This window comes from Phodopus roborovskii, unplaced genomic scaffold (assembly GCF_943737965.1).
Source record: "Phodopus roborovskii unplaced genomic scaffold, PHOROB, whole genome shotgun sequence".
NCBI lineage: Eukaryota > Metazoa > Chordata > Mammalia > Rodentia > Cricetidae > Phodopus > Phodopus roborovskii.
Window position 1 is genome coordinate 3,082,194 of NW_026125575.1, and position 132,791 is coordinate 3,214,984.

The 132,791-nt window shown below is 45.3% G+C and overlaps 2 protein-coding genes across 2 annotated transcripts; both read right to left on the minus strand.

Annotated features, from left to right (window-relative positions):
* Positions 1-8,763: 8,763 nt before the first annotated feature.
* On the minus strand, positions 8,764-81,351 carry Vipr2 (vasoactive intestinal peptide receptor 2). The gene is made up of 13 exons (XM_051177835.1): positions 81,247-81,351; positions 79,164-79,263; positions 67,727-67,834; positions 65,613-65,710; positions 32,068-32,165; positions 21,471-21,612; positions 14,955-15,105; positions 14,270-14,330; positions 12,883-12,952; positions 12,394-12,485; positions 9,967-10,096; positions 9,859-9,900; positions 8,764-8,995 (listed from the first exon to the last, which is right to left on the minus strand). Exons 1-13 carry the CDS (start codon positions 81,292-81,294, stop codon positions 8,822-8,824), a joined length of 1,314 nt encoding a protein of 437 aa, XP_051033792.1. The 5' UTR covers positions 81,295-81,351; the 3' UTR covers positions 8,764-8,821.
* An 18,911-nt stretch (positions 81,352-100,262) lies between these two features.
* Positions 100,263-111,215, minus strand: LOC127216947 (zinc finger protein 829). Its single transcript, XM_051177836.1, has 3 exons — positions 111,142-111,215; positions 105,200-105,326; positions 100,263-101,946 (listed from the first exon to the last, which is right to left on the minus strand). The coding sequence occupies exons 1-3, from the start codon at positions 111,148-111,150 to the stop codon at positions 100,295-100,297; spliced, it is 1,788 nt and encodes a 595-aa protein (XP_051033793.1). The 5' UTR covers positions 111,151-111,215; the 3' UTR covers positions 100,263-100,294.
* Positions 111,216-132,791: the final 21,576 nt, after the last annotated feature.

Consider the following 132,791-nt stretch of genomic DNA (forward strand, 5'->3'; position numbering starts at 1 on the left):
CTGGGAAAATTAAGGAACCATACATAGACCACTGTTGGTGGGAATAAAAACTGGTGTAGCACTCTGGAAATCAATGTTGAGAATCCTCGAAAAACTAAAAATAAACCTACCACATGACTCAGATATTTCACTCCTTGGCATGTCACCGTATGACCCACAAAGGACTCACCATCCTGCGCCACGGATAGTGGCTTAGCCATGGTCATTGCTGCTATATTCATAATAGCCGGGAAATTGGAGCAGCCTAAATGCCCATCAACAGATGAGTGGAAAAAGAAAATATGTTCACACACACAATGGCGTACTATTAACCACCAAACCGTAACAAAAAGTGAAGTAAGTCATGAAATTTTCAGGTAAATGGATGGACCTAGAAAATATTTTACTAGTACAATCCCAGAAACCCTCTACGCTTCAAATCTTCAGATATGAGTACACAACACGCAGCAACTGCAGAAACTGGGCATGCAGAAGGGGACAGGATGGGTGGGGCTCGAGAGGGGATCCATGGCACGGGTGACATGAAGTGGGGCCATGAAAAAATAGAGAGGGGCATCTCCTGTGGAGGGGAGAAGGAGGTCATTACAGAAGGAGGAGGAAGGAGGTACAAGCAACACCAATGTTGTTTGATAAAACCTCTGGGAAACTTATTACAACCACAATAATATACACACACATATACGTACATACATACATATTAAAGGAAGCTATGCCATTAGGGAAAAATGTGACAACGTTCCCCACAAGAACCACAGACTAACAAAAATCCCAGTTTGAGACTATCCAGGTTGACCAGGGCAGTCTAAGTGACCCCCAAACCAATATAGACTATGGCTGGTGTCCCTGGTTGCCTTTCACAGGCAAACCCCTGTTGCCAAAGACACTGCACACTATAGGACACAGGACTTGAATTGTTTGAGCTGGATCTAACCTGAGAGCCTTCTGTGACCCAGCTTTCAAGGTGCCAGAAAATACTGTGCAATTCGCCAAGTGAAGGAAACAGTTAAGAGTCCTGCCTAAGGGTGACACCACCCAAGAACCACACAAATGGCAGGGAGGTGGTGGCCTTTAATCCCAGCACTTGGGAGGCAGAGGCAGAGGCAGGTGGATCTCTGTGAGTTCAAGGCCAACCTGGTCTACATAGTAAGTTCCAGGACAGCCAAGGTTGCATAGAGAAAAAGAAATCTATGCTCCAACTACTGGCTGTTTATAGGATGCTTGCTTGAGGTCAAGAGACATAAATGGGTCCAAAAGAAAAAGGACAGAAGAGATGTGCTATACCAGTAGGAAGCCAAGAACAGTATGTGAAGGAAGCATGGTAGACTTTAAATCAGAAAAATATACAGAGACAAAATATAAACTCATTCAATGCATATAAAATATATAAATACAAAACATAAAACAATTAATACATTTATGAGACAATGGCATACCATAAAAGTAAGAGGAGAAATCTTCACAGAATTAAAGGCATAGAACAGCCATACAATAATAATTGGAGATCTCAATACCTCACTCAGACTCATTCTAAAATCCATATGGAACACCAAGGGACCCTAGCGAAACACAGCAATCTTGAAAAAGCAGTTATGACATATGGGCAGACACATGGACCAGTGTCAGAAGCAAATATGGCCAGTTGTGGTCAGGTGTTTCTCTGACAGGGCGCCAAGACCATCCCATGAGACAGAACAGCCTCTTCAGCCTGGTGCAGGGAAAACTGGTTGTCTATATGCAAAATAATGATGCTGGGCCCTGCTGAGGCATTGTGACCCTGTGACTTCTCTAAGATCCTGCTCTGGACACACACAGCCTCATTCTGCATCCTGGGTCAAGGACTCATTGCACAAGTTCCTGATGCACAAGACGGCCAAAGCAACTGTTGGCTCTTAGTTTGAGTGCAGGTTCATAAAGACCTGAGATGTGTAAACATTATTTTCAGAAGTAAACGAAGAGTATGCCTTTTCCTTACCATTATACCCCAGGGTGTAGCTCCCTTGATGATAAAGAAATTCATGTTATAACGAGGAGGAAAGTGACAGGTAAGATAGACCACATCCCAGATGATGTATACATAAGTTCTGTGCACACACACTTAGCATTATGTTATCTCTCTGAAAGGGAGAAGATGCCAAGCCCAGGAAGGGCTGCCAGAGCCAGGAAGGTGTCTATATTGCAAAGAGATGCCATGTTGGTTAGTGGTGTGGCCTACGGGCACGCATGAAGATGACAACCCTCTGTGTGGAATAAGCCACACTCTCCCTTTCTGCATTTTTCTGATCAAGAGCGTCTGTCCTCCATTGCATTACATAATATCACTGCTAGGTGAGTAACTAGATCATGTAATTTGTGCTGATTATTCATGGTTTACTTGGCAGAGTTAATTACTGTAAGGAATGCAGTGTGCAAGTCTCAGGCTTCAGGCTGAGCAAGCAGTTTTCCATGCCGGTAGATGCTCTCAGGTGACACAGCAAGCTGGTACTGCTGTGTATGTTTGCAGTCTTTCTGTGTTGACCTCATTTCTGAGGGTGCAGCTGTACACACTGCCGAGGACCTGTGGTCGTCAGAGGTGGCACAGTTCTTGGAATCACCTTGTTCGCATGGCCTCCAATGCCAGAGTCTTTATTTTATATTCTCAGTAACTATTTATTCATTCTTTGACAGCTAAATCTTAGGTTATTTTCAGTTTTTACACGTCATTGCAGTGACTATGTTTAAATTGTAATATTAGGAAAGATTTGCGGAAGTGAAATTACCGGGTTACGTGTAATGTACACTTTGAAGTTTATTTTAAAAATTTAGTAAATAAACTTAGGAACTAATATGTTGTGTGATACAATGGATATTATTATTATATTATATTATGATAATTAATTATAGTAAAACCACCAAATGTTTTTTCATCATACAATGCATAGCTTGAACTTAACTTAATCTCACTGGCACTGTGTAAATGTAATTTTTATAGGACGCCAGAGCATCCAGGTATAATTTTCTTTTCTTATTTGGAGTGTGCATCCTTTTTCTTATTCTTCCTGCCATTTCCAGCTTTTGGTAAAGTGCTCATCAACAACTCCAGTCTAGGACACAAGGTGGCTCTGGAGCTGCAAGGCAGGTCCTCACGGCGACCAGGTATAGGGTGCATTTGCAAGGTGCTGGGTGAAAGCTTCTCATCTGTTCTGGAGCGTAAGTCACTTTTGCCTCTGTACAGGAGTTATCAGAATGAGTTCCTGTAAGGAGGCCAGGGAGTCTCTGTCACTGGAGCACAGACAGCTTGGCTCACCGCGCCCAGAGTCTTTCGGAATCGTCGTCATCCCTGGTGATCATCACTGGTGCCAGTGACTTGGTCTCTAGCTGCTGTACTGCCCTGGAAATGCAGCCCTGAGCTGCTGTGGGCTCCAAACAATCACGCCACTTCCACATTCAGGTGTGGCTGCTTTGCTCAGGGGGTGCAGTGTGTGTGTGTGTGTGTGTGTGTGTGTGTGTGTGTCTGTGGTGGTATTGGCAGACACAAGGGGTGATAAAACTGGGCGGGGCTTCTGAGAAGCCAGGGCTGGCTTGGGATTGAACTCCTGACACACCCACCACCCCATGCTTGGTGCTGCTTACTGTTTGTGATTGTGCCAGCTCTCTCTTTTGCCTTTGGGCCCTCGACAACCAGTGTCTTAGGCTCTGCTTTGAGCTACTGAGATGGTGTGGCAGCGGCTTTTATCCTGTGCGGTCACTGTCATTATTACATCTTCCTTACAGCCGCACGCGGCCCCTTACCTCTAGCCACTCAGTGTCACCTACCGCCCTCCAGCCTTGCCCATTTCTGCTGCCTTGCTCCCTCCCTGTAGGACTCACAGTATCACAGCTCATCCATGTCCCTGACAAAGCAGAGCCCTGGAGAGAGGGGGCGGCAGAAGCAGGCAGCGAGGGCCCAGGAACAATGAACTGGAGGCTTTGGGATGGGCAGGCCTCGCCAGCAGTCAGGTGTCTGGGTACGGAATCCACTGGACCTAGACCACCCTTCCGCTCCTGCAGATGTAGGAATACTTAACTCTGGTGTCACAAAAAGGCCGGCCTGCTCTTGCAATACAAAAGTGAGCGTATAGCGAGCTCGACATGGGAGCTTTATCGTGCTGTTTCTTTAAAGCGCAAAGGAGGGTAATGATTCGTTTAATGATAAAAAAAATTCACAGTTTACATATTTTGTTTACAACTACATTACTTGAACCACAATAGCTAGGATTTTGAGGGGGTGGTTTTTTTTTTTTTTATTTCTGTGCCTTTTTGAGGTTTTTACATAAAGCTTCACAAATGAGGATGTGAAAACCCTGGCTTGAAACGGAGAGCTGTCTCTTGTCTCTGCTTTGTAATTACCCTCCAGCGCATTACCTTCAGCTCCAGCTGTTCAATAAAGCGTTTGAAAAGGTCCCGAGCAGCCTTGGGGAGCACGTGCCTTCCCTGCAGGATCCAGAAGAGACATTGTCTTCAGCAGCCGGGTGACCACGGGCTGACGTGGCCACTGCTCTACTTCCCTTGTTAATTCTTCAGAGAACACAAAGCAAGGGCGTGTCCCCGTCCTTTTAATCTAAAACGAACACATTTCTATCTATATAAAAGATGCCCCAAATCCTTTGTGCGGCCCGAGTCCCCATGTAGCACACTCTGAGGCGCCTGCTGGTAGTAATCGTGACAGTGTGAAGAGCTGTGACCTCCACTGAGCGGCCTCTCCTGTCCTTGTCCCTATTTCCCAGGAGTAGAGGGAGGCGGCCCACTCATCCAGGCTAAGGCTCTACTTTAAACCAAAATTAGAGGAGAAATCTGTAGAGATAATGTTCGTTGTCCCTCTCAATAAGAGGCATGGATGTTCTAGTGACATTGTTCTAGTGACATTGTCCAAGCAGCCTTGGGGGATGGGGGGTGGAATGAAAGTATCAACAGGGCTGACTTTACCAAGCTCATAGTACCTCTAAGTGTAGCAGGGGACAGCATTCTTCCGCCCCATGCTCCCGGGCTCCCAGGCCCCCAGGCCCCCAGGCCCCCAGGCCCCCCCAGGCCCCCAGGCCCCTGGGCTCCCAGGCCCCCAGGCCCCCAGGCCCCCCGGCCCCCGGGCCCCCAGGCCCCCCAGGCCCCCAGCCCCCCCCAGGCCCCCGGGCTCCCAGGCCCCCAGGCTCCAAGCCCCCCCAGGCCCCCCCAGGCCCCCGGACTCCCAGGCCCCCAGGCCCCCCAGGCCCCCCAGGTCCCCCCAGTCCCCCCCAGGCCCCCGGGCTCCCAGGCCCCCAGGCCCCAGGCCCCCAGGCCCCCCCCAGGCCCCCGGGCTCCCAGGCCCCCAGGCCCCCCAGGCCCCCCAGCCCCCCCAGGCCCCAGGCCCCCAGGCCCCCCAGGTCCCCAGGCCCCCCCCAGGCCTCCAGGCCCCCGGGCTCCCAGGCCCCCAGGCCCCCAGGCCCCCAGGCTCCCAGGCCCCAGGCTCCCAGGCCCCCCCAGGCCCCCAGGCCCCCCAGGCCCCCCAGGCCCCCCAGGCCCCCCCAGGCCCCCAGGCCCCCAGCCCTCCCAGGCTCCCAGGCCCCCAGGCTCCCAGGCCCCAGGCTCCCAGGCCCCCAGGCCCCCAGGCCCCCAGGCCCCAGGCTCCCAGGCCCCCAGGCCCCCAGGCCCCAGGCTTGTCCAGGGATGAGTACCCTCCCTTCTGTTCCACCTGCAGCTCACAATGAGTGAGTAAACTTAAATAGTTGTTGAGGATTTTGTAGCTCCCAGCCAGGCAGTGGAGAACACAGCTCTGATCCCAGATACTCTGGAGGCTGAGGCAGGAGAGAACGGAGACCTGAAAACCAACCTGGACTACGTAATGGGACTTGGGCCCGAAAAAGAAAAACTAAAAGTTCCCTGTGTTCACAAAGTAAACACCTTCACTGTTGCCTGGACAATGAGGGCTGAGAACCTGTGTGCAGCTTGACCTAAGTAAAAGGAGGGGAGGAATTGTCTGTGTGACACAAAAAGGCCTGGGGCCAGCATCTAGTGCCCAGTGGCTACCTCTGGGATCGGAGGCCAGTCATAGAGCATATCACTTTCTGTATGACCATTGCCCATGAGGCTGAAGTTCCCATCTCTCTTGTAAAGTTCCTATAAACCGAAGCAGCTGATTAAAAATGGCCGGTGTTTGGTGAGAAAGGAAAGCGCATGTATTCTCACAGATGGCGAAGCTCGCTGTGGTTCCCAGGCTTCCCAGCGGGCTGACTCCCTTGGGCCTATCCACAGAGCAACCCTGCTGTGAGCACCTCACCCCAAGCATCCCTAATCAGACTGGACAGCTGTGGTCCTAGAGGGCCCTGCAGAGCCCTCTTCTGTCTTCCTGAGCTTCCTCTGAGCAAATTCCCCAGAAGCTCTCTGGATCGTTTCTGTGTTCATGCTCTTGAGGATTTGATAGCAGCATACAAGGTTCGTGACTACACAGCCTCAGTGTGGTGAGTGCAGAGCAGAAACGTTTCCTCTGCCTAGTGACTAAGGGACAGAATACACAAGCACACACATGGATAGACTCTGAGCACACCCCCAAGCACACATATGTGAGCCACACATATGTGAACCACACCTAAGTTCATAAACACTCATCTACAAATGAGCATGCACACTTGTGTGTATAACATGTACTTTAAGAACATGAAGCACACATATAACTCTTAAAACTGTGTGTACCACATCTAATACACACACACACACACACACACACACACACACACCACACAAACTAGCCTGCTCTGTTTACAGGGCTCAGGTTCTGTAGGGCTGAGGGAGGAGATTAGGACTAGGAATAGCCAGGTATGCAGCTCATGGCTGACATGTATACATCTTGGGTACCTCAGACCCACCTCTTACAGGAGGAATTGTAGCTCCGGTGCTCAAGGGGTGTAGCAGCACACACAATTGTTCATAGCAAACCCTCACACAGAATGAAATTAGGTTTATTGCAGTATATACACAGATCAGGTCCACTCTGTGGTGTACCTTGTAGACATTCCACATAAAATACAAAAGATCACGTGCTGGCCATGTGGTCACTACACCTCTGTTACTGGTCAGTTCCAGTAGTGGCCAGTTTATGACCAGCTCATCTCTTCACCAGGGGAGAAGAGACCTAAGCCCAGCTCTGCCTAGTGCTAGCACATGCTGGGCTGAGGTGATGGGGTCCCTGCACATCGGAATACTCCATGTGTGACCAGTGACTGCTTATTGGATGATGGCTGCTTGTATTCACAGGTCCTATGTGTCTCTTCGTGGTCATGGAAGGATGACCATACCTGGTTGTTGATAGGACACTTTCAGATATGAAAAAAAACCTTTGTTTTCCTTAGAGCTGCTGTATTTAGCAGTGATGAGTCTGGATGAAGAGAGGCAGGGCTCATACCAGGGCTTGTAGCACCCACCTATGGCCACTGCCAACAGCTCATTTTGGGGTGCCTGACCTGCTCCCCAAGACCTGCTCTCCAGCCCTGTAGCCCTGTAGCCCTGGGAGGGAGCAGGTGAGTGGTGTTTTCTACATCATCTCAGTTATCCATCCAATACAGCGTCAGTCAAAAATGGGGGCTTGCTAAGAGTTGATGGGATCAAGCTCCAGAGACAGTCCTGTGGGACAGACATTCAGACCAGAAGTCTGCCCACTGGGCCTTAGTTACTCTCCAGATTCTCATGTCTCTGCTGTCCAAAAGCCACCAAGTACTGGTTTTATTTCTAGGGAGCTGGAAGTGGGCCCCTTACTTTTGTGGTTTCCTGACTCCGAGACCTCTGGCTCTGGCACAACTGTTGGGATCATTGGCATTCATGTTGGCTGGGATCTACGTGCCACAGAAACCACAGGAAAAACACTTTGCAGCTCTTGTCCTTGGCATGTGTGTGTGTGTTGGGAGACAGACCTTGCCAGAACACCAGGTTCAGAACCTACAGCCCTTGCACTGGGCCAAGGCAGTGTCCCAAGACTTCTGGGAACTGCAGGGACAGACCTTCTCACTCCTCAGTTGAGTCTTCGTCACGTCATGTGACTTTCCCAGGCCCTGCCTGTCTGCAGCGGCAAGTAACAGAAGTAAGGATTATTATTGGTACTTGATGCCATCTTATATTTTGATAAAATATCTTCTCTCTTTAAACAATTTTAAGGTGATGATTTTTTTTTTTTAAAAGTACAGTTTTCTGTTGTCTGGAGAACACCCCCTGGGCTGTATGGACACATCACCAGGGCCTTCATCTTGATGAGCCAGCCTGCTGCTCACCATTTGTAGGAAGTGGCAGATGCTAAGTGACCAGGAGGATGTGAGCTCCTGGATTGGCCACCATGAACATCGTCCCCGGCTTGTCTTCGGTCACTACCAAATGGTTCAGGGAGTGGCAAGGGTGTAGCTGTCCAGATGCCGAAGTTCATCCCACACGACAGGGCTCAAGGCCCTGGGGACTAGGAAGCTTCTAGGATGAGATTTCCCTGGTCTGTCATAGATGGAGGAGGAATTTCACAGGCATTCACAGGCGTGCACTGAGTACCACAGTATAATGATGCTCAGCTAGTCCCGGACCTGGCAGGCTCCCCCTGGCAGGAGACAGGAAGCCGGAAACTTCTTCCCTGTCTTCTTCAGTGGCACCAGGCTCCAGTTCTGACGTTCAGGGCCTACGTGGCCGAGCCACGTTACGAAGAGGACTTCTTACAGACTGGAGCTTGACAATAATAGTCAGTGTTCCGGTCAAGTTACACATGAGGATCAGAGTGAGGACCAGGGCTGGCCCAGTGAGGCGTCAGACACTGGGGTGGCAGAGCAAACACATGTGTCAAACCCAGCAGCATGGTCAGTTCCAGCTAAATGACGGAGGTCTCTGTCTGCAGGAAGGACTGGGTGCGGGAGCCGCGGTGTATCTGTAGGGCACTTTCTGAGCCATTCCGGGACATGGACCAGCTATGCAGCCGGTAGTCCCGACTCCCCGGTTGGGTTAGGCACAGACCTCGCCACCTTCTCTTCAGCTCACACTGTACCTGGGGATGAGGAGGTTAATGAAGGATCAGCTTGGGGTGCAGGAACAAAGGCATGTGTCCTCTAAAGAGGCAAGCGCTTCACCCACTAGATAGCAAGCAGCTGGTATGCTTTTAGAACTCTTCTCTAGTAGCTGCAGGATGGTCACTCCGGCCCACCCTGTTACTGGTTTCATCCTCAGGAAGGCGTGGGTGAGTGAGGAGGGGCAGGCAGAAGAGAGAGCTGTAGGAGATGGGCCCAGCTTTGTAGGATAAATGGCAGACACCAGAAGCCTACACTGGAGATGGGAGTAGGGGGAAGGTGCACAGGAAAGGGTCGGGATCCTGGGGAGTCTGATGTAGTATGGGGCTATGCTTTAACTCGGCACAGCCTCACGGCTCCTGTAGGAGCTTCTTCAATGTCTTTCCCCTTTAAGGACTCTGAACAAAGTGTTGGGAGGGGACATGGTCATAAGCTCTGTAAAAGCCTTCCTTAGTGACTAGAAGGAGGGCTGGTCATCAGGTGAGGGTCACACCCAGGAACAGTCAGCAATACCTAGGGTGCACGGATTCTGGGGGCCGAAGGGTGAATGTCAGGGAGTGGTCACGTAAGGAGAACCGGGCTCTGACTTCGTCTTGCGACAAAGTGATGCATCTATCAGTGAGGCCCAGCGCTTCCCCCCAACGCCTCAGTTGTGGGTTGAAGAATAAGATGCTGGCCACGAAGGGGACGTAGGTGGAGGTCAGAAGGTGGAAGCCTTCCTAAGTGGTGCCGTGGGGACAGCAGGTTTGGCCTTGGTTGTGTGGGGCACAGAGGGGCAGAGGTAGGCGGCCGGGCCAACTCCCGACCGATGTCTGTGCTCGCTTCCAACTGACGAAGGACTTACCTCACTGTTGAGGAAGCAGTAGAGCACGGCCACCACCAGGCCCTGCGGGGAGACAGAATGTCAGGGCTGTCCACAGTGTGCGGTACCCACAGTGCCTCCCACACGTACCTGGAAGGAACCAAGGCAGAGCTCAAACAGGATCTGGTATGTGGAGGAGATTCCAATGGGAAAGGCGGCGAACACCATGTAGTGGACACCGAACAGTGGGATCAGCAGCAGTGTGGACTTGGCGAGCCTCCTGGTAGAAGAAGAACACGGTGCCTCACTTCCCTGGTTCTCCCACTCTGGAGCCCTCAGAGGCTGAAGTGATCCGGGAACATGCAGGTGGGTGCCTACTCTTCTTGGACCTAGGGAATACTCCTCTTTGCACATTTGGGAGGGATTTTCAAATGTGGCCGTGTGATTTTACTCATGAAGACAAGGCTCTTACAGGGCATGTTGTCTGGCTCACCAGCTTCCAGGGGACTTTACTGTCCTTTGTCACCAGTGCATTAAGCGGGCCACACTAGTCTTGAACAGGTACATTCTGGTAGGGGCTGGGCTATTGTTCAGTGACAAAGCCTACTATGAGCAGGGCTCTGGATCCCATTCTTAGCACCGGGAGGGGATGTATGAGGCATCCCCTCCCAGTTACAGAGGGCTCCTCCCTTACTGATACAGGCATCAGTCAGCATGGATCTGGTTCTTCCTGGCAGCTGAGTTAATCGCAGGCAAAGCTTCCCAGACTTCTACTGAATTGGAACCATGGGGGAGGTCTTGTCATAACTCAGGATCCTACCCTGTTTGAATTCCTGTCCTTGCTTCTGTCGGCTATAACAGTGCTGTGGAAGAGCAAATACAATAAACTCTTTCCTACCCAGCTTGCTTTTTGGTCGTGATGTTTCATCTTTGCGATGGTAACCCTAAGACACAGGGTATGCGAGTTCTAGAACTGTATGCCTTTCTCCACACATTGTGTCCAAGGGCAGGGGTTTCTCCCTGCTTTATAACCTGCACAGAAGCTTGGTCCTTTCTGTGATGGTCATGGGTGCAAGTGGTAGGTACCTCTACTAACAGGATGTCACCACAGTTACTCCCGCCTTGCAAATGTGCACCCTCAAGACTCTGTGCCCAAGTCCTCCGGCATCAGCATGGTGGGTCACTAGACTCCTTCGACCCATTCCTTTAGCGGAGGTTATAAGGGAGCTGCCAGGTCCTGACATTTACATGGCCTATGTACCCATCTGTCCCTAGGGAAGCTCTGTGGGAGAGGAAGGTCTTTAGTCCTTTGCTACAACCCACGGGGTAAAGCACAGCCTTCTGCCCTTCTCACCACCCTGGAAAGCACAGACTTCATTACCCCCTATAATTCTGTTTCCAAAATAAAAGCATCCATCTCAAGACCTTCTTAACAAACACTCCCCAGAAACCCAGAGGAAAGGTCAGCACAGACACGAAACAAGATTTGCCGAAAGACCAAATTCAATTGAAGGGCGACTAAGAATGTCTACCCTGCCTTTCAGGGCTGCGGGGGGGGGGGGGACGCATGAGGACCAGCGTCTCTTATCAGGCAGCGTGTGGGCAGCCTACACCTTGTTATGCATGGACCATTTCTTCCACAAATAGAAAATTAGTCCTTGTATTTTGTTCACAGCATGGTACAACTGAGATTCAAATGCCTACCAAACCCTGTCTTGATTCTCCTCTGCTAGGCACTGAATGTCTTTCAAGGGTTAGTTTAATTGTCTCTCAAACCAAACAGAATGGCAAATGTCCATTCAGTTTCACAGGGGAGGAGACGGAATATAGGGATGGTCCCTTGCTGCTTACCCACATGGCTCAGCACCCACATGGATGTTACTTTTCGGGGGGTGGGGATGGGAAGGAACCTGGATACAGGTGGGAACTTCCAACTGCCTGGGAGCTGTTGATCTGGCCGGGGAGATGCAGCTCTTAGCCAGTACACTCTCTTACCAGCCAAGGTTGCACTAAACAAATCTGCACTGAACTTCTTATGTTCACATCACACCTGAGCTGGGGGTATATGCTTCCTTTGTGAATCACAAGTGATTTACGGATTCTTTGGCTAATCATAAATTAACTGGGGACATTCCTGACCTCTGCCCTTCACATGACACACAGCTTGTCATATAATGACTAAGGCAGGTCCAAGCACAAGATGCCAGCAATGAATGTGTGGCTCAGCCCCAGGGCCTAGTAGGAAGACAGACAACATGAAGATTAATGTGTGGTCAATGGGAGATGACAAGCTGTGATATCAGAGCAAGAACACCCATTTAAGTGACACCCTCATTACAAGGCTTTAGCACGCTGTCACACATGAAAGAAGGTTTCCATTTTTTTTTTTTTCATCATATCAGTGTGGCTTCGTGGCTTCCTGGCCTCTCTGAGTGCTGGACTGGTAGATTCTGGTGTCAGTGCAAGCTCTGCCTCACACCACCTAGGCACCTTGAGGACCTTCTGCAGCCTAGCACTGGGTTCTGTTCCCGGTGTACTTCGGTGTATGTTTTTCATGCTGAACCGGCAGATACTCACTTGTACTGTGACTGATCGTTGCCACCAACATCTGGGGAGGTTAGCTTCTGAAGTAAGATCCTTATAATGCTGATGAAGAGGGCAAAGTTGACCTGCACACAGATAAGAAAGGATGACCTGATCTCAGGGTGCCTTCTATCTTATCCCTGACCACCCATGTACAGGATTTGGTCACCGTCTACCCCAGGTACTAGGTCTGCCGACTGCAACAAAGAAGATCTCATACAGGCATTAAAGGCACAACTGCATAAAGTTGTGTTTATCTGAGCTGGAGATGTGCAATACACTGTTATAATCTCCTTTAGGTCCAGATTGTGGTCTTCACCACTCAGACAGACTCCACCCTTCCCCGACAACTGCCCTGGAGGTGATGGGACCCTTCTTCAGAAAGGTGATAGCCATTTGCACACAGTGAAGTGTGGCCACTGCACTCTGCAAGGAGCAGGCGCACTCGAGAAGAGCATAGGTTCCCCACAGGCAGCTACTTACTACAATAGAAATTAGAATGGGCATCCGAATGACCCACCACGGGATGCTCTGGTCGTTTGTGTCCCAACAACTGTAGAGAGAAAGAAACTGGAGTCACCCTGGACCAACCCACCAACCAGGCTCTGTGCAGAACTGTTCAGCTGAGAGCTTGCAGAACCAACCTTGCCTCATCTTGAGCCTCTCATCCCACCTGTCAATCATACTCAGATTGCCCAGTCACCTTCAACTAGATCTAACTGTTCTGTGCAAAGAGTGGAGCAGCCCTTCCCCAGCGAGTCATCATGACACTCCGCTAATGGGGAGGTGGGGTGGTGTGTAGCTTCAGGGTTGGTAAGTCTCGAAGCTGTGCTTTTAATCCAAGGCATGGACTCTCGCTTCACCTGATGTCATGAAGGCTTTTCTTCATTCTGAAAACTCTCCCTGGTTGTATGTATTTGGTGTCTTAAAGGAGAAGCTAGAAATATGCCTTGAGAGTAGTTAAGGTAGGCCTGATTTTCATCAAGGTTTATCTGCAGCACAAGTATGGTTATTTAAGGCTTCCTGCTTTGGTGTCTACAGCCCATAGTGGATGCTAACTGTTCCAGCAAGGGCAGAGGTCCATGGCCTTGGGCCGCTGTTTGGGAATGTGATACGGGCCATTGAACTGGCTCATGCTCACTCTCCCAGGAACCCACAGAGCATGCAGAGCCTTCTAGCTGAAAGTGCCTCAGCTGTCCATCCCACCTACTCAAGGGTGACTAGGCCAGCTACCCCAGCCGAGGAAAAACCACTGGGGTGGGGTAAAATCACAGGCTAAAGAAGGGGATTGGGTTAGACCATCCAGTCATAGAGCTATAGGTTCTTCAGTGGACAGTTGACACCCCGGGGGTCTTTTGGGGGGATCCATCTAGGCTAGGAATACATGTGTCACTACCACTGGGCTCAGAAGTTCTCAAAGGAGTTGCAGCTCACAGAGGCCATCCACGTAGCCATGTAGCCTGATCTCAATTTTGTTTTGTTTTGTTTTTAATTGTTGTTGTTTATTACTTTTTTCCTCCACCTCCTCACCCCTCCTCCAGCAAACCTGGTTGGGTCTCTTGATGACACCAAGGATTCATGCAAACTATCACTCATTCTGCTTGGTTTGTACCAATTTTATCTAAATTGCAGGCCTGGCTTGAGCCTCATCACTCACGTGGACCATCTTGCGAGTACTGACATGTGTAGTGAGTCTTGCCCATGACCATCCACTTGTCTTCTAATCACAGGGTGGTAAGTACTGCCTAGAAATGTCTTGACTGGCTGCAAGTGTTTCCTGTCTCTAATCGTACAAGCTTCTTTAGTTCCCAGATATTCAACCAGCACTGGCAGGCCTTGTTTCAGGCGTGGATGCACACACAGCACTCACCCTGTGTCTTCCAAAGAGAGGCGGGTTGCTGTCCATGCACCTATACACGCACTGGGGATGCCTGTGGAGAGACCCCATCAGATCAGCTCCATCTCATTAACGAGGAGCAGTATTCCCACACACCTGCTACTCAAGAGCCACAACTTCCAAAGGAGACCCTGCAACCAGAGGGCCATACGGAAGCTCTCACATAACATCTTCATCAATACGTGAAGAATTATATCTTATTAGGCAGCAGAGGTGAACATTGAGTCTGGAACGTTGAGGATCGGAAGAGGGCTGAAACCTGTCTGCTGAAGACAGGGAGCTCACAGGCTCTGTGATGCCCAAGTGGCTGTACATTTGCCCCTCCAAGCCTCACAAGCTCCCATCCCTCCCTGCTCCGGGGAAGAGCTGGGCTCCTGCCAGCAGGTGGATGCTGCTCAATTTTTCATTCTCTATAGGAACTGACTGGGTAAAGGAGTAGGAACAGCAACTACTTTGCTACTTGTCAGTAGCTCAGTTTCACTGAAGGCTAAGGGGGTGTGAATGGAGATAGGATGCTAAAGCAGTTTAAACCTCGGTTGACATCAATGGAAAACCCCACCTGAGGTGACCACTTAGTATACCCCCGAAGAGTAGAGTTAGGCCTGCACGGTTTGGCCAAGTGAGATGGGAATCACGATGGGGAGTGTGAAGCCCTTACCCCATCCAATCAGAAGGTAGACCAGGAAGCACCTGCTGGGAGGAAGGATGGCCACCAGGAGGGTGTGCAGGTAGAGACCCTCCACCAGGAGCCAGTAGAAGTTTGCCATGATGCAGTACTGGAAGAAAACCAGGCTGAGCTTGCAGCCAACCTGGAACCAGAGACAGCGAGAGAATGTGCCAGTCGGTAAAAATAGTTATGGTAGGCGGAGCCGCTCTCTGTTTGGATAACTTATAAAGCAAAGCTGAGTGCTGACTTGGAGGGATGCTGTTAATTTCTTGTCCTGGCAGAGAACAAAAAATGTGTTATAAGGAGGCAGAGCCCATTGTATATACAATGCCAGGGACCATCTGCTAGGAGCTTCTGGTTGTCTGAGGAGTGCAGGCAGAGTTCCTGGGAACCAGTTGCTGGCCACCTTCCTGGACACCAGGCTCAGGCATACCTCCCCCTACTCCACCTTCCTTCCTGCTGTGTTACTCCTGTCCCCTTCCCTCAGCTCCTCACCCTCTCCAGGACACACAGTGAGTGCAGGGGAGCACTTGCTGGCTGAAGTGACGGGTGGGGTGTTTGCCTTAGGGTTTCTATTGCTGTGATAAAACACCATGACCAAAAGCAGTTCAAGGAGGAGAGGCTCTATTTTTATCTTACAGCTCTCAAGTCGTACTTCATCTCTGGGAGAAGTCAGGGCAGGAACTCAAGGCAGGAACTAAAGCAGAAGCCAGGAGGAGTGCCACTTGCTGGCTTGCTCTTCACGGTTGGCTCAGCCAGTGAGCTGCACCGGTTCACACCAATCATCAATCAAGGGAATGTCAAACAACGCTACAAACACTTGAGGTATGCACAGGGGAAAGGGCCAGGACACTTGGAGGCTGATAGTGGCTGGATGCTGGGGAAAGGGTAGCCTCTGGGCCAGTGAATATGCAGCTCCCTGTCCTCAACGCCCACCTATGAACAAAGGGCCAACACTGGAAAAGACTGTGGTTATTTCCTTAATAGATAATGGAAGTTTGGGAAGAGAAAACCATGGGTCATAGTTAGGTTCCTAGACTTAAAAAAATAAATGTGACAACTTTTAATTTGATATGTCATCTCTTCACCTCCAGTGAAGACAATTTTAAAACTCATAGGAGAAATAATAGTCCATTTGCTATATATTTGTTTTACACTTTATTTCCATCACTAGTTACTCAAAATTTAAATACCAATTTTCACAGTCTTTTTCATGTATATGTGTGTGTTGTAGCCACACCTAACCCACATACAGATACAAAATTGTGCGCACCCATATAAGTGAGCACAATATATCACACATATGAATATATATCACATGCATTTGGATATATACCCACTCTACACATAAAATACATCCATCCTGCATATACCTACCCATAATACAAGGTTCTCCACATACAAGTATTTCTACTTGTGTGTATCTGTAGATACACATCTTTATAGATAGAAGAGAATGGGTTTATTCTTTTTCCTATAGAATCAGCAATTTCTCATCTGCTCACAAAGTTGAAATCCCTGACTCATGAAATCCCTGCTCATACGACGGGAGTGCAAAGGTTGAAATATACCGGTTATGTATTTGCATCACACACAGGGTGGATGTATTCACTGGAAACGTGCAGGTCTTTCCAAATGGCCTCCATGGCTTTGAGGGGCTTGACCTCAACATGGTGAACCCTGCCCGTGCCTCAGGCTGCTACACATTGTTATAACTTATACTTCAGTGCCTCTCTCTTCTTCACATGAAAGTAAGGCACAGGAAACTCCTATTACTGTGGGCACCAGACACCAGAGACTGCTTACTGTCCATCTTCACCACCGGTGGAGAGACTGCTTACTGTCCACCAGTGAAGATTCCAGCAGCTTCTGGTTCTAACTTGGGATCCTGAGCACAAATGTCACAACCACCCAGCTACGAAAATGAAAATCAAAGACCCACAGTTTTGTCTCTTGTTATCATTCATGGGGTAGTGGATGAAATAAATTAAAAGTCTTTGAGAGATGAATCTGGTAGGTGTTTATATGTAGCTTGCTTTTTTTTTTTTGACATTTGATAAAGCCTACCCTACTTTAAAACACAAAACGAGCAAATCACAAGTGCGTTAAAGACACAAATGAACAAAATCGAAAACATATATCTCTAAATCAAGATAAGAAACCTGAAGCCCAAACGTAAACATAATGCTGAAAGGCCAGTAGACAATTTTGAGCCTACAAAACACACTGAATACTGCTAGGAAGCAAAATACCACTAAAACGCAACCGACAGATGTTGAGCCTGGAAATACATTTGCAACAGAAACATAAAAGGCTCATTTTAGTAAACAATGATAATAGGCAGACTTGTCAAGGAAAGATAGTACCAGCCTACAATCTACAGCTCCAGAGAGGCTGGATAACAAGGAGGGCCTAAAGAGAGATGCGCGTGGATTTCCCTGGAAAGGGCGAAGAGAAGCGATTTCCTGGGTGAACTGGGGGAGGGGAAAGGGGATTGGGCTGGGCAGGCTGGGTACTGGAGTCAAGTTGGAGGAGGGATGGAGGGGGAGGGTAAGGGAAGAGATGTCTTGAAGGCTGAACATTTTGAGGTTAGGGAGAAACCCAGAGCTAGGGAAACCCCCAGGAATTCACAAGAATAACCCCAGCTAAGACTCCTCGCAATAGCTGAGATGGTGCCTGAACTGGCTATTTACTGAAATCAGACTGATGACTACCCTAATTGTCATCAGAGATCCTCTATCCAGTGATGGAAGCAGCCGCAGAGATCCACAGCAAACACAGGGCTGAGCTCGGGAGTCTTGCTGGAGAAGAGTAGGGGGGGTGGAATTGAATGAGCCAGGGGTTCATGATGGGGGAACCCACAGAGACAGCTGACCTGAGCCTGTGGGAGGGATCTCATGGACTCTCGACCAACAGTTAGGGAGCTTCCACAGCTCCGACCTAGGACCTCTGCGTGTGTGTGGCAGTTGTGTAGCTTGGTCTCTTTGTGAGGCTCCTAGTACCGAGATCAGGGCCTGTCCCTGGCGCTTAGCTGGCTTTTGGGAACTTGTTCCTCATGCCCCTCGCCATGATGATAATGAACTAAACCTCTGAAACTCTAAGCTGCCACCTCAATTAAATGTTTTCATTTATAAGAGTCTCCGTGCGGTCATGGTGTCTTTCCACAGCAAAAGAGAAACTAAGACAGCAAGGGACTAGCCCCCTATGAGCAGGGGTTCTGGTTGTGTGACAAGGATGTGGTTGAGAAGTGGGTTCTTTATCTAGGACCCTTATGAGATACCAAACTGGGCAGTGCTTTGGTGCTAGACCTTTGGCTCCCAGAACGGTAAGAAACAAGTGTCTGTTCTGTCATGACCCGCCCAGGCTGCTGAGATGCTCTGAGCTGACTGCTCCACTCCACCTGTGAGTTGCACCTCACAGAAACACTAATAGGTCGATGTGTGCAAGAGCATGCCTGAAGACACAAGAGAAACATGCAAAACCAAGACTGTGTCTGTGCTGGGAAACCGGTCAGATGAATTACACTGCACCACGTGATGGCCGTGGCATGACCCAGATGGCAGAGAGCAGGACACAACCAACTTGAGGGCATCTGTATAGAAGGTACAAAAGTATGCTTACGATGATTATTCCATGCTCTTGCTAAATGGAGCCAGAATCACTGCTTCCCATCTCCTTCCTTTTGCTCATTGCTAACGGGTGTGATCTGTGAAGACCAGAGGCCCCCGAGGGCCACGAGATCCTCTCACTGGAGTTAATGGGGGTCTGCTGCCACCCCGCTGGGTCAGTGCAAGGATGGCAGGGAAGAATTAAAAGGGTCAGGAGAATCAGTAGCAGGCTCCCGAGAGACCAAAGCTCGGTCCTGGAGCTTCTGTTTGTTCGTATATACACATGCACATATTCATGTGTCTGGGGTGCATGTGCATATATGCACACAGATACACTTGCGATGCACACACACGTGTACTTGGACAATATCTTCAACGTGTGTATATCTGCCCACATTTTTGTAAAGGTGTTTGTTCATGCACAGGTTTTTTTTTATATGCTCTGCACATGTATCTTGGTAATATTACTGTTTTCTTTTCATTTCCTGCCTTCTCAACCTTTTTAATTCTGACATTAGTAGTCTGGGGTGAGGATTCCTAGCCAAGCTTCCAGCGCCGATCACTGGTCTACTCTCCCCTCATTGCCACAGAGCCTGTCTGTCCAGATGGCTCTCTGGGACTTCTTACTGTAGTGTTTAGGGCTGTGGCCTATCCACTCCCCTCATCTGGGCAGGCAGGACTCAGGCTGAGCTTAGGCTTCTTAGGATCTACAGACTCCAAGAGAAACCCGTTGTGATCCTCATTGTTAAACCTCTCTGCTGCATGCAAGCTTTCCAGAGGTTATGGAACCTGCGAAGCCTCCAACCACAGGGAAGAGCTGTTATGCCAGCCTGCCCTGGCCAAGAAGAGGCCTCTTCATGCGTGGACTCGTTCGTTTTGCTGCCTGGAAAAAGCCATTTGTCACATTGTGGGGAGCATTCCTGGTGGGTTGCTTGGGAGAATAATGTTGGTTTAGTGAAATACAGCCAGGAATTAAATGAAAAAAAAAAAAAAAATGGAATTGGAAGGAAAATTGTTCCCTACTCTGCAGCCTGACTCTGTTTTGCTAATGTGCTCAGTACTTTATCATTCTTTAGACAGCCCCAGCTACTTCCTCTCCTCTCCCCTCGATGCCCTGCTCTGCCTTCCTTCCTTGGCTCCCAGGGCCATAGGGCATGGGGTACAGGTGGATCCTCCACTCCCCAGAGGTAGTTCAGGAAACAGAGCGGAGGAACCTCTCCCATTGTTAATTCTCATCCCCTGCCCTTGTCACTGGCCTGGGTATACTAGTGTCTGACCTCGGCTGGCCGAGTAGCAGGTACTGAGGCTAGACCCTCAACACCTTGGAGAAAACAGCAGGATTTCCTCAGCCCAGCTCCCCATTTGTGATGCAGGTAAATCCCGGTTCAGCAAGCACTTACAAACAGTACAGGGGAACAGACTAGTGCTGGAAGAAACTCAATGCTGCCCAGGGAGGTAGAGACTCCCCTGTAGGGGCTGGCCATGTGTGGAAGGCAGAGCAGGGTGTGGCACTGTGCTACTCACTTCTACTTCAGGGGTACCTGCCACCTTTTCTCTGACCCTCCACGTGAAGGGCTCAGGTTTTTTTTTTTTGGGGGGGGAGGGTCTCAGCATCAAGGTAGAGTTGAGCATGGGTGCTTCAGATAGAGGTGGGTATTGGGTCGTCGCTGAGGATCAGTTTCTTTTTCTTTTATTTTACTTAACATTTAAAAATTTTATTTTACATACCCACCAGAGTTTGCCCTCCCTCCTCTCCTCCAGTTCCCTCCCCCCACCTACCCTCTACCCTTACTTCCCATCTACCCCCCTCCCCACCCACTTCCCCTCAGCTCCATCCAGAAGGGGCTAAAGAATGGAAGCAGGCACAGAGCAGCTCTGGGCACTGCAGTGAGGGGATTTACAACATCCTGGTCTTCAATACTGGTACACATGTGGCAAGACCCTCATCTCGGGACAAAACCTTCAGAGACAGCAAGGTGTGCTTGGGGGAAGACCTTTCCAGGTGGCAGATCCTGTTTTTGATTTGCTATTCTTTCCCATCCCCTTCTGTGTCCTGAGCCTGGAGAATGCACTTCCCTTCAGGAAGATGGCGGTGGCTAGACACAGCTGACATGCTATGCAGGTACAAGGCACTTTGCTGTTGGGTCAAAACCAAACTAATTAACTGTTCAGGACCAAAAGGGTGTTAGCCGATATGCCTACTCACATGCAGAGGTGGAAGGCAGTCCAGTGTCCTGGCTCTTTAAGTTACTGGGGACACAGATCAGGACAGACATTCCCAAACATGGAACTTAACATGCTAGCAGAGGAAAAGCTTGGGAAGACTTGCACACAGGATGCTCTCAGATACCTGTCCAACTCACTTAAGTAGGTAGCAAATTACCACCACTAACCCCACAGGCAGAGCCAAGACAGAATGGCTAGGCGTGTGGGAGAAGCCCCTCTGTATTGCAGAAACTATCATCAGCCTTGTCTGTCTGTTCTTGCTTCAAAGATGTAGACAGAGTGTGTTTACCACTGGTGCTGTCTAGGGTTTATATACCATGTGAGCTGAGTTGATCCAGAAAATGGCTAAAAGCTTTTATATCTCTCAGAATCTGGGTGATTTGGACAAATGTTTGCTCATCTACAAAAGTACTTTTCTCCTGCTGTGGCTTCACTTGTCTCAGTATTGGTGACCAGGGCCTGGTATCTTTAAATTTCCCAGCTCCCACCGTGGCTAGACACCACCCAGCATTCTTGTGGACCCTCCTGGTCTAGGCTGTGGACACAAGCCTGAAACCACTCTTTCCATTGCCTGGGCTTGAGAAGGTCTCTGTCACAGCCGCCCCTTTGAGAGGAAAGAGATTGGTCAGGCTGTGCCCCACACATGTGGCTCTTGCCCTTAGGAAAGCCTTACCCAGGAGGCTGGCTGGTCATGACAGCGCAGTGTACCTGAGCTGGAGTAGAGCACACTGTCCTTAACCAGCACTGAGATGGCTCTCAGCATGAAGGAGAGGAACAGATTCAGGTGTATGTAGTTCCTGGTGCAGTGCAGCTTCCTGAAGAGAGAGAGCGAGAGAGAAGACAGAAACTGATGTTCAATTATCATCTACGTGCCTTCTTCTCATGGAGTTAGTTAACCATTTACTTAACTTCAATGATCACAGTATATGTATAATTTTTGTTTCCAGTTTTGCAACATGGTGAGTATTTTTTTGCACATAAACTCTCCCTTTATCTCAGATTATTTCCTTAGGTTGGAGTTCAGTATGAATATATGATGCAACAGCCACCCAGGAGCTGCTTCGAGTCTGCAGCCAAGTGTGTCCTGTCCCATACACGGTTCGGGACACAGGATGCGTAGCTAAGCATGGCTGTCTCATGACTGCTCCTCTTCTGTTGTAGCTTGTGGTTTTATGCTCCCACTTAGAGACAGAGGCTCGGCAGTGACTTTAGCCACCTTTGGCCTCCAAGGCTTCAACTCTGGCTTCTGTAAGAATCAACTTTCTCCTCTTTATATCGACACTAAGGATGACAGTTCACCCCATGCCCTGGGAGTTCCACCCTCGCCTTCATGCCCGTCCGGACTGTCCCCCGACAGACGCTCACTGTCAGCTGAAGGCACAGGTAGATGCCTTCCCATTGATCCCTTTTTCTGCTCACAGACTTAGATTTGTCTCTCTCATGGTTCTGGACATGCTCTGACTGATCAGCCATGAGCTACCAGAACAAATGGGACCAAAATATGGCCAATGGGGGGGGCTGATTTAAAATTTTATTAATTTTAATTAATCTAGAGTCAAAAGCAAAAGTATCATGGCCTGCCTTTTTCTTTTTCTTTTTAATGACCTGCCTTTTATTTGCATACCATGTTCTTATCATGGCAGAGTTGTACTTCCCTTTCACAAATACATCATGTATATATCTACTGGTGTGTGTGTGTGTGTGTGTGTGTGTGTGTGTGCGTGCACACACACACACTCTGGCAGTGTTAGGTGTATGTACCCTCTACTATTACACACAAGTGAGACACTGATGTAGCAGAGATGAATAGATTAATTCAGTTGGAATTACTTCTTTTCTATGCACAAATGGAGCAATGGAATATATGAATTGGGCCAGAATCAGTTTTAGTAATGACTGTGAAAACTCTTATTCAATTATTTGTGAAAATATGTTATTTTAGTTACAGTTTTTTTTCTTTATGAAGTCAGTGTAGGCAAACTGTAGAACTGTAGTCAGGGCATGATGCTGACATAGGAGAGCACTCGAGGATAGTCACATTTGAATGAGGACATGTCACAAATTTTATGAACAGCAGATGCTGTTTTCTGTGGTTGAAGAAGAAGAAGAAAAATGTTCCTTAGGTTAAAAATGTGGAGTTAATAAGGCAGAGAGTTATTTTTTAAAGATTTGTTGCATTTAACAAGAACTTTCCAAAAGTTAGTCACCTGAAATCAGGATTTAAATTCCGACAGAGGAGTCTAGTGAAAACAGTGGAGTAGGGGCCTCTGTCCAGCCCTTCCAAGAAACCCTGAAAACCTGGCAAAATGACTCCAATTAATCCTGCTGAACTCTGGAAAACACTCAGAGGTGATAGCTATGTGAGCCCCAAGCCTGGGCGAGCACACTGTAGTTCAGCCTTGTCCTATGGCACATATTCCTCTTCATGCTACCCTGAAGACCATAGCCAATGGTATCTGCGTGGTCTCAGGAACTACATACAAGCACAAGACACTGGCTTAACAACTGGTGCAACCTTCCAGAACCCAGACAGGACAGCAACTACAATGAAAGCCAAACAGATTCTGGCAGCTGCCTAAGGCCAACGTTAACAGTTGAGGCGAATGGCAGACTTTCTGGAGCCTGAGAAGAAAGGTTGGGGAGTGAGGTTCTTGGGGGAAACTAGGATTTTTGAAAAGCTGTCATACACACAGAGGAATTTAGAAACCTTCATACGTGTTCTGGACAGGTCGTACGCTCCCAAAGAGCTCTCACCTCAGGCATAGTCTTTAGACTTAGCTTAAGCAAAAAGTGAAGTTAAGGCAGAGTTGTAAACAGCTTGGCCAAATATTAAAGGAGTGCTTCCAACATAGCCAAACCCCACAGATGGGGAATATATTTTGTTTTCTTCCTATCTCCACTCCTTGACTGTGGATGTCTAAAGAAACCTCTATCAATACGTAATTGACTGATAACTAACAGTATATAGGCTTCAGAGGCTAACAGGTCCAATACAAACTCGACAAAATGTTTAGAAAAGTCACAAAGTAAATTATTACAAGCCAGAGCTGTAGTACCAGCTAACAGAGGCATAAGACATGAAGGTTTCAAATTCAAGACTTGCCTGGGACCAAAAGGGACTTCAAGGACAGTCTGAGCATTTCACAGGGGTTGTCTCAAAAATAAAAAGTAAATGAAAGTGTTGGGTTACACCTCTGTGGTAGACTGCTTGTTCAGCATTTGAAAGAACCCAAGTTCAATCTCAATTACCACAAAAATGATAACATAGAATAAATAATATAAAAACACCTACAACTCATAACAAAGGACAACAAAAATGAGAGACTAAATTTAATTTCCAGAGTTATCACATCATTTTATTAAAAATGTTCAATTTCAACAAAAAGATTATAAAGCATTAAAAGAAGAAAGAAAGCTGGATTACTACTAGGAAAAAGAAAATAAATAAAACCTTCCTTTAAAACACACACACACACACACACACACACACACACACACACACACACAAAACATCCTTACTAGACAGAAGTTTAAAGCCAAATGCTTGAATGTGTTCAAAGAACAGAATGAAATAAAGAGAACAATCCTTCAACAAACACAGAATTTCAATAAAGAAATGAAACTTGACGAAGTAACTAAGTAAAAATTTGGGGTTTGAATTTTGTAACGGGCATTAGAGATTCCCTAGAGATGGCCAAGGAAAATCTAGGCAGGCAAAAGAGAGATTCAGTAAATTCAAAGGTCAAAGAAAATTACCGTCTTAGAAGTTGTTGTATAGCAATTTGCTCAAAATGGAAAAATCTCATCTTGGGGGAGGCTCTTTAAAACCATGCAAGTAAGCAAAAACTTACTGGGCTCAGAAAATACGCACCTCACTAGTCTTAGGAAGATCCCGAAGCCTATAATATTCACAAGGACTCTCTTCAAGCAGTAACAACTTTTGTGTAGAGGAGATGATCCTACCTGTTTGTCAGCCTGTATGTCAAGAAGGGAACTCCAGAGGTGCAGCTCTTCTGAGTTACGATCTGTGCCTGAGTGGGCTTTCCCAGTGATGAAGCTGCTTTTGAGTCATCTGTGTTTCTGGAGGAACCTGTTGTTCATACTGCTGTTAACTAGCCCCAGTAAACTCTAATCTAGACTCCAGTGGAACGGTTACCTTTGGCCAGTTGTAGGTTCTTACATGTGGTAAACAGATGTTTGTTCATGTCTCCACGGAAAAGTAGGGCATCGGAAGCAGAAAAGAAGAAAAATGAAGGAAGCCCCAAAAGACGTGGAATACTACCCATTGCCTCCCCAGGTTCTTATCTGAAAGAACCATGGTGTTGCAAGGGATCTCAAATGCCTGGAACGACCCTAAAAAAGAACAACGTGGGGTGGCTCACTTCTGGGTCCCACATTTTCTGGAGACGGTGCTGGTCTCATTGTATGTCTCTGCAGATGGCCCAACGCATCAGGCTGAGAGGCTTAAAACATACTTCTATGGCCAGTTGGCTTCTGATGCAGCTGAGAACATTTAACAGTCTTGCTTTTAAACAACTGTTGTTGAGCTGCTAGATAGGACTTGTGAGAGAATACAGCTAGGACTCCCATTTCCTAGCATATCAAAACTAACTGAGAAATGAATCTGTGACCGAAATACAAGAGCCAGAAGTATAAAACTATTTATATCCAAAACTTGATCTTGGCTATGGCAAAGGTCTCTTAAACAGTATACCAAAAAAGCACAAAAAAATAGACAAAGTGGACCTCACTGAAACTTAAGACTTTAACATGCTAAGTACATACTATCAAGCTTAAAGGAAATATAAATGAAGGTAGAAAACATTTGTAGACTAGACTTACAATAAAAGCTAGCATCTATAATATATAAAATATATAATATTTAGAAATAATATACATAATATAAAAAAATAAAAAAAGCAAACAACCTGAAATACCTCTGTCCCTCTGAACCCCGGAATGGAAGAGATGTCCAACAGTAGACCAAACTCTGCAAATGAAAGGGCCATATTACCTGGCTCTGTAGACTATGTCTAGATTAAAGCGAGAGGCATGAAATCATGGAAAATATAGGAGAATGGTAAGAAAATACACGGGAAGAGGTCAGGACAGCAAATACACGCGAGAGCTCGGTGTTCCAAGAAAAGGGGGTGTCCTGGAAGCAATTTTTCAGGAAGGACTGGCCAGGAATTTCTGAAAGTTACCAAAGAGAGTAGCAGATCAGACGTGTCGCGACCCTGAGACAGTCGCGTACAAAAGTAATGACACCAACCAAGCCTCTGAGCTGCACAAAGCGGGCGGCCAAGGAGAGATGTTTGAGGGAAAGAGACCAGGCTTTCAGGAACAAGACTGAACCACAGGCAACTTCTCAAGAGACACAGACTTATCTTCAGTATTCGAAAATATCCTCTTAAAAAGCAAAGCAAAAATTCCACCTTAGACAATCAAAACGTGTGAGAATTTCCTGGCATGAGGAAGTGACCAGAGGCATCTAGAGAGGTTCGTGAGAATCAGGGGGGAAGGGAGGAAGGAAAGTATGGGGAAAGGTGGGAAACTAAAAAGGCATGAATGGTATTTGAAGTTAACATGTAATGCCTGCTGAAGTGACCGGTACGTAGTAAAAAGCACTTAAGAGAGAATGTGTTTTAGCCTGGTGGTGGTGTGGGAGAGAGAGAGAGAGAGAGAGAGAGAGAGACAGAGACAGAGACACAGAGACACAGAGACACAGAGAGAAAATGCGTTCTAAATATCAGATTGTAACTGTAAATATCAGATTATAACGGAATGAAAATAGAATCTAACACTAAAAGTATAAGAGAGGGGAACGGGCATACAGAACATTGTGACAGACAGAAAGAAAACAAACCGGAAGATTATAACTCAAAAAAGTTGGGAATAAGTTATGCTAAGCGTGAGCTTGACAACTCTGCCCATTAGTACACTGTGAGAAATGCCAGTCTAGTTTCAATCTTTTCTACATGTTGGTAGCCAGTGTTATCAGCACCAATGGTTGGAGAAGCTATCTTTGTTCCAATGCATGCTTTGGTAACTTTGTCAGAAATTAGGTGGTATAGTTGCACGGGTTTATTTCTGGATCTACTGTTCTGTTCACTTAAACTGCATCTATTTTTCTGCCACTACCATTAGTATTATTGTGTTTATATGTGCAGGGGGTTGGTGAGGCAGTAAATTAGTATAGCTACTTTGGGACTTTCTCAGAAACTAAAATTTGCATAACTAGATGATCCAGCAATACCATTCCTAGATAGATACCTGTCTTTGTTAGCTTTAGTTATCAACTTGACACAAGCCAGAGTCATCTTAAGGAGAAACCTTGTCTGAGGAATTACCTAGATCAGACTGGCATGTGGTCATGGATGTGAAGGACTGCTCTGATTGGTGATTGATAGGCTGGCATGTGGACATGGCTGTAAAGGACTGCTTTGATTTATGATTGGTTGATGTGGAATGGCCCCTCCCACGTTTTTTAAGAGAATGATCCAGGGAGCAAAGCAGTAAGCACGTTCTTCCATGCTTTCTGCTTCAGGTCACTGATTAAGTTCAAGCCCTGGCTTCCCTCCGTGATGGGCTGGATATGTGAGCCGCACAACCCTCTCTTCCTGTAACATGATTTGGGTTCTGGCTTTTAGTACAGTAACAGAGGTCAAACTAGAACAACATTGCTACCGGAGAATTGAGGTTGCTGTTGTGATGACCTGATACTTTTTTTTGGAGGGGGAGGAGGGAAACAGACAGGGAGAGTTTAACTTTTGAGCTGGAAAAGCTGTTGAGTGTTAAGAGCTTTTGGGGCCATTCTGTGAGAGCTTGAGAACAAGGTAGACATCGGAAGGGAACCTGCATGGCTTCTGAGGCTTCAGAAGGAAGTAAAGACCTCTTTGGGGCCATTCTTGTGACATTTTACACTAAGAATCTATAGTTTCCGGTTCAGCTGTGGCTGAAGAATCAGCAGTGATCATCTGTGACCAGCAAGAGGCGAGCACCACGCAGGTGAACTCTTCTGTGCTCCATTGGAAGCCTGTGGGTGCTTCCTCAGTACACGGGCACTGTAAGTGCCATAGAAGGTGGCCAGGGCTATGTCTCAACTTGATAGTCAAATCAGGCAGCATGTAAGAAGTTTCTCACACAGGGCTGCTTTTCAAAGCACGAAGGAAGTAAGACAGAGGAGCTCCTGAGAGCATCTGAGGTCTGGAGTCTCCAAAGAGGCCATTGGTAAAGGCGTAGTGTCAGTTGCCATGGGCACCCAAGGTTATTGGAGATGCCAGAGTTGTGATATGTTGCCAGGGTTGTGGTATGTTCACCAAGGACAGTGGCAGGTAGCTTGAGCTTACCAGACAAACGGCGTGCATCTCCAATGGTACAGTTGGAGCGTTGCCTGCTCAAACCCTCTGCAGCCCACAGGTGAGTCCCAGATGTTGGACACGGAGCTACAGAATTTGGATTAAACTTTGGGTTTTTCTCTGGTCCGATTATTCCTGTGCCCTGGTTCTTCCCATTAAGAACAAGAAGATAGTTAACTTGTTTTAGATTTTTCAGGAGGCCCCAGTTGAGGGACTTTGGATTTTTAAAGAGAGTTTGGGCTTTCAGATATCACAGAACAATGTAGAGATGGACTGTGTTTTATATTGTGATGTGAATGTGAGATATTGTGATAAGAAAGGAAAAGATGGTTCAACAGTGACGCGTGCATGATCTTCAAGTTGACAAGAAGTAGATTCTCCTGCTTAGCCTTAATTCAGGTTGACAGTGCCCGAAGCCAGCCACCTTAGAGGAAAACCCTTCATTGAGGACTTACCGAGATCAGATTGACCCGTGGGAGGGTCCAGCTCCCTAACGGGTGGTACTTTCCGTAGGCAAGGGGACCTGGGCTTTGTAAGACAGTTAGCTAAGGAATAGGACAGCGCTGTTCCTCCATGGCTCTGATTCAGGTTTCCGCTTGAGTTCTTAACTTTTCTGAGAGACGGGGATTGTAACCTGGGAGTTCAAGCCAAACAAATGGTTTCCTCTCCTAATTTTCTTTTGGTCAGTGTTTTGTTTTGCTTTGTTTTCCACAGTAACATAGATAAACTAGGGCAGTATTTTAAGGACTACAAGTAAGAAGACCACAGGGTTGCTTGCACATCTGTGTTTATTGTGACTAATCACAATAGTCACAAGGATGAATTGGTGTAGGTGTCTGTCAGCAGGTAGCTGGATAAATGAAATGTGGTTTACATATAATGAACCATGCTCACCTCTGGGGAGGAGCATGTTGTGGGCAAAGATGGTGATGGAGGGCCTCCGGTTTAGGCAGCGCCCTGAATCTTGAGCCAGGTATTGTGTATACCCCTGTTCCAAGTTGAGCAAGGACACATCCTCCTTACAGAGTGTCCATGTTGCTAAGTAGTGTTTGGTTCAGCGCATGAAATACATGGCTGGGTCTGTAGTATTGCCTGTGGTATCCTAGCATGCTGTGGGGTTGCCGGGACCTCTGTGCAGCAGCATAGTGGTTCGTGATCTGGCTGGTCATGTGTATGAACACAGCAGGCATCACCTCCTCCTGTGATGCTATTCTGCGCCCCTCCCGTTTCTCATGTCTCCAAATCCCCATTGCCTTCCTTATTATTTTCTGTCCTTCCTCCTTGCTCACCCCAGTTTCCATAGAGTGGAACTGCAGGGTGATGGGGGATGTCCTTCTGTACACTGTGAATATATATTCCTCTCATTGGCTGATAAATAAATGCTGATTGGCCAGTAGCCAGGCAGGAGGTATAGGCAGGGCTACCAGGCTAGGAGAATTCTGGGAAGAGGAACTCAGAGAGCGAGTCTTGAGGAAGATACCATGTAGCTGCTGAGGTAGCAAAAGGTTTCAGGCACCACCAGTAAGCCAAGACCACTCGGAGATATATAGATGAATAGGAATGGATTAATATTTAAGAGAGAGCTAGCCAATAAGAAGCCTGAGCCATCGGCCAAACAGTTTTTTTTTTTTATTTTTTTTAACAGTTTTTAATTAATATAAGCCTCTGTGTGTTTATTTGGGACTAAAAGCTGCGGGACTGCCAGAAACGTCTGCAAACAACAGGGTTGGGCCATCACTGAGAGATCATTGTCAAGTGTTACTCCAAGCGTAGACATGATGGACAGCAACCAGTGTGTGGCTCACTCAAGGTGTCCAGAGTAGACAGCATGCGCATATCAGCAATGCTGAAAACCTGTTTGCACAGCCTCTGCCCTCATGAGCTCTTCAGTCCTCAAGTGTCTACTGACTGATGGCCTTTGCTCTGCCACGGAAAACTCAGGATGGTAAAACTCACTCATTGGATGAAGGTGTGGGGTGGAATGGAGTACCCATGAGATACAGTGTAGCAATTTCTGGTAGGAGCTGTCTGTCATGCTGTGTTGATTCTAAAATGCATCAAGGTCCCTGCTTGTGCCAGGAGGGTCTATACTGCAGTTTTCGACCTGATCTAGGACATGAGCTACTCCATTTCTCTGTGTCAGTTAAGAATTTGGTTACCCAACGTTTCTGTTTTGTTTTTTTAAAAGGCGTATTAGGGAGAATAAATGTTTGGCAGCTACAAATAATCTTATTTCCTGGGCAAATTAGGACAGTGGAACATGCTGTTTTCATATTACAAATTTTAGAATTGACTTGTCCTCAGTTTTTCATGGAAGTGCACTGAGAATCATTTCTGACAGACAAGAGGTTGCATGAGCCAAAGACTCTGAGGTGTGGGATTTAAAAAAATCCCCCCAAAGTGACTGGGCTCTAGATTCTGTACCTGGCAAGCAGCACTAGTGGCTACCGGCAAGATGACATCCAGGGCAAATGTTTCTTTTGAACCACAGAGTTCTGAAACAGGCAGGGATTGTGTTCACATCTAAAACACAGTATGGCCACCCATGCAACAAACTATTGCAGGTCCTCTGGAGGGTCAAAACCACCTGTGGAAAGTTCCAGAGGCGGTTGGCTTGGCTGACTGTGCCACTCTGTAAAATGTGAAGGGACCGAGGTTTGAGAGTGGCTTGTTCAATCTGGGAAAATAAACAGAAAACTTTGCAGCCTACCCGACAGCAGCTTGTTTCTCTCTGTTTCCTATCTTTAACGTTTTCTCTTTAAATAAATGTAAGAACATGGATATAATTTACCAAACAGTAATATGCCAGTCATGTTAATACCCCTGGAGGAAGGAAGAAAGCATAACTAGTCTGTGGTTGCTGGGCTTCTAAGCTGTATCCTCCAGCAAGCCCGACCCTCACTGGTTGTTGCTAGGAATGTCTCCTTTGGTGTCAATGACTTTACCTCTCATCGTGGCAACACTCGATCTTGTCCTCAACAGAGAGAAGGTGACAGAGGTGACAGGACCTCACCCCAAATGCTCGCAAGGCTCAATGTGATCATCCCATAGGGCGGTATCTGTCTGTCTATCTGTCTATCTGTCTGTCTATCTATCATCTATCTATCAATCATCTACCTACCTATATATCTATCATCTATCTATCTATCATCTATCTACCTATCTATCATCTATCTATCTATCTATCTATCTATCTATCTATCTATCATCTATCTATCTATTGTCTATCTATCTATCTATCATCTATCTATCTATTGTCTATCTATCTATCTATCTATCATCTATCTATCTATCATCTATCTACCTATCTATCCATCTATGAATCATCTATCTATCTATCGTCTATCATCTATCTATATTGTCTATCTATCATCTATCTATCTATCATCTATCAATCATTTATCTATATCTATCTATCTATCTATCTATCTATCGTCTATCTATCTATCATCTATCTATCTATCTATATATCTATCATCTATCTATCTATCATCTATCAATCATCTATCTATCTATCTATCTATCATCTATCTATCTATCTATCTATCTATCTATCTATCATCTATCTACCTACCTACCTATTTTTGTGCATATGTGTAACAGAGTGAATTTATGTGTACCATGACTGTATGTATGGGAGTCCTCAGAGGCCGGAAGAAGGCAACAGCTTCCTTGTTACTGGAGTTGCAGATGGTTGTGTGGCACAATATGGTTGCTGAGAGTTGACTCCAAGCCCTCTGCAAGAGCTTTTAACTGCTCACCTGCCTCCCTAGGCCCTGAGGGTGCTTTATCACTTGGCACGTGGAAGGACTCCAGGTCAGGAGCCTAACCCTCTGAGGTACCAAAAAACATTCAGGTAAAATATTTTCTGGTCTCTCACTGTTTGCAGAGTTGTTTGGTTTTGCTCCTTACCTGAAGAGGCAGATAATTATGCTTCCTGTTGTAAGAGACATCAGGGAAACACTGTAGCCCAAGGTATAAATGGCCTTCACCAGAATATAAAACGTGATCTACAAAGAGATAAAAAACACATCTGTAAGCTGCCAGCCAAATTCATGGGACAATAAGACATTGCCGGGTCCTCTCTCTCATGCATGCTGACTGTTGGAAGACAGGAGTCAGGGTTGTTGTATGGTTTTACCTCCATCTTGAGTCCAGAAGGACTCCAGAAGGATCTCCGTTTTTTTTTTTTCTGATCATCTATCTTTTCTTACAAATCATTATAAATATGATTTTTGTAAAGAAACATTTCAAAGGGAACTGTATTGGCTAGCATTAGGGCCAAGAAAAAGGAAGGCGGATATGAGTGGAACTTGTGGGGACCCTTCAGTGGAGTAGGGATGTGACAGTGTTCTGGGAATGCATTTCTAAATAAGACCAGGTGAACACACACATCTGAACTCATGGAAAATAACATGGCATCAAAGGTACATGACCGGTTACACAGAAGGGCTCTCCTTATAGAGTGCCTGCATCTTGCAATTTTTGTTTCTGACACTTGGGTCAGTAGGCTTCATGGTTGGAATCTAATGTCCATGCAATCATCAGATATGGAACAGAAGGCCCATAGTTACTCACAGGACACCCAAATACGCTGGAGGCTGTTCCTGCTCTGTACTTTCTGGTAAAAACAAATTCTTGTATGAAAATGGAGAATATACCTGTTCATATAGGGTGAATCCTGTTTTTGTCAATAACTCCTAAAATAGACACAGCTACAGCTACCAAACCTCATGGCTATGGTTCAGTGAAGACTTCCTTCAGGAATGGTGGCACATGCTTGCAATCCCAGGACTTAGGAGGTGGAGGCTGGAAGATCAAGAGTTCAAGGCAGCTTTCACAGCATGAGGCCCTGATTTAAAAGTCTTCATAGTAAAAACATAAAAGGCTTGCATCTTGCTACAATACTGATCTGATAGGCAAGTTGTATGCATTGATACAATGGTGGCATGATCATTATGGGGGAACCAACTACTTTCTTATTGGACTTGAGGTCTTCCCCACCACAGGAGGGATTTCATGTCTGGTACTGTGAATCGAAATTGTAAGCCATATAGTGAGGAACCTACTGGGGCTTCACTAAGTGGTTGTGTTGCCAAATGACCTTCTAAATATGTGAATTGCTGTAGAGTCAGCTGCTCTCAAGATTCATCACAGAAGCTTATTTTGCAGTGGATAGTCAATGCAGAAATTCTTAAGTGGTCAGATCACTGAGAATAAGTAAATATGAGTATTCAGCTGTAGATGGGTCATCTTTACCTGTTTCAGTCTATCCAAGGCTCAGGGGACATTGAAAAAAAAAAAAAAAACGAGGGATCAGGAAGAATGTAATAGCCAGAGGATGAGTAGGAAAGTTGTGAAACACTGACTTCTGGAAATTACGTAGCTGTTGAACACATTAACTCACAGCAGCTGTGGTTGCTTGCACAAGACTTGCCAAAAAAAAAAAAAAAAAAAATCAAGCCAGACAAAATTCCTGCACAGATTGGAGAGGGCTCCCAAGGCCCCACCCTAATGGTGAAGCCATTGGTAGTTGATGGCTGAAGACAGAAGGAGTCACTTTTCTTTGGGGATATAGATGCCACTCATGCCCAGTGAATGGTAACACACCCATGCTCATGGGGTCAGCATTAATTTGACCCAGGGATTGATGATGATGGTGATGAAAAACAGAAAGCATGAAGTTGGAGGGGAAGTGGGTCAGGGTATCCTGGATAACGTGGGAGAGATTAGTAGGGATGGATATGATCAAAATGCATTTTATTATGTATGAAATTCTCAAAGAATAAAAACAGTATAATAAGCGATACAAGGGTCTGTTAGGTTTGCTCATGGCTATGCTACCGCCCAATCACGTTTGAAAGCATCACCCTATTAATGTTGAGTTGCAGAAATTCTCCTTGTTGGTACTAGGGCATACCTAGTGCAGGTTGCAGGACAGCAGAGAAAGAGGGGTCCATGTGACCTTCCTCCATCTGCAGGGTGGGTATCATTTCTTCCTTCTCTCTCCTTGCAAACCCCTCACACTTCATCTTCCCATTGCCCCACCTCATCTTCCCTTCCATTACATTCACAGGGGCCTCCTCACTTCCCTCATCTCATCCCCCTTCTACTCACATCCCTACTCATCTCCCCATTTCATCCTGGTATCCCCTCCTTGTCCCCTCATTCCCATTTCTTTTTTTTAATCTTCTGTCTTAGTCACTTTTCTACGCTATGAAGAGACCATGACCAAAACAATTTATTGATGGGGGGGGGTGATGTTCTTCTGCATATATGTTTCTCTTATTGGTTGATGAGCAAAACACTGATTGGCCAGGCAGGAAAGATAGACAGGGCTACCAGACAAGGAGAATTCTGGGAAATGTAGGCAAGCAGGAGTCACCATGTAGGCCACAAAGAAGTAGCAGGTCTGGGACTTCTCTGGTAAGCCGTGTGGAAATAAATAGATTTATAGAAATGGGTTAAAAGTTAAGACCAAGCTAGCCAATAAGAAGCCCCAGTAATCGGCCAACAGTTTCATAATTAATATAGCACCTGTGTGTTTATTTGGGGCACAAGGTCAGTGGGGATCCTGCCAGGCCAAAAAAACTCATGCTTATAATTTATGAAGGAAGACATTTAATTGGGAGCTTGCCTACAATTTCAGAGTGTGAGTTATGACCACTGTTGACAGTATCATAGTGGCAGGCAGGCAGGCAGGCAGGCAGGCAGGCATAGTGTTGGAGTAGTAAACAAGAGCTTACATGTTATCTAGAAGGAAATCTCAGAGCCCACCCCCAGTGACATACTTCCTCCATCAAGGCTATACCTCCTAATCCTTCCTAAGCATCCAACCAACTGGGAAAATACCCCAGTCTATGAGGGCCATTCTAATTCAAACCACCACACCTTCCTATATACTTAATGATAATTGTCATGTAGCACCATGTTTGGTCAGTGTATTAGTTACTTGAAGAATTGTGATGAAACATCATGACCAAGCAATTTATAGAAGGAAGAGTTTGTTTGGGCTTATGGTTTTAGAGGGATGAGAGTCCATCCATGATGGAGAATTATGGAAGCAAGCAGCAGACATGGTAGATGGCATAGAGGCTAAGGGATCACATCGTTAATGACAAACAGGGGCAGAGAGAACAAACTGGGAATGGCACATGACTTTTGAAACCTTAAAGATTGCTCCCAGTGACATTCTTCATTGAGTAAGATCACACCTACAGAATAGTGCCACCAACTGGGGACAATGGGACCACCTCAGTCAAAGCACCACGGTCAGGTTCCCGTCTGTGAATTCTTCTGGTGCCAATGTACTTGGCTGCATTTGGCTGGATGCAGTGTTTCTAGAAAACCTGCTATGATTAAGCAGCCCTTACCTCACCTTTACCTCACCTTACCCTCGTCTGACCCAGGGTAGCTGGCAAGGCAGAACTCTGGAGTGGTGTTGCTCCTGTGGCCTCTGAGCCCCTCATGGTGTCCTGTCTGGGAGGTTTGGAGAGGCCATCTGATCAGCTAAATCAGGGCTTGGGAGGGTTGATCTTGTAGCCCTGTCATCATGCAAGCATTCCAACATAGGTGCTTGACAGCCTCCCACAGCAGCTGCCTGGGAACACGGCAGTCTTCCCTTGCTGTGGGGATGCGTGCATGTCTTACTGACCCAAGGAAACAATGTGATAGCTGGGCCTCCCTCTAGAGCAGCAGGATGATGACAACTGAAACAAATGTGCAGGTCCCTTCTACCTCATCAATAAAAACAACATCTTTTGGTGATGAGGGCATTTCTTCAGAACGAGTATTACAACCATGATGTCAGCAAGCCAGGAACCTGTGAATGTTGTAGTCACTTCTGTACTGAGCTTCCAAAACTCACTCCAAGATAACAGATGAATACCATTTCAGGAAATCAAGCCATTTATTCATGATGTAAAGATGGAATAGCGTGAGTGTGCGCACACCCCCCCCACATCCACCCACCCACCCACCCACCCACACACACACACACACATACGCACACACCTGGCTTATCAGCTATGATTTTGAAGCCAATACATCCATTCCTTTTATTCACTTAACACGTATCGCCAAGAGCCTGCTGGAGCCAGGGATGTCAGTGATGTAAGCAGGCAGGAATCACAGCTTTCAAGGGACCTGTGCTTGGGAAAGAGACCAAATCCAACATCCAAAGTGGCTAGAGGAGCCGTATGGTATGTTACAGGCTATTATGGAAAGTAAGAATTTAGAACAGGGTTCACACCAGCTGCACTGGCTGAGGCCAGTTACGGTCATGACATCGCGGTTAGGTTCAGCCTTGGGAAAGAGGGGAGGAGTCTAGTAGAAGCAATGGCCAGTGCCAAGGCACTATGGCAGAAAGAGAGTGCAGGAAGGTGCAGATCACACAGGCTGTGAGGACACGAGGCTGCAGGAACAATATAATACCACTGCATCCCTACAGAGTGGGGCAGACATACATGGAGGGCAGACATGGTGAAGACGTGTTCCAGTGAAACACTGTGGGCAGTTTGCACAGTGATGAAAAGCATTCAGAGGCTAACCGATGGCAAGGCCAACAAGACTTCCCATCAGAGAGTGGGAGACGAGGGAATCCAAGGGATTTAGTGGAACAGTTGGACCATGAAAGGCGTGGACCAAGAAGGGGAGGGAAAGATCCATGGCTATGCCTTCTCCCCTCACGTAGTCAGAAGGGCTCTTTAGCATCTGTGGGGGTAGCTAGAGTCAGAGAGAGACCTGGGTCAGAGGATCGTGAGGAGTTCTCAGCCAGAGACAGAACTACAGTCTCTGAGTCTGAGTGTTTATTTACCAAGAAATAATGAGAAATAACAGTACTGGTGATAAGATGGTAGAGCTGAGAATCAGTGAGCCCATCACCTGGTGAGTGAGTTTGCAAACATACGGACCCTGCAGAGGACGGGAGACTCCCTTCAGCCGGATATGGGTAAGAGGTGGCTTCGAGCTCACTGGTGGGTACCATCTACATGGGCGTAGATCTGGGCCCCTGGCTAGGCTGAGCATTCTCGCTGACCTTCCATAGTGAGTCCATGGAGAGTCTGAGCAAGATGGGAAAGATGCAGGTGACTGGGAACTGAGGGTCCGCACCCCTGCTCTGTCCCCAGAGTGGAATGGATAGGAGAGATGGAGGCTGCAGAGCTCTCTTCACAGGTTTGTCTATGCCTACTTGAGTTCATTCTGTGCACACAGGAATTGACAGCTGTCCTCGTGTACACAGTAACATTTCTGATGAACTGAAATACATACAGAAAGGCACCAAGTGAAAAACTTCAACAGCCAGGAGAGACGTTAACGTAGAGCACTTGCTCAGTATGAATAAGACCCTGTGTTTCGTACTCAGCACTGCCAACACCACACCACACCACACCACACACACACACACACACACACACACACACACACACACACACACACACACCACACACACCACACACACACACACACACACACACAGACAGACACACCACACACACACCACACAGGCACACACACATACACACACACACACACACCACACAGGCATGCGCACACACATACCAAACAAGGCAAAGCAAGCAAGTAAAATAGCTCTGCCTCAACACTAATTAGAAGACACAGGGCAGGATAGAAAGAAGTGTTGACAATTCCCGAAGGCCCTTCAATCCCTCTGTGTAGAAGCGATCTCTTCTGCCAAGGCTCCCAAGGCCCTTCCTTGGCTGAAGTCCCAGGTGCCCTGCTGGTCCGTTGGAACTTTTGGCTCTGGGCACCTGGGTTTCTCTGGTGCCTCAGCTCACCTGTTATTCTCGTCACAGCCATATTGTTCCTACAGGGTTGCTAAGGCCCTGTGTGCTCAGTGCGCACCAGGACATGGTGTTTGGCCAGTGAATGAAACATGAACCATGGATTTGGGAGCTGTGAGGTTTAGACAATTAGTGCTGCAATCATTTGGCCCGAGGAGCTGAGTTGGAACAGCTGTTGAAGGCAAGCAGGCTGTCTCTCAAGGCCTTGCTCTTGCCTGGGCTCAGTCTGGAGGCCACAGGAATGGACAGCCTTGCCTGCCAATGCCATGGACCAGGCTGACTTGCTCATGTTTCGTCTACCTCATCTCTCTCTCTAAAACACAGCTGAGAACTTGGTCTCCAAAGGAAGTTTCTCATGTACACATGGAAGGACTCAGGTCATTGCCGGAAGGATCACCCTGGTTGATGATTTGTGAGAAAATTAAGTATGCTAGCCTAACTCTTCTGACTTAGCTCAGGCCATCAAGGTGGGCACACATTTCGTTGAGGCAAGTCAAGTCATTAGGTGAGCTGTTAGAAGAATTTTTATTTCTACCTTATTAAATCTCACTAGTGAACCTTGATTCCATGGCAAGGAACATTCAATACTTTCAACCTGCCTCTTGCTGGGTGAGGCTGTTTAAATTAAGTTAATTAAAGTTAAATGAGGTTTAAACTTCAGTTACTCGGTTACACTGGCCACATTTCAAGGATCCAAGCTACAGTTGCCTGTAGCCTAAACCCTGGACAGACAGAGGAAGAGATTTCACACTCTGGCAGAAGACAAGAGGTACAGAGCCCTGGACAGTGCATGCTGGATACCCATCCTAAGCCGTTATCTGGTTCTCACCAATGGGCCACACCTGCACCCCACCTGCGTTAGACTACCCCAGGTGGCTGCCTGTCTCCTGTGTCTTCACATTCCTTCCTGATCTGCCGTCTGAGATGTCACACCGGTCGCAGAGCCATCCCTTCTCTGATACAGTCCTGAAGCCACAGGGTCCTTCTAGCATGGAAGTGTGAGCTTAGGGTGAGTGCCTACATCTCCAGCCAGACAAGACAATAACCCCAGGAGGGCTGGCCCTTTGTAGTAAGTATGGGGAAGGGCCACACAAGTTGTTCATAAGTGTGCAAGTGAGAGCAGTTGTGGGGATTAAAGAGAAGGTCCAAGGTTAACACATCAAGACCTGGACCGCTGAGAAAAGTAAATAAGAGGACTTGTACTCAGGTGTGAGATGACCAAGCTAGACAGCTATGAGTACAGCAGGGCTCTGGGCCAGTGAAGGGAGGCTTCCTGGGCCCATGGAGCCCTTGAAGCAGATGTGAAAGGCACCATTGTCCCTTCTTATCCTGGTTTCTGGTGTTACAGACTAAACTGTAAGTAAGGTTGGCTTTGAACAAGAAGCCCCCTGCCTACTTTAGGAAAGATCATCCAGAACATCCCACAGACAAGAAGTTGACTAAACAAATGCAGATGCTTCTTGGTGGCTATGAAAGCAAGGGGTTTAATTCAATTAATAAGATTTTAGACATCTGACGGGTCGGGGGTACCAACGCCAGTTAGTGACTTAAGTGCTAGCAGTCAAGGTCACCAGCTAACAAAGCACAGGTCAGAGATGGACAAAGCCGATGTGTATGACCCCTAACTGGCAGGACATGAGCAGAGCGTGAGCCTCTCTTGGCTGGATCAAGAGAACACGTGTATGGCATGTGGGTCCTCCATTGGCTGATCCATGATAACCCAGATAATTACTCAATAGATTTGTTCCATTTCTGCCCTGACCCCATTAAAAAAAAATCCATACACAAAGAAGCTCCAAACCTTTTCCCTCTCTTGGAAACACCTCCCTAACTTAGGGGTCTCTCAGTTTTCCTTAGTTTATCACTTTTCTGTAATTTTTATCGATAAAACTTGCTTCAGACTTGCATATTCCCAGCAGGGTGCCCATTTTAAATTTTCATTGGCGTGAGATAATAATCTCGGAACCTCTGCATCAGGTTGACCTTCGGCGACTATTGGCTGTGTGGTTACCTTAGAACCCTGGATCAGGCACAACTAACAGGGCTGGGGATGTCCCACTGTGCTGAAAATCCCATGTGTCATGGTCACAGCTACCGCCGAGGTCTGAAAATGCCTGATTTCCTGCTAGAAGCTGGCAGAAGTGCTCATGGCAAGAGCAGGTTGAGAAAGCACACAAGCAGCAGCTAAGCCTCCGGAATAAATTATGGCCGACACTTTGAGGGGAAACATTTTCAGCGGCCTGGAGTGAGGTCTTTTTGTAGCTCTGAAATCCCGCTGTAGCAAATAGCAGCAAAGAATGGCTTTGAGAGTTTTAACATTAGAGTTGACCTTTTGAAAAGAGGCAAGTGTTCTGATGGTGCCATGAGGCTGTGGCTTTTGGCTAAGTATTGTCAGACATGAGGTAAGGAAGTGGCTTCCTCTTTTCAGAGGCTTGACACAGAAGGCCCAGGGTGACAATTTACACAGGACAGGTGACCATCCATGGGCTCCCAAGCAAAGACTTCCTGGAGAGACCAAGTGTGTCTGTATCTGACTTGAGGATGTGTGGCTATTCCATCCATGGTTATGATCAGTACTAATTGTGCCATAGTCACTGAAATGAGGGTTGAACCCAGGTTCTGCAAAAGACGCAGCTACTGTCTTTCATGTGATTTGTTTTTACTACAGGGAAATAGACCTGGTCAAAAAAATTTTCAGGTCTATGTTGACAGAGCCATCAGCCTGGGCCCCAAACTCTTTCTTTGAGATCCCCAGCCACTCCAGATGGTGAACTTCTGATACATGCTCTTGCAGCAAGAGAGACTTGCTGTGTCCAGCAGCTAGCGATTTTTGAGATTCCTTCCAGGAATGACAAGACATTGAATAACAGCCAGAAGAAGGGAACAATGATAAACACAGGGGTAGGAGGACCAGAAAGTCAGCTCTTTGCTGGAAGCTACATTCAGCAGGCTTTTGTTTTCATTTATTGACACATGGAAACATCTAGAACAGACCTGGTGCACAGCAATACTCAACAGATATTCCCGAAAGGTCAGAAAGCAGTTGCATTTGTAAGTAGTCTACAACAACATAGTTTGGTATAGGGCAATGCAGTAGAATTCATAAAATACTAAGACAAAGGAGAAATGAATATCCAATGTGGCTTGGACATATTCACACATCCTAATTAAGGAGTGTGTCATGCATAGCTCTGTGCTAATAATGCCAATATCTCAGAGAGCTGGGTAATATTCTGTGTTGTAGACACCCCAATACCAACAACCACAGGTTACCTGAAAGCTAGTGAGACAATCTGTAGTAATGTGACTGAGTCCGGCTATTTGTACAGATAATTCCTGTACTCTATCCCAAGGAGCATATCACTCCAGGTATGTAGAAGTCACTCCAGCACAGACCAGCTAGTAAACAATGGCATTTCATTCAAGGAACTAGCTAAGTCTGACATAAAAGACATAAACACAGAAACAAGCAAGAAGGGCAAAATAAGCATAACCGTAAACTAAGGCTAATTCCATTCAGAAGTACAGAAGAACAACAACAACAACAACAACAAAACAAAAAAAAACAAAACAAAAAAACAAAAAACAAACAAACAAACAAAAAACAACAACAATAAAAAAACAAAAAATCTCTAAATGCTTAGTGGGATGTTCAGACAAGTAAAATTACAGACATGTATGATTCAGTCAATCACTTTCTCCCAGCACACAGGATCATGACACTTTATGCCCCATGGCAAGAAGACAGTACCTGCCACAGAAGCTACTTTGGTATCTTTGCTAGTCTAGCTGGACAAAGTTCTGATTCATTAGAGCCATGCAGTCAAGGAAATGAATCCTAGGTACAGGCACTAAGTACTGACAGGTGACTAGGACAGCGCCCAGAGTCTCTTCAGTCTTGGGGCTGGCTATTTGATCATCCTAGGAAAAGGTTGGTTATTTTCTCATGAGCCCCTATGTGTCCAGAACCTCTTCTGGACTTCCCCCATCACAGTTAGGGATGTGCCCTGCTGCTTCTAAGAAAATGTTTCTCAGCCTTTACCCATTAAAAACAAGATATAAAGAACAGCAGCACTTTGCTCATTGGGAAGAGAGACACACAAGTGCTGCTTGGGGTGGGCAAGTACACACCCGGAAAGCCATGAAGCAGCAGCAGAAGTCACAAAACCATCAGCTACACACATGGCAGAATACCTATAAATAAACTTTTAAAAATGCCCCAAAGTAAGGAACTGATAGAGTACAAGATAGACACCATGTCAGCTTGAGGACTCCGCTGTAGGACGATGGCACCGCTCTTCACCCCAGGTAAGACTCATATTACAACCAACAAGTCCCAAGTGGGCCAGGAAATCCTGGGATTTTAGGAAACAGATACTCAGACATGGAGAAAGTCTATGTGGGACTCTTCTGTGATGGCTTAGAGCAAGGATGGCCTTCCAGACCCTAGGGTGGGCTTCCACGGGAGGGGAAGAGCAGGGAAATGGATATAATTCTGGGAGGATGATGGATTTCTCAGTGAGAAATGATGTCTGATTGATTTATCAGAGTTACTGCCAATACTTTCCAAGTATCTGAATCATCGCTAAGAGGAAACAGAAGGCGGCTGGTCACCTGCTCGCAGTGTGTGGATGGCCAATGGACAGAGGGAAGGAGACTACAGGGAAATACGTTGGGGAAAATAAGACAAGGTTCTTAGTGAATGAAGTACTGAGTGAACAAGGGGGGAGGTGTGGGGGGGATGCCCACAGGAAAACTGGCAAAGGAAAGAAACTAACACCAGATAAGAAAGCAAATGAAGAGGAACCAAGGAACATCTTCCAGACCCATCAGTGATCAGCAAAGTGTAATCTTGCTATATTTTTCTTTTTTTCTCATAAATGGAAGTAAATGGAATTCTGTGTAAATATGTTTCTCATACTGGTTAATGAATAAAGCACTGTTGGCCAATAGGAAAGGAAGATAGGAGGGACTAGGAGACAAGGAGGAGAGAGGAAGGAGTAAGGAGGAGTCAGCCTGGAGAGACGGGGAGACCAGACACAGGCCCCATTCCCCGTTAAGATAAGACCATGTGGAAATATATAGAAATGGGTTAATACTTAAGACAGAGCTAGCCGATAAGAAACTAGTACCTGGCCAACAGCATTATATCAAATACAGAGTCTCTGTGTGTTAATTGCTGGCGCAGCGGAGGGGCAAGACCAGCGGCGGGCAGAAAAACATACTCCTTACAATTCTGTGTTGGTGGGCACTTTGGCCTTGGTATCAGTATCTGTGTCTCCTACCCCCAAACCCACAGTCAGAATCTTTTAACAATCAGGATACAGAGCCTTTCAGGCTGGCTCGGGGAGGGGTGGGCCCTTTCTCAGAGCAACCCCAAAGGGATCTTATCAAACCTGATACAGTGCCAAATTAGCTCTCTGGGGGGCAGGGGTCCCATCAGACCTAACATCTGCCAGTGCCCTGACCTTGGACTTGAGCTTTTAGAACAGAGAGAAATGAGTCTCTGCCTGTGACAAGACGCTCCAGCTGCAATGTTTTGTTATAGTAGCCTGGACCAAAACAAAGTCCTCTTAAGTCAGAATCATAAGGAAACTTGTCTCATTAGACCCAATGGAAAGAGGTCAAAAGATAAAGGAAAAACTGCTACTCAAATTTCTGCCAATTTTAAATAGTGTTTATGAAGGCTGTGGCTGAGGTCCTGGAAGGCAGATGATGGCAGGGGACACAGCACAAAGCTAACTCAGGGATGCGTCAACCAGCTGACTCCTAGTAGCTTGGATTTTGGAGCAAAATGGGCTACAATCCAACCCTGGCCACACTAACAAATGGCTTATTTCATGTTAGCCTGATTTCTGGTTTCCACAGATGGCCTTTGCAGATTCCTATTAGAGTTTAGGAACTATGGCTAGCCTGTTAAATAGCGGTCCGCACCAACAGTCCAACAGAAGTAGAGAAAGTATCTAATTTCCTTGAGATTTTGATCAGGGGCTGGGCTAGGGTATCTCAGAGTTTTAAGGCACAGATGGTTCTCTCGTGGTCCCAAGCCTACAATAGATCAGAGTTTTGTGCCTTCTTGGAAAGATGGGTAAATTCTGAAGAGATAATCCAGACATGTCCTGGCTCTGAGGGACTGTCAGCTTAAGGCTGTAACTGGGAAGGCTTGAAAGAGGGTCCAGGTCTTGTGGGGACAGAGCTCCTGAAGATAAAGTCACCTCGGAGGGATGCCTGTGATGCAGAAATGAAAAATCCATGGTGAAGATTGTTACATATTTGAGTGATTTTACTTTGTTTCAGAAGCAGCTACTCTGGATGAATCACCAGATTCTTTGTTATAGTACTGACACATGCCTGATATTTCAAATGGAAAGCTATGAGGTCTCTTGTTTCTCTTTATGCCTATATATAAGGTACATTTTACCCTTAGACAACAGGGGTAAAATTAATTTTCAAAAGAGTTCTATCCAGTTAGATTAAAAAATACTTATTTATATAAGTATTTTAAATAGTAGAAACTAGAAATGAAAAATTACAAGTCAGAAATCTTTAGTTCTCTCTGATATGGTTAATCTTGAGTAAATAAGAATAATGGCTTTTAGTTTAAAAAAAAACATATCCAGGATAATCAATATCACATGTTGCAGACACACAACTTTTTTTTTAACCAGTCAAACTGTGTTTGTGTTACAAAATGTTTCAGACATAAGTGAAAGAAATAAACAGATTAAGTCAGTGTAATCCCAGACAACAGGAAGTGTGGATGCATTAGTTGTCAAGCTCATGTTTACCCACTTCTTGACAGAGAACTGAAGAGAATTGGTTTGCTAATCAACATCCCTATGTCTCAAGAAACAGACAAACAAAAACCTAAAACTAAAACCAAAACCCGTGTTCACAGGCCAGATGATCCTCAGAGTGAGTGCTTGTGTGACAGTTAGTCAGCCCCTATGCACAGCTGGAGGGAAGGATGAGGAGCAGAGACAGAAAAGAGCAGAGAGGACCTTCTGTGGTAAGGCTACGATGGAACTATTAGTATTTTAAAAATGAGCATTATTATAAAACGCAATAGTATAAAATCCAGAATTTGCCCTTTGAAAAGGAACAATACTGATCAATCTTTCCCTCTTTTCCCCCCTCTCCTCCTGTTCTTGAGTTTCTTGAGACTCCCTACAAAGCCCAAGGTGGTTTTGAACTCAGGATCCTCCTGTCGTTCAGTCCTAGCGTTCTTAGCATGCTCTACTACTACTTCTGGATCTTAGTTACATTTTGTTCAAGTGTTGATGGAATCCATGATCTTGAATATATAGGTGTATGTAGGCAGCACTCCACCTGGGAGGTACATCTCCAGGGGAGATGATCAGCTCTTGAGGGGAGATTCTGAAGGCTTTCCTTTAACTTTTGAATATTCTGATTAGGAAAGATTCTTTTCCATTAAAATGATGTCTTTATTTTTATTTTACATATTGATCCCAGTTCCCTCTCCCTTCTTCCCTCCCTCTCTCTCTCCCTCCCTCCCTCCTTCCTTCCCTCCATCCCACACCCTCTCACTCCACAGGGACGGTGGACCTTCCAGGAGGGATCATCAAAATCTGTCAAGTCATTTGGTATAGGGACTAGACCTTCCCTCCTGCCTCTAGGCTAAGGGGGATTGTGCTCCCAAAGTCCTTTTGTGCACCAGGGATACATCCTGGTTCCACTGTCAGAGGTCCCTTAGACTGCCTAAGCCTTCTAACTGAGACCCACATTCAGGGAGTCTGAGTCGGTCCAATGCTGGTTTTCCAGCTATCAGTCTGGGGGGGGGGGTCCATGAAATGATTTCTTATGGTTCACTATTAAAACATCTTTTAGATAACTATGTATCTTTCTGTATTTGGTTTTGAAATCTGTCACTGTTTTAGACAGACGACTGCCTTTGACCCTATTTAAACAATGCTTTTACATCTTTTGACATTTTTTTTTTTTTTTTTGACAAACCTCTCCAAACTGAGTCTTATATAAAGCCTTTTGATTTCAAATTAACTTGGGTTTCCCCAGAGGGCTCTTAGTAAGCTCAAAAGAATTTCTTCTTTCTGTTTAGAAACACACAGAGAGATTGGTTTAATTAGGCTTTTTGCATGGGAAGTAGATGATAGCTAACTTTCTTTACCTTATATCTGTGTGGATGGATGTTGTTAGCTTAGGCCTGCCAGAAAGTGCATGAGACTTGGAAACCCACTGTGTCCCTAGAGCACACATCAGACCACTATTTCTACAGGCTGTTTATACTGAGTCCCCGTCAGTCCTCACCACAGCCCTTTGATAGCTGTTCTCTTAGAGTTTCCAAAAAGTTCTGCAAGGAGCTACCATACACATTGTAAGAGGCTCTATGGTAGACGGGCAAGTGCAGTGTTTGGGCAGCTTCAAGGTCATGAGTTCGGTTGGACAGGGATTTTCAGAGTAGTGAAATGGACCCATCCGGCAAAGAACTTTTAGGACTTTTTGCTTGACACCGATTCTTTGATGTCCTGTTTCCTGAATTCGAAGAACGCACATTGTGTCTTCACTGGAGCTCTCCGAAGCTTTGACCAAGTGTGCTTTTGTAAACAAAATGAACTGGGAGGCCTTTACTGGCATATTCTAACTTTTGTGGAATGTTTTGACTTGTGTAAGTTGATGATGGTTCTATTCTCCACTAATAGGACACATCGGGTGGGTCCTCTGCCCAGACCAGCTTTTAAAAGTCTAATGTGAGATTCTTGCTTCTAGACAGTTCCAATAGGCTACAGCTGACCTTACGGAGCCAGTAATCCTCTTTGGATATCACTGAGGCTGACTTGAAGACCCTTTGTGGGAATGGGCAAAGGCTTTGGCTGTGTGACCCATGACCCTAAGTTCAAGGAGATTTACTCTCAAACTGCTTAGTCATTGTGACTGTCTCGGGCAGGAGCACATGCCTTCAGAAAGACAATTGCCTCTAGAGAACTTTAGCACCCCCCAACAGTGTCTCTAGCCCTTCCCAATGTTTTCATTTATCTCTAATCATTTTTATTTCAACATCTTCCTATGACTTCTCGAGATCATGTTTCCATTTTTATTCCTCTCTTCTTATTTGCAATTGCCAAGAACTGGGGCTGCCCTTGTCCTTGAGGGCCTCAAGTTGGAGCTGGAACTATAAGCTTTAGAGAAACTACCACACCCACATTTGCTCACATTGTCACACTGTGCTGCATAGCCACTGTCCTGGGACACCTGAAGATGCCAAGAAGGATATTCCTGCTCTGCTGTTATTGCCCCCACAAGGTAGTGGTGGTGGGAGCTGGAAGCCAGAATCCTTTTCCGTGGTTTTTCCTCACATGCCATTTGTTCTGACTATTGACCTTTGTTTTTCTTCTGTTTCCATAGAAACATTTGATAAGTCTCTGTTTGCGCTATACAGAAGTCTAACTTGGGTGGAAGCCCTCCAGTGCCATCTCTTGAAATGACACCTGTACCAAGTGAATGTGGCTTCCTTGTTAGTATTCGGGCATCTGTACTGCCCTGTCCTTGGGATTGACATATACACCCACCCTCAGCTGCGTCCACTAAGAGCTTTGCCTGTATCACCTGTGTACATTCACCAGTTCCCATCCTTCTTTCTCTCTTTCTCTTCCTTGGACTATTATCTCTCTCTCTCTCTGTCTCTCTCTCTCTGCTCCTTTCTACCCCCTTTCCTTTCTGCCTTTTATGATCCCTTTCCCTAATAAAAATACCCTATGTTTGAACGCTGTGGAATGGCGTCTTTCACCATTTTTCTTAAACTACAACATTCCTCAATTAAGGCATTGTTCATGGTCTGTTTCCATTGATACCAATATTTTCTGGAAGAAAGCAGTATTGTCCAAACATCAGAACTTATTGGAGAAGACAACAGCAAGGCATTGCACGTGTGCCTTGTAGGAAGAGACCTCATGGGCTGTAGCAATTGTTAATGGCAACCAACGGCTATGGGCTGCTCAGCTAGAGATGTGTGTCAGAGTCATAGGGCCACAGGCTGCTGCCTGGATAAATGAGAGGCAGTGTGTTCCACCACCCCACACTTGTGCAGTCTGGGGAAAACCTGAATCCCAACCGCACTTTAGGAAGATGAAGCCTGGCTGGAGAACCGTGTCCTGACCCCGTGGTCTTCCTCTTAATTACATTTAGGCAGCGGGCACTCAGAACTGAGCAGCAATCCCGTGAAGGTGCCTTGTTGATTCCTTAACTAAGATTCACTGGATTACTCACTGACCTTGAGGACCAGACAACCACATGACCACAGTCACTCCGAGAATCTACTGGGATCCTGGTTTTTGACATGCCGGGTACATAAGGAAGGAATGTGGTGGGACCATCAGTCATACCTGACAGCTGGAGACATTCTTAATTCACAGAGAGAATGGCCAGAGGAGGATGAGGACTGATAAATGAAAATAAAATTAAACATCGAGGCCAGGACTGACCTATGCCTGAGTTGGCAGCTGCGTCAGCCGAGACACTCACAGAGGCTGCTTTTGTAGCAGCTGCAGCAGCTCTAGCCTCAAGTCATGGATGACAGCTTGGTATACTGTAGCCTGTGAGCAACAGCTTTGTAGCTCTCCATCCTAACCAGTGAGAAAGGCATCTCCTCCGACACGCCCAGCTCTGTGGAAGCCTGCTGGCGGCTCTTGGGGAGACTGTGCTGTCTTTGTCTCCTTGTTCAGCAACAGATGGTTTTCCACTTAACAAAATTTTCACATCAAGAATATCTCTCTGGATTTCTTTTGACATTGCTGGCCTATTTCCTGCATGCACGGTTACTAGTTATTGTTATGGGTTGGTTCTACTTTCTCCTAAAGCCTGTGTAATTTGTCTATTGCTTTTGACAGAAAGCTGACATTTATACCTCTCTATCCACCATGCCCAGTATGCTTGTTAATCTTGTCAATCTGACACAAACTTGAGTCACCGAAAATAAAACAAACAAACAAACAAAAATAGAATCTCAGCTGGTAGTGATGCATGCCTTTTTTATCCCAGAACTCGGGAGGCAGGGGCAGGTGGATCTCTTTGAGTTCGAGGCCAACTTGGTCTACAGAGTGAGTTCCAGGACATCCAGAGCTGTTACACAGAGATATCCTGTCTCGAACCTCCCCCTTTGGGCATATCTGTGGGGGTGTCTTGATTAATGATTGGAGTCGGAAGGCACAGACAGCCCACGGTAAGCAGTGCCACCTCTGGGCAGGTGGTCCTAGGAGGTATAAGAAAGCAATATGAGTAAGCCAGTAAACTGCATCCCTCCATGGCCTCTGCTTCAGTTCCTGCCTCTAGGGTCCTGCCTTGAGCTCCTGCCCTGGTCTCCCTGGATGTTGGTTAAAGACTATAACAAGTATAAACCCTTTCTTCTTTAAGTTGCTGTTGGTCATATTTTATCATAGAAACAAAATAAAGTAGCGCAAAAAAACTGGTACCAGAGAGCGGGATATTGTTGTTGTAATAGACTAGCCTATGTTTGGGGAAAGGATTGTGGGAGTGTTTGGAAGTTTGGGCTGGAAAAGCCACTGAGTTTTTGGAGCTGTTGTGGAAACTTAGAAGATGGTAAAGGCTTGGTTGGTGAAGTTACAGAGAGTAACACAGATTCAACCAGGGTCCTTCAGGACTCTTTAAATTTAAAAAAAATATTCTTCTATCATACAATATATCTCAACCAGAGATTCCCATTCCTCCAACCCCCTCCTCAACCTCAACCTCCTTCTTCCTCCCCCGTCAAAAAGAGCAGGTCTCTCATGGACGCCAACTAAACATGGCACAAGATACAATAAGACCAGGCTCAAACCCTCACATCAAGACTGGATGAGACAACCCAGCAGGAGGAAAAGGATCCCAAGAGTAGACAAACACTCCCACTTTCCGGAGTCCCCCAAAGAACTGAAACCTTTGCTTTCCCAGGGCAATCAGTGGCTGCTCAGCTGGGGCTGAAGACTCAGCTAAAATTAACAAGAGGCCAGCTTCATTTGTGTGAAAGACCCTGGGAAGTATTTCCTCAGGGTCAGCACACTGAAACCATGATCCAGAGGGAGCCAAGGCTGCATCTCAAGCTGGTGGCCGAAGTTGATAGTGTGGAAGTGTTTCCCATGTGGTACTGGTTTTGGTGGTATGAAAGTTGCAAGATTGAAGGGGTCATCAAAAGAAGCTGGGGCTGCACACTGTGAGAGGTCAGGAGAGGCCATCGGTGCAGTGGAAATACCAGGATTGAAGGGGTGAGAAGCTGGGGCATGGCACTAATAGGAACCCCTGAAGCATCTAGGAGAAGCCATTGTTGAAGATGCTGCCTCAGCTGAAGTCAAGGCCCCAGCATATTTGAGATGCTAGGACTGTGGGATGACCACTAAGGACAGCATTATGTGTAGAGTGGAGCACTAGTAGATGAGCTGTGTGTGCTGTGGATGGCAGAGTTGGGGAAGAGCATTTGCTATAAACTCTTTGGGACCCAGAAGATGTTAAGTGTGTTTTAGATTTTGGACTGAACTATTTACATTGTTGGAGTTTGAGTTTGCTTAACTGTTACTATTTTTATGTCCTGGGTATTCTCTTTTGTCGTAAGAAATTATTTAACTTTTTTTTTTTTATTTCATAGGACTTTTGGTATTTTAAAGATATTTTGAACTTTTAAAGTATTTGAGGTTTTTAAAGATAGTAACTTGATATCACGGGGATAAACCAAAAGGGAAATGTTACAGTTTAATAGCGATGTGTTTGTATGTCATGCTGGTAACAAGTCAGTTAGACTGGTTAGGTTTTGTTGACACAAATGAGAGTCATCTGGAAAACGGAACTTCAGTTGAAGAGTTGGTTCCATTAGATTGGCTTTTGGGCATGTCTGTGGGGCATTTTTTTTTTTTTTTTGAGTAATCATTGATGTTGGCGGGGCTATTCCACCATGATTGGTAACGTCCCTGTGCTGGTGTATCTGGGTTGTTTACGAAAGGAAGCTGATCATATAGGTTACTTCACTCAACATAATCCTTCTCATTTCATCTACTTACCTGCAAAGTTCATTTTTCTTCACAGGCAAATAGTACTCCATAGTGTACACATACCAGATTTTCATTACACATTCATCAGTTGAAGGACATGTAGGTTGTTTGTGCTAAGCAACCTCCCGTGCAGTAGGCTGTTGAGTCCTTGGCACACACACACAAAGAAGTGACATGTCTAGGTCATGTGGAAGATTTATTTTTATTTTATTTTATTTTAGTCTTTTTTTTGAGAATTCTCCATACTGATTTCAGAGTGGCTGCACCAAGCTTGTATTCCCACCATTTCTCCACAACCTCACCAGCATTTGTTGTCAGTTATTTTGTTGATCTTAGTCATTTTTAATGGGGTGAGATGAAATCTCAGTTATTTTAATTTGTATTTCCTTAATTCTAAGGAGTCTGGACAACAGTATTGAGGTATTTATTAGCCATCTAAATTTATTCAATGGAGAACTCTTAGTTGGATCCCTAACCCATTTTTTTAAATTGGGTTATCTGTTTCTTTGACTCTTTAGTTTTTGAGGGCTTTTTTTTTATTTTTTATATTCTAGATATTGATTCTCTGTTAGATGTGTAGCTGGCTAAGATTCTGTTCCATTCTGTGGGGGTTCTTCACTCAATTGATTGTTTCCTTAGCTGTACAGACATTTTATTTTTTAAGTTTTATGAGATTCCTGTTGTCATTTGTTGGCCTTAGTTCCTTGGCAAATGAAGTCCCATTCAGTATATCTGTATCTTACAGGGCACTGCCTGTGTGCTCCAGCAGATTTAGTGTTTCAGGTTCCAAGGTGAGGTCTTTGATTCACTTGGATATAGTTTTTGTGCAGGGTGATAGATAGGCTCTAATTTCATTCTTCTCCATGCGGAAATAGTTTCCTGGCACCATTTTTGAGAATGCTACCTTTTCTGCAGTGTATATTCTCTGTCATATGTCAGGTGGCTGTAGTTATGAGTACTCATGTCCGGGGTATCTATTTCACTCCATTGGTTTACACATCTGCTTTTGTGCCAGCATCATATTGTCTCTATAATCTATCTTGTGGCCTAAAACGGTAATCCCTCCAGCATTCTTAATTTTTGCCAAGATTGGTTTGGCTATCCCAGTCTTTTCTGGCTCCATATGAGTTTTAGATATTCCCCCCCCCTGTTTTTGTGAAGAATGTCTTGGGTATTTTGATTGGGATTGTGTTGAATTTGTAAATTGCTTTTGGTAGGATGGTCATGTAGCCCTTGTTTGTCTTTCAGGGCTTGAGGCTTGGCCCTTACTGCTGAGACACCACACACTTAGGACCAATGGCTTGGACTCAAGCTGGATCTGACCTGAACGTCTCCTTCCTGTGGTTCTGCTCCCACAGTTTCGGAAAATGCCATACAAACTTCCAAGGGAGGGAAGCGATTAAACTGCCCTGCACAGCTACAACACCTATGTACCACAGCAATTACCAGCACGGCGAGATATGCATAAAGGGGCAAGAATTGGCAACCGACAGCTGTCTAATTGGACTTACAGCCCGCTCAACCAGAGGGAAATCATGCCTGGTACTGGAATTCTGCCAGCTTTCCAGCATTCGTGAGGGCATGGGCCTTAGAAAAGGGTCCACTACAGCCACTTTGCTAGCTCACCATAATTCCTTATACCCACAGATACGTATAGCAGCTACCATTCCCTCATTAAAGAACTTCTTCTCTTTACAGCAAAGGAGATCACAGAAAAATCACAACTGGACATGATGCAGAAATCAAGAGATACTGGGCGAACCCAGCCCTAACATATATATATGTATGTATGTATGTATAGATACATATATATGTATGTGTATATATGTGTATACACAAACACACACACACACACACACACACACACACACATCCTGCATCTATGGCTCAGAAAATACCACAGAAGGGACAGGAAAGTTCTAAGAGCCAGGATGCCACAAAATCTCCTAGAAATGGCTGCACAAATAAGTCTGGCACAATAGCAATAGCAATATCAATGCTCGTGTTATTGGAAAGTTTTGTAGGTTGGGTTGCCATCCCTCGACAAAGAAGGAAAGTCAACTATTCTCTGCTTTCTTGGGATAAGTTCTCATTGGCAGTTCAACACAGAGTGGATCAATCTCAAAGTCATACCCACACAAACACTAAACAGACTCAGCAGGTTGTATTTATTTATACCTGTGCACACACACACACATATATGTAACAAATATGAGCAAAGAAAAAGAAAGAGGCCACGAAGTTGAGTGCAGAGGGGTAGGGGAGGGGTTTAAGAGAGCCTTCCTGGGAGGATCTGGAAGAAGAAACAGGAGAGTGAGAAGTGATGTAATTCCATTTCAATTAAAACCACTTAAGAAGGAAAAGAAAGGAAGCTGCAAGCCATGAAGAGCTAGTCAGTAGGCAATGTCCCTCCACGGTCTCTGCTCAGTTCCTGCCTCTAGATTCCTGCCTTGTTGAGCTCTCGCCCTGGCTTTCCTAGATGGCTGCCCCCCCTCAAGCTGTAAGGTGAGATGAATCCCCAAGTTGCTTTTGGTTGGTGTTTTATTATAGAAATAGTAATCAAACAAAAAAAATTGTTTTCTCACTTAGCAAAACATCATATTAAGAATAATCTCTCTGCATCTCTTTTTGACATAACATTTGCTTATTTCCTGCATGCACTGGTTACTGTTGTGGTTTAAATCTTTTATGGGATGCACGTTTTGCATTTCTCCTGCTGCCCATGTAAACTGTCCACTGTTTACCCTATTTTTACTATGCCCAGGTTTATATAATTGCGCTCCAGGTGCAGTATGCCCCTTCCTAAAATGGGGATTCACCTTGTTCTGATGACTTCAGGAACTGCCTTATCCACTTATCACATAGTGCTAGAAATAACCACATAGCTTAGTTTGAATAACGACTGGCACACATGATCATGTGTCTGTGAAAGAAGAAACTACTGGTGCATCATTGCCTGACCTGGTCACCTGTCTCCTTTGAATTTCGAATAAAAAAGCAGGCTGTTGTGTTAAACACTGAACCAGCAGGCAATAGACATGCTAACTGCTGACCGGGGTGGAGGTGGGCCGTGTAGATAGAAAGAAAAACAGACAGAAGGGAAGGCATATAGGCCTAAAGACAGAATTCTGCCTGCCATTAGTGTGGGCCAGGCAGACCCAGTGTCATAGACCCTGAGACGGGAGATGACTGAGGGCTTCTTAACCCGGTTGTGGTAAGGCTATGGAGGTTCATGGCGCTGCACACTGCAATCTGTATTTATATGACATATAGTTATATGATGTATGCAATTGCATAATAATTAAAATGTAGTGGTTTAGAAGAGAACAGAGGCAGAGATCCAGTGCTGAAAGGTTGAAAGGTTCACTCCCTCCCCCCAGCTCCCCTTTCCTGTTGCCACATGCCCATATATCCCTGCTTCTCCCACCTACCCATCAAACACTTATGCATTATCTATCCTAGATGGGCTCTGCCCCGGCTCTTACTGTGTCCCAAATCTCGCCACAATGGCTAAGGCCCTGATCCTCTCTGGTTCTGAGTAAAGAGCCTCTCTTCTTTCCAAACATGCAGGAAATGCCTCCTTCCTGTCCTTCTTCCTCCTCTGACAGTCTTACTGCCTTCAGGTCTGACATCTTCCCTGGTCCGACACCTATTTTCCCAGGATCACCCTTTCTCAAGTGGTACTCAGGCCCAGGAATATGCATCAAGGACCCTGCTGCTGTCTGCCTTCTGCCCTACCTTGGATCCATCATTCAGTGTCTGCACACTGTCCCTTCCCTCATGCATTGCCCTTTGCAGTGAATGTTCCACCAAGGGCATCCCATGGACCAGCCCCTTCCAGTTTCCCAAGCACACTGGCATCAGCACTGTCTCATTGTCAGCTGAAGCATGTGAGCCAATTGAGAACACAAGTAGCAGGAAGAATGGGAAGAGGAGGCAGTGCATGAAAAGCTCACACGTTTAGTGCTCTATAGTTTTTGTAAATACAAAACTCCATTCGAAATTAACCTACCAACTTGAGAAAACACAGGAATCAATGCCAGCCCTGTGGGTGTTTTGGGGGATACAACAGTGCTAGAGCCCATGTGTGGATTCTAAGCAATAGCCTTGCTGTGCAAAGCAGTGAAAAAAAAAACCCACCATGCCATGGTTAGCCAGCAGGATGTAGTTAGTTCCAGTTCCCAGCACTTGAAGCATCCTGGGTCCTCCAAGCCCAGCCTACAAGGTTGGTGTTGCTCACATAACCTCATGGGTTCTGGAAAGTCACAGAAACCAAGAGAAGCATGGTACCACTGTGTCCCATGATGCAAAACTCATTTCCAGAGATGCTGTCATCTAGATGTGGCCCTAACTCTCCACTAACAGTAGACCCATAGTAGGCTATAGACTTTATCCTTGTCCTCCTAGCAAGGCTGAGAGCTCTGAATGCATGCCTCCTCTCTGGCTTCTTCAGATCTCTATCCATGACCAGGTGCAATGTGAGGCAGAGTACAGACACATGACTAGATATTGATTAAGTTCTAGATTATCGTATAATGAGTGCAAGTGCGATCAGTTTGTCTTAAACAATAAGGAAGTTTGGGGATTAGTTATAATCAAGAAGTTTGTCCTCAGATTTCATCTTAGACGGTCCTAAGAACATGCACATGTCTCCTTATAGGGTATAAACAACTGTATCACACATCACATAGTAAGGGCATGGATTCTAAAGCAAGTGAAAAGAAATAACCCAAAGCCTATTCCTGCTGTCTCCTTCCTGCTGTGCCATAGTCCAGGCTGCCATAAAACATAGAGGAGCACTGGGCAGGGCTAAGAGTCATCAGGAGCAGCATGGTACCCTCTCCTGCAAACACGATGACTGGGAGACAGGTTTTCAGAGACAGAGGCAATGAATCGCGGGTTTTCCTATGGGCTAAGTGGCTCTTGCTCTGTGTGTTATTGGTCATTATCCTTCCGTCCTGGACTGTGGTTCTACCACAACAAGCTACAGATGAGAGCTGTACAACAGCGGTGACACCCATCACCCCAACAAGTTACAGATGAAAGCTGTTGTCAACGATAACACCCATCATCCAAGTCCCTTTCTATGACCTCTCCATGTAAACCCTTGCTCCCAACAAGAACACCTGTCAGTCACATCTACCTGCTGAGCATGCCATACTCTTAGGAATACAGCCCCAGACATAACACAGAATGCACTCTGCTGATGGGGACGTCCTTCTGTGTGCTTTGAATATATGTTTCTCCTATTGGTTGATGAGCAAATGCTGATTGGCCAGTAGCCACTTAGGAAGTATGGGTGGGGCTAGCAGAGGATTCTGGGAAGAGGGAGATGGAGAGAAGCTGTCAGGGAGATGCCATGTAGCTACTAGGAAGGTAGGATGCCCAGGCATTCTCCAGTAAGTTAAGGCCATATGGAAATACATAGATTAATAGTTATGGGTTTAATAATTAAGAGAGAGATAGCCAGTAATAAGCCTAAGCCATTGGCCAAACTATTTATAATTAATATAAGTCTCTGTGTGTTTATTTGGGACTGAAGGGCTGTGGGACCAGGCGGGACAGATACTCTGTCTTCAGTCTGCCAACATCAAACCAGAAGTGAGCTATAGGGTCCCAGTTTTATTTTGAAGAAGGATATTTGTTGACTTCATTTTTTTTTTTTTTTAGATGGAAAAAAACAGTTGCCTACTTACCTCAGATTTCCACACCAACAAACATGGGATACACTAGATGCCAGTCAAAGTAGCAACCATTCTCAGAGTTTATTCTGGTGGTTAATAGCTTATGTTGATGGTTCAAATTCTCAGTAATTGAGGGGTTTGTGGCTCATGCAACTATGTTCCACTGCCCCTCCCCCCATGATAAAATGGAGACAGAGCACTTTATCCTCCAGGCTAAGGCTTAAAAGAGATAACCCACAGGCAGAACTGACCGTGGTGCTGATGCTTGGTGTGCTAGGATGACGAGGTCCACCATTGGGTTCATAGACACTGTCAAGTTTAATGAAGCTCCTCAGGGGCTGGTGATTCTCCTCCCCACTGTCTCCTGGGACTCCAGGAAGGGGTGATCAGCCAGGCAGGCACAAACATTGACCTGGAGAAACAGGCTCTATATCACCCCTCAGTACCTGTGGGGACTACTTCCAGGATCCTAGGACCTAAAAATTAGGTGCTCAAGTCCTTTATGTGAGTATTGTAGTATTTGCATATCACCTATGCACATTGTCTCCAAGTGGCTATGCTACTCAGTACCATGGAAGCCCCAGGGAACAGCTGTTAGAAAATGACAAAAACCATCTGTCCGTGTTCAGCACAGGCACCATGGCTGTACAGCACAGAGGCCACCGGACACTGTTTTACACCAAGCCCAGCTGGATGCCAGGGTAAGGGACCTGTGGATACGAGGACAGAATCTATACCTAGGATGATTAAATCACTCATGGATGAAGGACTCTGGTTACCTTACTCAGGAAGACTTTACACAAAAATGACCGTGTCTCTCAGCCAAAGGCTCTGCTGGCTCGTTTTCTAGCACTGAGTGGCTCAAGATGTGGAACCCTGAGACTGAAATGAAGTTCTGTTCCTCCACAGGTTGCAGGAGACTGTGGTTTGATGAGTGGACTCCAAGCAGCTCTGTCTGGGAGGGTGGGGTGTCATATCTGTATGTACATTAGCTTCCTGCTATGCTTCTACTTGTCAATGAAAGACAGTTCCAAAAACTCTTGGGAGAAAATTTCTCTGTCATTCAAGGGGCCATGAGAGTTAAGGGGCAGTATGAATGTAATTGGCCCTCATAATCCCAAAGGATGTGGCCTTGCTGAAGTACGTGTGGCATTGTCAAGGAAGTATGTCACTGTGGAGGAGGGCTTTGAGGTTTCTTTTGCTCAAGCTTAACACAGTGTGACACACAGACTCCTTCCTGTTGTTTTCTGATCAAGATGTAGCCAGCACCACGTCTGCCTGCATGCAGCCACTCTCCCGCCATGATGAAACGACCTGAACCTTTGAAACTGCGAGTCACCCCAATTAAATGTTTTCCTCATAAGAGTTGTCATGGTCATGGTGTGTCTTCACAGCAATAGGAACTGTAAGACACCATCTATCCCTAGGCTTTCTTGGAGGATGATCTTCCCTGGGTGGTATCTTCAGATTAGGGCCGAATTCATTTCCCTTGCTCTCAGATTATCAGTGGTTTCTCCTTTCGCCTCAGCACAAGAATAAACATAAGGTGTTTTCCTCTAATCATTTCCCTATTCATCAGAGGAAGTGTGGCTGTTGGACAGGCTCCAGGCTATATTCAGGTGATGAAGGGCAGTCGTCAGATATACAGAAGCAGACCCGTGAAGGTTGTCTGCTGCTCCCTGACGGTTACAAGGCAAACCCCAGCTCAGCTTCTGCAGGAGCCAAGCCTCTCAACAGGAACCCAACCTCTCCTGGGTATATCCCATCTTTGGGTGATTCATTTTCTCATGGGGTCATAGTCTTTCCTGGGGACTAAGCATTTCTTGATGATGTGGCCTCTCCTGAGGACACAGACCCTCCCAGGACATCCTCCCGAGGATATAATTTTTCTTGAGGATAGCAGATACCTGGGGAAAGGAAGAAGCCATGCACCCACCTTAGGGGAAAGCTGACGTCCAGAAGTGAGGCCTGTGTTGTCACCTGTTCAGTGCTCAGATCAAGGGTAACTGCAGAATGAATTTAGCCTGTGTGTACCTCAAGGTTGATGTTGGGCTATTGGGAGCAGCCTGCAGTCACTGTGACATCCTTCCTCCTAACTTGTTCATCTTATTTTTTAAAAGAACTAACTGAGTGTTCCTTCTGATGGTGGGATAAACAGGGGGAGAATTTTATTTTAAAAGCCTGCTATAGACTTTACCGAGTAAGGAAATGACCATGAATAGGACTAGTAATAATCATGTTATCCCACTGAACATTCTACACATGGGCAGAGTTTATGATTTCTAAACAGAAAGGCAGCTGACCCAGAACTGGCAGTCTTTGCTTTATTGCAAAATGTTCTGACTTTTGCCTTTAAACTCGTGCCTGGCAGACTGTCCAGATCTAATTGCTAGAAGACCCTACCAAATCCTGCAGAATCCAGTCCATGCAGGGGGCATCTTGTGTCTCCAGACACTGGTGTTCTTACAGAAAAGCAGATTTTTTTTCTTCAGGATTGGAGCCTGAAGGGCTGCTTGACCTGGCATGACCTAAGGTCTTCTGACTAGAAGTCTTTAGAACTCTAGGGATATAGGGAAGAGCTGGGAATTTACCTCGCTGGAAGTGCTTGACTTTCCATCGGTTCTCATGAACCTGGAGGTTTTGCAACCTCTCTGTGGAAGACCTGCACCCACAACAGAGAGCTGCTGCAGGCAGGAAAGGACTAAGGAGGTCAGCAAATGCTGGCATCTGGAAGACCTGTGTCTACTCTGTGTGAGGCTCTCGCCCTGTTCTAGCAAGTAATTTATCTCAAGGTAGATTTTTGTTTTTAAAGAAAAATGTATTTTGACTTAAGGTTCCAGAGGGATCAAGATAGGCTCTCAAAAAGGAAATAGGAGATTCTGCAGGCTGAGGCAGAAAGATAAGGTGTTTAGGGCCCTGGACAGCTGAGTGAGGCTCTGTCTCAAACAGACACAAAGAAGACAAAGGACATAGGGTGCCAATAATTTCCTTACTGTCCCAACGTGGTACAAGGTTAAAAGACAAATGGTACAAATGTAAGTATTATCTTCCAAGGCCTAAAATTTGATTTTGTTTAGGTACAGAAATAATTCTTGCAACTTGTTTGCCTGGAACCTATCCTGAGGTCATTGGAGTCCCTCCTCACAGAACACTCTGGAGAGCAGTCTTTGTTTTCTAGGGCTTTAATAAAAACCCAGGTCCCATGAGAGAAACCTATTTGTAGGCTTGCTTTGTTCCTTCTTAGGACCTAGAGTTGCTAGTGTTGCTAGTGTTGCTAGTGTTGCTAGTGTTGAAATCTGTGCTGTGCATCCCTGAGAAGTGAGAGGGACTGGTGGTTCTCAGAGTGTCCCGGCAAGGAATGGTCATGCTGAATTCTGTCCTTCTTTCTAGGGCCTCTGTTCCCTCCTGGCAGCCCTCATCCTGAGCCCATCTTCGCCTGCTATCCCCAGAGCCAGAGTTCTGGTGACATCACTGCCATACAGGGCTGCTCACATTCAAGCCCAGAGAAGGGAGACTTGAGGACAGGAACCCAACGCAGTGCCCAGATAGGACACCTACACAAGGAGTTTTGTTGACAGCTGGGCCACACAGGCTAATTTAGACTCTGAGATGATCCCTAGGAATCCCCACATTTTAATGGCAAGTGCCTTAACTCTAATTAAAGTATGTGTGTGTGTGTATGTGCATGTGTGTGTGTGGGCACTAGTGTGTGAGTGTGTGTGAGTGCATGTGTGTGAGCATGTGTGCATGCATGTGTGTGTGTATGTGTGTGGGGGGGCACTAGTGTGTGAGTGCATGTGTGTGTGTGCTTGTATGTGAGTGTGTGTGAGTGTGTGTGTGAGTGTGCTTGTGCACGTGTGTGTATGTGTGTGTGTGTGTTCTTTTGAGGCATAGCTGGTTACCTTGTGCTTTTGCTGGGTGGCTATCTTCATGGGCTGCTCCTCTGTTTTTTCATTTTCAGGTTTGCATGGACTGCAGCTTTAGGATGGTAGTTCTCAAAGAAAGGGCTTTAAGATTCTAGAGAAACACAGCCTGTTCTTGGGTAGCCTTTCCCTGCCTCGTGTCTCCTTTGACCTTGGAGAGAAGTAATGCCTTGCTGCAAGGCATCAAAGCCCATGTGTAAAGCTTCTGCTGAAATGAAATAAGCGTGACTGATAACTGAGTCTGTCTTCACGAGGCAACTTCAGCCACTGGTCCTGGTGGGCAACTGCAATTCCACACCATTGGTGGGGGTAGCTCCTTGCCTAGCCTTTTCAGCTTGCCAACCCCATCTTGGCCACACCTAACTTTGCCCTGCCTTCACCAAACCTTTTCTCCTCACTACTGGCTGGCATTAATCTCGGCACACAATCTTAAAAAGTGCGAAGTGCAAGACTTCTGACGCAAGCCAAAACAAAGACACCGGAGTGAACATAACCTACAGTGAAATGAGCAAATGCCTGCGATTGCATGAGCTCCTGCTGGAATCTGTCACTGGGTGAGTGATGGAACCGATGTCCAGGGACTCGCATCCTGACACATCCCTGTGGGTGGCAATCCTGGGCAGGTGTCATAGAAGGTCTCTGTCATAGATGGATTCTTCCTTCCACTCCTAAGACAACAGTAGGGTACCATTAGGCTGTTATGGGCCAAGTGCATTCATAGTGCCAGAGGCTTGGTGGCGTGGCCCGTGCCGTCAGGCACACTAGTAGGTATGAGGAACCCTATAAGGAAGAATGGCTACTGTGAAGGAGGATGCTGGGAGGAGAGGCTATAAATATTTTTAGGAATATCATATAATATGGAAGAAATGTGTCTACTTGACACAAGTGCCAAAAGCTCTCTTCTAAATTTAGCCAGAGTGTTCCTTTATGGGAGAGCCAGGTGGGAAAAGCACAATGGAGACGGCCCCTTGTTCTCAAATGAGCTATGACCATACAGACAGCTAGCTCTGGGCGCTATGCCGAAGAGCTGAAGGCCTCGGTACCTCCCCTCAAAGAGATTCCCGGCACTGTCCATTTACCTTTTTATTCATCCATAGGTGCTTTGAAATCAATGATGACCACCCACATAGGCCCCATGGGAGAATCTGACCGCATGTGAGTGGAGTACCTCCCCGAAACACAAATCTGAAGAGAAAGTTCAAGCTGTTGCAGGCAAAAAGAGCTGGGTCCCCCTCCCCCCGCCATGGCTTGTCTAGCTTCAGGTTCTCGGCCACCTGAGTAGTGTCAGGCATGGGTTCCTTCTTGTGGGGTGGGTCCTAAATCCAGTTAGAGAATGATAAACTCAATGGTGGTTCTATAGATTTCTTTTTTGTGTCTCATATTGCTTTGTTGTGGACATTTTATTGGTCTATTGTGTCTATATTGTGGTTTCTTTCTTTCTTTTGTTTTTTTGAGTCAGGGTTTCTCTGTGTAGTCATGGCTACCCTAGAACTTGCTCTGTAGACCAGGCTGGCCTCTGACCCACAGAGATCCACCTACCTCTGCTTCTTGAGTACTGGGGTTAAAGGTGTGCACCACCAATGCCCAGCTTTGTATATTGTGGTTGGATGGATGGTGGTGTGGAGAGGATCTGAGCAGAGATGGATGGTGTAGAGGACAACCACTATCAGAGTATATTGTATGAATTTTCAATTAAAAAAGAACGACAAAATAAAAGAGCTAGTCTTGACAAGGCCCAGCTTGGACAGAGTGTGCCAAGAGCCCAACTGGAGTCTGTCCTCATGCTCAGGGCATCTGTGGGGAGTAATACATTTGCCATAGTTTCACATTTCATTGAGTCTGTGAAACAACCCAGTATCTAAAATATTTAAAGGGTGGGAACTACAGTTTGGGAGAATTACTCATTTTGACTTAGGTCCATCACTTCCATTGCTTTTCGCATTAAAATATTTTGACTTTTTAATCCATTATTATAAATTTATGCTATTTGAAGAATCTCTGAAATGTTTAATTAAGAACAAAAATAGTTCTTCAGAATAGAATGCACAAGGGATCAGAGGCTGTGCCTCACACAGGCAGGATTTAATTATAGGCCCCTCAGAAGCACCAGATGGGGCTGAGGAGTTTCCAGTGTCTCTAGAAATACTTCCTGAGTGTGACCTAGGAGAAATCAAGGAAAAGAGAGGCCTCAGTCTGCGAGGACACTCTGAAGCCTTTTCCATCCTCATCAGTTTTCATAACTGGGGAGAGCTCAGAGAGCAGGCTCCCAGAGATCTCTGTCCACAGAAGGCTTGAGTGAGTATCCGGCCCATGCCTCCTCCCCCTGGGACCTACACAGTGGGCTAGGAAGATAGTTTTAGGACACAGCTCAGCACCTTCACATTTGGCTATGTTCAGACATGAAGCAAAGCCCATATGCTGGCTCACAGGACAGACAATCCCATCTAGATGTGGGAATCCTGCAGACTCTACACCCTCACAGAAGTCCCGAGACTCATGGCTGCCCACAGGGCCCCTAAACAGGTGGTGTGTCTATGCTGACCAGATTCACAAGGACGGAGTCAAAGCCCCTGCTCCACAACCTTCATCCCTGGTCAGGATCAGAACTCGGGACACTCAGGACAGAACCAGCGCTTGAGCTGAGAGGATGCCTCACCCGCAGAAGGTCATGGGGCAGCTTCCTAGAGACAACCCACCAAACTGCTTCAGGGCACCTTGGGACTATCTCTGGAGCCCAAAATGCACTTGTGTCTTCTGTAAGAACACGAACACGTTTCAGATCTTATTCCACATGCTTGAGTTCTCAGATGGTGCCTGCTAGGCCAGTCAGAGCTTTGTGTTCTCTTGTGGGATTGGGGGCCATATTTCTGGGATTCCACGTATAAAATTGTGAAACACTAAATGCCATTTGGAATCCAGGTGACATCAAGAATGGTGGCACTAGCAAACAGGGAAGAAGAAGGCATTTCAGGGAGTCTGAGGCTTTGGGCCTCTAGTCACACGCAGGATGCAGGTGACCTAGGTGATGACTCATCTGCTTTAGTAGCCTCTCTGCATCTGGACTTCAACAGCACCCACAATAGTTACCATTTGTCTGCCTTCCCTGGGCTCACGAGCCTGACTCAGGTTAGTAGACCTCCACGTGAAGTGTGGGTGGGGTTCAGTGACATGAAATTCGGAACACTCTGTAATCACCAAGTCTGGATCACACAATGGTCCTGTGTGCTAGGCAGCACGTTGTAGTTCTAGTGCGGGGAGTGGGGTGAGGGTGGGGTGGAGGGTGGGAGGAGGGGGGAGGGGGATGGGGGATGGGAGAGTGGCACCACCCACAGCTTCATCAGTAACGATAGCCACAGAGGATATGGGACACACTTGTTACAGAGAAGCTAAAGGCAGTGATTATGCACAACAGAATAGGCAGGCAGTGCCACTGTCCAGAAAAGAAACCTGCTTTCTCAGAGAGTGGCACCCAGGGATGCCGCACAACAGAATCAGGTCACCAGCAGTGTGCAGCGCGGGGGACAGGAAGGACATAGGTTTCCTCTGCCCACATCTGACCAGGGGTTTGTGTATGGGCTCCCGGGTGGGTGGGGTCAGAAATGAGCTGGCTTCTGTTCAAATGGGAGGAACCCCCGGTCTCCAACACTCTCCTAGGTCTTCAGTCAGCTTTGTTTCCCTACGCAGGCTGCAATATGGGACCCTCTCCATGGTGTTCCGGTGTCCCAGCCCAGAGCAGAGACTTCCAATCACACAGCGGAATAGGGGAGGAGTCCAGTGGTCCCCTGTCTAGTGGAGATGCCAAAGCAAGTGTGAGGAGCATTGGGAGGAGGTAAAGCCAGGCAGATGAAGGCCAGAAGATCAAAGCGTGTCTCCAAACTTGAGTTCCCTTCTGTGGGATTGGTGCCATCAAGCCAGAGTGAGAGGCGTGCTATTCTGTCTGGCTCATAATACACCTGCAACTCTGAGGCTGATATTCTACTAACTACTGGCGGGCGTGTAGGGATGCTGCTCTCTGTCAGTGCAGCATTCGCAAAGGAGTGGCATTTTCTCTCCTTGAGTTTCACAATCTGTTGGCTTTAAATTATAAATCTCAATGAAGAAAGGGAAGCAATTAGTCTGGGGAAAGGAGCAAGTGGGTCAGCTCCTGAAACAGCGCTGCTCACATGGATGGTGGGGCACACTCGTGACAGGCATCAGTGACTGTGTTGTGCCTGGCTATTTACTGAGTCTCTGCAGAGTCTCCTCTATATCCAGTACCTTACCGAGCAACCAGCATGCCTGTCCATACCTGACTGTGGGTTTGCAAGGAGCGCAAGTCCTCCTTGCAGTGAGAAGATGGACCCAGGCAGAGGAGGAGGCAATGATAAAAACACAATGGATGGTGCTGCGGAGATGCCCTAGGCTGGCAGAGCTGAGATGGAGCCAGGCAGAGAGAGGTACAGGTCTGAGTATGAGTGCACTCTCATTAGGAACGTCCATATCATCAACAATCGCATCCTTACAGAAAGATCTACCCGTGAATGTGGTACTCTTAATCTTAGAAACGGTTCAGTGAGTGCCTTAGTTGTGACTGGAGAGACTCTTGGTGCTTGGCACGAGTGGTCTGAGATAAGACAGCAGCAGCTACAGACGGACGCAGCCTCTGAACTTATGGCGATGCCTGGCGCTGTATTTCTATCTATTGGGGTCAGACTAAGCACCTTTGCATCAGCTTCCCAGGAACCCAGATGGTGGCAAAACTGTAAATGGGATGAAGAGATGCAGATAGAAAAGAGGATGTGTTGCTCGGGAGGCCCCAGAAGAAATGGTCTGTGTCAGGAGCCTTGACCATCTAGACATGCTGGAAGGTAAAGAAGGAAAGAGTCTTTCCTGGGCCTCCAAAATCATGCAGAGTCAGCAAATCCCAAAGGCCACAGCACATCAGAGGGCAAGAGGGATGGAGAAGATGCACTACTTCAGGAGGAAGGAGACCCATGGAGGATGTTATCTGTTTGCAGTGTCAGTGAGTGGAGCTTGTGTGTCCGGCCGGGCACCTACCTTACTCTCATCCTCAGGGTCGTTGTAGCCACATGCATCTATGAAATCTGGAAATGTCTCCGACCACCCATCACTAGTGCAGTTTTTGCTTATGTTTCCTGGAAAGTAAATTTCAGATGTTTGGTCCTTGCAAAGCAGCCTCCGCATGAAGAGTGATAGGACAAGCTGAAGCTGAAGCCTTACTCAGCAAGTGACTGAGACCACCCAGAAATCCTTCCTCACTTACTCTGCATAGCTTTCTCCCTGAGACATGCCTGTCAGGGCCAGGGAGACAAAGTGGACACAGTGTATCACAAAGCAGTAAAACACAGAAGCAAGTATTAACTACAATTGTATCATAATAATTACAATTGCTGAAAGTGCTTTTCTGTATCTATTAGAGTGGTAGTGGCCAGGCTCGGGTGCTCTGGAGCTAGCTAGCTCTCTTCTTCTTTAGCTTTAGATCCTTGCTACCCCTCCCGTTTGGCCTTCCCCCTCCCTTCAATGCCTAAGAAGCAGTGTAGAGCAATTTTAACGTGTCTGTCAGTTGGAGGAAAATATGTGATTAAGGTTTAAATAGCAAGAAAGAGCCATTCTGTTCCTAAATAATTCCATTTATGGTAATTTCAGAAACAAAGCATTCACTCTGTTTACAAAGAATGTGGCAGGTGACCACAGAGAGCAGGAAAAGTACGTATTTCTGGACAGACCTGATGGGGAAGGAACAGATAAGGACAGTAGTGATTTGAACTGAGCAGGCCAGATTCTTATTTCAGGCTTCCAGGGTAGCACACATGTCCTCCTCGTCTGTGGAGCTCCTGTCCCTTGCTCAGGCCACTCACAGGACCCACAGGGTCTAGGGCACTTCAGTTTAACATACCTCTTTATTTTCAGAGTGGACTTGTGAGGCAGATGTGGTTAACATACAGGTGGGAGACTAAAGTCCTGGAGGCCCGGTGGTGTTTGAGTCCGAGTAGGAGATGGGTTTCTGACATGAGGGCCCTGCAGGTTTTCCTACATGACTGTAAGACCCATTCACTGGTACTGAGCGGTCAACAGGCGCCAAGAGCTCATCCCTTATCTGGCAATGTGAATTAGCAGCTCCCTCCAGGCCGGTGAAAGTGGCACTGCTGGGCAGACTCAGTTCCATAGTCTCTGGAGGACTCTAGGTCCTAGACTCCCATCACTTTCCTTGGGGACCTACTGGCATCCTTCCTACAGACTCTGCCTCAGGTCACACCTGACCCATCGATATTCAGGGTGGACAGTCTCTTGTCCCTCATGGCCAAGCCCCTCAGGGAGATGCTGATGCATGGACTGGGTGAGAGCTTGTACAGAGCAGAATTCTGAGAGTGGCTGAACTCTGCAAACATGACCATGAATGACCAGTGAGGTGGGTTAGAGACACAGGTTCCCAGTAGGACGCGTCACTCCTCTCGCCGGTTTTCTCCATTTCAGTCTGTGTCTAATTCTCCACTTAAAACTTTAGCATTATCATCCCTTAAAATTTTTTGCCCCTTAGTATCTGACCAGGTGAATCAAAATTTCCAGTTTTCCAAGACAAGGCATTTTCCTTTTTATCTTATTGTGTCTTTTAACCTGTGTTTTTCTAGACAGATTCCTCCATGCTGTAAAAACATGGATCTTGAGTCACATATGAAAAATGACACAATGAAAACCCGGATCCTGACACACGCATAAAAAACAATATAGCACAGAGAGGCTGAGGTCGCTCCAAATTCTCTTTACCCCAGTAAACAGCATTCTACTCAGCAGGAGCACATGTTGTGCAGTGCCCCGAATTCTCTACCTAACCTTACAGCCTTGCAGGAATCTCCCCTAATATCCATTATCATGCATGCACAGTTTCCTGCTTTGACTGCAGGAGAGTTTGTCACCCAGCCTTTCCCTCCCTTTCTGCCCTGCTTGCCCCTCCAGGCTGCAGTGGGTGAGCTACTCCTGCACCCTTAAAAGAAAACTCACCCAGCATGGGCCAGACAGTTCTCAGGCTCCCTTAGGAACAGGGATCACATAGCTACCAAAGAGGCAAGACCCAGCTTCTTGTTACGGTAACGGAAAAGCTGACCCTCACACACAAGTATCCCTGAGTCCAGGATGCAATGCAAACTCCATACCTGGTCTGCTGTAGAAGTTGCTGAACACTTTTGGGCAGGGCACTGTGACAGTTTCTCCAATGTCTGCAGGGTGCCAGCAGGTGATGTTGTCCCAGACACCACTGCACCCTGGAAGGAGATGCAAAGGATTAGCTGCGGATCATGCGCCATGAGAACACACTGCTTTAGAAGGATGGCGGGCAGAAGGGGACACATGGAGAAGGGACATGTATGCCCACATACTTCCTAACAGTTACTCACATGGCTGTTAGTCTAATCGTGAAACCTAACTTATTCTCAGTGTACCTAGTTTACATAAGCTTAATCACTCCTTATAGAGTCTACCTTCTTGAAATAAGTTACAAGAAGCATCACATTTCAACATAAAATTTAACAGAAGCTATATCCCAAACCATAGTAGCAGTTAGATTGCATGATTGGAAAGGGGAAAAATGGAGTCTCAAGTTTATTGAAGGCACCTTTGAAAATACTGGCAGGTTTTAAGGTGAACTCTACTAATTATGTCTTTGGAGAAAAAAAAAGTACTTTTAATTACATATCAAAGTTAATGTTTACAAAATCAAAATTATAAATTATGTGAAAAATATTTTAATAAAAGTATACATGATAAGATCTAAATATTGTAAATTATCAGTGGTTGGGCTTATGCAGTTCTGTACAGTGACACAGTATTGGATTTGGAAATGTTTTAATATGTTTGTGTTTGTGTAGGGATGTATATTATGTAGGAACTGATTATAAATAATAAAATAATTTTCATAAAGAAAAGGATGGCGGGAGAATGAGGGACTCTATGTAAGCGTTCTGCAAGAAGGAGGCTGCCTGTCAAAGCATTTTTCTATGAGATACTCACATGGCGCTGTGTGTTCACTTTAATACCTCTGAAGAAAGCAACAGGCCTGTGGTGGAGAGTGTGTGGACAATTCAGTGTGCACTGTGTAGTTTTACTTATTTTTTTAAACTGACAACGTAATTGTACACATTTATGGGGTAGACGAGATATTTTGATACAGCGTATATATAGGAGGATGAATTAGTGTATCTATCATCTCAAATGTAATTTCTTTGCAGTAAGAACATTGAAAATGAATTATCTTGGCATTGTGGCTTACATGAACTATAGTCACTGCTCTATGCAATAGACCACTAGAACATGATTTTATCTCCCCACTGAAACTTCATGCCATCTAAACGGCACCCACAGTCGGCCTTTGGTAACACCAGTCTACATTTTGCCCCATGAGCCAGATTCCACATAAGTGAGTTGTGTGGTGTTTGCCTATCTGTGCCTGACTCATTCTTCTATGCACTAAGTCCTCTGGGATCATCTTATTGCGGCAAACGACATGGGTTCCTTCTTTCACAATGCTGAATAAGATTCCATTGTATTTCCCTTTTTAAATATATATGCATGTATATATGTATATTTATTATTTTTTCTTATTTTCCATTGTATTTCTAAACCACATTTAAAAAACAAAAAACAAACAAACAAAAAAAAAGAGACTGGTTACATTTTTCTTGATGATTTGCAACTTCAGCCTGGTAAACCTGGCTCCTCGTGGCATTAATCCCTGTGGAGACCTAGGTCTTCTCGCAGAAATGAGGCAGGACAGGCTGGCCCAGACTGTGGTCATGGAGAACTCAAGCTGTACAGCCTTCCCTTCCCAGTCTCTCTTCATCCTACAACCAATGTCAGGGCTAAGGAGTGAAGGCTTCCATTCTGACAATGTCCAAAGACCTCCTCATCAGTCACTGGGTCAGGATATTTAAATACCTTCCATTCCTGTGCCCCTGAGTCTTCAGGGGTTATTCTTTGCTGTCCCTACAAAGCTGTTCACACAAGCAGCCAGATTTGTATTATATCCAAAGGATTCTCCACTGCCTAGCATCAACAGAAACACCCCTGGATGTCATTTTCCTGCCTTGTGAAGGCTAACGTGAAGCCTAACATCTGGCCATAAATGATGCTGATGTGGCAGACAGAATGGGCCCTATGCATCTTACCTCAGCATTTTCCCCGCCCCTGGGCACATGTCCCACCTGAGCAGTGGGTTTGTGAATGCAGGGGTGCTTTAATATGAGAAGATGGTAAGGGAGCCGAAGAGAGAAAGTAAAAAGTCACTGCAACTTACTAGTAGGAGGAGAAGCGGTGAGGGCCTCAGCTGTGACAGCTCAGCTCAACTAGCTCTTGATGGAGACACAAGATAAGGTCAAGTTTTTATTATAGAAAGTGTTTTCCTTTTATTCTCTTGCCTCAGGAGGGACCAGACAAAGTACTTCTTGTACCCTGGCCATTCCTTCCTCAGAATTTGCTGTGGCCAGAACAGCCATCTGGCAGGACACAGAAGTAGACTTGCTCGGATTCTATGGATGTGGCAGGCTTCCCAGGTCATATTGCAAGGAGGAGAGCTAGGGACAGAGAAGATCCTCTCAAGAGTACCCCATAGTTCCTGCGCAGAGTAGACCTGTTCTACGGTTCACCTCCCCGGAGCTCAAGTGTATGTAATATACTGATTTAGGGCTCCTCTGTGCAGGGTGCACCTATCCAGAACAATCCAGTATGAGGCACACCTACCCAGGACACCCCTGCCCAGGACACACCTGCTCACCTTCTTGGGAGCTCACTTGTGCAGGGTGTTTACGGCGTGGGGGGAGGGGTCTCTTGTGCAGGCACCACCTGTTCAAGGTTCACAAGTGTGAGGCATGTCTGTGCAAGGGCCACCTTCCTGGAGCTCACACGTGCAAGGTGAGCTTATGTGGCCTTTTGTTTTGTGCCTGTGCCTGTGATTCCCCCTAAGGGCTACAATTCTAAAGCAGCAGAGTTTTGGAAAAACTAATCAACATGCCGGTCCTCTATGCCTGTCATCAACTTAAGAGACACAGAGCTGGATGGAATTGGAAATTGAATCGGGAAAGGTAATTTTTACAAGTGCTTTGTCCTCCTCTGAACTACGCCAATCTATTGTGACCTGAATTGTCTCGGCCTCCTGCTTGTTGGCTTCACAAGGACACTACCTTCTCTTGATAAAGGAGGGTGCTGGCTTCTCTGCGTTGTGCTCACGAAAAGCGATACTCAGTGGCCTTCTGAAAGGTCAGGATGGCTGCTGCTTCCACTCTTGACTGCTAGGCCCAAAGACCATAGGGTTGGCATGGGTAGACTTGCCCTCAGGCTGCCATATTCTAACTGTGTGGAATATTTACCCACAGCCGGCCCAGAGAAAGAGTGAAAGTAAGATATACAGAAGAAAAGGGAAAAGCCCAGGGGTAAAAGGTAGATGGGATAATTTATGCAAAAGACCAAACAAACAAACAAACACCCTGTGTGTGTGTTTACTTGGGAGCTGGGTGGTGGGTCCGTCCCTACAAAGAGTAAAGAGTAAAACAACAGCTACCTGAACACTATATAGGTAGTTCCAGCGTTGCTGACTTCCTCATGTTCCACAATTCACCCTAATAAACTTAATGGTTCATCAAGCCAGCCTGTGGTGGAATGGTTTCTCTTTTCTGTTGTTGGTGCCCTGTCCACCAGGGTGAATATGTTTGTTCATCTCCTATAGCGAAAGTCACAAGAGCCACACAAGACAGTTTGCGACCAAGGCTTTCTGTCTTATGGTTCGCTGTACACAATAGATACATCTACACAGGAAGCAGGATGTGGACCACCTGGGTCCGGGTTTCGCAGCTCCTAGGAATGTGAATGTGACCTGCTGGCCTTCCAGACTGCAGATGCTGCCTGGGGATGCTGGCCGCTTGAGTGGCTACCCAACAATCCTTGCCATTCTGAGTGCTCTAGGGTCCCACTTAGTCACTCTGGGATAGAGCGTGTTTGTTGGAATTCTGCGAGTGAGATGCTCCATCCCTTTTCTCTGTTCTAAGGGTGCTTCATTTGTTCTTAAAATATTGCCAGTGAGATCAGACCTCCATCCCTGCATTAGCTCATCTAGGTATGTTGCCAAATGCCATTTTAGGAAAGCAGCAATTAGGAATAATGACAGCAACCGGGCTGGGAGAGGCGGAGCAAAGAAACCCTTTGAGGGAAATACCCAAAGCAATAGGCTGTCAAGGCTAACGAACGAAGCACTCTTCAGAACACACGAAGCCCCCGAGGAAACCATACCCCTCTCAGGAGACAGCTAACATGGGCATAGGTGATCACACACAGGGGGCTGTAAGACATTCAAAAGATGATTGACGGCACAGGCTTAGGGTCTGCCAGGAACCTAACCATCCATGGAGATGGATGCTAGCCAGCACACTGTTCCTTTCTATTGACCGTGCAGCGTTGTAAATGAGTTGTGGCCCATGCTGATAATATATACGGGGCTGTTAGGCTTTCAAAACAGCTACCACACCTGGTGACACCCTGGGAATGGAGTGACACTGTCCCCCAGGAGCTTCTTGACGGACTTCTTCCTGCCAGGAAGGGTAGCAGAGGCTTAGTCTGTGTGTGCTGGTAAATGACACCAGACTCGGTATAAGAGAAACAGCTGAATCAGGTCAGGCCCTATGAGTGTCACATGGCATTGAGCAGGCACCAGGTAAAATAAATGCTCATATCGTAGCTAGGGTGTGGGTAGAATCTCATCCCGTCTCTAGGGAGGAGGGTTAACCACCATCTGAGGCCCGGAAACATCATCTCCAGGCCACCGCTGCTGGATGGCAATGGGGAGTCAGCTCATATCAGGCTTCTGGATCTCAAGTAGCAGCTTTATTCTGGGGTTCAGATGGGCCCCAAAGGTGGGAGCCAGGTTCTGGAACTTGAACTGTGTTTATACCATGACTCAGACCCAGAAGCAACCCAAGCTGCTAAGTGAACAAAAGGATTTTGCAAAGTAATAATTGAATCTGGATAGACCTATATATATATATATATTTTTTTTTTTTTGGAAGAGGGGGAATTCTGCCAAACCCAATAAAACTTCCAATATCATTACATTCTAACCAGAGTCACTATAATCCACGCGGGGAGACCTGTTTAATCGCTGTCACCTAACAACGGAGGGTAGAATCTAGTACTTAGGGTAGGACACTGTTTCCTACCCGAAGGGCCCTGGGACCCTCACGTGGCACCATATGGACACTGGGCATCAAGGTGACACGTTGGGTACCTGTTTGGAAAACCAATGTGTGTGCTGAATATTTGCAAAATGTTGATCCTCTGACTCATTAGGATATTCACAGTGCTTCTGCTGAGGGCATAAAATTCTCCAGAAGCTTTTCTCCAAAGTCTGCTATGGCCCGAGGCCTGCTGTTACCTCAGGAAGTTCAAGGCTGGGCACAATCGGGAGACATTATACACAGCAGCAGATCCCATCATCTGGAGACTACATCAATGGCATAGGAAATCCTGCCGGTGCATCTCAAGATAATCTCCCTCAGATTTATGGTCAGGACTCAGGTGATTTCCCACGACCATTCCAGGGCATCTCCTAGTGGGGTCTGACTCTCATCTAAGCTGGGAATGAATCAGATAATGTTAAGCCACCATTCAGCTGTAGCTTGCACAAGGTTGTACCAGTGTAGAACCAGAGGACTATGTTTTCCAGGGCGCCTAGGCCCTGGAAGGTTGGCAGTGTTGGCCTAGGATCCAGTGACACCATACCACCTGCTTGGGAACAGACCACACCCTTTAATCCCCAAAGGCCAGATCTGGGACTCGAGTCCTTCTGCTCTGCCCCTGTCATGAAGGACTTGCATGCCCAGAGATGACTTGGGCCCTGCGGCTAGAACGTTCCTTCTCCAGCTAACTCTGAGCCCTCCTCGTGTACATGGCAGAGTTTGAGGTTGTCTGGCACTTCTTGACGCCTCCTGCTGGGCATGGCCCCTGTCGGATCACCTCCATCTCTTTCTTTAGCATTGCCCCTGCACAGGAACAGGCTTAGACAACCCTGCAAAAGGCAATTTCCCCGAACTTTGAGCAGTCTTCTTCCATGGAACATCCGTAGGGTGGCGCTGCACATCGCAGCCGCCAGGCCTTTCTGATCTTGGTCTCCTTGCAGTTTGACCTCTTGCTTCCTGATGTGTAGAAATGGGTTCTGGGATTTGCTTTCCCCCACTGGTTTCCACAAGAAACATTTTCGTCTATTCCCTGGGATGCTGTTTGCTTGCATGTTTCTTCATTTCCAAGGATGCCCTGACCTTTCCTAAAATATAACTCTGTAGTGAGATATTCGCTCTGTTCGCCCCTGTGGCACTGACCACGCCCATTGGGGGGTGGAGACAGGGGCTGACCTGACTAGGTCTGGGGAAGGGACCCCCCCTAACCCCTTCCCCCTGTTAGTGCTCTCTTGCTTGCTGGACAGGGACAGAGAGCATCCGGAGGCATCCTTGGGACCAGGAACCTGCTGGTGTTCATCTGTCTCTGTTGTAAGTTATTTCTCCCTGAATAAACACCTATTCAGCCTATCTGTCTTTCCCGATCCACAATATAGCTCAACGGAGACACTGTCTCTCCAAAGCCCTCAGTGTATCTCCACCCTCAGGGTTACACAGATCCATTCTGCCTTCTTTCCCCGTCTGTGCTCCCAGACTGATGCTGCCACCACACCCTCTTACTCCCTCCAACTGAGATCAGCCTGATACAAGTCTCTCAAGCCAGTACCTAAGCCCCAGGTAGAAATCCCCTCTCTCCTTCCTTGGAACTCCCAGTAGGTTTTGGTGCAAGGGAACCATGTGTGCTTACTTTTATGTTCCCAGGGTGTTTTAAATCACTGATTAATCCCCTGGAGGCTGCCTGTGGGGTATAGCACAACTTCACGGTAGATATGTATCTCACTGTTATCAACAATATGTGGTCTACTGTTACTCTGAGGTCTCCTCCAAGAAGCTCCTATGCTCCCGAAAGCAGGACACTTGGATAAGGCTAGGCACAGAGTGGCACAGACTCTGGGGAACATCTGTACAAGCTCATGCGGTGTCCCGGAACCTCAGAAGCCAAACTGGTCCAAGAAAAGAAAACACTAACTTCACCGCACAGGTGGTGACCTGGTAGAATCTGGTCCATGAGGCAACGTTGGCTGGATACACAGACGAGGGAAATAAACAGGACTTCGGATAGTCGAGTGACTTGGCAGTCAAGTGGCACTCCTATCTTCAGGCAGACACTGAAGCATGAGACAGTGTCCTTCTAGAAAATACTGCTCTACCTATAACCAGTGAATGCAGAACTAGCAGATGTAGAGGGTCTAACGCCTAGAAAGCCCTCCTACCTGGACTTAAGGTCCTTATTCAGAGGTCCTGGGTTTCTGGTAACAAGCCCAGGACCCCTCCACCATGACCAAGCAGAGAAAGTCTCGGGTACCACGGGAGTGGGCACTCCCCTTGTTTGGAACAACGGCATGGCCACCCCATAGTGCCTATTTGTGACACGCCCTTCCTGAACCTCAGCACCTGGTGGAACAACCATTCAGGTTGGTTTTCCTCTCGGTTGGAGCTTTCTCCTCATGGCTCAGCCCTCCCTGACCCAGGAGAGCTGCCCCACAGGGGCCTTGCTATTTACTGGGTCCTGGGATGCTGACTTAATCCATGATCAGTGACGTGAGGTTAGTCAAATGCTGGTGAGACAGATACTTTATTCCCAAGAACACTGGGGCACTGTTTCTATTAGCAAACCATTGCCACCCCATGAAAAGTCCACTAGGGGGAAGGGACCAAACGAGTGTAGTAGACGTTACATAAACCTTAAGGAGAATGCGGAGCTGACACAGTCTCCATACTAAAGAGAGAAAGAAGACCAAGATGGGAACCAGGGCAAAGCATGGATACGGTTACCAGGGTTAGCTATCGAGGGCACTGTGCATAGGCGCTGTCAGGCTCCCAGGGCAAGGGAGGACAGGCATGGGCACGCTTCTGGCTTCTTTAACGATATCATTCTGTGCACATAGTGACTAATCGCTAACACTTCTAACATAAAACGGTTCACTATTCCTTCAGCAAATGCTAGTTGAGATATTTTTAAAGGCACGGCACGGTGTAAGATTTGGGAGACGTTAACAGGACACAAATGTGTTCTACTCTCTCAAGTGCAACTAATGAAGACAGGTGGTGGTGGCGGCGGCAGCGCACACCTTTAATCCCAGCTCTGGGGAGGCAGAGGCAGGTGGAGCTCTGTGAGTTCAAGGCCAGCCTGGTCTACAGAGTGAGTTCCAGGACAGACTCTAAAGCTACACAGAGAAACCCTGACAACCAAGCAACAACAAAGCAAACAACTAATGATCAGTGTGCTGTAGTCACTGGTGACCACACCCTGTGCCTGGATAATAAAAAGAGGATGTGTCAGTTTTCCAAGAGGTCTCCGGTGTGGGCTGCTTAGCCCCTCTGTGGGCATCTTCTGAAGAGATGCCGCCTGTTCACATCCACGTGGTTCCTGAGGATGGCAGACACAAACAGCATTGGGCACCGGAGACTGTACTCCTCCAGGCAGTCTGGCAATTAAAGCGCGGTCCCTTTGGCCCCTCAACTGGCTGAAGGGTTCTAACGACCCTTGTGAATGTGAAGCTGTGCACTGAGTGAGAAGCAGGGACCTCTGTCTCTGGCCCCGACATTTCCCATCTTCTGCTCTTACCACGAAGCTGTGGCTGGCTGTTGTCAGTCAGCTTGTCAGCAGTAATATCATCAAGCCCCACCCCCCACCCCAAGTTCCTTCCACGAGTCCAATACTCTTTGCTTAAGGCAAAGCAAGGCCCACTGTTCGGCACCTTCCTTGACCTGGGTCTTAGCTGACTGTAACATCACAGTTCCTTTGGCAAGTGCACCACCTCATTTTGCAGGAAGGGGGTTGCCAAGGCATGCCACCCTTACTTTTGTTCTGCCAAGCCCTAGGGTGGCCATAGATGAGGATGTGAGGCTATATGACGCCAAGAGAAGGTTCCTGTAGTGACTTCCTGGAGGACATGCCTCCACCCTCACACTGTCTGTGACCTTGGGCCCCACGTTCGCATACTGTCAAGAGTGAATTTGTCTCAGCAGTGAATCGAAATTAAATTACAGAACTCCAAATTCCTCCACAGCTCCCGGAGTCCTTAGTGCAATCCTTTTTTGAGAACTGACATTGGCTTTGGATGGATACATCTCATCCTCATTTTCTGTCTTCTTGATTTGTCATACAGTGAAGTAGACGTGGTCCATGTCAGGGCCGGGGGGAGATTATTTTGCTAGCATTGAAGCTGCTTTATTTCTGACTGCTGGTGTTCTTTTACAGCAATTCCACACTGCCACGGAATATGGAAGCAGCTCTCATGGATGCTACAACTAGCAGTATCACTTCAGACTTTATGAGGCTACGTCCCGTGGCCCTTGTCCCACCAGAAGTCCTCCCTCAGTGCTGGCTCTGTGCAGCCTCTGGCTGCCAGTGCCCGCAGCATCTTCATCCTGGTAACCTACTGCTATTTATATTCTTGGCATTAGAAGCCTGCATATTTCAGGAAGCAGACACAGAGCTGGGGACACAGGCCGTCTCTTCTGAGAGCTGCACAGCGGCTAGGCCAATGGTCAGCTCTGCTCTCCTGAGGGTGGCTGGCCAGAGACCAAGGTCTCACAAAATGGAAAGGTGGATGAATCAGATGCACACATTTGTTTTTTTCCTGTAGGCTAATACTGAAAATAGAAACCCTCAATGTAAAATGTCCAAGTAGATATCCATCCTTGCAAGAAAACCAGTGAAAATGTTTTTCTTCTACACACCAAACAAGGGAGAAATCCTGCAGAGTTTATCTACCTGGCCATGCCAGCCAAGCACCAAGGAAAGCCAAGCAGTTTTCATAGACTCCACCTAGGCTGCTCATACAATCCAATTCAGGAAGCTTGTCTCAGGTGCTGTCTTTGAGAGAGCCACCTAGCAGAAGTCTCCAGCCTAGGAGCTCAGCCACCGGCAGCTCTAGTCATCACTGACTGCAGAAGTCTGCCCAGCTTCCATAAAAGTCTTACTTTAATTCTATTCTTTAGAAAAGATTTGTTTCTGTTTTATGTACATTAGTGTTTGCCTGCATGTGTGTATGCATACTACATGTATGATAAGCCTATGAGTCCCAGAGAGGGCAATGGATTCCTTGGAACTGTAGTTAGCAATGTTTGTGATGCCATGCGTGCTGGAAACCCAGAAAGTGCTCTTAACTGCTAAGATATCTCACCAGCTTCTTCCTCCTCCTCTTCTCCTTATTGTCATTGTTATCATTATAGTGGGGGGGGGCTTTGCCACAGGATGGCTTTCCTGAATTCTGAATTTTAACTGAACAGAACCAACCTCAGGGGCCACCAAGCTGACCCTTTTGTGTCATCTGAAGCCCTTCATGGGTCAGTGGAAAATGATGGACTATATTTGCATCTATGGACTGAGGTTGACTAGACAATCTGGGGGATTTACATGCATGCTGTAAAACAACAGGTCTTAAAGGAAGCCTGGCGTCAGAGTCTTCACTTTCAAGCAAGGAAACAGGAATCTAAGGCAGGCAGGGGAAAGGAAGGTGGCTATTTGTAGCCTTTGTGACTAGTGTGGGAGCTACTGGTCAACCTGTGAGACTGGAGTTTTGAAAAGGATCCCAAAAGGTGAGGTGCTAATAACATTTGAAAGTTTATTAAGTATAAGACTTAATAAAAAAAGAATGAAGAAATAATAATTTCTTATTGTTTGTAAGTCAAAATGATTAGATAATTTAAGTTAATATAAAATACACTATGAAAATTAATCTCGCATTTTTATTTTTACTTGTTTTAATGTGGCTACTAGAAATGTCACATTATTGAAGTGGCTAAAGCTGCGTTTTGTTAGGTAAGAGGGTCAGAGTGGAGTCTACGACCTGAGGCCTGCGAACAAACACCAGACTATTGTAACAATCACACCTAGGTTTTAATTTCTTTCACGAAGAGGTTGTATACATGACTATAGAGCAGAAAGATCCAGGACAAAAGGTGGCATCCACCCAGGGCTGTTTGGGGTTGTGGACATGGAACAGGCATACACCAAAGGCCTAGTGTCCTGGAAAACTCTCTGTCCCACTCAGAGGACACAGTGTTTGCAAAAGGTATGTCTTCAGAAAACTGATGACCCATTGTCCCACTGTCCTGACAAGTCTCTATTGTTCTTTGTTGAACCAACATCAAGGGTAGCTACTATTTTAAAACCGAGGACTCTGATGTGTGCTGTGATTTCCCTGGGAAGCCGAGCTGCCTTTGCAGAGCATGACAGAGCCATAACATCACATTAGTAACAGCTGCCTCACCAAGCCAGCGAAACTGTTGGTGTTAAGAATTGAGATTTTCCTTTAAAAGGTTTGGTGAAATACCAACCAACACAATGCTACATGAGTTTTGCTTGTGATGAGTGGGCCTGTCTAAAGGTGCAGGTAACCTCTGACCTCCCAGCTAGGGAGGGTGATGAGAACCCAGACAGCTAGACCGTCTACCCCCAGCCCAGCCCAGACTTACTCCCCAAACCTACCTCTCTGCTTTTCTGCCTGCCTGCTGAGCAGCTCTTCACATTTTGCCTCTTCTTCCTGTATTTCCAGATGAAAGCGACATTCTGGATGGATGCTGCTCACCTGTTCAAGTTGAAGAAATAGAATAACTAAAAGCTATGCCGGAGGAGCCAGGCAAAAATCTACAAGCAGACCCCAAGCCTCACAGTTCCTCACATCTTTCAAGCTGGCGCTCATTTTAAAGTTGCCATCTTCATTTCCCTTGTGTGATTATTAAACAATAAAAGAGAAAAACTGTACTATTTATTTTGTGAAACGAACATAAAATCCAGCAGAATGCTATTCCTGAGCGGGGAAGTAAACTGGAATACTATATTGTATGTTGTTATTACCAGCTTAAGAGCAATTGGGCTTTAGAAATTCATGCTCTCAGAATTGAAGAGCTTCCATTTCATAGCCTGTGGTTTTCTGAAGGGCAGCAAGTTAACTCTTGTGGCTGCGGGCCGACACAGTTGCTCTGTGATCACCCTAGAGTCGCAATAGCCTAAGTGACTTCTCACAAGCGTCGGGACACATTGGAAATGTAACCCTATGAGTTCAGATGTCATTGTTGCCATTGTGAAGTTCTGTGTGAAGCACCTTCTTTTAAAAATAAGAGGGATTAGTAGCAGAGAGAAACACACACATCCCAAGGAGCCATTCGAGGTTTTTGGGAAAGCTTTCCTAGGGTCACGAGAGTATCATGAGTGCTCAGTCCCAAAGACAGACTTCTCTGATCTGTGTCCTCCTAGGCTGGGCTGCTTATAGAGCACTTACTCTCATGACTTGACCTTTAGTTTCCCTCTCTATGTCTCAGCCCCTCCCATCTTTACCAAAACATGCTTTTATAAGATAGTATTGCATAGGAACCATGCTTAGTTAGGCATGGCTATCTGTGTTTAGCATCCTAACAAGGAGGACAGTTTCCTGATAGAATGGAAGGACAGAACTCAATGTTGGATTTTCCTGTCACACTCACTTCGTGGAAAGACCACCTGGGGAAGCCTTAGCTTTGCCACCTCATTACCACAAAAGCCACCCAAATGTATAGATCCCCGATGTCAAGCAACAGGAGCTCATGGCCCTAAATTCCAGAACTGACTGATGAAGTGATACATAAGGTACTAGAAGCAGTGAAATCTCTGACATTGCTGGAACGGAGATATTGCTGCAACAAGGAGAAATGTGTGGATGGGAGTCTGGAGGCTTGCACCTATCAGCTGCCCGTAGGGGCGGAGAGGAGAAGATGCGCTCCAGAAAACTGAAATTTCATCAACAATGACAGATGGATTTCCTTGAACAACCCCTCCCCTCTTTGCTGAAAATGCTTCGCTTAGTTGGCTCCCTCACCCTGAGGGGTAAGTGTGTAAACCTTGCACAGGGACACAGTTCTCGGTGCAGGGAAGGAAAAACAAGAAATAAGGCTCACATAAGTCTTTTCTTCCTAAAAAAGGGCGCGCGGGGGGGGGGGGTTAAGTAAAGGGTAGAGTTCCGGAGAACTGTATAAAACCAATGGAACCCATGTTCAGGGTTTCATTTGGCTCTCTTAGAAAACAAACAAAACAAAACAAAAAAAGAGTATTTCCAAAAGGAAACTTTCTTAGTCACACCACGTTCCCTCTGTCACATACTAAACAAACACAAGGACCAGGAGATGGAAAGAGAAATATTTAACCGCAGACCAACTACAGTTTTCCCTTCGGGAGCGAAGCCAGAGCAGGTGGCCCTGGCAGTGGCCACTCTTCCTGCAGGGTGCTAGGGGTGTCCCCAACTCCAAGCGCACTGTCAGACCAGGACTCTCCGGGAGTCGAGGAGAACCTGGGCCCCACTTCTGACGAACCCGCAACTGTGAGGAGAGTAGGAAAAGCAGGAAAAGCGCCAATGAGTCCAGCAAGCCAAGGGCTGGGTAAGGAAGGCTTCAGTAGGACGCCTGGGGTCCTGTGCATTCTGCTCCGGATCCTCCCGGCTGGCTCCACGATCCACCCGCTCGTGCTGGGACTCAGGAGGTGAGTCCAGCTGTCCACTGCAGGACGCACCTTCTCGGGAAGGGGCCAGGGGTTCACTCACCGGCACCAGCAGCCAGCAGTAGCAGGTCAGCAGCACCCACGCCCTCATATTGGGCTCAGCGCTCCACCTCGGTCCTAAGCGCCCTCAGCAGCACCGGCCCGGCTCCGGCTCCGGGCCTCCCAGCGCAGATTTCCTCAGTCTCGCGCCTAACGCCCTCTCTGCCTTCCAGGCTGCAAGTCCCGGCCCCGCCCCTCAGCCCAGTCCCCGCCTCGTGGCCCCTCTCCTTTCCGCAGAGCCTCTCCCTGGCACTCGGGTCCATCAGGTCTCGGTCCAAGCATTACTCCCTGCATCCACGCTCCTCCCTGCAGTACTAGAACCTGAGCCTCACCCCAAGCCCCTCCGGGCTGGGGCACTTCCCCTGTCGACTCTGCTCTCTCGTGCCCCTTCCTGCCAGGCTCCCCTTGCTAGCTCAGCTGCACTTCCTCCCTCCTCTGCGACCCCACTGTGGGCTGCCTTGCCCACGCCTTTGGAGGGCTGGAGGCTCAGGTAAGCACATGCCGGTGGCATGAAGGGCATAGCCTATACTCAGATAAGGCAACTTGGGCACCGAGGCGGCGCTGGGCACTAGCTTGCAATGAAAATGCAAAGTCTGCATGCAGCTCCAGGAAGAACTCCAGAAAGCAGCTGGATGCCCATTGTAGGGGCTGCACTGGCAGAAGAGAAGAGAAAGAAGGGAACACTTGTGTGGTTTCCCCTGGAGCTCAAGCCAGGTTGAACAGAAAGCAGGAACTTCGCTATGCAAAAGTGGGCCTGCCCACTGGTGCCAGAACAGAATTGCCTCCCTAGGCCTTCAGGGGCCACGTGTGGCCCACTGGACACCAGGCCTACAGGGACACGGCCACTGCTCAGCTGCGGTTTGGCTGCAGGCCAGTTCTAGGAAAGAGTATGAAGTGAAGCTCGCCATTTAAAACTTCTTGTTCAGATGTCATTTTAAACCCAAAGCTAGAACACTGAACATAGTAGAAAATGCACCCTTTCACTTTTGGGTGGGTGTCTGTGTGGCCATTAACTTTCTCCTCTTGGAGTGTATCATGTGCCCTGTGACACCAGGGCCCCATGTACCTGAGGATGTAGGTTTCTATCCATTGTGTGTCATTCTTCCATCGACTGTGTGGCTGTGAGTGTCTAGCCATCGGGGAATCGCAATGGAGGAGAACAAGGTCTGGGCACTAACTAGTGTGTGCAGGCTGAGGTCTGGAAGCTTGGGCTCTGGTTCCGTCCACAAACAGCCAGTGAACCTGATCCATCTGTACATTTGTAAGTCACAATAATGACCCCTGTCCTTCACCCCAGAAGGTCACAGTAAGAACCCCAAGAGCTGATTCACATGAACAGTGAGAGCCTGAACTCCAAAATCACCGCTGGATATTCGCTGGATATTCTCGGGCAAAAGTCAGTGGGATGCCAGGGTCCCCCCCCTAGTGTTCCACCCGCAGCAGTGGAGTAGGTGACGATGTGAAGTGATAGTTCTGACAAAGAATAGACACAGGCAGGGAGAAGCTGGAGGACCCTGTCCTTCCTGGGGGCATCCAGGAAGAGTCAAAGTCCCAAAGAGACTGGTCATCAGTGGAGGGAGAAGAATCCGATGAAACATGACATCCAGTGGTCAGCACTGTGGCAGCTCAGAAAATCAAGACACGCAGGGACTGGGTCATTGCTGTCTAGAACCGTTGGCTCACCCTCAGAAAGGACAGCCATAGAAGCACGCTTTGTCTGAAGTCCTACTGCAAGTTAAAAATGGGGCTGGGTTTGTCAGTGAGACTTTACTCTGTATTTCAAGGTCTCTCCTTTCTTCTTTCCAAGCTGCCCCTATTGGGGTAAGGAGAGAGAGAGAGAGAGAGAGAGAGAGAGAGAGAGAGAGAGAGAGAGAGAGAGAGAGAGAGGCACTTGTTTTAGAATATTATTCTTACTAGGCAAAGATGTGTTATATTTGTTTATGCTGCAGAATATTACTTTAACTGTGTCAGTCAAGGCATCGTGTTTTTGTTTATGCAGCATTTGTTTAACGACGCAGGGATGTGTGTTTAATTATGTAAAGATGTGTTACATCTGTTTTGCCTTGCCTGCCCAAGGCACCTGATTGGTCTAACAAAAAGCTGAATGACCAATAGCAAGGCAGAGAACGGATAGGCGAGGCTGTCAGGCAGAGAGAATAAGTAAGAGAAGAAATCCAGGCTCAAGGAAGAAGAAGGCAGAAAAGAACAGAGAAGGAGGAGAGAATGGAGGAGACACCCAGGGCGAACCCAGCCAGCCAGACACAGAGACGCAGTAGCAAGGGACATAGTAAGTCCTGTGGTGAAAGGTAGATAAAGAGAAACCGGTTAATTTAGAAGAACTAGTCACAAATGTGCCTAAGCTAGGCCAAGCACTCAGAACTATTAATAAATCTCTGTGCCATGATTTGGAAGCTGGGTGGTCACCCCAATGAAATAGCCTGGTACAGAGGGTCCCTGCTGCCTATGGGTGAGTCTGCTTGGGTATGTGATGGAACTTCATGCTATTCAGAGCCAGGATCTGAACCTGAGTGTCAGACTTGGGCTATGTCCTCCAGTAGCATCCCAGGGAATCCTCTCTGGCCACTCCCCCTCAGCATCTCTGTCTACTGGTACCTGGGCACCTTACTTCTGGGCATCCTCTTGAATGTTGGGCAGTTTCCTGGTCCCTCCTGGCCCCTCAGTGGCTGCTCTGGTTTCCAGACCAATAAGCCACAGGCTTTCAATCCTAGTAATCACAGAAGCTTCTTATACCTCAAAGCAGCATTTGGGGCAGTGCTTTTCATATTACCATTTTAATTAACCCTTTTGGTCTCTTAGGATGTGGCCACTGATTTCTCCCCCCCCCCCTTTTTTTTTTTCTTTTAGCCTGTGAAGTTTAGCCTCAGCTATAATGGCCAAGCCTGATCCTCCGTGATCAGCGATCAGCTAGCACTCTCCAAGCGCTTCGGTACATGGAGCTGATTCAGTGAGACTTATCAGAAGCGTTAGACGCCTATATGAACACATAAAAAGAGGATCCACAGGAAATGACAGATGACACCCACTGACATCCGCTGACTCTTGCTCTGTTTTCTTATCTACTGGGGCTTTGCAACTGCAATCGTCAACAACGAGAAGGAAAGTGATTGTTTCGGAGCTATTTGTCTTACTTTCTCGGTGCCTTCTTTCTGACACCACCCTGTAATGAGGGGAGCAATTTCAGGGGAGTACATAAACTGAATCTGTTTGCTGTGCCTAGAGGGGATGGTTATGAGAGACACAGGGCCCATTAGGAGGCACAACCTCAGCAGCCTCCAGGTTCTGCACGGCTCATGTGCAGAGAAGGAAAACAACACACTTCTGATTTGTAAAGTGCAAACCTCCTCCTTTGCAAAATGTATTAGGTGGTGGGTTGGCGGCTCATCCCGGCTCCCTTAATATCCTGCACCTCAAACTAAATTCTTGCTTAAAATGTCAGATCTACATGATTGCATATTGGTTGTGGTTCTTGAAACGTAAAATGGAATTGTAAGAGAGTTTTACCTATTCTTGAGTCAAAGTTGGGGGAAAACACCCTTATAATTTATTTCATTGCACAACTCTGAAAGGCAAGCCTTCACTCCTGTTCTTACAGCAAAAGTTGGTGAACAGAGCATGTCCCACCTCACTGTGAGGTTTGACCCACTCAGGGTCAGTTCTAGGAGGAGAGCAGTTCATAGTACCTATAGAAATGTATTTTCTTTCGTTTTAATTTTTCTTATAATTTCTTTTTATATTAAGCTTAATATCAATCCGTTAATACATCCGTGTTGAGCACAAATACATTTCCAAATTCTATGTCCAGTCCTCCCTTTGTGGTCAGAGTTCTTGGGAGGGGCAGGGGCAGAATCAAGAAGAGAGAAAAAGAAATCCTCTAGGGATTCATCTCACCTGAGTATGGAGGCTGTGCAGTCCCACAACCAAGGGGTCTACAGTCTGGAGAAGGGAAAAAGATGGTTGCTGAAGGCCTCAGACCTAGAGAAGCATGCGGCGCAAAGGATGGGAGCTGGTGGTCCCCAGAGTCCAAATTCTCAAGAGCCTTGAGTTCTGATGCCCAAGGCAGGGGCTGCTGCTCCTGGAGAGAAAGCAAGAATTCACCTTTTCTTTGCATTTTTGGCTCATTTGGGCTCTAGCTAACTCACAGCACCACACACACTGGCAGTGAGTCTTCCCACTTAGCCCCAGCCTCAAACTCTTATCCAAAACACCCAATGACAAATTCAGGTGTGATGCTTGCTTGCCAGCCGTCTGCCTTTTCCTTAAGCCAACTACACTGACTACTGACATTCACCATCACACACGTCCTATATTGAATTAAAATGGGAAAAAGTTTAATTCTCCATCTTTTTACAGCTGTATTTATTAAGACTTGGGGGAATTCTATTTCCATTGACATGGTGCACTTCCTGTATGTAGAACAAGGCCCTCAGAGCACTTCCTGAACACGGAACAAGGAACTCGGACGCCTACATGGGAAGAGGGTTAAAATGAGTGTGTGAGAGAACACTGGGAGGAAAAACTCAGTTTTTTACTTTTCTGAGCCATTCCGCTTTTATTCGTGATGCTTTAAAAAAGTCAAAAAGTACAAATTGATTATTATTGAAGACTAGGATGTACTAACCTAAAATAATTTTCATAGTGTAAGCACATTTGGAATGAAACTTCTATTTCGACAATTGAAAAGCATTTAAATGTAAATTCTCTGACGTCGCGAATTGCATCAATTATGGTTTTGCTGTAATCTGTCAATATCTTACCCAAATAAATGAGATTAATTAGTCCCATTGAAAGAAGATAAAAAGTAATGAAAACAATGTAACTCAGTCATGAGCATGAGAAGCATCTATTATGGGGGAAAGGGATTTAATACCTGTTATTTTCTTTTTCTTTTTCTTTTTTTTTTTTTTTTTTTTTTTTTTGCAAAATTCAGTTTTTAAGATCATGTAATCCACCACTGAGAAGTCAATAGAGGGGAAGGCGGCTCAAACTCCAAGAATCGGGGCACGGTGGGGGTTGAGGTGTGCTGTGCTTTGGCTGCGTTCCTCTACAGCCACATCTTGTAGCCAGATCTGAGGTCATGGGCTCTGGTTCAGGTTCAGCTCAATTGTGTAATTGTCTGTACTAAAAAATAGAATTGCTCTTCAAATCTTGAAGCTGAAGCGTACGTTGTGCAGAATAAATAGCACAATTCCCAGTGCTAAGTTTTTCCTACACGAACGCCAGAGGAGGCTAATTCTACATGAGGATTCACCCCGTTGCAGAATCCAGGGGCTCTTCCTCCTGTCTCTGAGCTGTGGCTTGATCCCTCCCATTCATCTGTGGGTTACTTTGTTATTGTTAGAGTTGCTTGTTTGCTTTTTTTAAAAGCCTGGTTGGCCTCAAGCTCCACCTTTGGCTAAGACTGACCATACATTTTTCATCTGCCTTTCTCCATATCCTGAGCACTGAGATTACAAATGTGTGCTGCTATGACTAACCATGTAGTTACGTTTTGCGCTTAAAGTCGCTGCGCCTGAGCATGTCAAGAAGCCAGCGGGGTCTGTGCTGTTCCTACTTCTGTCATCTGACACATGCAGATTTGCATAGAGCTCTTGTACTGTTTTAGGTTCACAGGCCACCACGAGTTTGCAAACTTACTGAGAGCCTGTGACCTACCTGCATTTGTTTCCCCGACCCTGAGGTGCCTGGCTAGAGCTTGGGTATGGTGATGGAGGCTGGAGTGTTAATTAACAGCATGGTCTCTGTTCCCTGGCCTGTTCCTAGATGATCATTCAGAAAGCTGGAATTTCCTGTAGGTCATCCCAAGCATGTATGTAGTACCAAGTGTGTTCTGAGTGCTGTGCTTGGCCATGAAAACAGGTTGTTCTTTAGGAAGTGCAGTGTCTGCCAAGGAAACCAGTGTCTATACAAGAGTCACAGGGCAAGCAAACATGCTTTCTTGTGGCTTTTGCTCTAATAAGCTAAGCTAGCTAAACAGTTAGATGGACAGATAGCAAGTAAAATAACATTGACCTTTACCACATAAGCCTTCTGAGTGGATGTTGTAGTAGCTGAGCTGAGCGATCCACTTCGATGCTGTGTAACCCAAGAGCAGTAAGGGTGGTTAGCCTATGTGGCTGCCCGCATTTCTGCTGATAAGTCCCCTTTACTGTCATCAAGGATGCTTGGCTGATTGCTTTGATTGGCCTTCCTCCCCACAGAAGTCACATTCAGCTGTTCATCTCCCCACAGTGAAGTTGCCCTCTGTGTGTGTGTGTGGGGGGGAGGGTGGGGGGGTTGGCAAGCATGGTAAAGGAAGAATGGGAAAAAAAAACCCAGAAGAGCCAGCTGAAAAGCAAAACTCAGATGCTGTGATCCAATCATATTTGTTTGCTTTCTTCTCTCTGCTCTCTATAGGTGTCAGGGCATTTATCAGAAAGACAATTTGTGCCATCTGAGAGAAAGTGTGTGTGGTAGCCATCAGTCTGAGCTTGGTTGACTTCATGATGAATTTCTTGCCCAGGGCTGTTGGGTGCCTTTATGAAGGGCTCTGGAGCCCCATGGTTTTGTCGAGTTTAGAGCTCACAGGGACCACCACCTCACATCTATCTGCGTGTCTCTCAGCACACTGCGAAGAGCTCTTGGGGAGTGGTGACCGCAGAAGCAGACTCTGGCTTTTACCCAGGGATGCATCTTGTTCCAGCGTAAATAATGATGCTGAGGATCCTTTAAATGCCCCCCAATGAACAGATGGCACTTTGTCACAGAATAGTGATTGTCTCCAGGTGGTTGATGTCTTCTTCTCCAAGGAATAATGATTTAAATTTGGAATCAGAGTCCAGAGATGCTAAGTTCTCTCTCCACTCCAGGACAGAGTGCAGTGGAGGTGTCTCCTAAGGGAGCATTCACACACATCAGCCTGGACCTTATCCACCAGATACCGCCCACCCCGTTTTCCTAGCGGAAGAAAAAGATCCTGTTCTAGTCATAATTTATTTCGTTACCAGAGTGTGTAAAACACCAAAGGGTGGATCGGCGCGTAGCAAACCTCCAGTTTCAGGCTATACACGGAGTTCAGTTAGTGAAACTGAGGAGCTCCAAGGCCAATGTGGCCTTTAGTTTCGTGATGCTGTGTCACATTGTCTTCGAATGAGGGCTGGGAGTCAGTGGTGAGTACCTGTCTGGGATTCATGCAGCCCTTGGTTCCATCCCTGACCCTGCAGAACGGGGGAAACATTAACAGTTCGTGTTCTTACTCACAGGTCTCACGAAATGCTCTCTTAGAACTCATAACTTAGTGTGTGCGATCTTCTGGACACCAGCTGGCATGCTGTTTTGCAGCTGCATCACCCATACCGAAACAGTGGCTGTGGCAAAAGACACCCGCCTCATCGCTGGTGACATTGCTCTTAAGTTTAAAATAGCTGGGGCGGATGCCCCCTCCCCAGCCCAGGAAGTGCTCCTAGCTTCATTTGTGCACAGAGGGCAGTCATACCCCTGGCATAGAACGCGCTGATGCTGGATTCCCTGAGCAACAACCGCCGCGTGTGACTTAGGTAGCACTCATCCATACGAAACGTCCTTGTTCACCACAATCAGGCCTGCGTGGTTGTGTGCCGCCCTTCACCCGCCCAGGTCCCTCTGTGCGATGGGAGTGTGTGAAATCTGCCCATCTAGCTTCTCTCTCGGGTGCTTCCTGAGGCCGTGGTGTCCTGACCAGGGGAGCACTGCCCCTCAGTGGACAACGTCTGCCTCACACTATCTTCCAAGCCAGCAGCTGCCCAAAGTAGGGGTGAAACAAGGGGCACCTGCTCATGGGGAGAGGCACGGAAGATGCTGCCTGCCTGATAAGGGGGCTAGACGAACATCACTATCCTTCGTAGGGTCCAAGAAGCCAGCACCTGTGCCAGCCATTGCTAGCGTCACTCAGGAGGAACCTGCCTTCTCCCTGCAACGGGGCAGTATGGTATGTGTGAGCCAAGCGCCGGGGTCTGGGTTTCGGGCTCTCTGTTGGGAGCTCGGGGCAGTATTTTCCAGGAAGGATGTCAACCAGACGTGAGAGAGGGCAGAGCAGAGACCTAGCGCCACTGAAAGTTGGCTGTGTATATCTTGGGGCTGTGATGTCGTAGAGAACGTGTTCCATGAGATTATGTGTCCCCCTAGAGGAGCTGCTGCACCAAGAGCAGTGGTCGTGCAGGTCAGTGGTCATTCTGGGAAACTGACTAGTGGTGGTAGACTTAAACACAGTAGATCAAAATAGCTGAGTATGACACATGTCTGTCATGGGTAGGTTTTCCCGCCAGCCTGGTCCCACAGCCGCGCCAGCCACAGATAACACATTGTATTTGATATAATGTTGTTGGCCTGTTATTAACATTTTTTTATTGGCTATCTCTGTCTTAAATATTAACCCATTTTTATTAATCTAAGTATTTTTATGTGGTCTTAACTTACTGGAGAGAGGGCCCAGAATTCTTCTCTCACAGTCCTACATTTTGAATCTCCTTCCTACTACTTTCAGAATCCTTTATCTCATAGTCCTGCCTATCTTGCTTTCCTATTGGCCAACAGTGCTTTATTCATTAACCAATAGGAGAAACATATTTACAGAATGACATCTCCCATCATCTCCTCTTTTCTGTCTAAAATAAAAAGAAGGGTTTTAAATTTAGCATAGCAAAATATATCACACAACAGTTATTAAATAAGAATTACAGCTAATAATATTTAGTCCATGAACATTTAGTAAGATCACATGTCCTTACAAGTCAAGCTCTCAGGACAGGGAGGCTATCATTAACTTACGACTATTTGGGCATATGTGTATTTGGGCAAGTGTGGTACACTTCTGTGTGTTTATAGTAATGTGTGCACATATGCATGTGTAGCTGGCATGGTGATTTGTCTGTAGTATGGCATGAATATATGTGTAGAGCTGGTGTGTGTGTGTGGTGTGTGAAGTTGGTGTGGTCATGTATTTATGGGTTGTGTTGTGTGTAGCTGGTATGTTGGGTTATGCTTGTAGGGGTGGTGTAGAATGTGTGTACACATTTGTAGCTGGTGTGAATATGTGTCTATGTGTGATGAGGTATGTAGTATAAGCATGTAGCTGGTATGATGTGTGTCTGGTGTGATACATGTATCTATATGTGCTGTGCCATGTGTAGTTGGTGCTTGTGAGTGTGTGTGTGGAACATATGTCGTGCTGTAGTGTGTGTATGTGTATCTATGCACATATTTTGATGTTTGTATTGCGGTGTATGTGTCTGTGTGGCGTGATGAGCCTGCTTGCGTTGAGGTATAGGTAGCTGGCAGCTTGTGTGTGTATGCACAGTCATCTATGCATGTGCTATGGCGTGTGTATGTGCGTGTATGTGTGTGTGTGTGTGTGTGAGATGAGCCTGTGTGTGTTGTGGTATGTGTAGCTGAAGGTACATGTGTGTACTCACTTCATTATTTCTCAGCACCTTTAAGCCTGGCATCTTTGTATCACAGGAAAACAGCTTCATCACGGGAGCACATGACATGTAGGAAGGCCTGGTCCTTTTGCAAGAATGTCTGTGACTCAGTTAATGTTTGGAATTCTTTGGAATAGCTCGGGGGGGGGGTTTCTTTTATGCTTCAGATGTTTACATGGGTTCAAGGACAAGTAAATGCTACGGAACCTAAAGTCAACATAAAGTTCTGCTGCAAGGCGGTGGCAGGCCTCCAGGCCACCTTTCTTTAGGGAGATCATAGGTTCCTTTCTCAGACTCAGGTGACTTGGCTAGGCACTTCACCAGCCAGGCCAGGGGAAAGACGTCAGCTCCCCTCCCCACTCCTCCCTTTCTTCTGTCAGTAAGCTAGGCTGCCTTTTGGATACCCTACAGCTTTGGTCTCAAGTTAGTGTCTAAAAGTAAAGTGAAATCGAGATAATTACTCAGGTATTTCAGACAAACTATCTCTACTCTATCTTTTTGTGTGTGTTGTGTACATGCTGTGTATGTGTTCCTGTGCATGAGCGTGGACATACGTGTAGTGATCAGAGCCCCTTGTTAGCTGTTGTATACCCCAGGCTGTTAGTGAAGACTATCCACGTGTTTAATAACAGATGAGTGGATAAAGACAATGATATAAATACACCCTGGAATACTACTCAGCATTTTAAATGTAGGAAATACTGTCATTCACCACAATATGGTAGACCCAGAGGTCTTTATGCTGAGGGGGAATAAGCCAGGCACAGAAAGATAAGCATGATTTCACCCATAGTATCTACTCTGCTCTGTTGTAACTACTGGAGAAATCCCTAGCCAGAGACTGAGACCCAAACTGTTTGTTTAGTACTGAAAAGGATTAGCATAGTGTTGTGTCCTTTCTGAGGATCTGGCTGTGACATCTCTTTAGGTTCACAGTGGATAGGAGAGCACTGGTTTGTCAATAGGAGAACAAAATATACACATGTACAAATATACACAGAAAATATACCCAAGTACCCACATGCATTTCCATATAAACACACACATATACTGACATAAATATACACATATGCACAAACACAAAAATAGACATGTACACACATAAATAAACACACACAATTATATAATGTACACATGAACATATTAAACATACACACATAACATACACTTATACACATACAAGTATAGGTAGATATACACACACACATAAACAGGAAAATACATACACACATATAAACACACATGCATATATATATATGTACACCTATGTATAAACACAGAAAATACACATGTACACACAAATATACACATGAACATGTGCATGTACACACACATAAACATACAAATGTACACACACATACATATACAAATGTACACACATACATATACACATTTACATATGTGTACAAACACATAACCCCTAACTCTAACAACAACCATAACTCTAGCCCAAACACTGTAACTCTATCCTCTAACCCTAGCCCCTAACCCTAACTGTAATCTTTACTTTCACACCTCAGAGAACTCACCAAGGATTCCCATGTCACATCCCTGTCCTCAGTGGCTTCACAGAAGATGATTCCTCAATATTTTAATGCCTGAGTACGTTATATCTCTAAAGCCAGAACCAAACGGCTTATATTGCCAAGTGTGCCTGACCTTTCTGAGTGGATAAATTTTCCTCTGGTGCTGCTTTTTATGAGTGGAAAATTTCCAGGCCCTCCTACTTAGAAGTTGAAGGCTGCGTTGGGTGGGATCTTGCCCTGTGGGGACCCCTCGCTTTAATGTATTTCACATCAGATCTCTTATTTCTTTCAGCGTAAGCCTTGTCTCCAACATCTAACTTTCTGTTGTTTTCTTACATTTCAAACCGTACATTTTGCACGGCTCCTTTTCACTGTAGACCTGTGTAATAGTGATTACTAGCAACCACACAACAGAAATCAACATTAGGTTGTTTTGAAACCTTCTCTTCAAAGGAAATTTGATGACTACTTTTCAATTTAGTCTCAGGCAGTTTTCAAGGATAAGGGCAGGAAGAAGCCACAGTCGTGGCCAGAATTGCCTCTAGCTCAGTTGCTAATATCATTTGTCAGGGACACAAGCTCTCAGGTAAGCATGGGAGAAATTAGGCTTTTTCTTTCAGCAAAAGAAAGCTACACCTGTCTTCCAACCAGAATCCTAAGCATCGTTTCTCAGTCAAAAGGATCCATCCTCATGAAAGAGGTCCCATGTGCTTTGCAAAAGAGTTTGCTGTCACGCTTATTACAAACCCTTCCTCCCTAGGCCCTTATTCCGGGATCTGTTACTCAGTCAGTAGAACCCATCCTTGTGGGAAACCTCAGCGGTGCTGGCAGAGGAGTTTCCATGTAGCCATGCGTAAAGCTTTGTGCTGTGCTGACAATTGTCACTTGGAAGCTTTTTTTTTTTTTTTTTTTTTCCAAAGTGAAACCACTTAGCATCAAGCTTCAGAAGTTTTGACCAGCACTGGCTAAGCTGTGCTGACCCGACCTCACCCAGATCATTTTGCTGCCTGCTGCAATGCTTGCAGGGGCGCCCACAGTTGTTCCCCTCTGAAGCCCCTTGCGAGCCTCGGTTCTCCGTGTTGCTGTTGGTGCTGCGGTCTCCCCGGCTCCTACTAGGATGGCCCAGTAAGCCTTTCTTATTGCGATCGCGTACTTCCCGAGTAAAACGTCTCAAAACTCTTCCACACTCCTCCAAAACCCGTTACTAACAGTCAGGCCAGTCGCAGTAATAGCCTATCCACTCCCTGATACCGATGGAAGAGTTTATGTGGAGCTTATGGTTTCAGAGGTTTGGATTTCACGGACATCACGGCAAGGGGAACGTGTCTGAAGTCAAGGGGAGGCATGATGCCGGGACAGTAGCAGAGAGCTCACGCGAGGCACTGTCACAAAGGCAGAGAGAGGAAACAGAATGGCAGGAGCATTTGGAACTTCAGAATCTGCCCCACCCAGTGACAGACCTCCTACAAGGCCACACCTCGAATGCTTCACAAACAGTCCCACCAAACTGGGCACCAAGTTTTCCTATATATTAGTGCATGTTTTTTCCCCTCTCCTCATGCAAACCACCACAGTGGCATTAAAAAAAATCTTGTATTTGTACTTGTTGATGCCTTCACCTATTTGTGTGTGTGTGTGACAATTAATATTGCCCTTGGTGACTGAATAATTATACTAGGAAGCTCTTGCTTGAAATAAATGAGTTTTTCATTTTGAATTTTTTTTTTCTGACAAGACATGGAAAGAGGCTTTCTTTAGTAGAGAAGGCGAAGAGAGACAATTTGACAAGGACTGGCATAGAGCAAACAGGTTTCAGATCTCAGTTATAAACCACTGATGGGTTCAGAGTATGTTCACAGGTTTTTCCATACGCAGATCCGTTTGCTTTCTGTCTCCGTGAGAAACACCATTGCCGAAAGCAACTTGAGGCAGAGACTGTGCTTATTCAGTTTTAACCTCCAGGTCCACGTTTGAGGGATATTAAGGGAAGAACTCAAGGCAAGATCCCAGAGGCAAAAACCAGGAAGGGATACTGGTTACTGTCTTGCTCACTAGCTAACTTTTGGAGAATCTTCTCATACAGCCTAGGACCACCTGGGCAGGAATGTCGTTTCCCAAAATGTGCTGTGCCCCTCAGCCCTAATGTCAATCAACAATCAGGATACTTTCTTGAAAACATAGCCACAGACCAATCTAAGGTAGGCAATTCAATTAAGGTTCTCCCCAGGTGACTCTAGGCTGCATCACATTGACAGTTAAAACTCACAGGACAATACCTGAGTCCCTGACAGGTATAAGCAGGTAGTGAACCAGACAGTGTTTTTCAAGGGTGTTCCAATGTAAAACAGTTTTATTGATTCCCTTATATCTGTGTAGGGTGTATGACAGGCCCGGATGTCTATACAGCTTAATTATCCCTTGTTTGGGACTCAGCAAGGGTTCAGGGCCTTATGTAGGCTCCATGCTGGCCTTCAGCCTGAGCTCAGTCAAACAGACCTGATGGGAACAGTAGTGGTCCTCATTAAGTTCACATCTTCCTCCATGACGTTGAAAAGAGGCCTCCAGTCACATTCTGGTCTTGTCATGTTAGTTTGAAGCTTATTTTCTTGGATAGAAATTGTTCCCAACATACAGCTGCGCTCGCTGAATAACTCATAACATTCGAGCAGCAAACTGTGCTTTTCTCCCCAGTTGGTGGTCATGCCTCATGTTTTTAGACTACCAATACATACTCTAATTTTTTCGTTGGTATGGCTATGCCCCTTAGGTTCAGTAGGGATTTGTTCTTGAACTGTGTTATATACAGCTTAGTAGATGAGTGGATACTAACATTCCTAAGTTCATTGCTTTGATCCAAAGCGCAGTGGGAAAAACGCATATGCTGTTGGTCGGAGTGATTATATTACGGAGACATCACCCAATGGTAACAAGCACTTGCTGGAATAAATGACTGGTCATCTTTTCTGTGTTATTACTCTGACATGATCCTTGGACTTGCACTAAGTAGAGGATGGTCATCATCTGACAGTCTTAATGCTTTGAGGGAACTCAGAAAGCGGGTAACCCAGCCCCTGAACTGCAGATGAAGTTGATGATATGTTATTGCCTTGACTTCCTATAGGGTCAATTGTTATTCTTGCTGTAGCTAAATAAATAACCAAGCTGCAGGAGTTTAAATGACAATGTTCCTCCATAGGCTTCCATATTTGAACACTTGTTTCCTAGTTGGTGCTGTTTAGGGAGGTTTCACGGGTATAGCCTTGCTAGAGGAAGCATTTAACCAGGGACAGGCCCTCATATCCAAAATCTATCACATCCAACTTGCTGCCTCTGTTTTGTGCTTGTAATCCAGGACGTGAGTTTTTATTTTCTCGCTCCCACTACATACCATCCCCACAATTATGGGGTCCAAACCCCCGGAGCAGTAAGCCAAACAAAACAAAATCGAAATCCGTCAACCTCCAACTCTTCTACATGTTGACATGATCTTGGCATTTCATCACAATAGAGGTAACCAGTATAGAGCTGTTACCAGAGAGTGGGCTGCAGCTGTGAAGAACCTGGCCATGTGGGGGTTTTGAAGGAATGTGGAAGACTTTGGACCTTTGGACTTGAGAAGCAGTTGAATATTGTAAGCAAAGTTTAAAATAGACATTTTAGTGGGAGCCTAGAAGACAGTAGTTCTGAGAGCAATGCAGAATTTAGAGGCTTGTCAAGAGGTTTCAGAGGGAAGAAAGGATCTTAAACACTGGGCTACAGGCCATTTGTATGATTGTTTTGGCAAAGAATCTGGTTACTCTCTTTCTCCCAAGAACCTCGCCTGAGGATAAATTAAAGTTATGGACTGATTTCTTGGATGTGATCTCAAGTTAGCATCCCATTGAATCTGTGGTATGGCTATTGTGAATGGTCTACAATGTAGTAAAGAAAATGGGGCTGTTATTTCCTCACTATGCCTCAATTCTTCCCTCTTGGAATGGTAATGTCTATTCTGTATTATCTATTAGATGTATGTAAGTTGTGGGTTTTTGTTTTTTTGTTTTTGTTTTTGTTTTTTTTTTTTTTGATAAAGTCTGTCTGTGAGAGACTATGGGGACTTTTGAAGCTGGGCTAAATGCATCTCACATTATGATATGGTGAGCAGCCATCCCATGGGAGTGGCAGAGCAGAATGTAAATGTCTAAATAAAAATACTTCCCAAAGGCTCCCATATTTGAATGATTGGTTCGCAGATGGTGGCACTGTTTTGAGGGAGGTTTAGGAGGTACAGGGTGTGTGTGGAAACCTGTCACTTACGGCTGGCTTTCAGAGTTAAAATCCACTCACTACTTAGAACTCTCTCTCGGCTTTGTGCTTACAGTTAGGGTGAGATGTGGGCTCTCAGCTTCCCCTGCCTGTCACCTGATACTATGCTTTCCCTGCCATCATGGACTCCAACCCTCTGAACCTATTGCACCCAAAGAGTTGTGTAGTTATGGTGTTTTAGCTCAACAACAGAAAAAGTAACGGATACAGAAATTAAGCCTAAAACTTACTGTTCCAACAATTTGGTCTTACTCTGATTTCCTTGTTATTTTTAGCCGTTTCGTTACTAACCTTCTATGTGGATACTTCTGTGTCAACTTTGCTGCCACTTTCCAAGCAATACTTTCAACTTTCTCTAACTACTCGGACTTGGTATCTTGAAAAACAAACGGTTGAATCCTAGGAAACAAAGCTAACAACCAGCGCAAACATGACACCTAAAAACAAGACACCCTGGCAGCTTACCCGTAAAAACCTTTCGCCCGTCTTTGAGTTCACTGGCATGTGCGATTCAAATTTAATATAGAGAGATCATTCAGACTGTTATCATTGGCTTCCACTTGGAATACTAGAGCCCAAGTCTAGGAATGTTCTTAGTCGACAACCTATCAGGTTCAAATTGACTTCTTGGACTATGCCAAAAATTAAAGTTTGCCTTTCTTTAGCTTCCAGGAAAATCACGACTTACTATAAATCTGCTTGGTCCGTAGAGAGGCCAACTTCTAACACCCCTCATTTGCAGTCCCCACAGCCATGAGTCAGACCCCACTTCCTCAACTGAACCCATCTTTTCCCAGTGATAGCGCACTATGGGTGCAGGGGCACAACTCTATTCTAATGTTGGAGATCCCGAGTATGGAGGTGTGGGATACTTCATCCTGAGTATGTCTCTTTCATATATTTTGGGTTGGCTGGATATTATACACTGTATGCGTGTGTGGAGCTACCAATTTTGACCTTCATTAATATGTCCAATGATTCACATTAGTCCAAAATACGCACAGAATTCATACAAATTCTACCCACGTGAAAAACAGCTTGTTTTTGTTCCATTCTACTTTCTTCCTTTCTGATTATTGAACAGGTAGATTTGTAGGCTGAAATATCTGCCTCAAATCAACAGTTGGACTCATAAAAACACCGGGCTCTACCGAGTTAAGAAATAGTCCAAGTGGTTAATGATTATTTCACATTTAACTATTTCTTGTTTTTGTTTTAAAGATTTAATGTATTGAATATCAAGATGGGAACAATAAAATCTCTACGATGTAAACCGTGGCCCCCAATAATGCCATCAGGTACAAATACCCAGGCAATATTTTATTAAAATTAAAAATTAGGATCTGGGGAGATAGTGCAGTGTTTAAGAGCAGTTGTTGCTTTTTCAGAGGTTCAGGGTTTGATTCCCAGCACCCACATGGTGGTGCAAAACCATCTGTAACTCCAGTTCCAAGGGATGCAACACTCCCTTCAACTTCTGTGGGTACCAGGCACGCAAGTGATGGACATACATGTATACACACATGCAGGCAACACTCACACGTAGGGTCCCCAAATAGACTGGGCACCTCTTGGGATGCCCCAAACCGTGAGGCTCAGGCCAGGACCCTGGAAGCCTTACCCCAACCTAGAGGCATATTTAACACCACACCCAACCTCTCCACTTAGCCAGATGCTCCATGTCATTCGTCAGGGTTCAGCTAGGCGAGTCCTTTCTAGACGAAAATACTAAGGGCTCCCCTCCGTGTACCCTGGACTCCAGTGCCTTTCTAGACGAAAATACTAAGGGCTCTGATGCCTGCTGTGTTGCTGTGAGAATAGGTCAGTTGAAGTTTCAAGAAGGTGGCCATTTACACTTCCAGACAACCCCCACCTCTCGCCCACCTATCCCAAACTACCCACGCTGGTAGTCAGGCCTCAGGTGACTTCCCTGGCACCCTTTCTTCATGGACACTGTGGAGTGCCTGGTGCTTCCTAGTTTCCCAGTTAAGCCAGCATGCTGGCACCACAGCACTTCAGTGACTCTTGAGGTGGCCCTAACCCAGAACAGCCATGTGTCTGCATTTCTGCAGTGGACTGAGAACCTTTGTATTCCACCAGGAAGGTTCAGATGATAGCAGCAGCAACTTTTAATATTGAGCTGCCATGTTGGTGCTCAGAAACACCAAGACCTCGAGGCTGATCTCATCCTTGGCTTGTGGACATTACTGTGTCTAACAAGGATTGTGTGTTCAGCGAGGGGATGCCTGGATTGGAGCTGCTCACCGTCGGAGGCTGGGACTGCATGAGAACCTCAAGAGTGCTTTCCTTCCTCCTGTCCTAGGCTGACTGCGGGTTCAGTCCACAACACTCTGAAACCTCTGGCCTGCCACATTTTGGCCATTTAGGAAAAGATCACCTGGCGATCATGGGGGAAATGAACAATGGAGGCTATTCCATTGCATATTAGTAATAGCCGTCATCTAGAACTTTACCCCGAATAAGGAGACCGTGTCCATGGTCTTTGGAGAATCTCTCAGTATGAATGCTCAGAGAGGAGTCCTGCTCTTCTGACATGTGTGGGAAAATGGCGTTCTTCCCAGGTTTCACAAGCGAGCACGTTTAGAGACTTTTAATACGTAAAACAATCGCACCGTTTGAGAAGTGAGAGTTGTTGGTACTGTTGAGAACCATGAGGGTTTTTTTTTTTTTTTTTTTTTTTTTTTTTTTTTTAACCAGATCAATTAATACTGTCTAGTAACTTTGAAGCAACATCAAAGGGTTTTACAACATTATTTACATTTGTGGATCTCTGGAATCAATTAAAACGAGAGCCCATATATAAAGAAAGGTTCTGTTACACTTTTTACACATGCACAGAAATTAAGTATCTCACTCCTTTTTTGAGCTGTGCATTTGGGACAAAGGTGAACCCTTTACTGTGTTCTCTGATGTTAACAAGCTTTGCACCTTGATTTAAAGGCTTAGACACACTTGGGATGTTTGTAGTTTTTCATTCTAGTATGAACTCTGGTCTTAAGGTGTGCAAAATGGAGCCAGTGTTTGGCACTTTTTTCTATACTTGCAGGGTTTGTCTCGGGTGTGAGTTTTTGTGTGTAGCCAGAATTGAAAAGCTAGAAACGCTTCGAATCCCCCATGACAGCGCCCCTTACCAGCAGGAAGTAGTTTGGAAAGAACAATGCCCAAATTCCCAAATATTGTCTATAAAAGTTTGTTTTCATTTAAATGGACTTGGTTATATATATATATATATATATAAAAAAAAAAAGAAAAGCAAAGCTAGAAATGCTTTGCCAGGTTTTGAATATTTGCTAGTTTTTGTCTTAGGTTTGAATTCAATGTTCAGTAAGGGATGAGCAACAATTTAGATTTTTCCCACGTTAAAATATATATATATATATATATAAAATTTGTAGCTGGGCGTTGTTGGTACACGCCTTTAATCCCAGCACTTGGGAGACAGAGGCAGGTGGATCTCAGTGAGTTCGAGGCCAGCCTGGTCTACAGAACAAGTTCTAGGACAGGCTTGAATGCTACACAAAGAAACCCTTTCTCAAACAAACATTTGTGTTTCTTTCTAAAGTGAAGGTAGCACCTAGAACAGGATTATACACATTTAAGGGTTTCTCTGAGGGAAGAATTAATCTCTGACTTTGCTACGTTCACTGCTTCTGCAGTACTCACTCCCGATTTGAATCATGACAATAAACACGCTTTTGACCATGGGACACAGATTTACTACATTGTTCACATTTGTAGGCTTTATTTACGTATGGATTCTCTGGTGTTTTCTGAGGTTTGAACACTGGCTAAAGCATTTCCCACACTCGTCACATTTGTAGGGTTTCTCTCCTGTATGGATTCTCTGGTGTTGGGTAAGGTTTGTGCAATGGATGAAAGCCTTGCCACACTCTTTACACTTGTAAGGTTTCTCTCCTGTGTGAATTCTCTGGTGTTTAGTAAAAGATGACCGGCAGTTAAAGGCTTTGCCACATTCCTCACATTTGTAGGGTTTCTCTCCAGTGTGGATTCTCTGGTGTTTTCTGAGGCTTGAACACTGGGTAAAGGACTTTCCACACTGTTCACATCTGTAAGGTTTCTCTCCGGTGTGGATCCTCTGGTGTTCACTAAGCGTTGAGCTTTGAGTAAAGGCTTTGCCACATTCTGCACACCTGTAGGGCTTCTCTCCAGTGTGGATTACCTGGTGTTTTCTAAGGCTTGCACACTGGGTAAAGGATTTCCCACACTGTTTGCATTTGTAGGGTTTCTCTCCTGTGTGAATCCTCTGGTGCTGACTAAGAATTGAGCAGTGGTTGAAGCTTCTGCCACACTCTTCACATTTGTAGGGTTTTTCTCCTGTGTGGATTCTCTGATGTTTTTTAAGGCTTGTACACTGGGTAAAGGATTTCCCACATAATTTACATTTGTAGGGTTTTTCTCCCGTGTGAACTATGCTGTGTTTAGTGTAACTTGAGCAATACTTAAAGGCTTTGCCACATTCATTACATTTGTAGGATTTCTGGGCATACTGAATTTTATGTGTAGTAAGGTTTGAGGGATGATTAAACATTGAGTCACAATCTATATGCTTGTAATGTTTATCTTGAATATAGTTACATTGACGGACAGTAAACTTTGAGTCCTGGGAGAAGAAATTTTCACAGCTGAAAAGGTTCTCTGGAAACAGAGTACACTGATGTTTGCTGGGACTGGAGCCACGGTCCAAGTTACGACGCACTTTGTTACACTGACCAGATTTCTCTAAAACAATCATATCCTTGCAATTGTTTAGTGTAGTGCCATTACTGAAAGTTTCGCTGGTTTCTTCACACACGTTTGTAGTTTTCCAAGTATCTGTATCTGGATTTTGGTTATGTAATAATGGAACCGTAGCCAGCAGTCCACAATCGTTAGAACTGTGCACTTGGCCATAGGGAAGATCTACTTGCTGACTGAAGAGTAAGGATCTTTCAGGACTGGAAGTGTCTACCCAACCAGTTCTAGAGAGCGGTTCTCTGTTTCTCAATTCTTTGTCCATGGAAATGTTTGAGTGCAAGATTAATGCCCCTCTCAGGTCTTCCAAACTTTTCAAAGTTAAGTTACGCTGAGAAGTCTCCTGTGGAATTTTTTGTTTATAGATAAGTGGCTCTCCAAGAGCACCTGTCCTAACGTGAGTTCTTTTCGTAGCTGTTTTCTGCTCTTGGTCTCTGTTGTCGATGACACCTCTGCTATTGCTAGAGAGCACACACTGGTTACGTCCACCACGGCAGGCTGTTTGGCCTCGATCCTCATCTGTATTTGCCCAATTTCTTAAACTTTTAAGGCCGTAACTTCCGCATCTTCCGTTAGTCACATTTTTAAAGGAGTATTTTAGGATCTGTTCTGGTGGAAAGTTCTGGGTACAATGATGAGAAAGAGCTGAAATGAATGGAAACAAACAAATTAATTTAACAGACCCTGATAATTACAGTTTATAAAAATATGTAAAGGTATACCAGGTTGGAACATCAGTGGGAAACCCCAGGACCAAAGGGATCATTACTCTCTTGCATTTTAACTTTAGAACAAAACAAAACAAAAAACTACCAAATTGAACTTGTGCACCTTTCCATATCCAGTTAGAAAATCACAGCACACCCACAAAGCCAAGGACAGTTTGATTGTAGCAGGAAACAAAGTTGTTGCTTTTGTCAACCACAGACCCTCTTTTTCCTCTTAAACATTGTAGGCAATCAGGAAATTAAATCCTCCATCTCCATCAGCAGTATCTATCTATCTATCTATCTATCTATCTATCTATCTATCTATCTATCTATCATCCATCCATCCATCCATCTACTTTTGGGTAGGGAATGCCTGAAACCTGGCTACTTAAAATGACAGACTGTAGGAGATATCAGACACATTTTTATTTAATTATTTTTTGATTTTTCAAGTCAGGGTTTCTCTGTGTAGTTTTGTAGACCAGGCTGGCCTTAAACTCACAGAGATCCGCCCGCCTCTGCCTCCTGAGTGTTGGGATTAAAGGCTGGTGACACCACCACCCGGCTGATATCAGGTATATTTTACATGACAGTTTTATACAACTGAGACCAAAGGCAAATACTGTTTTGGTACTCCAAATTGTCACTGGGGTGGAGAGCCTGGGATAGCTAATGAAGTCTGTATGAAGACATAACTCATATAAAAGATGTCCTAAGAACAGGTTTCAGAGTCCTCAATCAAAGGCACTATGAAGATATCCTGCGGAGGGAAAAAAAGCAACTTTCTGAATATAAAACATATTACTGGTGTTTACCCATTTCACCGAAAAACACATGTAACCCAGTCACCATGCACAGCATGCTATTTTTAAGTTCATGTTTATGTTGGAGTAGCTCTGTGGGAAGACCATGGACAACACTGCTAACTCACCATTCAAAAGCTGATTTATGAATCACATACACCAGACAACTGTCTGAAGGATTAGTGAAATGCAGAAAACGTTACCGTCAGGAGAAGGAGGAAACAGACAAAGAAATAGACACGGTAAGCGAATAATATAGGCGCGATGAATTCAGTAAGAAGTAATGGTGGAAAAACTAAAAAAAAGTATGATCAAGAAACACATCAGAACCCAAGCGGCTTAATTAGCTGCTTCAGGCTGAGAGAGAGAAAGAGAAAGAGAGAGAGAGGAGAGAGAGACACACACAGAGAGAGAATGGAAACGACCCATGCACTGGAGTCTGTGTTTCACAAGTCACAAAGGTGATCTTGAGAGCAGCAGAGGTAATGTGTCCTCTCTAGGACACCCTGTGTGGCCTCAGGGGAGCTTTTAAAGGAAGTACTGTAATGAGACACGAGACGCAGAACACAGTGAACAGGCTGAAGGGACAAAAATCTAAGACGTATAACACCCGGACAACCCATTCTTCACAGCGAAAGGAAAACTCTAATCACGCTAAGTGGCCATCACCACTGGACTGCCCTACTGTTACAAGGTAACACAAGTAATAAGATCTCAAAAGCTCTGTGGGAAGTCAAACACAGAGCAACAGGGCTCCAGGGACTTACGAGGATGTACAACACACTTTTGATTTCTGAATAGAGCTTAAAACACAAAAGCAAAAGCTTCTTCATGAATCTCTGTTAAAGCACACAGACACACTCTAAATAAAACAGCTATTATCAGTAATACCACAGGAAAGGGCAATGTAATTACAAAGGAAATTTGTGTGGACTGGAAATTATATTGTCATTAGTGCATACAAGAAAATGGAGAGAATTATGCTGTATTACTGAGACTCTCTTAGATGTAAGGAGTCAGGTATGCTAAAAATCACGAAGTGAGGGGACAAAGGCAGCTGGTGTGGCCATAGTTATGCTATCAAAAAAATATACTTTCAGTCAAAAACAGTTATGTGATATGAGATCACAGTCATAAACTGTGATGAAATAAAATAACCATGCTGGCAAGTTTTGTTTTGTTTTAATCAACTAGACAGACGCTGGCCTTCCAAGAGGAGGGAACCTCAATTGAAAGCATGGCCCTATGACATTGGCTTGTGGACAAGCCTGGGGTGGGGTGGGATGATTGGCATAGAAGAACGCAGCCCATTGTGGTTGCTGTCATCCCTGGCAGGTGGTCTAGGAAATGTATGAAAGTAGACTGAGCAGGCTGTGGGGAGCAGCCCAGTAAAAGCTGGACCACTCACAGGCCTTTCCTGCCTCCAACTCCCTGCCCCGTTCCTGCCCTTCCTGCCCTCCGTGATGGGCTGAGATGCGGAACTCTGCTTTTGGTCATGTTGTCTTATCGAAACCACAGAATCCTTAAGGAAGAAAAACACAACGGCCACTTTCCCAGGAGCGTGCACTTGTAATAGATACACATTCAATACACTCCCCATTTCCCACATACAGGGTTTAAACACTGTGAATTGAAGATGCTGAAAGCTCCGTAATAATCCTGAGCTCATATCCCTACTTCTCATACTGTAAAATAAAGCTGCAATGAGGACTAATTAGGGAACAAATCCTGAAAAATACTGTGAAAATTAGGCCTACGGACACAAACAAATACTAAGCCGGATTACCTGGTAGGGTATGACACAGTCCTAACACACAGGAGAGTACTGAAGTTCATTTCTAACTACAATGAAATAATAGACATTCACAATGGAAGAGAAATAAGAAAACTTAATACCGTGTGTCCCATATAGGACATAGTCTCGACTATGTTATTATTATTACAGAACGAGAAGTTCAAAGTAATATGACTGTCATATCTAATATAATCTAGAGAATCTGTTTAATCTCTATCAAAACCTGAAAACTATTTTTAGCAGAAGTGCCTAGGCAAATCCAAAAAATCAGAAGACTCACTGTTGGAAAACAGCAGTCGGCTGACCCCACCCCTGACGATGGGCCATGGGCTCATGGCCACGTCGTCGATACGTCAGGCTTTACCTGGCTGCTCACACTTTACCTGGCTGCGCAGGGGACTCAGTTACGCATGCGCAGTCCCCCTTTTAAGGCAAGCCCCCCCCACACCCCCTCCTGCTTTCGGCTGACCACCAGCTACCCCCCCCTTCTCTCCCTCCTCTCAATAAACTCCACGTGGACGCTGAGTCTCATGTTTGTGTTTCATAGGCAAAGGCGTGTGTCAGGAGCTCTGTGGGAATGCTGTCCTCACCCACAGACACCAGGTTTCTGTAGTTCTCCAACATCACGTCCCTATACAGACTCTGCTGAGGAGCATCTAGGCATTCCCACTCGTCCGGAGAGAAATCAATGGCCACATCGCTGAAAGTCAGCTGGTCCTGAAATAAAAAGCGAACAGGAATGAATACCACGCTGACCAGGGTTTTGGTGTCACCCTAGCGGAAATGAGAGTTAGAGAATTTGTGGTGACGCAGGCAGCTAAAACTGTTCAGTAAGGTGCTTTATCTACCACACCAATATCCTCCGGCATCTGACCTGACCTGGCCTAGTTTATGCATGGCATAGCACCCGCTGAGCCAGTGCAAACATTCCCCCCCTTAACGCACCCAACGTGTCAGAGAAAAGCACCACTATCAAGATATGCACTATGCAAACTCATGCAGCAACACTGAGAATATTTCTTAGATGACAATCACGGTGAGTTACAACGACATTCTTTCTGATTCAGGAGGAGTTCTGGACCGGAGTCGGGCTACCCGAGCACAGCTCAGTAGTAATGCCGACGTCACTGTCCAAGGGCTGTTCGCTAGTAGCCAGCGGAAGAATTCACTGGTAAGTTTGACATTTAAAGTAATCATGCACTGTATGATACTAGGAAGTATAGTAAGGATAACTTTTTGATTTTTTTAAAACGATTACCTTCGATCAGAATGATTTTACGTTTCTTTTTTTTTCTACATCATTCTGTCAAGCACACAGCTATTGGCCAAGCCTAGGTCCTGACCAAATGTACCTGGTCCAGAAATCAGACGGAAACATAAAGTTAAAATAACTAAAATAACCTTCAAGAAGTTTTCCCATGAGATTGGGAATGGAAATGTGTTAAAAAGGCAGCAAAGCAAAACTGATCAAATAGTATTTGTATTTTATTTCTACACATAAAAATGGTAGCTATAAATCCAAAACAGTAGACTGTGGCTGTATCTACCACCCAGTGACAGAGCGCTTGCCTAGTACACATGGGCCCTGGGCTCCTCCGGGAAGATCTGTGACAGCTACTCTGCTTTCCTGTTCTCTGTCCTTGGCGATTTTACACTAAACTGTATGGGAGTTGAATTTGCAAATCCTACACTTTTCCACATACGATGGATTGTTTATTGAATTATTTATCTAGTAACACATAAACAAAGAATATTATATTCTCCAAAAAGGGTAGAATAACATAATATCCATTTTGGGGTATGAATTTTAAATGCTTCAAAAGGTTGTTTAATGCTATGAACACTGAGTATTTTGAATGGTTTATTGCAATTCTGAATATTCTGTCATTTAAAGCTCTGGACATACTTAGGAAGCAGAAGTCTGAGGTCCAGGACTGGAAGAGACACCATGACCAAAGCAACTCATAAAAGACAGCATTTATTTGGGGGATTGCTGGCTGTTTCAGAGGGCTAGCTCATTATCAACAAGGTAGGGAGCATGATGGCAGGCGGGCGGGCGGGCGGATGGAGAAGCAGCTGAGGGCTACATCCTGAGGCAGGCATGGGCTTCTGAGACGTTAAAGCCCACCCTGAGCAATGCACCTCCTAAATCTCCCAAACAGCTGACCAACTGGGACTAAGCACGTAAACACGTGAGCCTGCGAGGGGCATCATCCCTTAAACTACCACGTCAAGCATCCCAGCTATTATTCCAGCCCCACAACACATTACGGAGGGGTCCTAGGGTCAAGCTTCACCAGTAATGGACTCAGATCCCCTTATCTGGGGAGAACAACATCCCCACAATGCTGGGGACCCAGGATGACTCTGAAATGGGGCCCTGGATCCCAGGGTGATGATAACAGCTGCTAAATGAGTGCACTTCCCTGTCTTGTAAGACAGGAGCGAGAGAATGGCTAACTGAACTACATGGGAATCCAGGAAAGTCCATGAAATCGTAAAAAAGAAATATAAAACATAACCCTAGAGAAAAGATACATAGTGGGTACAAAAGAAGGCAATTAGCATGTGGAAGTAATGCTTTTTAACAAAAGACAAAAATAAACAAACAAAAAAACCAGTTGCCATGCAAACAAATGAACAGGAGGCGCCAGAAAAGTTTTAGGAGGGATGGAGCAGCACAGGGAAACACCAGCACCATTATTCACAAGGTAAGGGACATGTGTGGAACATGTATGTGCTGGCTGACACAAGCTACAGTCATCTGGGAAGACTAAACTTGCACCGAGAATGCTTTCATACAAGTGGCCTGTGGGCATGCCTGTGGAGGCATTTTCTTGATTGGTGACTGATGTAGGAAGGCTCAGCCCACTGTTACCACTTCTGGGCTGCTAGCTCTGAGTTACAAAAGAAAGAAAACGGAGCAGTCCATGTGACGGCAATGTACATAACGGTGAGTTGGTTCATGACAACAGAATCCCCTCCCTTCGGAAAAGATCTGCTGCTTTAGGCAGGGGAGGTTCTTGCAGTCTAGAGGCAAGGCATGGGCATCAAACTGCTCCAAGTCACCATATAATGTGTAAAATAAAGGCTTCCAAGCTGTGTCTTGCCCCGAGTGGCTCCATTTTGAGTGAAAACGGAAAAGAAAAATGACTCTGCAGCTCACCCGTATACCAACCATGAAGCCAAGATTGGTAACTGTTCATATAAGTAAAAAGGCTGTCAACTATACATTTATTTTTGTTAATTATTTATTTTGTTCCCCAACCAGTCCCCTTACCCTCCCCCTCTGCCCACATCCCGAAACCACTCCTCCTCTCTTTTCGGAAAAGGTCAGGCCTCTCATGGATATCGATAAAACATAGCACATCAAGTTTCAGTACGACTAAGCTCCTCCCCTTGTGTTAAGGTTTATAAGGAGTAAGGTTTTTCCTCCCGCCACCGATCTTGTCCCGCCGCCGCACCAGCCCCAGTTAACACACCGAGACTCTGTATTTGATATTGCTGCTGTTGGCCATTACTTGTTTCTTATCGGCTAGCTCTGTCTTAATTATTAACCCATTTCTATGTATTTCCACATGGTCTTACCAGCGAGAGGCAGCTGGCGGTTCTGCTTTCTCCAGACTCTCCATCTTGATCCCTCCTTCCTACTTCCTCTTTCCTCATTCTCTCCTAGCCCCTCCCATCTTCCTTTCCTACTGGCCAACAGTGCTTTATTCATTAACCAGTATGAGAAACATATATACATAATGGCATCTCCCATCATCTCCTCTTTTCTGTCTAAATAAAAAGAAGGGTTTTAACCGAGACCCAGCATGAGGAACTGGTTCCCCAAAGCTAGCCAAAGCATTAGGGACAGCCCCTGATCCCACTGTTAGGAGTCCTGCAAGCAGGCCAAGCTATGCAACTGTCACACATATGTAGATGGTCTAGGTCGGTCCCATGCAGGCTCCCTGGTTGTCAGATCAGACTCCGTGAGATCAGAGCCCGGGTTATCAACTATAAATTTAACAAGGAGGATTATAAATTACACTGCCCTATGGACATATTAATAGTATGATGATGGGAGATGTCATTCTGTAAATATGTTTCTCTTATTGGTTAATGAATAAAGCACTGTTGAACAATAGGAAAGCAAGATAGGCGGGACTAGGAGACAAGGAGGATTCTGGAAGGAGTAGGGAGGAGATCCAAGATGGAGGACGGAGAGAGAAGAAAGCCAGCCCCACTCTCCAGTTAAGATGAGACCACGTGGAAGTACTTAGATTAATAGAAATGGGTTAATATTTAAGACAGAGGTAGCCAATAAGAAACAAGTAACTGGCCAACAGCATTTATATCTAATACAGCGTCTCTGTGTGTTATTTGGGGCTGGCGCGGCGGTGGACAAGACCGGCAGGAAAAACCTTACTCATAACAGTATATCAGGAAAACCAGGCCTGAGAACTAACCTAGAAGCCCAGACAAACCAGCATAGTGCGTCTGCACCTGGACCCCACTAAAAGGACACCCACCACTGTGATGGAAATGCCACTGGACCACTCAGTATGTGTCAAGGGATCACCAGAGAACCCCAGACAGTTCCCTGGGTTTCCGTTCTCTATGGCCACACTCCGTGACAAGGTCCACGCAAATCCTCTTTCTCTCCTGTGCATGATCCCGTTCCTTAGCAAAAGCGAGCCATGTCGCCATCGCAGGGCTCCCCTGCTTCTCCAGCAGCTCCACTACTGGGTTCACTAATACCAAACTAAAATAAAACAGCAATGAACAATGCTTAAGAGCTAAATATAGCCAACCTCCACAAAGGGCCTTAGATTTTCCCATGTATTTTCTGAGAATTTCACAAGACTATTAACTTTTATTCACATTAAAAACAAAACAAACAAACAAAACCACTTAACTATTCAAGAACTTCTCTTGCCTAAGGGTTTCACCTCATAAGCTATAATGTTATTTATCACGCCCCAGGAACTAGCCCAAGATCTTCTTTTAAGGTCTTCAGTAACCCTCTGAGATGCAAGTTCAGAATGCACCGAGGCCCGTGTGTCTTAACCCAATAACAGGCTCCCAGAAGCCTGAGTGTGATCTCCTGGCTCCCCAGGCCCTCTCTTCAGGTTGGTCACACTGACTCCATCCAGGTCTACCAGCTCTTTGTGGAAGCAGTTTGTCTATGCTATGAAGGATCCAAGTTAAGAGCTTCCATCGGGCTGTATCATGAGCCTTCCGGCTCTGGCATGAAGAGGAAGTAAGCACAGATACACCCGGGTGAAACTGACGGACAAATTTTCCACGGGCTACAACTCTAAAACGCAGCGACTGCTGCTGACTCCAGCAACAAGTTTTCAGTGCATCTAGCCAGTGGCCACCCGGCAGTACAGATTCTAGTAACTTGAATCGGTGACAATACACAGCCAGCAGGTGACAGGCCAGCTTTAGGAACACACGTTCCACAGCCCTCAGAATCAAGTGATCGGGGTTCACAGAGGTGCGCAGAGACCGAAGGGACAGTCAGCCAGGGAGCTATCTGGGCTGACCTACGTCCTCCGCCATATGTTATGGTTGTGTAGCTTGTGTAGTTCTTGCGGGACTCCTAGCAGTGGGAGCAGAGTCTGTCTTTGACTTTTCTGACTTGGCCCTGGCACCCGAAATGTCAGTAGATGTGGTTCAATGCACAAGATTGGACCTGTCAATACTCTGTGGGGGAGGGCTCATGAGCCCTCATCCCTCCCCGAGGATTTGTGGTAGGTGACAGTTGATAAGGGGTGGAGGGATACTCTCTCTACTAGTGTTGCCACTAGTGAGATGTCTGTCCAGGCTCCGGTAGATAACCTGTCAGTAAATAACCCTACCGAAGCTCACTGGTTCACCAAGATAGGACTTAAATACAATCACCAGGGAAGAAGGGGACGAGCGAGAGGTAATGGAGGACACGTTTAAAACACACAAACATGTATGAAGATGTCCCAATGACACCCATTACTATGTATGATTAATATATGCTACTATAAAAACTTCTTACAACAGCAATGGAGCGCCATTTATTACCTGGAAGGGGGAAAAAAATGACAAAAGGTGTCCGAAATACACACAACTGAAATAATCAGTTGATAACACTGTTTGAGAATGACACACATATTTGGGATTTAGGATTTAAATACCAGACCCAGGCCCTGTAGGCTGGGGAAAGGGTTTTGGATCTGAGCCCCCTACTTCCTGTACATTCAGCAAGCTCAGGGGAAAACTTTGGGAGGAGGAGGAGGAACCTGGAGCCCAGCAGCTCTCCGGCAGGAACCTCCTCCTTGGAGAACGCGATGCTCCTTCCGAGCATCTCCAGCAGTCTGCGAAGCTGGCTGCAGACACAGAGAGGGGAAGGGACTGGACTGAATCAAACTCCCTGTCAGCCCAGCTCCGCCCTTCCGGGGTACCGGAGGACGCTAGCTAGGTCCAGCACCCGCCCAGCCCCGCCCTAGCCCCCGGGAGCGCAGCATCCCTCCTACCTAACCCTCCGCGCAGCCTCGGGGCCATCGCTCACCGTCTCCATGGTCCACGAGCATCTCCAGCCCCCGCAGCTCGCCCAGCAACAGCGATCTCATCAGGACCACCCTGAGACAGTTTAAACACAAAGGCCCGAGACAGGGTATAGGCTCGCGAGACCGGCAAGGCCAGCCCCTCCGCTCCCGGGAGCTTGATTGGCAGTTTCTCAACCAACGCTGCTTCGACTACAGCGACCGCCCACAGGCTATGATTGACACCAGACAGCGCCAATGACGTCAGAAAGCACCCAGGTCCGAATGAGGTTCGAATGACAGTTCCATGCTGGACCCGCTTCAGAGCAGAGGAGGGCTTCGTGAGGACGTAGTCCCCAGGGGAACTGTGGCTTTTCCCTTCTGCGTGATGGTGTCAGCGAGTCAGCGGTTGTACATGTATGCACACACGATCTGCAGCTCAGAGAGCATAGCGGCAGTTATTTTTTCATCCCCTAGAACTTGTTTGGACTCTGTCCTGATGGAGCCATGCCCAAGTCAGCGATGTCCAATACAAACAAATGAGAAGGGGAGGGTCGATTTAAAACGTTCCGGTGCCCTTTTACACTTTAAGAAATTAAAAGAGCTGCTTCTTATCCAGGCGCTAAACAGGCATTAACTGGCTCAGAGGTAAGTGAGGACCGACCCTTCCCGCATAATCAGCTTAGGAGGAGACCCCGTCTTTCCCTAGTAACATCAGTTTTAAGAAGTATCACTTGGGTGCCGCAAATAGCCAAGGAGAACAGGATCGCACCTAACATGACGCTAGCAGAAAAGGGAATGTTTGTGTCACGCTTGCTTGAAGATGCTGCATTTTATTTCATATAATACAGCTTCCTAATGGGAAAATTATCAGGGTCCTTCAAGATTAATGACACTTGCCAACACACACACACACACACACACACACACACACACACACACACACACACACAAATTTTTGTGTTGCCAATATGCTTAGCAATTGATGATCGATTTGTAGACTATGAGAATGGTTTAGAACATAGAAAGGGCTCATTGCCTTTGGTCCTAAAATTCTTTCATATTTCTAATGGAAATATTAAATGCGGTAGACTGCTGCATTATTTCTTGTATAAAGCAGCAAAACCAAAAGAAAAAATATCATTGAAACAATAATTAAGTAAGTGCCCACGGCACATCAACAAAACAATATTTTAGCTATTAGAACAGACTATCTGTTCTGTGATGAAGACAGACAATGAATGCTATAGCAGTTCTTTAAAAATTAAATAGAACCAGATGAGAATAAAGGGAAAAGAGGAGGGATTGCAAGAAACCAATGTCTATGGCTCATTTTCAATAAGAGGCACATTTAGAGCTCACGGAGAGTCACAGGTAGCAACAGACACTAAGGCCAAGTCTTCTGTAGCTGGTAGCTGGCCCTGCTTGTCTAGACACAGTCAGTTCACTGTATGTACCCCTCACACACATTCTGTAAGTGAGGCCAGTAAGCTCATTGGTTTTCCAAAACAGACTTCAGTGGAATGGTAGAACAGGCAGGCATTGCTTATACGGACCCAGGGAAAGACCTCTTGGAACACATGGCTTCATTGAAAAAATGTCTTCTATGCCTTTAGAAAGGAATTACTTACCTTCTTTAATACCCATGTGCTGTATAGTTTTATGTTAACTCAACACAGTCTAGATCCTAGAGGCATCTGGAAGGAGGGAGCCTCAATTGAGAAAATGCCTCCATAAGACCAAGCCACAGGTAAGCCTGGAGGACAATTTCTTGCTTGGTGACACATGGGGGGAGGGCCAGCCTACTGTGGGTTGGTGCCATCCCTGGGCTGGTGGTGCTGGGTTCCACAAGGAGCAAGCCAGTAAGTAGCATCCTTCCATGGGCTCTGCATCAGCTCCTGCCTCCAGGTTCCTGCCCAGCGACCCAATGTGGAAGTGTAATCCAAATAAATCCTTTCCTCGCCACCTTGCTATTTTGGCAATGGAGTTTCATCGCAGCAATAGTAACTCTAAGTAAAATACCCATGATTCTTTAGTTGTATATTTACTTAATTTAGCTTTCCATAGTTTTATGTTTTTAACTTTTCTCCTTTTGTTAATAATAGATTCTTTCCTAATGCAATACACCTTGATTGCAGTTTCCTTTTCCTCCGTGAAACCAAAACAGGAGCCAAATTGTTGTTAAGGAGTCACTTTACTATAAATAGTTATTGTCTCCACAATTTACTAAGCCCAACGAATCCTGTAAGCCATGTTTTTCAACCTACGCTGAACTTGTAACCCTTTGCCTTGCTAGACCCATGAACTTCTGCGACGACTCTGCTTCCACACGATGATTCTCGCACTTTTCTTCTCGTCAGCCAACCCCGAGCCCCGAGTCCCCCACTCTTCAGTTCAGGTGCTAACTGCCAATGATCTCAACAGGTGTTTTCTATCAACTCTAACCCTTCCCTATAAAAGGGACCTCAAAAGCCACTGAGGGGCTGTTCCCTGAAACCCCAGCTGAGGGAGAGGCAGTCCTCTGGCTGGTCACATGTACACTTGTAAATACAGCTTGGTTTAATTAAACAGTCGAGGAAATGATTTTCCTCAGACCTAACACCTCTGCTTCTCTCAATTCTGTCTTCCCCTTGCACCCGGATTCACTCCTTTACTGTCTCTTCTCAGAGAGGCACAGGTACAAGAATCACACTCTGTGGAATCCTGGGGAAAAAATACTAATCTGAGAGCTATAATAAACATTCAGAGGAGCTAGCGCAAACCTGGGTAGGTCCCAAGCTCGCTGCTTCAGTCTTTATGATGAGTTCATGAGAGCTTAGCTCAGTTGATTCAGAGGGCCTTGCTTCTCCATCCCCTCTGGCTTCTACATACTTTCCTCTCCCTCAGGGCTCCCTGAGCTCTGAGCAGAGGGATTTGATGGAGACATCCCGTTCAGAGCTGTGTGCTCCAAGATTTCTCTCCATGTGTAATGTCTGGCTATGAGTCTCTGTATTTGTTCCCATCATGTGCAGTAGGGAGCTTCTCTGATGACAGCTGAATGAGACACTGATCTATGAATATAGCAGAATATCCTTAAGAGTCATTTAATTGTTACTTTTTTTTTTAAGTCAATAGTGTCTGATTTTACCATAGGTCTCTGGGCTATCTCGTCTCTGATTCTTAGGTCTGGGTTGCATCTTGCAGAATGGACCTTACGTCAAATCAGACATTGATCAAACTTTGTGCCGTCATTGCCCTAGCCATATTTTGCAGGCAGCATTGGGGTGAAGTTTCTATGTAGACGCTAGGTCAACATCTCCATGTTAAATGTGTTTCATGGGTTTTGTCTAAGCAATGGGGTTTTGCTGTCATTTTGTGGAGAGCAATCTATTCTCTTGGCAATAGCCTGGGTTGATTGGGGATTTCTATGGGACCTCTTTTGCCAATAACTCAATTGGAGTAACACAGTCCTGGTACTGGAAGGTATGTTTGGTAACAAGAGATGGTCAACTGGGACTAGGGTTCCCTCATTATTTGGAGACTTCATTTGGATTGTGTTCATTTGTTTTAGGGAGTTTTCATACCCCTCCCCAGATGTCCTCCAATTTTATCTGTCTTTCTACACATTCCCTCAACCCAATCTCCCTGCCCCTTCCTGTTTTATTCCCCTGATGGCAGGTGGCAATCTGTAAATATGTTTCTCTTATTGGTTAATTAATAAAGCACTGTTGGCACATAGGAAAGCAAGATAGGCAGGACTAAGAGACAAGGAGGATTCTGGGTGATGTAGTAGAGGAGATTTAAGGAAAGGAGACTTGAGGTAAGGGTCTGGACCCTCTCTCTGGTAAGATAAGACCACGTGGAAACACTTAGATTAATAGAAATGGGTTAATACTTAAGACATAGTTAGCCAATAAAAAACGCTAGTTACAGGCAAACAGCTTTATATGTAATTCAGTGTCTCTGTGTGTTATTTAGGGGATGACGCTGCTGTGGGACCAGGCTGGCAGGAAAACTGCTTATAACATTCCTCCCATTCACTAACTGCCTGTCCCCCATATACTCATAAAATATGTTCTATTTTCCCCCTCCCAGGGCGATCCATGTATCCTTCCTAGTCCCTTCCTCCTTACCAAACCTTCGTCTATGGATTGTAGCTTGGTTATCATTTGTTTAACAGCCAATAGCAAATATAAGTGAATGCATACTGTATTTATCTTTCAGGGTCTGGGATACCTCACTCAGAATGATATTTTTTCTCTAGTTTCATCTGTTTGCCTGCAAATTCCATGGTGCCATGTTTTAGAACACTCCAGTTGTAAATGTGCCACATTCTTCTGTTGACGGGTATCTACTTCCCACTTCTTGATATTATGAATAGAGCAGCGATGAACATGGCTGAGCAGGCGTTCTCATAGTAAGATGAAGCGACTTTTAGGTGTATGCCCAAGAGTTACTGGTATGGCTGGATCCGAAGAACCACCGCACTGACGGTTTTCATGCTGGCTGCACAAGTTTGCACTCCCACCAGCAACGGAGGAGTGTTCCCCTTGCTCCACAGCCTCACCAGCACGAGCTGTCGCTTAAATTTTTGATCATAGCCATTCTGTCAGGTGTAGGATGGAATCTCAGAGCCATTTTGTCGTGGGTTTCCCTGATGACAAGTGTGACTCAGCTATCTGATTTTCCTCTGTTGAGAGAGAATTCACTGTTTAGATTTTATACTCCATTTTAAAGATTGGATTATTATTATTATTATTGTTATTATTATTATTTTTCTTTTGATAACTAGTTTCTTGAGTTCTTTATGTATTTTGGATATTAATCCTCTGTCCGATGTGGAGCTGATAAAAATATTTTCCCATTTGGTAGGCTGCCTCTTTGTCCAAATGGTGGTGTCTTTAGCCATGCAGAAGCTTCTCAGTTTCATGAGATCCCATTTATTAATTGCTGATCTTAGTGCCTGTGCTACTGGTGTTTGGTTCAGAAAGTCTTCTCATCCGTCCATGAATTGAAGGCTGTTACCCACTCTCTCTTCTATCAGGGTTAGTATATCTGGTTTTATACTGAGATATTTGATTCATTTTGAGTTGAGATTTGTGCAGGGTGATAAGTATGTATCAGTTTGGATTCTTCAGCATGCAGCCAACAAGTCTGACCAGTGCCATTTGTTGAAAGGCTGTCATTTTTCAAGTGTCTATTTCTGGTCTCTTCTTTATATAAAAAGTCAGGTGTCCATAGGTGTGTGGATTTATTTTGGGTTTTCCCTTCTATGCCATTGGTGAACATGTTTGTTTTTTTGCTGACACCATGCTTTATTATTATTATTATTATTATTATTATTATTATTATTATTACTATAGCTTTACAGTACTACTTAAAGTTGGGAATGATGAGACCTCCAGTAGTTCTTTTATTGTTCAGGATTGTTTTAGCTATTCTGTTTTATTTATTTATTTTTCCATAGGAAGCTGAGAACTGACCTGTGTTGGAATCTTGATGGGGATTGCATTGTTGGTCGTATCAGTTAAAAGTCCAATACCAGTTCTCATGATGATAATAGTACCCTCCGAAGCTGCCATAAACAAGTTGTACAGTTTCCATGTATGTGCTGTACAGGTGTTCTATAACAAATCCTTGTGCAGGCCACACAACAGTCTGTCAGATATGTCTATTCTTTGAAAGAAATTCAGTTAATTTGTCTAGTTTGCAAATCATCTCAGATTTTGTAGCAGTTAAACTGGTTTGAAAATTATTAGAAAGTAAGTTAAAACTAAGTATTTGGTCATGCTGAAATTGCTATAAGTCAGTAAGCTGTCTTTTATGTTCCACTAATCTGGAAACTTGGTGTGTGTACTGGCTGGATTTTCGTGTTAACTTGACACAAGCTAGAGGAAGGATCCTCCACAGAGGAAATGCCTCCATGAGATCCAGCTGTAAGGCATTTTCTCAATTAGTATCTACTTAGCCCATGGTGGGTGGTGCCATCCTGGGGCTGCTGGTCCTGGATTCTATAAGCAGGTGGATTGAACAAGCTAGAGGAAGTGAGCCAGTAAGCAGATCTCCTCCACGGCTTCTGCATCAGCCCCTGCTTCCCTGTTCCTGCCCTGTTTGAGTTTCTGTTCTGACTTCCCCAATAATGAACTATGATCTGGAAAAGCGTACGCCAAATAAACCGTTTCATCTCCAACTTGCTTTTTGGTCATGGTGTTTCATCCCAGCAGTAGAAACCCTAAGACAGTGTGCTCTGGAGATAGATAAAGCTGTAAGCCTGATGGTAGCAAAAATATCAAACTGAAGTAACCATCTTTTCCAGTTTTGTTGAATAGGGAAATTAAGAATTTTTTAAGACTGAGAAAAATTAGAACATTTAGGGTTAAAATTCTCTGTATATCAAAATATGTTTAAAAATACATATTGGAGCTGTAGAATATTACAATAGTCCTATGTTGTAAAAGTATTATTATAGGGTTCCCATGTTCTAAGATTTCAGGAGAATCTTGTCTATGGTTGTATCCTGGTTTTCAATGTTTAATGTGTAATTTGTCACCTGGTTTCATCTCCTGCCCATCATCCCACAGGGTCCAGCTTTCCCCAATAGGTGATCTTTGAAGGATGTTAATTAGTACATAATTTATCATCTGCTTACACCCCCCATCCATCATCCCACAGGTCCAGCCTTTCCCAATAGGCAATCTTTGAAGGATGTGTATTTAAAAGACACAGGTGTGTCAAAGTTGTGGGAAGAGTGAAAATCTGTAGTTGGTACATATGTTATCCAGGACATCTTAGTTAAACTACCCTTAAAAGTCTGGTGGTGTTAAAAATTTTAAGAGCATGCAGTTATCAAGCTAGTAATTAAATCATCATAGTTAAGTTAAGAGGATTCTTACCGAGACACTTTATAGGTTACAATAGAACCCTCTGGAACGATGGCAGTAAGGTAGCTTGAGTCCTATTGAGGTGACTCATGGCAATTACTGTAGCTGAATATAGATGATGAGTCTTCCATTACACTAGCCAGTTCTCATACCATTTATGGTACAGAGTCGGAGTACCCTACACTTGAATGTTTTAATCCAAAAGTCATCTGGGGGCAGGACAAAGACCACATGGCTCCTTTGGATGTAGTTGGGGCGTAGTCTGAGTTTTTATGAATGAAGGCTTTATCACTTGATCATTTCATATGAAATCTGGCAGTTGGCTCTTGGAGTCTGTCATCATCAGATTATGTACTTGCTACAGTTAAATTGGCTCTATCTGGGTTGTTTTGAACCCTAGCCTCAGGTTTAAGTTAAATTTGTTTTTTTTTAAGCACTGTACATTTATCTATATAATAATGGATACACCTGTGATATTGCCCTTTGCCTGTTTGAGTGTTTGAAATACTCTCATTCAAATCAGTATACACTTTCCATACTGGATGTGTGACTTTTGTCCTAGCCTTGACAAAGGCGGTGGTCTTATGTCCCTTGGAATGGTTAGTAACATTGAAGTAAAATTTAGTAAGATGCATGCATCATTGTAGTACAACCCTGTACCACCAGAGGGTGTCCATTCTCCAAATATGTTCAATCTATGTTAGACAGTGATTATTTTAGAGTTGGGATATTCTGCTTAAGTTGATCAGTCTCCCGTAGATTAATTGCTTCAAATACTAACAAATTGCCTCCAAAAGTGTAGAGGGTTTTGTTTTTATCTCTAAATACACCTAAATTATTTCAAAGTTGCAAACTGGGTTTCTTATCCTCAGATACATGAAAATCTATACATTCACAGTCTTCATCTGATTCCATACCAAGTTGGCCCCAAAACTGGTAACATCAGGGTGTAAAACTGACTTCCATAACTTTGCTACACATAAAGCTTCCATCACAGCTAATGATTTCTTGGACAATTAAAGGGTCATCTTGAAGGTGGGTATTCCAAATAGATGCAATACAGTGACCCATCAACAATGGTCTGCATAAATTCCTTTAACATATATTATCTCTTTATGTAATACTCCAGATATTTACAACAATTATGTGAAGGCTTTAGTAGGGTTATTGCCTTTGTCTAGGCTGGTAAAACTCATAACTTATTGGTTATATAATGTTTAGTATTCTACATGTTTCCACTTAATGCTCCTCATGTGTGGCCCAATAGATATCATGTGCTCATTCTGCAGCATTCCAATAAATGACAATTACATTGCTATGATCAAGTATGTTGGTTGACGTACATTCCATCCTTCTATTAGATTGGGGAGTTCTGGAGGAAAGGATGTAGTGGGCCAAATCCAGGTGTCTACAGTGACGGCAGTGATATATATATATATACCACTGCCGTTAATATGATAAATTGATATATAGGAGTACTCCTCAGAGTCATGTCATAGTTTCTAATATTATAGTAGTGTGTTGGTTTGAATAAAAATGGATTTTATAGGTGTATCGGGAGCGGCACTATTAGGAGATGTAGTCTTATTGGAGTAGGTATGGCTTTGTTAAAGGTAGCCTGTCACTGGGGGGGGGGGCTTTGAGAAACTCAGGTTGGGCACAGTGACTCACTATCTCTTCCTGCTACCTGAGAATCCAGATGTAGAAATCTCAGCTATCTCTCCAGCACAATGTCTGCCTGCCCCAATTAAATGTTTTCCTTATTAAGAATTGCCATGGTCACAGGGCTCTTCAGAGCAATAAAAACCTAACTAAGGTAAGTAGCTTTAGAGAGGGACCATGTACATGTAATCAGCATGAGGAGGGATTGATCTACGTTGTTGTCAGTACTAGGGATCTGTGTGTGGTATCCCAGTAGGCATGTAATGCCTGGATGGATGTGTTCATCGTATCCGATGATAGAGCCAACGCAAAACAGAGGCTAGTTACAGGGAAGTTGAGATGACACAAGTATAATGAGAATGATTAGTTATATATCTGGCATTAAGTCCTAGGATCTTGTCTAACTTTTGGTTTACAGGGATAAGATAAAACTTAAGCCTAATGTGAGCTCGTGTGCCACAAGTTTATTCATAAGTTTTGGAATGTTTGTTTTGAGGATTTCCTAAGATTGGTATATCTGGCTAGTTCTCCTAACTGGAATAAGTCTGGAGCAAGGTAAGTTGTATTGCAGGGGCCAAACCTCAGATTAAAATCCTTGTTCATGCAAAATTGAAGAAGCTGATAGAGCTTAGCAAAGTCAGAGTTAGCTGCAAGTTGCTATAGACCGTGCAGAGCCTGCAATTTGTCTAATGCCCTGTTTTGGTAGAGTTAAAAGGACATCGATTGAGGGTGGCAATACCAGCATTCCATTTCCAGAAGGTGTCAGAGAAGCAAATACCACCACATGTCCCCAGGTGTCATTTGAGGTTGGAACCCAGGTGCCAGAAGGAGTAATGTCCAAGGATTGGGACAAGCATGTGTTGGAAGAGCAATGCGTGCAGAGATGACCTTCAAAAGCAGGAAGGTGGGTGATCCTGCAGCGCATGCATCTGTCTCCTGATAGACTTTGGTGTGTTGTGCGTTGTCCAGACAGAATTTCCATCTACATTTGCTGGTACCGTTTCCCAGTTAACAGCTTTGGTTCTGTCTGTACTCCGAGGAGACCTTCTCCAGTCATTCTGACCCAAGGTAGCAGTGGTAGATGACACCGTGTATTTAGTGATTGGTCTTGTAGCATTGGGTTCAGATTTTTTTAATGCCTCAAACAAGGTCCAAATACCTTTCTAAAAATTTGAGTATCTATTCTCAGAGTACAGGCATTTTTTAACATCAAAATCTGATCCCGTTTTTTTCCTCCTACCATTCAATTACCATATACCTTAATATAAAGTATGTCTATAGTGTAAGGTAGAGTTGCATCTGGGTGTATAAATGTTGCATAGTCTGTCAAGTATTCTAAAATAGTGTTAAATACTGGTTACTATGTGGTACCCCATTCAAAGTCCTGTGGCTTTCTGCTGACCTTGTAGATGAGTTGGAATATTAGTTGTTGAAAAGGTATGGCCTACCTCAAATATCCTATACATCTTTGTGAAAATGTCCTATTCTGTGGAGGGTTTAACATTTGCAATTGGTTTAGGATGATATCTGGTACTTTCCCATCTCCAGAGAACTATTATATCCCTGAAGATTTTTGCCTTTTTAGATAGACCTTTAGTTCTATATTCTTCAATGTTCATTCCTGTATTTATGTTCTCTAATTAGGTGTCTCTATTCTCCCTTAGTGTTTGTTCATTATTGCCATAAATAATTAGGAAATGTATACAAGATAGGAATTAATTTGTATTCTAATTTCTGATAGTTGTTATGACAGTAAGTGCTGAGCAGTGAGTATCTTTATGTCCATGTGGGAGTCTCTGGAAAAGTATATTGTCTTCTTTCTTGCATGAAGTAAATTGTCACTGTGATTTTTCTGAAATATGAATGAAAATTAATAACACAATTATGTATAGTTCTAAAATACTGTAATTTGCAGCTGATGTTTTATTTGTGCATCCATCTGAGTCAGGTAATGCTCTGGGTATTGTGGAAGAGATTTCATCAATTTTTCAAAAAAATCCATTGTAAAACTGTATTCTCCCCAAGGCTTCATTACTGGGCAAAATTGATGTTATAATCAGCTGACATAGATAGCTTAATTAATGTTTCCCCTTAGTAATTCATTTATCTTTTCAGTTATTCCTTATGTCCTACTTTTAGAGGGTATTGCTTGGGGGTAGGTAGGAGGGGTAATAGGTAACGCCACAGCTTTTAATTTTAATGTCGTTAGGAGCAGAGCCTTGTAAAACACCACCAGTTTTTGTCCTTCTAATCGGGAGCCATTGATCCTAACTTAAAGGCATTAAGTCCATCCCTACTATTGATTATGGGATATCTTGTGAGAATAATGCCTTAGCAATGAGAGCTTTTGGGGACCAACCCCAAGATTCTCTCCAGGGTTCCGATCGGAATCTACAACAAGTGAAAAGAACGGTTTTCTTTAGCTATCTGAGGGTGAACTCTCTCTCACATGCTTTCCCCAGTCTCTCTGTTCTTCTGTTTCTATTCTAATAATCCTGTCCTGCTTATAATTCCTCCTAGCTTCTTCTTCTTCTGAATTATCAATTTCTATGAGCTGTGGTTGCATCATGGCCCTCAATAGCTCATGACAACCTCTCCTGTCCCCTTAGTTGATGTGGGTTCTCCATCTGACAATCTGATATGTATATAGGCTGCATGTGTCCACCGTCTATCCTGAGTTATGCATGAGTAACTTTTATGATTGTTTAATGACAGTACTAATAGCAACATGTCTCTAGAACACATTTTCATATATGCCATTTTCTGGTAAAAAGTATTTACAATATATACACAAGTTAATGCATGGTCTGTTATCTCTAATCTGATCTTCAGAAGCTTGAACCATAATATCAGTCTCTGGGTCTTTATTACTCTTGCTACACTTGTACAAATTACAAGAATTCGAATGCCTTCTATCAAACTTTCAAATGCTGAGTTTCCATTCTGTTTGGAGAAGAAAGCTTGCAAATACTTCATGGCACAATGAACAGAGGACTCAGGAGTGATGTTCATGGGAAGACAAAGGTCGGAAGAACCTTTGAGTTCATGTGAAGATTGTGCTTTCAAAGAAGGCTCCTAAGAACAGAAGTAGGCATCTTGGGCATCATTCTGTGTAGACAGAGTTTCTTTTCCTTTCCGGTCCCACAGCCCTTTAGCCTCAAATAAACACACAGAGACTTACATTGATTATTAACTGTGTGGCTGATGGCTTAGGATTCTTATTGGCTAGCTCTTTCTTAATTATTAACCCATTTCTAATAATCTAAATATTTCCATGTGGTCTTATCTTACTGGAGAATCTTGCTCCCTCAGCAGCAGCATGGTGTCTGCCTGGCAGCTTCTCTCTGCGGTCATCTCCCTCATCCCGTAGCCCCGCCTTTATTTCCTGCCTGGGTACTGGCCAAATCAGTGTTCTGTTCTTCAACCAATAAGAGAAACATATATACAGAAAGACATCTCCCGTCAGTTCTGGGATAGGCCACGTGCAGTATGTGAACACAGAAGAGCCGAGAACACAACAACACTCAGTTGCTTTTGAGAATCAGTAACGGATTGACAAGTCCAGGCGTGTTCAAGTTGAAGGCATCTGCAGATTGGTTCACAAGATTTCTCCACTTGCAGCCATCCCCGGGTGCCCAGAGGGACTGGAAATCTGGCCATAACATTTCAATGCAAGGTGTGCTGTGACTTCCATGTCTCTCATAACTTACAGTTTATGGGCTGACAGTGACTAACTAAATGCACCCCTCTTCAAAGTCTTGCTCAGTCCAAAGTAAATGGTAATGTTATTTATAAAGATGGACAGGGCATCGGTACTGGAGACGGACAGCATACACCATTACACACAAGGACACGCAATACTGCGGGAACTTCTCAAGGGAAGACACACCAAGGAGACAGAAACGGAATGACATCATCATTCTTCATCCTTGACCTCCATGAAAGGAATACTATACTGCCTAGAAATACTAGAGGGTGAGAAAGGAAGCTGCTATTGAAGTAAGCAAAATGTCTCAATTGGGAGGGGTTAATGTGAGAGCAGGAAACCTGGATGGTGAAGATGAGAGGTAGAAACTTATGTGGAAAGTAGTGGAAAGCAAGAGGGCATATCCAACTGAAAGTCAGATACCATCAGGGTAGGTATACAAAGCACATACAGTTTATAAAGTGGATGCACCAAGGAAAACACATTGTGGTGTCTAGTGGCCACTCCCCTGGGGCTGTTCAAGATGATGTGAACCTCTGGATCTTCATCCAGGACTCTTATTTGTTTGACATGAATGGGAGGAGCATGTGCAAATAAAGGGTTCCATTCTTTAATAAACAGCTAAGCTGCTGTTCCTACAGCCCAGAGAGAGAGAGAGAGAGAGAGAGAGAGAGAGAGAGAGAGAGAGAGAGAAGTGTCCTTGTGGTCTCCATATCCTCCCGTTGTTCACTGGGTTAATTCAGAAGATATACCATGAAGATGAAGTTTGGACAGAGCTGGGTTCTCGCTTTGACAACAATTTTGAATGGTAACTTAATGGAGAGGTGGAGGATCTAATGCATTTGTGTGTGTGTGTGTGTGTGTGTGTGTGTGTCCATCTCTTAAGCATACTGTTATGTTCACAGGTGTTCACTGTAACGTGCATCTGGTGCAGTATGGAGGAGGCTTTGTTCAGCCAGGAGGGTCTCTGAGACTCTCTTGTGAAGGCTCTGGGTTCACATTCAGTGACTACTACATACACTGGCATCGCCAGGCTCCAGGAAAGAGTCTGGAGTGGGTGGGTTTCATTAGAGACAAAACTAGGGAACACACGACAGAATATGCTACATCTGTGAAAGGAAGAGTCACCATTTCAAGAGATAATTCCAAGAAGACAACCTACCTTCAAATGATCAGTCTGAGAGCTGAGGACACAGCTGTATATTACTGCGCCAGAGAAAGAGACCCAGTGAGTAGATAGTAGTGTAAGCCCAGACAAAAACTTCCCTCAGGTGGTGCTCAGAACCAGCAGGGGGCGCTCTGGACTCACTTGTGGCCACAGGTGGAGGAGGGGATGGGTTTACATCTCATGACTTTAGCATGTTAAAGTCATACATTTCCTGATTTTTCTTGCATTTTTTGTTTTGTTATTACAGTGCATTTTTATTATTTGTGTATCCATTCAAAGAAAAAGTAAAATGCAAGATACATTGTAAAGGGAGATGATGCATTTTACACACTAGTAATTTCCGATAATGTTAATTTCTCTCTACATACTTATTAACAGAAATCTGTCAACATCTACTGTTACTCAGAGAGTACACAATTTTATATGAGGATTATATCCATCTGTCTAGAATAAACATATAAATAAAGTTATAGACTTTTTCATTAACAGTACAACTATTATTTAAATATTTCCTAGACAATCAAATTTAATGTTTAAATAAATAGGAATTATCTGATCATCTAAAACGTTGTTCTGTGACTTCTTTCTATGACAGTTTATTTCAAATATTAGACTCTCTCTCTCTCTCTCTCTCTCTCTCTCTCTCTCTCTCTCTCTAATCTCACGAAACATAAAGTTTACATGAGTACCAGGAATTGGTGTCCACTATGCCAGCTGGGAGGAATCACTTTTCTTGTAGTGGGCAACACCACTAGAAACAACGTCTGTTCACTTCTGTCTCCGCTGTCTCAGACAAAAAGCTTTAGTTTTACATCCCTCATATTCTCAAAGAGAAATTAGAAGGCTTTGTAAATAGATACTTTTTTTCCCTCTGAAGAATAAGAACAGGCACAAATGCCTTGGGTTTAACCAAACACTTTCTTATTGGATTTAAGACCCGGTCAATATGCCTGGTACCATGAATCTGACCAAGAATCTATGGCTGAATGTCTCTCAACCCCTGGGTTAATTTACTACTATTATTTACTAAATGGACACATTATCAAACTGACCTCTTAATTTGTATCTCTCTACCTGTGTATTAGTGAAATGGATACTGATTAATGCGAAAAGTCATAATTGGCCAGCACGCGTGCGCGAGCACACACACACACACACACACACACACACACACACACACACACACACCATGAAACCATAATAGTTACAGAAGAGGTTAAAAATTTAAAAGTGAGAGGGGATGAGATTGGGGTTAAAGAAGTCAGGAGTAGAAATGATGTAAATATAGTAATCAAGGATGGAATTCTCAAATGTTTAAAAAGATTAGAATATATGTAAATGGTGTTGGACATTTATTGAGGTTTAATAAAGATCAGGATAAACAAATAGGCAGAATAGATGTTTATGTAGGGAGAAATAACTTACAACCTAGACAGATGAACACCAGCAGGTTCCACCTGATGCTCTTCTCTCCATGTCCGCCAGCAAGAGCGCATTCCCCGGCGGCTCCTCAGACCTCCTTCCACAGGTCACTTCTGCCCCTGGCTCTACCCCCAATGGGCGTGGTCAGTGCCACAGAAGGAGACAAAGTGAATATCCCACTACAGACATTGGGCAGGCCTGCAGCGGGGAGAGGCCTCTGGGACAGTCTGACTGCTAGAGCAGTCCCAACTCCAGTCTATCAGATATATAGTCCAGCCAACATAGTAAATACCTGGTTGCAATAGTATTGGGATAGGTGCTGAATTCAACTTGAATCACATCAACTGTGGACCTAGATCCTAAGACTTCATACTGGATGTAATGGTCTATGGATCAGGGTTTATTACAGTTTGGTGTCATTGGTAGCTAAAGGTGTGACATAGAGAACTTGGTTGATCAATCCATATTACCTTATCTATAGTCTGCCAGGATCCTAGCACGTATCAGCACATCCCAATAACTGTAGATGAGCCCCAGAGTAAAGATGGTGGATGCAGGCTAGAAGGAATGGAATAAGCCTTGGATGTTTCTGACAAGGGCGTGGAAGAGCTAATTACACAAACACACTCCTTTTCATGTTGTCCTTCTGCCTTTAAAGATGAAAATGCTTTTTTATACATAAAACGAAGTTGTATCAGGAGTGTGTGTCAGGGACTAGTTTTCTTTTTTTATGGAAATGTCTCTGAAGATTTTAGAATTGCCCAATTACTATATATAGTCGAAGAGATCTAGTCACAAATGAACCTTCTAACTTTGCTGAAGCGCACACACACATTTGCACAGCTCCAAATCTGGCTTTCATCCTATGGTGATTTCCATTCAGCTAACTCCCCAAATTTGCCATTGATTGCAATGCAGACAGGATAAGACTTCTAAAACTTATTAATTGCTGGTTCTTTTCTGCTTAACATTTTTCCTTCTATTGTCCATTTTCCATGAAATTCCACTGTGTCAAAAATTTCTGCCTGGACTTCAACACTGTGTTGAGAAATGCCATTGGCTAAATGGTCAACTTTGAAATTCACACGCCATGGAACACAATCTGTTGGTGTTCTGTGACTGGAGAGTGGCGTGCACCTATCTGGATCAGTGCAGGCTTGTAGAGGGGAATGGCTCATCGTATGGCAGAGTCCCATTTAGCTTCTTGCTCTAAGACAAGGGCCCTGTTGGAAGATTCCACTCCGTCTTCTCCGATTCCCTGGGGCGGTGTCTGTTCCTCTCCTTCCTTGATCTTGTTGCTGTTGCTACTGGGTTCTTCAAGCCGCTTTGGGCATAGGAGCATAATGATAGGATGTTATGGGGGAAATAGAGAACAGTTCCCCCAGGTGATATCTGAAAAGATAAAGGCTTCTATGTTTCTCTCACTCCTACTCAGAACAATTTTATGAGTACCCCAAATGCTGTAAAAGAAAATCACTTTATCGGAGCCCACTAAAGAATACTAACTGTGTCCTGCTGGTTGTATTTTTGAGAGGCGCTGGTCTCAGGAAATATTTTACAGGTGGCAATGGGAACTTACTGGTACACTGCCTGCAGGAAACTTGAGAACATCCAATTGCCTGGAGCAAAGATTAAAACCTACGTTTGTGCTTCAAAAACCTGGCATAAGGTCAAAGGGGCAAGGGGAAGGTGCACGTATAAGTAAACGTAGAAAACCTAATGGTTATTATGATACATGGTGAAAACACTATATCAGGTCTCGTGAAGAATGAAAATAACTGTGATTTGGATCAATGTCTGGTACCTTATAACCACAAGGGGGGTCAACCAATAACTTAGCTAGTGCAAAACAAAACAAAGCAAAGCAAAACAAAACAAAAAAAATCTTGTTCACTTGCTAACCTCAGGGGCCTGCTGTTTCCTGCCCAACCTGCTGGGAGAGGTGACAATCTTTGAATGTAGTATTGATGGCCTCTGACTTACTTTTGTTCCTCAGACATGGAAGGAAAAGTATGTAAGTTAAAAAATAATTTCACATGAAGACTAGTTGGTGTGTGTGATGTGTGCTGAGGCATGAGCATGGAACATGTGGAAATCAACGAAAATAGTTTGGATGAGGCATCGAGTTCTCCTATTTGCCCCAGTGAGAGTTACTGCGGGGCAGTCACAGGTTCATAAGCATCCACTTGAAATAATATTATGGGAAGCTTCAAGCTTCTATGAGACTTCTGGCTTCTGAGGGACCAGACATCACCTGTGTCCAGGTTTCTAGCCAAACATCCTATGAGTCGAGTGCTACAGGGCACAAAGTCAGCTCGTGTGCCCATGGTCCACTGAGAGAACGGAGCCTTGGTTCCAGTGGTATCTGAGGTCAGTGCTGGTGGGGTGTTCTGATACCTGAAGTGCTAAATGTCACGGCAGAACCCGGTGTTTATTTTTCTGTGGCTTCAAACATCTTCGAGCCCTGCAGCTCTAATCACAGATTTCTGGCAGTAGATGGACTTTAATGCATATGAAGTCTTGTATACCAATTCTGGCAGGTTTATAGAATCCAGGGATCACCAGATTTGACTTTGTCTAGTTACCTTGATGCTTAGTGGGGATATTGATGGGAGATGTCATTCTGTAAACATGTTTCTCATACTGGTTAATGAATAAAGCACTATTGGGCAATAGGAAAGCAAGACAGGCGGGACTAGAAGACAAGGAGGAGAGAGGAAGTAGGAAGGAGGAGTCAGCATGGAGAGATTGGAGAGAGCAGAGGCCGGCCCCACTCTCTGGTAAGATGAGACCATGTGAAAATATTTAGATTAATAGAAATGGGTTAATACTTAAGACAGAGCTAGCCGATAAGAAACTAGTAACTGGCCAATAGCATTATATCAAATACAGCGTCTGTGTGTGTTGTTATTTGGGGCTGGCACTGCGGTGGGTCCAGGCCTGCAGGAAAAACCTACTCATAACAGGATATTTTTCTGTACATATGTTTCTCTTATTGGCTACTGAATAAAACACTGTTTGGCTAGTGGTCAGGAAGGAACAGTAGACGGGGTTACCAGATGAGGAGATGGGGTTACCAGACGAGGAGACAACAGGAAATGTAGGCACAGGGAGCCCGCCATATAGATGCCATGTGAGACCGGGAAGATAGGACACAACAAGCATTCTCTGATAAGATAAGGCCATGTAGAAATACATAGATTAGTAGTTATGAGTTAACAATGAAGACAGAGCTATCCAGTAAGAAGCCCTAGCTACTGACCAATAGTTTAATTATTAATATAGTGTCCATGTGTTTATGTGGGGCTGAGAATGGCGGTGGGACCTGGCTGGACAAGAAACCGTTAGCAACATATAGCTTCACCCTTAGTCATTTGAGATCACTGCTGCAACTGCTTTTATAATCAACACCTTTTTCTCCAGTCCTCGAAGCTGAAGTTTATGCAACTGTTCTGCTAAGAAGAGTCATATAAACTCTATTACCACAATAAGCTCTGAAGGAGGTGAAATTAACACACTCACTTAACACTCACTTAACATGAAACATGATGAAGCATTGTAAACAACCATGGCACAACCATCACCCAGGACCCAATACCAAGCAGTGAAAGCCTCTATGAGGGAATTCAGAATTACAGAAACAGCTGAAATACCTCAGAAAGAATTTGGAGTCCTACTTTTCAAAAGAACTAACAATCACGCAGAATTAACCAACAGACACATGAATTAAGGAAATCTATCCAGGGTTTTCACAAGATGGTCTCCAAAGTGAGTGAAGCATTTAATAAATTTATTTATGAATTTACTAAAAACATTAAATACATTTGAGGGGGAACCTCAATGGAGGTAATGTAGCAAGGAGAATAAAACACTGAAAAATCATCATTATAAAAAATGCTTGAAATGAAAGAGATGGTCAGCCAAACAGAAACCACAACAGACATCATCATTAACATGCAAACACATGCAGAAGAATGAATTTTATTGATAGGCAACAAAGTTGAATAAATAACATAAACATTTATAAATTAAGTAGCCTGTAGTGGCCCTGCCTGCATCTGAAACCACACCCAAAGGGTGTGGCCACCGCTATAAGTTCACTGGCAATGCAAGATGCCAGTACAGTAGCAAGAGTGATATTTCTAAGAAGTTCAAGATACATCCAAGAAGCCAAACCTAAGAACTCATGGTGTAGAAGAAAGCATAGAGGAAGAATGGAATGAAAAAAGACTGACTTAATATAGAGAGATTATAGCAGAACACTTCTCAAATTTATAGAAAGAAGTAGGCTTCTAAATACAAGAGGTATGTAGAACTCCAAATAGACATAGCCATGGCATATTACAACAAGAATGCCAGATATACAAAGTAAAGAAACAATACTAAAAGAAGCATGAAAATACGTCTCACAAAGGCAGAAATAGCAGAATACGCCAGAATTTTCATCAGCAAGCATAAAGGCTGGAAGGGCATGGGATGCAATTTTTTCCAAGCTCTGAAAACAAACAACTCTGAACTAAGAATTGTATACCCTGCTAAGATATCTTCCAACACCGACACAGAAATAAATGTATTTCAAGACAAACATAAACAATCAGTGCAGCAGCAAGTTATTAGGGGAATACTTTAGAGGGACAAACACAAAAGGTAACCTGACTGCAGATAAACAAACTAGGCACGAAGTACAACCAACCGTGCTCCACGCGGCAGCTCATCACACCCTCAAGACCAGTATGGTGACAAGAAAAGAGGTAACCAATATTCCAGGAGAACAAATTTATAGGAAAATGAAAACCTCATCCTGTACTAACCATAAATGTAAATATCCTCAAATGTCACCAAAAAGGATACAACAAATTAATGAGGTTAAAACGAAAAAAAAAAAAAAAAAAAAAGAACCACCTATATTCTGTGTTCAAGAAACATAGTTAAACACACTTAGTAGAGATACCTAAAGTTTCATTATAAATCGATGAAAATCAAACTGCCAAGCAGCCATGAAACATAAACAGGTTTGTGTAGGTGCCTCAAATCAGTCAAAGTAAACATTAGACTAAAATAGAAATGATAAAAAGGGGTACTGGAAAGAATTCGCAAATATAAATCTTTATGCACACCGTTGAATCCCAAATTTCATAAAACAAACACAAAATGACAAAAGTCCACGCAGGTCCTGACACAATCATAATTTGGGATTTCAATACCCTTTCTTAAATTTAGATAGGTCTTCCAAACTAAAAACAAGTGAAGAAATGTACTAAGAATGAACCTAACTTAACAGACATATGCCACCTAACATATAGGAAATACACGCTTTTCTCATATGGAACCTTCCAAAATTTATCTTCATAGGACATAAGTCACAATAAATGCCAAAAATTTATGGTAATTCTCTGTCTCCTCTGCTGGGTGATGATAACTTCTGGCTGCTGGGAGCTAGGGCTTCCTCCTGGCTGTGCACCTTCAGGAAGAGTCAACCCTGAGTGTGCCACTATGACTGAGAAATCCCTCCGTGTGTGAATGGGCACATTCAAGGACCAGTTCTCTCTGTAGCTAAGCTCTGCTACCACTAAAGACACAACCCTGACTTACACTGCAGCAGACACAGTGAGCAGGTTCCCTGTGTGTTCAGAAACAACCTCAATGTGAGGATGCTCAGCACCAGCAGGGGGAGCTGTAGACCTAACTTTCACCAGGAAAGAATTTGTAGTAGATGAGAGAAACATCTGGAGATTGAGCAATTCCTCTGAGACCCTAAGGTTTCCTGTCCTGAGCTCAAATAGCTGCAGAGGCCATGTAATACGCGTGCTGTAGCTCCTGTGACTAGACTCTGAGTGTGAATTCAGCAAAAATTCTCTGTTAAGCACATAAAAGTTTATTCCTTACATAGGAACCTTATTGGAAGGACATTTATTTCACACACATGTAAGAAGGCCACACGTTTACAAACAGGAGGTGTCAGACATCCAGTCATCATCACAACCATTGGCAGCAGCATCTGTAATTCTATCTGTAACTTCTTTCTCCTGCAGGAGGGGTTTCCTCAGCTGGAATATTTGACTATGACCTTGGATCTCAGGTCTTGATGTTCCAGCCAGTGTTGACCCCACGCAGCTTTGATGTAGGAGACCAGGCCCCAAGGCCCTGTGAAGCCCTCAGCTCAGTGGAATGGGAACGGGACAAGCCGTTGAATAGGCTGGCCTTCATTATATCTTGGTTCCATTACTAATAAGTTTCATGTATATTTAAAACTTTTGGTCACGTTTGTAATAACAAGCTGGAATATGTAGTTTCTGTGACTTGGAAGAAGAGATTAGAAGAAAGTCAATGAATTGCAGACTGTCCCTGTGGACATCCAGAATCCTGAGGAAGGAGCATGTCCTCCTGCCCCCACTATGATTCTCCCCGAAAGTGTATTTAGACAATGCTCACTACAACATCCTGGGTACCGAGGCTACCTCCCCCTGTCACAGCACTCTGGAGCTCAGCTGGGATCAGCTGCACCACGAATGGTCCTTTCTCCTGTTTAAAGGACAAGAGTTCTTCAGTCCGGTGTGATGTCGCCGGTGTATGTGCTGAACCTGTCCTAGTGTTCAGATTCACAACAAGAACATTTCATTACTGGTTGGGAACAAGCTCCTACGTTGGTTTTGTAGAATTTCAGCTTACTATGGAGATTCCTGAGATTGATGGTGATTTCTCATAAGGGATTCACTTTCTTTCTTTTCTGACTCAGCTATTAATGGCTGGATGACATTGCAGTTCATGACGTTGGATCCTGGCTCTGATAGCAGACTTCATATGTCACCTGAAGGAATACTCTGTGCATCCATTACTCACATCAGCACACAACATGCT

Coding starts and splice junctions, on each gene's coding strand:
- Vipr2 (XM_051177835.1), bottom strand. CDS start 81,294: ATGAGGGCGTGGGTGCTGCTGACCTGCTACTGCTGGCTGCTGGTGCCG. Junction 65,711..67,726: donor CAACTTCTACAGCAGACCAG/GTATGGAGTTTG, acceptor TTTACTTTCCAG/GAAACATAAGCAAAAACTGC. Junction 21,613..32,067: donor ATAATTATCTGCCTCTTCAG/GTAAGGAGCAAA, acceptor CTCTCTCTTCAG/GAAGCTGCACTGCACCAGGA.
- LOC127216947 (XM_051177836.1), bottom strand. Junction 101,947..105,199: donor CAGAAACCTGGTGTCTGTGG/GTGAGGACAGCA, acceptor CATTCATTTCAG/CTCTTTCTCATCATTGTACC.